General features: G+C 38.2%; 7 protein-coding genes, 2 long non-coding RNA genes, 1 other non-coding gene and 2 pseudogenes across 18 annotated transcripts; 8 read left to right on the top strand and 4 right to left on the bottom strand.

Moving 5' to 3' along the window:
- Nucleotides 1-18,519: 18,519 nt before the first annotated feature.
- Nucleotides 18,520-42,723, bottom strand: LOC131783361 (rho GTPase-activating protein 45-like). 3 transcript variants are annotated; one of them, XM_059100093.2, is made up of 31 exons: nt 42,422-42,723; nt 41,900-42,332; nt 39,885-40,116; nt 38,154-38,226; nt 33,340-33,457; nt 32,773-32,852; nt 32,392-32,458; nt 31,443-31,507; nt 31,279-31,323; nt 30,981-31,046; nt 30,584-30,664; nt 30,408-30,476; nt 29,520-29,711; nt 29,008-29,198; nt 28,193-28,554; nt 27,745-27,989; nt 27,057-27,180; nt 26,626-26,639; nt 26,461-26,511; nt 26,274-26,360; nt 26,056-26,112; nt 25,728-25,975; nt 25,148-25,238; nt 24,759-24,812; nt 24,298-24,367; nt 23,808-23,850; nt 23,208-23,288; nt 23,047-23,106; nt 21,885-21,954; nt 21,602-21,725; nt 18,520-21,156 (listed from the first exon to the last, which is right to left on the bottom strand). In XM_059100093.2, exons 1-31 carry the CDS (start codon nt 42,548-42,550, stop codon nt 19,406-19,408), a joined length of 5,373 nt encoding a protein of 1,790 aa, XP_058956076.2. In that variant the 5' UTR covers nt 42,551-42,723; the 3' UTR covers nt 18,520-19,405. The 3 variants fall into 3 exon arrangements, with proteins under 3 accessions (XP_058956076.2, XP_066015086.1, XP_066015087.1); XM_066158989.1 differs by lacking the exon at nt 23,208-23,288; XM_066158990.1 differs by lacking the exons at nt 38,154-38,226; nt 39,885-40,116; nt 41,900-42,332; nt 42,422-42,723 and adding an exon at nt 36,267-36,545.
- Nucleotides 42,724-48,237: 5,514 nt separating this feature from the next.
- LOC131783380 (uncharacterized protein C1orf87) lies at nt 48,238-53,046 on the bottom strand. Of its 2 annotated transcripts, none has more exons than XM_059100118.2 (5): nt 51,866-53,046; nt 51,309-51,406; nt 51,039-51,199; nt 49,711-50,085; nt 48,238-49,034 (listed from the first exon to the last, which is right to left on the bottom strand). In XM_059100118.2, the coding sequence occupies exons 1-5, from the start codon at nt 52,853-52,855 to the stop codon at nt 48,868-48,870; spliced, it is 1,791 nt and encodes a 596-aa protein (XP_058956101.2). In that variant the 5' UTR covers nt 52,856-53,046; the 3' UTR covers nt 48,238-48,867. The 2 variants fall into 2 exon arrangements, with proteins under 2 accessions (XP_058956101.2, XP_058956099.2); XM_059100116.2 differs by having other exon boundaries at nt 50,985-51,199.
- Nucleotides 53,047-53,119: 73 nt separating this feature from the next.
- LOC131783425 (uncharacterized) lies at nt 53,120-55,830 on the top strand (annotated as a pseudogene).
- Nucleotides 55,831-56,845: 1,015 nt separating this feature from the next.
- Nucleotides 56,846-58,092, top strand: LOC131783417 (uncharacterized). The gene is made up of 2 exons (XR_010715823.1): nt 56,846-57,163; nt 57,590-58,092. It is a non-coding gene; the product is annotated as an uncharacterized lncRNA (long non-coding RNA).
- A 370-nt stretch (nt 58,093-58,462) lies between these two features.
- LOC131783416 (uncharacterized) lies at nt 58,463-64,025 on the bottom strand. 2 transcript variants are annotated; one of them, XM_066159037.1, is made up of 5 exons: nt 63,862-64,025; nt 62,273-62,893; nt 60,451-60,811; nt 59,702-59,755; nt 58,463-58,894 (listed from the first exon to the last, which is right to left on the bottom strand). In XM_066159037.1, exons 2-5 carry the CDS (start codon nt 62,391-62,393, stop codon nt 58,765-58,767), a joined length of 666 nt encoding a protein of 221 aa, XP_066015134.1. In that variant the 5' UTR covers nt 62,394-62,893; nt 63,862-64,025; the 3' UTR covers nt 58,463-58,764. The 2 variants fall into 2 exon arrangements, with proteins under 2 accessions (XP_066015134.1, XP_058956141.1); XM_059100158.2 differs by lacking the exon at nt 63,862-64,025 and having other exon boundaries at nt 62,273-62,969.
- Nucleotides 63,623-66,242, top strand: LOC131783384 (uncharacterized). Its single transcript, XR_009340129.2, has 3 exons — nt 63,623-63,802; nt 65,491-65,668; nt 65,951-66,242. It is a non-coding gene; the product is annotated as an uncharacterized lncRNA (long non-coding RNA).
- A 1,863-nt stretch (nt 66,243-68,105) lies between these two features.
- Nucleotides 68,106-74,051, top strand: LOC136277543 (uncharacterized). The gene is made up of 14 exons (XM_066159882.1): nt 68,106-68,163; nt 68,552-68,654; nt 68,890-68,990; nt 69,320-69,490; nt 70,300-70,439; nt 70,707-70,818; nt 70,925-71,008; nt 71,134-71,314; nt 71,458-71,553; nt 71,824-71,910; nt 72,159-72,210; nt 72,359-72,424; nt 72,784-72,962; nt 73,101-74,051. Exons 2-14 carry the CDS (start codon nt 68,609-68,611, stop codon nt 73,808-73,810), a joined length of 2,025 nt encoding a protein of 674 aa, XP_066015979.1. The 5' UTR covers nt 68,106-68,163; nt 68,552-68,608; the 3' UTR covers nt 73,811-74,051.
- A 4,589-nt stretch (nt 74,052-78,640) lies between these two features.
- LOC131786513 (uncharacterized) lies at nt 78,641-85,091 on the bottom strand. Of its 3 annotated transcripts, XM_066159315.1 has the most exons (7): nt 84,850-85,091; nt 81,853-81,985; nt 81,592-81,764; nt 80,724-80,862; nt 80,178-80,246; nt 79,131-79,744; nt 78,641-78,926 (listed from the first exon to the last, which is right to left on the bottom strand). In XM_066159315.1, exons 1-6 carry the CDS (start codon nt 85,000-85,002, stop codon nt 79,656-79,658), a joined length of 756 nt encoding a protein of 251 aa, XP_066015412.1. In that variant the 5' UTR covers nt 85,003-85,091; the 3' UTR covers nt 78,641-78,926; nt 79,131-79,655. The 3 variants fall into 3 exon arrangements, with proteins under 3 accessions (XP_066015412.1, XP_066015413.1, XP_066015411.1); XM_066159316.1 differs by lacking the exon at nt 80,178-80,246; XM_066159314.1 differs by lacking the exons at nt 78,641-78,926; nt 79,131-79,744 and having other exon boundaries at nt 79,763-80,246.
- A 172-nt stretch (nt 85,092-85,263) lies between these two features.
- Nucleotides 85,264-96,378, top strand: LOC131779461 (tolloid-like protein 2). Of its 2 annotated transcripts, XM_059096019.2 has the most exons (17): nt 85,264-85,604; nt 86,550-86,801; nt 87,137-87,532; nt 87,865-88,215; nt 88,462-88,521; nt 89,565-89,816; nt 90,042-90,437; nt 90,624-90,974; nt 91,241-91,363; nt 91,449-91,577; nt 91,667-91,795; nt 91,881-92,009; nt 92,409-92,672; nt 94,191-94,278; nt 94,512-94,559; nt 95,059-95,110; nt 95,588-96,378. In XM_059096019.2, the coding sequence occupies exons 1-16, from the start codon at nt 85,550-85,552 to the stop codon at nt 95,102-95,104; spliced, it is 3,069 nt and encodes a 1,022-aa protein (XP_058952002.2). In that variant the 5' UTR covers nt 85,264-85,549; the 3' UTR covers nt 95,105-95,110; nt 95,588-96,378. The 2 variants fall into 2 exon arrangements, with proteins under 2 accessions (XP_058952002.2, XP_066015969.1); XM_066159872.1 differs by lacking the exons at nt 91,449-91,577; nt 91,667-91,795.
- Nucleotides 96,379-99,583: 3,205 nt separating this feature from the next.
- LOC131779462 (deleted in malignant brain tumors 1 protein-like) lies at nt 99,584-106,366 on the top strand. Of its 2 annotated transcripts, none has more exons than XM_066159674.1 (10): nt 99,584-99,688; nt 101,437-101,679; nt 101,888-102,271; nt 102,785-103,135; nt 103,320-103,670; nt 103,975-104,325; nt 104,510-104,860; nt 105,080-105,214; nt 105,427-105,548; nt 105,928-106,366. In XM_066159674.1, the coding sequence occupies exons 1-9, from the start codon at nt 99,631-99,633 to the stop codon at nt 105,483-105,485; spliced, it is 2,283 nt and encodes a 760-aa protein (XP_066015771.1). In that variant the 5' UTR covers nt 99,584-99,630; the 3' UTR covers nt 105,486-105,548; nt 105,928-106,366. The 2 variants fall into 2 exon arrangements, with proteins under 2 accessions (XP_066015771.1, XP_066015772.1); XM_066159675.1 differs by having other exon boundaries at nt 101,888-102,211.
- A 677-nt stretch (nt 106,367-107,043) lies between these two features.
- On the top strand, nt 107,044-113,049 carry LOC131779470 (uncharacterized). The gene is made up of 7 exons (XR_010715820.1): nt 107,044-107,116; nt 107,756-107,997; nt 108,452-108,835; nt 109,877-110,227; nt 110,447-110,544; nt 111,286-111,420; nt 111,864-113,049. It is a non-coding gene; the product is annotated as an uncharacterized protein (transcript).
- A 9,488-nt stretch (nt 113,050-122,537) lies between these two features.
- On the top strand, nt 122,538-128,318 carry LOC136276760 (uncharacterized; annotated as a pseudogene).
- Nucleotides 128,319-130,180: the final 1,862 nt, after the last annotated feature.

Raw genomic sequence — 130,180 nt, forward strand, 5'->3', positions numbered from 1 at the left:
CAATACACTAACGTGACAATAAATCTTACAGAACACATTCATAAAAGTGCGCAAGGAACTAGCGTACCAAATAATCAAACAGAATACAAACAAAACAGTGCAAAAAAAGTAACGCAACCAGAAATCGTACAGAACACATTCCAAACAGTGCGCAAGGCACTAGAGTACCAAACAATCATACATAAGACATTCAAAACGGTGCGGAAAGCACTAACGTAAGTACAATTCTTAAAAAACACAACAAAAATAGTGCGCAAGAACCAAAGGTACCAAACACTCAAACAGAACAAATGAAAAACACTACGCAGTGAACTAACGTGACAGACCATCAAACAGAACACATTCAAAACAGTGCATAAAACACCAGCGTAAAAAAAATCGTACAGAACCCATTCAAGACAGTGCGCAAGGAACTACCATACCAAACCATAATAAAGAACACATTCAAAACGGTGTGTAAAACATTAACCTAAGTAAAACTCTTCCAGAACGCATTTAAAAGAGTGCGCAAGGCACTAACGTACAAAAGAATAATACAGAACACACACAAAACAGTGCGCAAGGAACTGACGTGACATACAATCGAACAGAACACATCCAAAACAGTGTGAGAGGAGCTAACGTGAAAAAAACCAAACACAACATATTCAAAACAGTGCGCAAAACACTACCGTAACCAAAAATCGTAAAGAACACTTTCAAAACAGTGCGCGAGGCACTAACGTACCAAACAATTATACAGAACAGATTCAAAACAGTGCGCAATGCACTAACGTGACTACAAATCTTACAGAACACATTCAAAAACGTGCGCAAGGAACTAACGCACCAAATAATCAAACAGAACACAAACAAAACAGTGCGCAAAAAAGTAACGTGACCACAAATCATACAGAACACATTCAAAACAGTGCACAAGGCACTTAAGTACCAAACAATCATACAGAACACATTCAAAACGGTGCGCAAAGCACTAACGTAACTACAAATCTTAAAAAACACAACAGGAACAGTGCACAACAATCAAAGGTACCAAACACTCAAACACAACACATAAAAAACACTGCGCAAGGAGCTAACGTGACAAACCATCAAACAGAACACAATCAAAGCAGTACATAAAACACTAACCTAAAAAAGATCCTACAGAAACCATTCAAAACAGTGCGCGAGAAACTACCGTACCAAACAATCACACAGAGCACATTCGAAACGGTGCGCAAAATACTAACGTAAGTAAAAGTCTTCCAGAACACATTCAAAAGAGTGTGCAAGGCACTAACGTACCAAATAATGATAAAAACACAAACAAAACAGTGCGCAAGCAAGTAACGTGACATACAATCAAACAGAACACATGCAAAACAGTGTGCAAGAAGGTAACGTGAAAAATAACCGCACACAACATATTGAAAACGGTGCGCAAAACACCACCCCAACGAAAAGTCGTACAGAACACTTCCAAAACAGTGCACGAGGCACTTACCAAATAATAAAAAAGAACACATACAAAACAAATCTTAAAAAACACAATAAAGACTGTGCGAAAGGAACTAACGTACCAAACACTCAAACACATCACATAGAAAACACTGCGCAAGGAACTAACGTGACAAACCATCAAACGGAACACATTGAAAACAGTGCATAAAACACTAACGTAAAAAAATTGTACAGAACCCATTCAAAACAATGCGCAAGGAACTATTGAACCAAAGTCTCATACAGAATACATTCAAAACGGTGCGCAAAACACCAACGTAAGTAAACGTTTTCTAGAACACATTTAAAAGAGTGCGCAAGGCACTAACGTACCAAAGAATAATACAGAACACATACAAAACAGAATGCAAGCAACTGACAGGACAATACAAAACAGAACACATGCAAAACAGTGTGCAAGGAGCTGAGGTGAAAAAACCAAGTACAGCATATTTGAAACAGTGCGCGAGGCACTAACGTATTAAAGAATTATACAGAACACATTCAAAACGGTGCGCAATACATTAACGTGACTACAAATCTTACAGAACACATTAAAAAACGTGCACAACGAACTAACGTACCAAACAATCAAACAGAACACAGAAAACAGTACGCAAAACACGAACCTAACCACAAATCGTACTAAACACATTCAAAACAGTGGGTGAGGCGCTAACGTACCAAACAATCAGACAGAATACATTCAAAATGGTGTGCAAAGCACTAACGTAACTACAAATCTTACAAAACACGATAAATTGAGTGCGCAAGGAGCTAACGTACCAAACAATCAAACGGAACACAAAAAACTCTGCGCAAAGCACTAATGTGACAAAGCATCCAATGCAACACATTCAAAACAGTGCGTAAAACGGTATCGCTACAAAAATCCTAGAATATACATCCAAAAGAGTGCACGAAGAACTAACGTAGAAAACAATCAACAAAACACAATTAAAACAGTGTGCAAAACACTAACGTCAAAACAAATCTTTCACAGCACATTCAAAAAAAATTACGAGGCACCAACGTATCAAACAATCAAACAGAACACATACAAAACAGTGCTCAAGACACTGACGTGCCATATAATGAAAGAGAACACATGGAAAACAGTGTGCTCAAAACAGTTACGTCTTAATAAATCGTACAACACATTCAAAACAGTGCACGAGGCACTAACGTACCAAACAATCATGCAGAACACATTCGAAACGGTGCGCAAAACACTAACGCAAATAAAAATCTTACAGAACACATTCAAAACAGTGCGCAAGGCACCAACTTACCAAACAATAGTATAGAACACACAAAACAGTGCGCAAGCAACTGACGTGACATACAATCAAACAGAACACATTCAAAACGGGGTGCGAAGAGCTAACGTGAAAAAAACCAAACTTAACATATTCAAAACAGTGCGCAAAACACTAACGAAACTACATATCTTACACAACACATTCAAAACAGTGTGCAAGGCACTAACATACCAAACAATCAAACAGAACACACACAAAACACTGCACAAGGCAATAACGTCAAAAAGAGACGACAAAACATATACAAAACAGTGCACGAGACACTAACGTAACAAACTCTCAAGAAAACTCATACCAAACACTGGGCTAGACACTAGAGTGACAAAAAGGCAACAGAATAAATAAAAAACAGTGCACGAAACTCGAACGTAACAAACAGTTGACAGAACACATACAAAACAGTGCCCGAGGCACTAACGTGACAAACAATCAAACGCAACACATTCAAAACAGTGCGCAACACATTAACGTAAAAAAAAAAAACTCGTAAAGAACACATTCAAAACACTGCGCGAAGCACTAAGGTATAAAACAATCAAACAGAACACATTCAAAACAGTGCGCAACACACTAACGTAACAACAAATCGTACAGAAAACATTCAAAACAGTGTGCGAGACACTGACGTAAAAGAACATTTTGGAAACGGTGCGCAAAAAACTAACGTAAGTACAAATCTTACAGAACACATTCAAAACAGTGCACAAGGCACTAACGTACCAAACAATCATACAGATCACATAAAAAACAGTGCACCAGGCACTGACATGAGATACAATCAAACAGAACACATGCGAAACAGTGTGCGAGGACCTAACTTGACAAACAATCCAACACAACACATTCAAAACACTGCCCAAAACTGTAACGAAACAACGTCAAAACAGTGCACGAGGCACTAACGTACAAAACAATCATACATAACACATTCAAAACGGTGCACAAAACACTAGCGTTAGTATAAATCTTACAAAACACATTCAAAACAGTGTGCAAGGCACTAACGTAACAAACAATCAAAGAAAACACATACAAAATACTGCGCAAGCACTAACGTCACCGAGTCAAAAAATCACACAAAAAGAAATAGTACTCGAGACACTAACGCAAAAAACTGTCAAGAAAACGCCTACCAAACAGTGTGCGAGACACTAGTGACGAAAACGCAATTGAACACACAATTGCTATGTCGCACATGATGGTCTGCGGTTTTGTTACTATTATGCGCACGCATGCCATGTGCGCCTGTCCTTGAAAAAAACCGCCATGTTTGATTAAACCTTATTGTGTTGTACAAGTTTGATTCATTCAATTCCGCGGGACACAACAATAATAAACAGTGCACAAAACTCGAACGTAACAAATCGTAGAGAAAACACATACAAAACAGTTCTCGAAGCACTAACAAAACAAACAATCCAGCGCAACACATTCAAAACAGTAGCAAAACACTAACGTAACACAAATCGTAGAAAACACACTCAAAACAGCGCGCAAGGCACTAACGTACCAAACAATCATACAGAACACATTCAAAATGGTACGCAAAACACTAACCTAAGTATAAATCTTAAAAACACATTCAAAACAGTGCGCAAGGCACTAACGTACCAAAAAATCAAACAGAACACATACAAAAATAGTGCGCAAGGCACCAACTTCACAAACAGTCAACGAAACACATAAAAATCAGTGCGTGAGACACTATCGTGACAAACTGTCAAGAAAACTCATACCAAACACTGCGCGAGACACTAGAGTGACAAAAAGGCAACAGAACGAATAAAAACACTGCACGAAACTCTAACGAAACAAACAGTCAACAGAACACTTACAAAACACTGCCCGAGGCACTCACGTGACATACAATCCTACTTAACACATTTAAAACAGTGCACGAAATACTAACGTAACAAAAAATCTTAGAGAACATATTAAAAACAGTGGGCGAAGCACTAACGTACCAAGCAATCAAACAGAACACGTTCAAAACAGTGCACAAAACACTAACGTAAAAAAATCTTACAGAACGCATTTAAAACAGTACGCGAGGCACTAACGCACCAAATAATCAAACAGAACACATTCAAAACGGTGCGCAAAAAGCTTACATAAGTAGAATTCTTACAGAGCACCCTTAAAACAGTGCGCAAAGCACTAACGTACCAAACAATTAAACAGAACACATACAAAACACTGCGCAAGGCACTAACGTCACAAGCAGTCAACAAAACACATGCAAAACAGTGTGCGAGACCTTAACGTGACAAACTGTGAAGAAAACTCATGTGTGGGAGAGATTAGAGCGACAAAAAGGGAACGGAACACATAAAAAACGGTGCGCGACACTCGAACGTAACAGTCGACAGAACACATTCAAAACGGTGCACAAAACACTAACGTAACAAAAAATCTTAAAGAACAGTCAAAACAGTGCGTAAGGCATTAACAAACCAAGCAATCGAACACAACACATAGAAAACAATGCACAGGGCACTAACGTGACAAATAGTAAAAAAAAACTAATACGAAACAGTGCGCGAGACACTTGCGTGACAAAAAGTCAACAGAACACGCAAAAACCAGTGTGCGACACCCGAACGTAACAAACTGTCAACATACCACACATACAAAAAATTGTGTGAGGCACTAACGTGATGAACACTCCAACAGAAAACATTCAAAACAGTGCGCAAAACACTAACGTGACAAAAAATCAAAAAGAACACAGTCAAAACAGTGCGCCAGACACTAACGAACGAAACAATCAAACCGAACACATACAAAACAGAGGGAGAGGCACTAACGTGACGAACTGTCAACAAAACACATAAGTGCCCGTGAAACTAACGTCACAAACTGTCAAGAAAACTCATACCAAACAGTGCACGAGACACTAACGTGAAAAAAAGTCAACAGAACACGTAAAAAACAGTGCGCGACACCCAAACGCAAAAAACCGTCAACAGAGCACATACAAAACATTGTGCGAGGCGCCAACGTGATAAAAAATCTAACAGAACACATTCAAAACAGTGCGCAAAGCACTAACGTCACAAGAAATCAAACAGAACACATACAAAACATAGTGGAAGGCACTAATCTGACATAAAATCAAACAGAACACATACAAAACAGTGGCCGAGGCACTAACGTCACAAACAATCCAACAGAATACATTCGAGAGAGTGCGCAAAACACTAACGTAGCAAAAAATCTTACAGAACACATTCAAACCAATGCACGAGGCACTAACATACCAAACAATCAAACACAACACACACAAGACAGTGCGCAAGGCACTAACGTGACAAACAGTCAACAAAAAACATATAAAACAGTGCGCAAGACACTAACGTGACAAACAGTCAACAAAAAACATATAAAACAGTGCGCAAGGCACTAACGTGACAAAAAGTCAACAAAAAACATATAAAACAGTGCGCAAGACACTAACGTGACAAACTGTCAAGAAAACGCATACCAGACAGTGCGCAAGACACTAGCGTAACAAAAAGTCAACAGAACACATCAAAAACAGTGCGCGACACCCGAAGGTAACAAACCGTCAACAAAACAAATATAAAACACTTCCTGAGGCACTAACGTGATGAAAGATCTGACAGAACCCATTCAAAACAGTGTGCAAAACACTAACGCGAAAAAATCTTGCAGAAAAACAACAGTGCGCAAAACACTTACGTAACAAACAATCTTACAGAACACGTTCAAAACAGTGCACGAGACACTAACGTACCAAACAATCAAGCAGACCACATGCAAAACAGTGCGCAGGACACTAACGTGACAAACAGTCAACAAAACACATACAAAACAGTGCACAAAGCCAAACGTAACAAATTGTCTAGAAAACTCATACCAAACAGTGCGCAAGGCACTAGCGTGACAAACCGTCAACAGAACACATGCAAACCATTGTGCGAGGCACTAAAGTAACAAAAAACTAATACAGAACACATTCAAAACAGTGCGCAATGCACTAATGTAACAGACAATCAAACAGAACACATTCAAAACAGTCCGCAAAACGCTAACGTAACAAAAAATCATATAGCACATATTCAAAACAGTGCGCAAGGCACTAATGTAACAAAAAATCAAACACAACACAATTAAAACAGTGCGCAAAACACTAACGTGACAAACAGTCACCAAAACACATTGAAAACAGTGCGGAAGACACTACGGTGACGAAAAATCAAACAGAACACATAAAAAAGGTGCAAGTCAATAACGTGACATAAAATCAAACAGAACACACACAAAACAGTGTCTGAGGCACTAACGTCACAAACAATCCAACAGAATACATTGGAAAGAGTGCGCAAAACACTAACGTAACAAAAAAAAATTTTAGAACACATTCAAACCAATGCGCAAGGCACTAACGTACCAAACAATCAAACAGAACACATAAAAAACAGTGTGCAAGGCACGAACGTGACAAACAGTCAACAAAAAACATACAAAACAGTGCGCAAGACACTAACGTAAAACTGTCAAGAAAACTCATACCAAACAGTGCGCGAGACACTAGCGTGACAAAAAGTCAACAGAACACATCAAAAACAATGCGCAACACACGAATGTAACAAACCGTCAACAGAACACATGGAAACCATTGTGCCAGGCACTAACGTAACAAAAAATTCAGGAGAACAGATTAAAAACAGTGCGCAAAACACTAACGTAACAAAAAATCATACAGATCCCATTCAAAACAGTGCGCGAGCAACTAACCCTACCAAAAAATCAAACAGAACACGTACAAAACAGTGCACAAGGCACTAACGTGACAAACAGTACCAAAACACATCAAAAACAGTGCATGACACCCAAATGTAACAAACCGTCAACAGAACGCATGCAAACCATTTTGCGAGGCACTAACGTAACAAACAGTCCAAGAGAACACATTCAAAACAGTGTGCAAAACACCAACGTGACAAAAAATTATACAGAACACATTCAAAACAGTGCGCGAGCAACTAACCTACCAAACAATCAAACAGAACACATACAAAACAGTGTGCAAAGAACTAACGTGACAAACAGTCACCAAAACACATTGAAAACAGTGCCCAAGACACTACCGTGACCAAAAAAGAACACATACAAAACATTGTGCAAGGCACTAACGTGACATAAAATCAAACAGAACACATACAAAAAAATGTCCGAGGCAGTAACGTTACAAACAATCCAACAGAATACACTGAAAAGAGTGCGCAAAACACTAACCCAACAAAAAGTCTTACAGAACACATTCAAACCAATGCGCGAGGCACTAACGTACCAAACAATCAAACGCATAACATAAAAGACAGTGCGCAAGGCACTAACGTGACAAAGAGTCAACAAAAACATACGAAACAGTGCGAAAGACACTAACCAAAGAAACTGTCAAGAAGACTCATACCAAACAGTGCGCGAGACACTAGCGTGACAAAAAGTCAACAGAACACATGAAAAACAGTGCACGACACCCAAATGTAACAAACCGTCAACAGAGCACATGCAAGCCATTGTGCGAGGCACAAACGTAACAAACAATCCAACAGAACACACTCAAAACGGTGTGCAAAACACTAACGTGACACAAATTATACAGAACCATTCAAAACAGTGCGCGAGCAACTAACGTACCAAACAATCAAACAGAACACATACAAAACAGTGTGCAAGGCACTACGAGGCAAACAGGCATCAAAACACATTGAAAACAGTGCCCAAGACACTACCGTGACAAAAAATCAAACAGACCACATACAAAACATTGTGCAAGGCATTAACGTGACATGAAATCCAACAGAACACATAAAAAAGTGTCCGAGGCACTAACGTCACAAACAATCCAACAGAATACATTGAAAAGAATGTGCAAAACACTAACCTAACAAAAAGTCTTACAGAACACATTCAAACCAATGCGCGAGGCACTAACGTACCAAACAATAAAAAAACACTAACTAACGTGACAAACAGTCAGAAAAAAACATACAAAACAGTACGCAAGACACGTAACAAACTGACAAGAAGACTTATACCAAACAGTGCGCGAGACACTAGCGTGACGAAAAGTCAACAGAATACATCAAAAACAGTGCACGACGCCCAAATGTAGCAAACCGTCAACAGAAGACATGCAAACCATTGTGCGAGGCACTAACGTAACAAACAATCCAACAGAACGCATTCAAAACAGTGCGCAAAACACTAACTTAGGAAAAAATCATACAGAACATATTCAAAACAGTGCGCGAGGCACTAATGTAACAAGAAATCAAACAGAACACACTCAAAACAGTGCGCAAAACACTAACGTGACAAAAAGCTATACATAAAATCAAACAGAACACATACAAAAAAGTGCCATAGGCACTAACGTGACAAACGATCTAACAGAACACACTCAAAACAGTGTGCAAAACACTTACATAACCAAACATCTTACAGAACATATTAAAAACAATGCACGAAGCACTAACCTACCAAACAATCAAAAAGAACACGCAAAACAGTGCACAAGGCACCAACGTGAGAAATAGTTAACATAACAGTGCGCGAGACACTAACGTAAGAAACTAACAAAAAACTCATACCAAACAGTGCGCAAGACACTACCATGACAAACAGTCGACTGAATACAAATAAAACATCGTGCGACGTACTAACGTGACAAACAATCCAACAGAACACATTTAAAACAGAGTGCAAAACACTAACGTCATCAAACAGACCGCATCAATCATTGTGCAAGGCATTAACGTGACATAAAATCAAACAGAACAAATGAAAAACTGAGTGGGAGGAACTAACGTGACAAACAATCCAATAGAACACGTTCAAAACAGTGCGCAAAACACTAACGTAACAAAAAATCTTACAGAACGCTTTCAAAACAGTGCGCGTGGCACTAACATATCAAACAATCACACAGAGCACATTCAAAACGATGCACAAAACACTAACGTAACAAAAAGTCTTACAGAACACATTTAAAACAGTGCGCAAGGCACGAACGTACCAAACAATCAAACAGAACACGTATAGAACATTGCGCAAGGCACTAACTTCACAAACAGTCAACAAAACACATACAAAACAGTGCGCAAGACACTACAGTGACAAAAAGGCAACAGAAACAGAAAAACAAGTGCGCAACACTCGAACGTAACAAACAGTCGACAGAACACATACAAAACAGTGCCCGAGGCACTAACGTGACAAACAGTCCAACAGAACACGTTTAAAGCAGTGCGCAAGTCAAAAACGTAACAAACAAAAAAAAACAACACATACAAAACAGTGCGCAAGGAACTAACGTAACATACAATTAAACAGAACATACATAAAACAGTGTGCGAGGCACTAACGCGACAAACAATCAAACAGAACATATTCAAGAACATATTCAAAAACACTGACGTAACAAAAAATCTTACAGCTTACATTCAAAATAGTGCACGAGGCACTAACGTATAAAACAATCAAAGAGAACACATACTTAACAAATAGAGAAGCCTTGACTGTGCTCTGTTCTGTTATAAAGCACGCAGGAAGCGGCTAGAGCACGAAAGAAGTGTAGGGAGAAACACGAGACGTAGTCGAATGTTTCTCTCCACTTCTTGAAAGTTCACAATCTGCGATAGTTTACAAACTAAAATAGTTCGGCAGGTCGAGTTTAAGGCTTTTGCCTGAAGTTTTTAATACAGAATCTTGAAGTGAAATGTTCAGTGAACTTCAGCCGAATTATGGCTAAAAAAGCACTCGAGTTTTTTCACATGACAAGGTAGAAAACAAACTGTTCAAGGCGAGTGTTTTTTAAATGAACGACAGCCGAATTCACCGGAACATGAAGATCGCTCGGGATGACAGCGCCGCAAAACTCGGCTGCAGTGACTGAAGTGACTTTCCACTCAACACATCGGAAAGGATATCAAAGCGAGCTCTTATTTTTTCACTCGAAGGGCGGTCGATGTAGTTTCTGAGGCTTGCTTTACTGTGATGACCGGAGATCGCCATGATAAGCGAGCCGCGATGGACTTCAGCATGATCATATTTGCTCAGACACCGTCATGATTAGTGTGAATTTTAACAGTTATGCCAGTTTGGTTATATTTTTCATCATTTCTGTTTTGTTCTGTTTTGTTTTTGAACTCTGAACTTTATGTACTATACGAGTGTTGGCTGTGTTTGATTTTTATTACCGTGCGTAAGCTTGCAATCTAACTGAGTGTGAAAATCTTTAAAACTCAGAATGTCTATTTTGTTTTTCCTTTAAGGATTTTCGTATCTGCTCACGTTTTAATAACGTAATTTCGGCGCCTGGTATGTTTACAAACCTTTCTTTGGTTCTTCTGTTGCTACTTGCCGGCTCGCTTGTTCCGAACATTTCCACATTTCGGAAAAAAGCTAAAAAGAAGTCTCGGAAAGGTCGAACATAGTACAATTTCGCAGATGGCGTGACAGCTTTAGCTCAGTTCTATGCTCTATACTCTCATAGAGCACGCTCTTTCAACCAATGACAGCCCACAGAACACATGCAAAACAGTGCACGAGAAATTAACCTAACAAACAGTCAAACAGACCACATACAAAGTAGTGCGCAAGACACTAACGTAACAAACAGTCAACAGAACACATAGAAAACAGCGCGCGAGACAATAACGTAACAAACTGTCAACAGAACACATAATAAACAGTGCCCGAGACACTAACGTAACAAACAGTCCACAGAACACACACAAAACAGTGAACGAGACATTAACCTAACAAACAATCAAAGAGACATACAGGCAACAGGAGGCACACAAAACAGTGCGCGAGACACTAACGTGGCAGACAGTCAATAGAACACTTACAAAACAGTGCGCGAGACACTAACGTAACTAACAGTCAACAGAACAGATGCAAAACATTGCGCGGGGCACTAACGTAACAAACAGTCAACAGAACACATACCAAACAGTGCGCGAGACACTGACGTGACAAAAAGTCAACAGTATACATAAAAAACAGTGCCCCACACCCAAACGTAACAAAAAATCAAACAGAGCACATACAAAACAGTGCACGAGGCAATAACGTAACGAGCAATCAAATAGAACACAAACAAAACAGTGCGCGTGGCATTTACGTGACAAACAGTGAACAAAACACATACAAAACAGTGCACGAGATGCTAACGAGACAAACAGTCAACAGAACACATACAAAACAGCGTACGAGGCTCTAACGTGACAAACAGTCAACAGAACACATACAATACAGTGTTCAAGACACTAACGTAACAAACAGTCAACAGAACACGCATAAAACAGTGTGCGACATACTAACGTAACAAACATTTAAGAGAACACATACAAAACAGTGCCCGAGGCACTAACGTGAGAAACAATCCAACAGAACACATTCAAAACAATGCATGACACACTAACGTAACAAAAAATCGAACAACAGAACACATACCAAACAGTGCACAAGACAATAACGTAGCAAACAGTGAACAGAACACATACAAAACAGTGCACAAGACACTTACATAACAAACAATGAAACAGAGCACATACAAAACAGTGCACGAGACACTAACATAACAAACAGTCCATAAAACACGTACAAAAGAGTACTAACGTAACAAACACTCAAACAGAACACCTACAAAATAGTGCGCGAGGCCTTAACATGACCAACAATAAACAGAACACATACAAAACAGTGCACGAAGCACTAATGCAACAAATACTCAAACAGAACACATACAAAATAGTTAACGAGGCACTAACGTGACCAACAGTCAACAGAACACATCTAAAACAGTGCGCGAGGCTCTAACGTGACTAACAGTCAATAGAACACATACAAAACAGTGCGCAAGACACTAACGTAACAAACTGTCAATAAAACACATACAAAACACTAAAGTGAGAAACGGTGAACAGAACACATGTAAAACAGTGGGCGATACACTAACGTAACAGTCAACAGAACACATACAAAACAGTGCGCGAGAGACTAACGTGACTAACAGTCAACAGAACACATAGAAAACAGTGCGCGAGACACTAACGTGACAAACAGTCAACAGAACACATACAAAACAGTGCACGAGACACTAACGTGACAAACAGTCAACAGAACACATACAAAACAGTGCACGAGGCACTTACGTAACAAACAGTCAACAGAACACTTACAAAACAGTGCGCGAGACATTAACGTAACAAACAATCAAACAGAACACACACAAAACAGTGCGAGGGCTCCTATTGATAACAGATATACTTTTAAGTATTCTGAAGGGATTACCTTAGTTAAATAAAGGTTTGCTACTACACTAACCTAACAAACAATCAAACAGAACACACGAAACAGTGCGCAAGACACTAACGTGACAAACAATCAAACAGGACACATACAAAACAGTGTGCAGGGCACTAACATGACAAACAGTCAACAGAACATATACAAAACAGTGTGTGAGACACTAATGTAACAAACAGTGAACAGAACACATAAAAAACAGTGCATGAGGCACTAACGTAACAAACAGTCAACAGAACAAATACAAAACAATGGACAAGACATTAACGTAAAAAACAATCAAACAGAACACATACAAAATGGTGCGAGACACTAACGTAACAAACAATCAAACAGAACACACGAGACAGTGCGCAAGACACTAACGTGACAAACAATCAAACAGAACACATACAAAACAGTGTGCAAGGCACTAACGTGACAAAGAGTCAACAGAACACATACAAAACAGTGCGCGAGACCCTAACCTAACTAACAGTCAACAGAACACATACAAAACAGTGTTTGAGACATTAACGTTGCAAACAGTCAACAGAACACATACAAAACAGTGCGCGAGACACGCAACGAACGATCAAAAAGAACACATACAAGTTTCCACTGAATATTAAAACGTATCAAAAGTTTGTGGTTGAGTAAGTCCTTACCGTGATGCATTTCAGGATTTTTTTTACAATGCGTTTGTACAACGGAATAAATTTGTTTCCCCTGGTTAAAAAATAACGCAATTCCCGTCATAACAGTAAGTTCCTGATCATTCGTAAACTCAAACAGACACCTCCCTTAGGTGGAAATATGTCTAAACTAATCGCCTCATTCCCTCGATAAGTCGCACCTTACCCCCCCCCCCCATACCCCCTTTCCTAAAAAAAAAACCTTCCCAAAAAGAACCTTCCTGGTATTGTCCCTGTCTACGGCTTGAGCATCTGAGGCAGGATTCCAGCTCGGGTCAACAGAGGAAACGAGAAGTATTTGTCAATAATGCGCCATGTTTGAACGGATTTATTTTGAAATACCGTGTGTCTAATTTGAAGATTTAAAAATTTGGCGTGAAACAACAAAGTGTCAAAGCGAGTCCGAGAAGTAAACCCCAGAGTTTGTGGGGGTTGATTCCTCTGTCTCACACTGGATTTCAAAATGTCAGAATTGGATCGTTTCAATAGTTCAATCCCTAGAATAATCATACCAAGGTCTACTGTTTAAAGGTACATCTAAATATTTTGAAACCAGACTATTTGGCGGACAATCGATTCGGAATTAGTACAAACGTTGAATACTCACAGATAACCACACGATCGGTAGAGGTCAGTGTTACTCCAACGCCACCGACCTGCAGACAAGGAGCAGTTGAAATATTTCAAATATTTTAGGTCATAAATAAAAGTTGATCAATAGAAGTTTAAAAAGTGGACCTATAGAGCGTTAGTACATTTGACCCCGACGAAGCTTTGCGACCCAAAATGGAAAATTTTGTCCAAAATCGGATTCTAGCGTCCAAAATCGGACACTGGAGACTAAAATCAGACACTGTAGTCCAAAATTGCATACTTATGTCCAAAATAAGACACTAACATCTAAAATCGGACACTTGTGCCTAAAATCGAATACTAGTGTCTACATCGGACACTAATGTCTAAACTTGGACACAAGTGTCTAAAAGCGGACACTACTGTCCAAAATCGGAGGCTATTCTTCAAAATCGGGCACTAGTGTCCAGAAATGGACACTTGTATCTAAAATGTTTCTAAAATCGGACACGAGTGCTTGAAATCTGACACTAGTGTCTAAAATGGGATATTCGTGTCTAAAATCTGACACTAGTATTTTAAATCGGACAGTAGTGTTTAAAATTGACCAGAAGTGTCCAAAAACGGACACAAGTACCCGGGTTTGGAGTCTCCGTCCGAAAACTGATGCAGGTATCAGAGATCTGAGCATATTCCACAGACCTGTGTTGTGAGAAGGAAGCATGTGTAAGACGAATCAGTCTGGAATGTGTTGATAACATGCTGCCGTTCAGCTGTACTTGATGTCGTGCCGTCGATACGAATAACGAATTTTACTGGGCAAACACAAGCTTAATATATAAATTAGTAGAGAAAAACATAAAATAATATATATACATAAAAACGTTTCAAAAAGCTCCAAATCTCAAACAGAATTAAAGGTTAAAGCCGTAATATTTTTATTTTAGTAAGCTTAGATCGACCGTATGTCAGGTAGCTAGACGCTGACAAGCACTTGGGATCTAATACGTTAACATTATAATCGTTCAGAACTTATAAAGTTGCTATCAAGTACTTTCAAATTGGGATAAAACCAAAATTTCTCGAACAAGGTTTACCTTGTACAATAGTATGCCAACATATACCGAAACGAAATGCTCAAAATTTGGAAGTCGCACCGCGTGGGTTCACCTTTGACACCTTTCATACTTTCGACGAGAAAATAGCCAAGATATTTGGGCGCTTTCCCACTCCACGGGTATAAAAGAGAAATTTTCGAAAGGTGGAAATAGTCTGTGAGGTAGTTTGTTCCATAAATACTTAACAACACGAGCAACAAAAAATAAACGGGGAAAACGAAAGCCGATTATTCCTCAATGCTTACTTGTTTGACCGATAGTAAAAAGATAAGGTTGTTAAGCTGCCGTCTCACAACATTGCCGCAAATTGTTTCTCAGCGCTCTCTTCTTCGACAGAATGTCCAGGAATCGAACCATAGTACCCATTTTCTCCTCGTGCATCCTTTGAGCAAGGCCGAGCTTTTATTATTCTTCTTTCCGCTTTTCTTCTTTAAATTCCGTCAGAAAATCGATTACCTCCGCGGCCGACGACTTCGGCCAGTGAATGCTGTAACCAAAGAGGAAACAGTCCCCGGTGGAATAATTTTCGGGTTACCACTGAGTCTTCAAATTCCCCGTTTTGGTGTTGTGCTCTCTTACTTTTTGTACTTCTCCTCTAATTTTTTCCATTTGTTCGAGCACTGTTCTCCTGCAACTCTCACCAACGACTTGGCGTTTAATTGCTCTGCAACTTTATCCATTGCAACTTTCTTTCATACTTTGCTTTTGTCGAAGAGGTCGGTTTTTTCCATTCGTAAGGAAATCAATAGTTTGGTGCTCTTTGACGACCACGTAATAAGTTTTTCCTCGTTCTCGAGCTCTGCAATGAAATAAAATTTACTTATGAAGACCTTTGTAGAGCATCTTAGGGAAAGCAATCCTATTTTAAACCAAAACAATGGACAGAATATCATACTCACCACAAGTCTGCGACGAGCCTGCCGCCATTTTTCAACGCGTAGAATTCCCGCGCACTTCCAACGTTCCGCGCAGGACCGAGAGAACTGAACAGCCCTTGATCATTAGGGGGGCCAGTTTGGTCAGGATCAGTTCAAACAGTTCTTAGAACTAGCGCGTTCCATTTACGGAAGGATCAGTCCGACTGGCCAGCTCCAACAAATGAGAAGCTTCCCGAGTTTTCTTTCTCACTAACCAAATTCTATTGTTTCAAAATTCAGAGAGGATTTTCTCAGACCACACAAGAACCGCAACTTTGACACTTGCACACAAGACAGAGCTAATCACGCCCTTTTTAACACACTTTTAAATGTCCAGGAAATCCTCTTTTTGGCCGAGATATTAGTGCAAGAATATTTAAACATTAGAATTTCGTTTATGAGCTTTTGGGAACCACAAGCTACACCTAGTTTTCTAACAAAATTCTATTGTTTTAATATTCAGAGAGGAATTTTTCAGTCCACAAAAGATCTAACTTTGACACTTACACACAAGACAGAGCTAATCTAGTTCTTTCCAACACGCTTTTAAATGTCCAAGAAATCCCCTTTTCGGCCGAGATAAAAGTGCCCGAATATCTAAAATTAAATTCATCGATGAGTTTTCTGGACCTCGACCATGCATTAGTTCAAGAGGGCTTTTTGCTCATTAACAAAATTCTGTTTAGGTGTCATAGTTAAAGGGGATTTTATCAGCATACGAAGGAGCTGCGACTTAGAAACATGCCCACATTAAACAGCTTATTCACCAAACAGTATTTTATTAATATTTAGAGAGGATTTTCGCGACCTTATGAAGGGGCTGAGACTTTGACACTAGGACTATTTAATGGCCTGCGTTTATTTTAATTCAGACGTGGAGAGTATATTTTTCTTTCCTTGTACCTCATGACAAACATCTCAGAGGGGTTTTTTCGCACTGATTTTGTACTCCACGCATTCTAATTGTGTCCCTGAGGTTACCTAGTGGATCTTGTATGCTCTAAAGCTGTTGGAAAGATTAAAAAACAAGGAAAAAAAAGAAAATGGAACGGTTTTCGATAAAATTTGAAAGTCGGTACAGAAGAAGTCTCCGAAAATAGACGCCTGTGTCCGAAATTGGATGGTACCGTCCGGAAGTTGACGGTAATATCTGAAAGCGGTTGTAAGTAGTTAAAATCAGACGCTATCCTCCGCTTAAATACAAACACTACACATTAACCGTCAGCAAAGAAGTTAAAAGAAATACTACACAAAATTGACCCAAAATTTTAATAAATTCATTTGAGTAAAGATAAATCATTCTCTCTTACTTTGAATCTGAAGAAATGTTTTCAATCACTTTGTAAATTTTATAGGAATACCTATACAACGAATTTCATCGCGTAAACTTACATTGTCGCCAACATGGCTAAACAATTCTTTTCAGAGGGAATAGTTGCACGAGATTGCGGAACCACGAAGAATCACGCGATGGAAACATGACGGGACATGCAAATTCATCTTTCGGAATACCTGATTTATATTTCTAACAGTCTGTTCACTTTTTTCCTTCCCATTTACTTCAAAATTTCCAAGAAAAAATTAAATATTAGATAATTTAGCTTTACTGCCTTTTTTAACCAGCGCTTGTTGGGTATGAGATGACTATAGCCAACGCACTCTCGGAGAATAATTATTTAATAACAGAAAATGTAATGACACTTAAGGACGATGGTCAAGCCTCCCCAATACAGAGACTAATTGGACCTGATCTATTGCTGAAAAGTGAAACTACAGAGTTTCTAGGGGAAATAAAAAGGTGTTTATAAAGGCGGCCATAAGTAGTACTGTTTGCCTGCGTGTAGACTTGGAGGGAACTTCGACTGTATTCATAAAAGTTATAGACAGATAAACTAACGAAGAAGCAACACAAGAACCACATATGATTATAATCATGATCATTAACCTTCTTAGTAACCCCAAGTTCCCTCTCGTTGAGTAGATAGATATAAATGAAAACAAAAACGACGAAACAAAACACAAAGCAAAACAGACAGACAAAAACACGCACAAAGTAACTCGCACTTGTCAAGAAATAACAATACGATTTATATCTGAAGGTTAAGTCCACCTTTATTCTTTTCCCCAAAAACCACGAACAGTTGTCGCGACTTCAAGCTATGAAAATAGTTGAAAGTTGTTCTTTACTAAGGTAGCCACTGTTGGCATCTATGAAATTAGTGCTATATACATACTAACACAAAATAAATCTAATTCTCCATTAAGAAAATTTTGCTTCGAACACTATGAAACATTCGTGATTAACCTACGGGTACAAAAATATACTATTCAGTTAAGAGGATATTTTTCAGTAAGAGTAAGGCAATAACAACTAGTTTAGGTTGTTTTATGTTAAAAACAAGATGCGCGAATTTCCCATTTCTACGTCAAATGTTCTGAAGGTTGACGATCATGTATAACGACAAAATATATCAACCCATGAACTCCAAAGATCACATTATAAATCCTCCTTACTATTTGCAATATCCAACTTTTAATTCTAATAAATTGGTTCTAAGTCCAAAAATACCATTCTGAATTCTTATCACCTTTCTGCTTGACAACATACTGATATAGAGAGGAGATTAATAGTGGGGTTGTTTCCTCAAGCTCAAGGATATTGCCAAGTAAAATAAAACAGGTGAAATGATTACCGTCGCGGTAAAATTCTTTAAAAGGTTCCCATAAAAATTCAAAAGAATATTAAAAATCTTTTCAATCAAGCAAAAGATCTTCAAATGTTTGAATCAAACTTCTGTCACCATATAGCAATAAGATTGCTGTTCCAACGAAAGTCTTATTTCAGTCATTCTTCACGATATGGACGGGAAACGTCGTTAATTTCGTCTTGGTTGTGATTTTTATCACAGAGCTTACCCGAGCACTCACTTCTGGACAGAATATAAGCTAATTACCAATTGAACAACGAAAAATTACACAAACTGGGGCTCTCGATCCTCTTCCTTACTGTCGTCGGGAAACGAAGAACGAGCACTTGTCCGACTCGACCTCGGACTATTATTCGGGCTTCTTCGTGTTCTTTCGGATCTAATCTTATCTTCAGCACCCAAACTATCGGTGGGAAAGTCGATTTCTCTCGGAGACAAAGTGGCTCCGTCGTGTAAATCAAGTCTCAAAGAGTCAACTTCTCCTCCTCGCTGCCGATCAAGTTTGTCGAGAATCAAACTTCGAGGAAGGTCGGTATTTTCCGATTTCTCCTTTCTATTCCGACGACGTGGTTCGTCTTGCTTATCATTTTCCAACCTATTTTTCACCTGGCTTCCGACATTTGCCAAACTTTCTCCATCGTCGGCGTCAATGAGACGCTTCCTTGACAACTTAGGACTACTGCTGGCCGAGCCCGATCCACTACCGCCGGAGTCACTTCTTGGCTTCCTAGTTGTCATGTCACTGACGCGCTTGTATATTCCTCGCTCTTTTTGTTCAAATATCTGCTTTCGAGACGCTACAGTGTTCGGACTAAATCGCTCCGAAGAAGTTTTCCGATTAGAGTCCACGCTAACCGAACGATTTCGCTCGTACTGCAGTAACCGATCTTTGACTGACATCCGTGTGTTGTACGCGGACCGAGGCGTCCCTTTCTTTTCAGGCTTTTTATTGTCAGCTACACCGACTTCTTTCTTTTCAGGCGTCACATCGACCGAAGTTTCAACTCTATCTGATGACTGAGACTCAGACGATTCTTCCGCAGTGGAACAGTTTGGTGTTGAAGGCCTTCTTTCCTGCAAAGCTGTCATCACAGGAATAATTAGCTCACGTGACCCCGTCTCCGATGGAATCTCGCGAACGGAAGCAGGCTCATCAGCTGAGGTTGTGAACGTAACATCTTTATACTCGATGGAGGGAGACTGAACAGGGCTTTTCGGTGGCGACGGAGAGGAAGCGACTACTTTGTCCTCTGCTTCCCCTTTAGTTGAAGACTGCACAGGACTGACTGTACTATCCACGGAGCTAATTACCGAACTATCTCCCACCCCATCGGGTAAGAGCGCCCCTTTGGAGTCAATATCAATTACAGTCTTTAATTGGTTGATAAGAGAAGCATGATCATCTCCTTCGACGATATCATCTCTTTCAAGTTCTTCGCTTTTCGAGCTGGTTAGTGTGTTGGAAGATGAACTAGCAACTTCAGAAATCGCTCTTAATGATACCTCCTCCTCGAGGGCATAGGGGTCTTTGTTAAGGTTAGAGTCACTAGAAGACTGTTTCATTCCGATTGGATAGAATTCCTTGCTGTAGTCTGCAATGTTTCCAACCCGTCCTGGAAGATCGGAATTTCGTTTAATAAAACCCACAGTTCGTGGACGAGATTCCACTCCGACGTTCCCCGAAGATAACCGATTGAGAAACTCAGACTGACCATTTAACATCCTCGTTTCATTTGAGGATATCCCGACGCCCCCCGAGGTATTTGCCTTGTCCGATCCAACGCTATCGGAGAGATCGGGTAACAGTGAATCGGTGAAATCTGAACTGAAGCTCGGAGCGAAGGAATAAGACGAAGAACTCCGAGAAATCACCGAGAGCGATGTTTCCCGAGTTGAGTTGGCTTTATCATCGTCGGCTAAGTTTTCGTTGGATGACCGTGGAGAGCCTACACGTCTTGCAGCACCAAAATGAGAAGAATGCAGGTCGTCGTCTGGAGTACGAGATCCACTTGTTCCTAAAGTGACACAAAACATCAAATATATAATCTTGGTTTTAACCTTTTAAACCTAAGAGTGATCATTATCTAATTTATCCTTATAGTAACAGTGCTGAATCTTTCATTTAGAAGTGAATTGGATTGTTAAATTAATTCTCCACATCAACAAATTCTTCTGGTAATAAAAACGTAAAAACTTATTTGAGCTTTTGAGAAATCCGCCTGCTGTTCACTCGCTCTGGATCAGCAGCAGCTCAGGCTGTTTTGACTACTACGGTCTGTGCACCACGACGGTTGATTGACAAATAATCCAAAGGTACCGACGGCACCTCTCCTTTAATAGTGCGCCTTCATGTTTTAAGTTAGATTACCAACAAAACCTCTTGGCCAGATTGACAGTTATTTTCTTAAATAAGCGCAACCCTCTCTTTAAGCACTTGTATGAAAACGAAAACCCGCTGACCTTGTGTAGTATCATCTTCGTACTCATCCTCCATATCAGAATCTTCCCGATCAATGGCAACTCTCTCACGCGGCGAGTCTGACAACAGGAACTCTGGGATGCTGTAATGCGCGCGATCATTCAGCTGAAAAGCAAAGGGAGGAAGAAAGAGGAGATGAATCTCTAAAAGCTCTGCACCATTGTATCGTTACTCGAGTTCGAAGCGATAAGCAGGCTTGAAAATTACCGTAGCTATTATTACAAATAATATAACAACCCAAAACAAAGAAATGTGCCACCGTACCTCTTCACTTCTGTTGTTGGACTTCGCAAGAAGTTCAAAAAACTCTGATCCAAACCCAAGGCTGCTCCTCCTGTAAACAAAACGGCATACATCCATTAGTAATGGCTCCTGTTCCGTCTTTCACTGTGACCTGTCTTTTCACCAAGCTAGGTAAGTTACTATTCACTGGCACAGCAGACATTCAGAACAAAAACATAGATTATTCAATGTCCAGCATACAACCAATAGAGCAACTCTCAGTGCAACTTCAGTTTAAACAAATTAAATGAAACTATTTATCGTTTTGTTTCTTCTCCCAACCATTTCAGTGCTACTAACAACTCCGAGATAAGTAACGACAGTGAAGCCTGCCTTCCTCGTCCACAAATACAGATAGGGACTTCATTCTTCCAGAGTGCTTGGAGGTACTAATAGCGGTGAGCAGTGAAGTTTCTAATAATAAAGCCAAGAGATCGCTTGTTGAGGGGACACGGACACGGAGTCAGGTTCACACTTAGTATAATGGGGCCAACACAAACGCAAGTTATCTCAGTTTCCGTAATGTGAACAGAAGCGATCTTAAGTGTTTCCCTTCCCATGGATGACACCCTTGTTACACGACAACATCCTTGTATCAATTTACTCTACAGGAGGGAGAGAGGCATTATGGGAATGGAAACACAATTAAGGAGCCTACGTTGGGAGATCGAGCCCCAACAATTTTTCAAGAGTCTTAATGTCTAACTATCTTACAAGTGTAACTTCACCAAAAAGGGTAAGTTTCTAACGAAACTGTGGTACTATGTCGGTGGGGGGGGTGGGGTGGGGCGGGGGTTATTACAAGACAATTTGGTTTTATTAACTGAGTTAATAATGTAAATTAACCACCATAAAGAGTTTCTAAAGCTGACGTTTCGAGCGTTGGTTCTTTGTCGGAACGAATAGAGGAATCGTGGGTTGAAAATGCACTACTTTTTCGTCAATATAAAATGATTTAATGACGTTAAAAATGGTGACATATAACGAAAGCAGACATACAGTAATTTCAGTGACTAAATGCGATACACACATATCACTGAAACCTTACTGAAGGTAAACAAAAGCACAAAGGGAAGTTTAAAGGGGGACAAAATAGAATAATAAAGGAAAATATACCTTAAAACTACGCTATTTTCACACTTACGTTGAAGGCGAAGGTGACGGTGGTATGTTTATGGTCTTTAGTTGTGGTGCGTTGATTGCTCTGAAAATGAATGGTGACAATCTGTGACGACACTGCGTTACGTCACGCGTAGAGCAGGAAGATTGCGTTACGTACGAAAGACACGCATGCATTGTACTTACGCCGGGGAGCTGGAATTGCGTCGAACAGGAGAATGGTCCGAGTGAGGCTGAGATATGTTTATGTCTGGTGTGTTGATCAAGCTACACGAATGTAAATCAGTAATTTATTGATTATTTTTACTCAATATCCAACTGCATACAAACCAAGTCATTCTACGAAAGAAAGCGGAGAGTTGTTATACTATTTCCAAATTCTTCCTGAGCCTCATTAGGACCGTCATTATTAGCCGTCTGGGGAAGGAGGATTTTGATTGTGTAACAGTAAAATTTACCTGAACCCTCATGACGCTCTAATGACCCTCCCCCCCTCATCGGCAGTCAATTTTCGTAAGTCCCCCCTTTACACTCTGTTAGCGATGACTGATCCCTCTTCCGTTCCCCTGAAGACCACGTGACCCACCAACCCTACCCCCCAAATATTCACTGCTCTTTAAGGAGCGTTTTCAAAAGCAAAAAAAATCCACTTCATTCTCCTTGGAACTGGCTTTCTGCATGGCTTTCAACTTGATATTTTAGTTATCATATCGTATCATATCTGTCTTTCTCTCTGCCTTAAAATACTTAACTTTTAATAGACAGATAAACTGTCTGTTCGCTTACCTAGCTTCATCCCCAGCCTCATAACTCTCGTCTGCATTATTTCCTAAAAAAGGAAAATAAAAAAGAGAAAGAGGAAATGCAAATTACATCCCAACATTCTTTGATAAAGCAATTTTCGATTGAGTGTCGTAAACCCAAAGCAAAAGTAATGACAACGGCCCATCAGAACGAAGTGAAACATCTGAAGGGCCAATGAAATCTCAAAGTAAGAACAAGCAGAGCGCCCAAAGCGCTGATTGGATGATGGGGTGGCGCTAGTTTTCCAAGGCACTCTATTTCAAGCAACCCCCCTCCCCCCACCTATTAACAACCTTACACTTATGTCTAAAAGTTCTTGCCCTTTGAAATTACTTTAGTTTGTTTTTCTGACACGAAATAGAACACAGCTCTAATAGGCACGAATCCTTTTTTCCGCAATCCGTTATAAGAAACACTGTCAGTGTTTAAAATGTGGTCTCTATTTAATTTCATTTTTAGAACAGGACATTACCAGCAGATCGCATACTCTGTATTACAACCAAACTGCATTCTCTGTCACGTGGTTTGGGAGGAGTGAATTTCTACCGAGAAAGAAGGACAAGACTGATGAGTTATACGAGCAACTCTTGCAAACATACATTTCACAATTCTCCTTACTGTCTGCCATACAATTCTCATGTTTCTTAGGAGACTTCGCCATTAGATCAACTTATAATCCCCTAACTGACATTTGTCTTTACTCTCATCACTCGCCTGCTTAATTTTGTATTGATATCGTGAAGTGAAATTGTCTTGGTGCGTGGTAGTTAAATGGTTGAGTAATATATACTATAAATAGGGTTAAAAAGATGGAAAATTTTGAGTAGGCTCGTAGGTAAAAGAAAGAAGTTTTTCAGTTCGTCACTAGCGTGAAACAAAGGGAAACTCTGGGTAAGGCGACAACACAATTAATATACAACATGCGCCACTCACCTCTACAGACCTTTCCCGTGATATTGAATCATCCGCTTCAGGATGTTCAAATACCTTCAACATAAAAAAAAAAAAAAAAATTGTGATGGCTGAGTTAGTAGTAGGCCAGGACCGTTCTAAATTGGATGTGCATGTCGATGAGTACAGATAGAAAAACACTACTCCACCAAGAATATCCTAAAAAAAAATTCGTTACAAACTGAATAGCATCGTCTGAAAACCACCAGAAACGTCCATCAACTGGCGAAACAGTACGGCATCTAACGGAACCGTCCATAAATAACCGGACATGTACGAAATCGTCCGAAAACAGACAGAACCGTAAGAAATTGGGGAGAGATGTACGTACACTGTTAGCTCATGTATTTAAGATTTTTTTTTCTGTTTACCTCGGGACTTGTGATAAGCAGCTCAACAAGGCGAGTCTGGTGAGGCATATCCACAAGAGAAGACAACGTGGTAGTTACTTGGTCGTTTTCACTGCAGAATAAAGATGAACATGAAATGTTTTATACGAATTAACCATTTATAGCCTAAGAGTGATAAGAATCAAATTTCTATCAACAGTATCGCCGTGAATCAAACATTAAGGTTATGAAAATAGAGGATATAATTGCCCACCCAAGAACTGCTTGATTTTTAGCCAAATTATCCTTGTAAGTACCATAGGAATTGTACAGACAACAATGTGGAGAACCCTAACCGCATATTGATGTTAGACTGTAAAGGGTTAAAACGGAGACTCAAGCAAAGTAACCGACGGGCTGATTGGAGGGGCATATAAACTGTATTTCTGCAGGATTTTTGTCAGTTCTCATCAATACTAGCTTCAATACAGTCATAATGTGGCAACAACACAAGACATAGGACCCTAACACGGCCGTTAGCTTTTCACCCGTTTCTAATGTAAATTCTTTGCACTGATTGTCGCTTGTTCTCTAAGTTAGGTCAAAACTGAAACTCTCTTACTTTGGTCTCAGTAGTGTGGGTCCAAACACGATTGCCAGATTGCTCGCAGGCATGGCATTCGATTCGTCATGATCTGAAACTCTCCTCAGATGCTTAATCAAACGAGCCGCAGTCACTCGGTTAGCTGTCGGAAGCTGCATTACGACTTCCCGAAGTTTTCCGATAAGGTTTTGGTACTCTTCCTGGATATCTTCATTTCCCGAAGCTGCTTTGCATGTCGTGGAGTTGTCTATGATCGCGAAGCTCTCCTGTAAGGATAAAAACAAGACCATCGTGGGTTAAAAAACAAAATTTTTAACGAGGGTAAAGCTAATCTGATGAATCTCACCTTAGCAACGCGGATGAATTCCGGATATAGCTTGACAGTTAAAAGCGACTCTGGAAGCTGAAAATAAGAAAAACGCAGTCTTTCGCTAAATCGAGTTAGCAAACTTAAGATCTCTTTCGCGCAGAACCATAATGGCAACGAGCATGCGTTTAAAAGAGCTAATGGATTGGTCGAGTGCCATAAGATGGGAGGGGTGGTACAGACTTAAGTTTGCTTACCTGTCGCAAGTAGAGTTTAAGAACAGCAGCTATGACATGAGGCGGTGTATCTGACAAATCAGCGTGGTATTCTCCATTTTCAAACGACTGCAGACATAAAAACACAATTAGGAAGATCAATATCAGGCTAAGAAGAGGCCTTTTGATCCAAAACTGTATGGAAAGCTGGATGTTTTGGTTACATTACCTGGCAAAGTTTCTCCACTCTGGACTTGACTCCAGACACTCGGTAGATTCCCTGAAAGATATCAGAACTGTCTCAGTTGACTTGAAGGATAAGAAAGAAAACCAAAAAGCAATGACAACATTTCAAGGGCCGCACAGAAAAATCTACAGGACATTAAGAACTAACCTTGACATCAAGACCTACAAAATGAAGAAAAAAAAAACACGTAAATGAGCGATCAAAATCTAAAAGGTTGTTTAAGTTGTTCGAGCCAACTCTAAGCTTCATTCAGAGGATATTTTGCTTGCTATTCGATTGGACCAAAAAAAAGATTACAAAACAGCCATTTTTTCTGGCGAGCGCCATTTTGGACCAGATCGGGGAGAGCCTGGAGCGGACAAACTAATGAAGGGGAGGTAAGAAGGAAACAAATTCATTGGCCTTACCCACCCCCTTCCTTTTCGCTCTTTTGTCATCCTCATGACTAACCGCAGTGGGAGGGAGGGTGCAGGGAAGTGGTGAGGGCACATCTCGTTGCAGAGAAGCGAAACAAGTTAACATCAAATAACCAAGTGTTCAAATACAGTACAACAAACTGATTCAGATGGACTTCATACCTCGATTGTCAATTTCGTCAATACATGATGAGATAATGTGAGGTATGTTTTCCTCATCAGTGGTCGAATGTTGGAGATGTCGATTGATGTCCACTCCAAACGTTGTCATGCGCCTTTGGCCATTCTGTAAAAAAACGAGAAAGATTATAATACTATAAAAAGTGCTATAAAAAGCAAATTTATTTTTTAATACAAATTCAAAACCGTGTTAGTCCCTTGGGCTTAATTATAGCTATTTAAAAGGTTTCCAAATCAGAAAATTATCTCTTTGAGAGGAAACATTCGCTTGACCCTGCAACTCCTCAGTGACCAAGAGAGTATTTCTCCTTACAATATCATTTAAATATCGAGCAGACAAGTGATGAGAATAAAGAAAAAAGTTTTAAGTTGATCTAATACCAAATTCTCCAAATAAACATTGTAAGAATTGAATGCAGATAGTATGGAGAATTACCAACAAGATCTGGGAGTGAAATGGTTAACAGCCTTTACAAAGGCACGAGTTATTAGCCAACAAAATTGTCTGTGACGGCTCGAACCATAAATAACTTGACTAGTAGAGTATACTAGGGTCGGTTTTCGATCTATTGTTGGGGAGAGGTTTAAAAATCTGAGAAAAGTACGAGTCATCAGTACAAGAGTACAAAACTAAAAATAAGTAGTCTAAGAATTGTATTATTCTCCTTACCGAGTATTTTCCACATCGTATTTTGAGGCCCTTCAAACACTTCTTGTGACAAGTCAGACCACATACTTCACATTCTGCACCGTTGAAATACACATAACTGTCACACTCACGACACTTTGAGGCAGAGCGGAGTTTCTTCAGCGTGTGCGTCTTTGCTGATGGTGACAGACGGATATTCTGGAAGGGACCCGCAGATGGGCGGTCCTTGGGTTTACGTCTTCTATCGGAGCCTTGGTTTACACGTCCTTAAAACAAGACATTCGGTAAGCCCCAGGTTTAAAGGAGCTACCATAACAGTTAGGGTATCTTTCAAAATTACTATAATATGTGTATCACTACAGCACTTTGCTTCACAGAATCCTTCCACATTAATTATGGATCAACATCTTCCTAAATCTAACCATATTGGCTTGCGCTTAATCCTGTAACGCAGGGAACTAACTCTCACCATTAGTACTTCTTCCCTCATCTTTGTTATCCGCATCATCAGATGAGATCAACTCTAAGGATTGGGCCCGAGGAATGTTGGCTTTGCGGTCTGAGGTCGGGCTACCTGAGGGGGACCCTGGTAGGGATCGACTAGTTGTACTGTCACCATCACTGTTGTGTTCCTTTAGATTACTCCAGGCATTGATCGGCTGTTGCGAGCTATTTACACCCCGTACACTGTGCAGCTGAAGACTTTTATTACGGCGAGAGGTAAATGGTGATGAAATCTTTGCTGTCTCCTCCACAGAAGAATGGGTATGAATGTAACGTGAATCAAATAAGGAATTGTGGCGTGACGGAGTCTGTGATCCTCTGTCTGGGCTGAAACATTAAAAAGGCAATGACACGGTTTGTTTCTGACACATTCTGAAGGTCAGTTATGGGAATGTGTTGGAAAAACGAGAGCAAGAAAACAGCACATCTAATTATCCCTTTAACTTCCAAGATCAAACTAGAATTCGGTCTCGTTCTAAAAGGAGACTCGCGAGCTGAAAAGCTGGTCTATTCTCAAAACCTGTTTACAAGGTGACCTATTGGAATTGCAAGGAGAAGTTACATGTTAATCACTTTAGTCAATCAGTTTAGGGGTCATACGCACCAGGCTTTTAGCCTCTAGTTTGAGCGGTTTGTCTGTGACAGTTTCGCATTTTAAATGTTGAGGAATTTTATAGGCTCTAATTAACGCGGAAATCAAGCACATGTGGAGCTGAAAACTGTCGACACAGGCATTATTCTATAATAATTCTACAAAGTTGTATAATAAAAAGTACATACTTTCCTGCAGAGTACGGTTCAAACTGAAAGACTTGTTCAACAGCTTGAGGTGAATTGGCTTGTTGCAGACGAACGAATTCGGCGAACTGGTTTCCAGGTTCATAATTTCTACTGCTTTCCGCGAGAGTCTGGAACTGAATTGGGCCGGGTGATACAAGCGCATTCATCATCTGGAAATAGTTACATGTTACCTAACGAGAGAATTATTCAAAGTCATAAGTAATAAACAAGTAATATTTGCTTCATAATAACAGTATTGCTAAAACTAGTCAGGAGCTTTCAAAGGTAAAACTAGCTTTCTTCTTTTTGCCATCTTTGTTAAGTTAACAGGTTACCAAAGGTTGTGCTATTACAAAAATCACACGGTGCTTAAGGGCTCCTGTCGCAGAAATATGGACTGTTCTGTTCTTGAAGGTCTCCGTAAAAAAAAATTTAAATAAATGGCCCAAAGGTCAAAGTTAAGCGCCTGTGGCAAGGAAAGGTTAACTCAGAGGGTGTGGTCCAAGACGTACCGCTTTCATTGTCATATCACATTGATAGACAAGTTGACGTAATTCCACCAGGATACTTGCTTTGGTATTTTCCAATTCTTTCTGCCTTGCATTAGCTTCTACCACACAAGACTTGTACATCTCCTCAGCCTCATCAGCTTTCCTGATATCACCTTCTTTCTTCTTGGTTCCGCGTGAGAAAGTTGACTCTTCCTGGTTTGGACATAAAAACAGATAAAATATGTTTAAAAAGATTTCACCCAAAAAAGAACGATGTCAAATAGTCGTGGAGTAAATAAGGAGTTAACAATGAGAATTTGGACCCCACCACATAAAATATCGCTGTAGGATACTCCACTAATTAACCAGCAACAGAACTCGTTGGCGATTTACACCACATACGAGACTCTCAAGGGAAAAGCGATAAACAAATGCCACGATCAGCCCTTCATCAAACGACAGAGCCTTTCAAAAAAACTACCACACCGCCAAAATCGCCCAAAAGGGAAGATAGAGACGGGACACCTGGACCCATGCGAGGCACCCACCCAAGAGAATAGAGGTATATAAATATATACAAATATAAAGTTCTCCAAAGCACTAGGAAATAAGAGTTAACAATGATGACATGAGCATTCTGATGAGATGGATCACAAACAAAGCAGCTGCACATAAAAGGGATCTACACTCTACAAAAATAATTTAAAGAACCCAGAGAGATAATATTTATAGGAAGAGCTACATCACAAACAATATTCCACAATATTATATTCACAATATTCCGCTTATGGCAAGAGGATTTTCTCCCAAGTGAGTGAGAAGAATTTAAGGTTTGATCATGGAGGAAGGTGGAAAATCAAGTTTTTAACATAGCCAAAACAAATTATTGACAAACTTAACTATACAAACCTTTTCTAGTTCCTGTTGTTTCTGGATGTACAAAGATTTTGCCTTCTTAAGATTTGCTGCTGCCTCATTCTTTATAAAATAGAAATAGAGGGGAAAATTAGCCACAAATAAGATAATGAACAGAGATGCTTGACATGTTGCACAGATCAAAACTAATTATTTTGCATGTGTCTTACCAGTTTCTTACACGATTTAGCCCAGCTATCCTTCAGGTCCTTTCGTATTTTCTCATGCTTAAGTCTTCTTGCTGTTAAAGGCTACGTAAAGAACAGTAAGATGCAATATAATGCTCTAATAAGCTCTGGTAAATCTCTTTATCTCTAATCACCCTAGGGATTGGTTGTGTCCACACCCTTCAAACAAGAGCCTATTGAAAGGGAGGGCTTAATGTGGAAATGTGGGCCCTTTGAATTTCTCTATATTTCCTTCTGTTGTCCATTGAAAACAAGTGACTGATCATGATAATACACCAGAAATAATGCTCTATGGAAAGCCTTTGGCAGCCCCAACCCAATATGCAAAGCAAGACCTTCACAAATACCAAAATGTGGTCAAAGGTATCAAGTTACCAACCTCCATAAACCGGCTTGCTAAGAGGGCTGCATATGTTTTGCTGGCATTCTCAGCATATTCAATGTCCTTTGGGAGGAGAAACAAATGGAAATTGGTTACAAACCTTACATGTATGTGACAAAAATATTCACTTTTCTTGATTTACAGTGTTACAAATGCAGTATTCAACCAATAGGTAGTTCCAGTCTAAGCTGGCCAGTCTGTTAAAATCTAATTGCCAATATTTTTATTACTTGATATTCTGTGTATATAGTATTTTAAATGTTATTACATTAGAATATAATGATTCATTCTTCACCTGATCAAGGGCTGTCACGTAAATAGACTGAAAAGGCAGGTAATTCTGGAAAAAAATACACAGGCTTAAAAACTTTGATGATTTGGAAAATATCCAGGATTTAACCAAACAATATTACAAAGCAAAACAGCATACTTATGAGACATGTCCCAAAATATTCTCACCTCCTCAACAATTGCTGTTCTTGTTGTCTGTGCAAGTTTTGTTAGTTTGTTTGTGTACTCCAACTCTAAAATATCAAATCAAAAGTACATTGACCATTAATCTTTGAGGGTAAGTGGATAATGTAGAGTCGTAGTTCAGTCATCTACAAGTAAATGCACAGAAAATGACACATGGAAGAGTGCAAATCTACACATAAATCTTAAATTAAATATTGAAAGCAAAACTCAGAAAACCATATACGCTAGAAACATATTTGAATGTGTCAAGGAAAATAACTCTTTAACCTCTACAAGTGAGTAGCATCTGAAATCTTTTTCCATTATTATTGCTGAATCACACTTGTAGGACACAAGGTTAAAGGAAATCATCAATATCTGAGGGAGCTTTTGATTGTTAAACAAATCCTCCTGGTTAGTGCCATAGGAAATGTAAAGAGAACAGTGAGGAGAATATGCATGCTGATATTTGGGTGTAAAGGGAGAAGTCAGTCAGGGAGAGAAGTCATGGATGATTATGTGGTTTACCAAGACACGTGGAGGTGTTTATGTTGGAAACTGCTGTTTGTGTGAAATGTGAAAATCAGTTGTAAAAGTAACTGATCCCTGGAGCAAACTGAGAATCATAAGGAATGTGGTAAAAGTGCCAAGGAAGGTTACATGTAATAAGAATTGAGAACCCACTAATTTGAAGAAGGGAAGTGATGTTTGTGTTAGGAAGTCAGCTTTTCTGATTAACTTTGGTGAAAAAATAGAATTATCAGTTATTAACTTCACAACAAGTAAATGTTTAACATAGTCTACCACAAGCATCACACATAATTATATGTCCTGATCTCCCTTGTTATTGGCCCTAATCTAATAACCATTCCAGACATATTTTAGGCATTGATGATTTTCTGAGTTTGACAATAACATGAATTATCAAGGGAAAAAAAAACATTTCACTTACCAAGGTGAGCTCTTTTGTCAACATATGTTTCTATGTCCTTGGAGTACTTAGCCCAAATTTTGGTTCTCTGGTAAAAGAGAAATGAATCTCTTTGAAATAAGTATTTAAAATTGAGTGTTAAACAAGGATGGCTTATTAAGTAAACCTTTCTTTCAATACATTATTGGAAATTAAAATAAATTACAAAGGGATGCAGTTTCTAGAACAGAAGTAACTACAATATCATAAGCAAGTTAACAAAAAAGACATGAGAAAATAAATTATCTAAATAATTAAAAATAAATTTCCACCATTTTAATCTACAGAAAGTTAACCAAAGTCTTAACTTGACAAAAAGTATCAAATCAGAGGTCACACAGAATAATGTGTAACTTCACCAACCTGCATTGCAATGTCTACTCCATGTTCAAGCATTATCAAAGCTCGATCCAGCTCATCAGCCTTCTCTGCCGAAGTGTCAACTGTGACCCAAAAACCAAATCAACAAATAAAAATAATTAATTCACTGCAATAGAAAAAACCTTGTTGGGATTTATTTGAGAAAAGATAGCAAAAGTACAGTTTTCAATTTGACCTCAATTCAAAATATTTTTTTAGTTCAAAGTAAAGCAAACCAAGGGCCAATTAGTATAAAGGAAAAGAAAAATATTTTCTGTTTTGTAAAATAAAATATAAAGTTGTGTGAGCATTTTATAGTTCATCACTTCATGATTAATATCTATTCTTTGAATCCATCTTACAACGTTAAAAAGTTAAGAAAGCGTGATCTAAGATGTGGTTTACAAGTTTTTATGTGCAGGTTGTAATGCCTGCTAAGTCAGTGAAACCTCTCAGCATTTAACCACATGCATACATGAGCACTCAGTCAATGATAGGATGTCTCACATTTTCAGACATCTACATAATTCTCTACAATGTTGCACTCTTTGTTCTGACGAGTGTTTTTACCTGATTCTTTCTTTTCCACAGGTTTTCTGTCATCTTCATCCTGGTCATCTTCATTATCCTCATCATAACCTCTCTCATCCATATCTTCATCATCATCATCACCAAAGTCTTCCAATGACTGAAGTAAACAAACAATGGATACATTAGATCAGGGTATGAATAATTCAAAAGTTTTAGAAAAAAAAACGACAAGCTCATCACCAACAGAAACTCAATTAAATTATTTAGAAATGTTGGGCTCATAAGAAATTTATAACAGTAACTTTCCTAACATACAAGCACAGCACTCTTCTCCCATTTATAATCCCCTTGAGAGCTGGACACTGCCTTGTAATTAATGGGTGAATGACCAAAGTGAAGTTAAAATCAATCATCTCTATAAATCCCTGTGACATTAAATTAATAAATTCCATTGAACAACATTGTACATTATTTATAGATGTGGAAAATTACAAGAAAAAAAAAAGGCATAACAACTTTCACTATACAGCACAGAACAAAATCTCAACCCTTTAACCCTTGAACTCCCAATAGTGACCAAGACAGAATTTCTCAGCTAAGTGATAAGAAAAAAGGAAAAATATCAAATTGGGGATAAATAATTAATCCAATAATAAATCCTCTGAACTAACATTATAAGAATTGTATGGTTGATAGTAAGGAGTAAAAGGGTTAACTCCCAAGATCTGATTGTTAACTCTCCCCTCTGCATGTAGCTGCTCCACATTTCTTTGTACATTAGTTATAAGAATTTGGTGTTAGCTCTGATAAGTCTGCATATTCTTATAACCTGTTTGCTGGATGTTGAACAAATATTTTGGCGAAAAGTTGCATGTTCACACTTCTATGCAATATGCATATTTCTCTGTGATGTAAAAACTAACAAATTTCACCATACAGCACCAAACATTATTTACAAATGAGCAGATGAAAAAAAACAGCATTATTTACCAGCACAGAGTGCAATGTTCTTATTTCCAAAAGTGAATTGAACCTTAAATAATGTACAATTCCTTGCACAATGTTAGACAATGTACAAGGAATTATTGGGGATTGCATCTACCTGTCCTTTTAATCACAGGTCACTATACTTGTTAAGTTACCTCCATTGTGTTGACCCTCCATTTATCACAGCACTCATAACACTCACCACAAAAGTCGCACACACTTCCACCCACTCATATTTCACTTTCAAGTAGTCAAACTAGTAGCAAAATAAACTCACAAATGTCAGTGACATTTGTTATTTTCCTCTGAAAACATTCACATTCACACTCTATTTCCTTTTGATCATTATTCTATACCATGATTGACTCAAAAGGCACTGTTTACAGCTGTACATGTCATATGTTTTAGCACATATTTGAGAACTTGTAACATAGTCTTTTGTTAACATTTTAAGATCAAAAGCATGGACTGGAAATCACTAACAATATTTTCCATGGTCTAAATGACAAGCACAAGGAGGAAGAAGAGTATCTTTATTTGCTTCAACTCAATCATAATTCATGAATACTTGGTCTCTCCCTGACAGGAGTGTACTTGCCCTCATGGAGGATAAATTGAAAAGACCTTTCATCAGTTCCTGATAAAGCATTTATCATGTGCATTCTAACCAAAGTTTCCTAGAATGTAAATTGGTCAGTTGCTACAAATTTATCTTTTGAAGCAAAACTTTTTCAAATTTCAATCCGGCCAGATGTTTTCTGTTGGAGAAGTAATACCAAGACAATACATGAACAAACCTAATATTATAAAATGAAAGGTCAAGAGGCAAAGATTAACATATCAAAACATGTATCCCTAAATGTACAAGGCAGTCACAACATCCTTGTCAACATTATCTAGAAGTTAATATTCAAATTTCCATGGCAGAAGCTCGTCAAAAGATTGTTTAAGATCACACGGCAAAGGCTGCCAGATCAGGATCATAAACTAGTAGAGTTCACTCTGTTTTTTCCTTGAACAAGGTGAAAATAACCCTCTGTATTTTTTAATGAAGATAACAATCACACTTGTTTGTGAACAAAAGTTGAGCACAGAAGCAGATCCAAATCTTCTGCTGATTTCTTTACAAATGTTTCAGGTCCTTCGGGAACAGCTATGAACAATTATTTTTCTTCTCACAATGTAGCTTAAGGTACTGTTCAATTACTATATAATAATACTTTCACTTATCTAATTCTATCCTTGGTTTGAAATTTTACATATTTGTTTTGGCAGAAAGAATCAAATGAAATAAAATGAACCTGGGGTTAAAAAGAATCACATAAAATACAAAATTTTATTATGACATTTCCATAGTTATTGTTGAATAATTTCAATAGTCCACATTATCATCAAAAGGCAAGCAAAACTAACTACTGCATAGAAAACATGAAAAGAAGGTTTATAAATAAAGTGTTATGTGAAATCAAAATGAACACATTTATTATCTCTTTGCATAACTTTTTGTACAGGAATATGGAGCAAATCAAACCACTCAGATAAAATAAAGAAACACGCCGTCAGCTTCATCAACATGTAACTTCAAAAGAGCTTTGTCAAGTTGACCTCACAAATGCATGTTGTTGTCAGTGTTGTCAAACAGCTGGCAATTGATCAAGTTTAAAACACTGATGTTTCATACTTATTTGCCAGAGTACTTTAGTAAAAATAAACAAACCAACCTAGCATATTTAGAAACTAGAAAAAGCTGTATCAAGGATACATTCTGTAATATCGTGATGGTAATTTTCTTAGTAAAGTACATGTACTTAGAGAGAAATATAATATTCTTGAATTAAGGTCACACTGTAAGAAACAGATTGCAAGATGTTTCAACACAACAGGGAAAATCATGCTCTTATCCTTGCTTTAAAAGAGACTACACTTCAGACAACAGACTTGTACACTGAAAATGTCAATAACTGAAAAATTTCACTTACAATGTAGCTTATTGTCCGTGGGGAAAGACATTGAAGACGAGTTCTTCTTCTTAGAAATGACATTAAAGTATTTGTATCATGTGGGTCAACGTCAAAAGAATTTCCCAAAATTAGCACCATTTGGACAGCTCTGTTCCACTTGAATTCATTGGCAATTTGCAGATAACTCATGTATCTCACACCTCCAGTTCATATCAAGCCTGAAACTTAAGCACTGCATTCACACGTGCATAAAATCCCATCCCAGAATTATCATTCCACAGGCCAAGAAATATTTCAATTCTTTCGTGGGATGCTAAAAATATGAAATGTATGAACAATGTGTGTGTAACCCTACACTCTAAATGCCATCTAACCACAAGAACATCAGATCTGTTTCATGTTTTTGGTGCTAACAGCTTGTTTAACAATCCAGTGACACTCATAAATGGAATTTGACACAAAATTGGCCATGACAATCACTATTTAACACCTTGATGATTCTTTACCTTGCTCCTTTCTAAAGAACAAATCACAAACCCAAAATACAAATACAATTGTAAATGGTCAAACAAAACATGTCAGGTATATTCAAAGTCAGTTGCTCAAACATATTTAATCAGGAAAGCTTAAAAATAATATCTCATAATAAGACATCTAGTATTTCATGTCTTTAAGTTTGTGGAATGCAAAAGAAATGCCTAGTGAAATCTATCCACGAGGAATTAGGTTGCAGATAAATCATATTAGAAAAAATTATCTGATTATAAAAACTTGCTACTAAATAACACTCCTCACAGATATTCTGGTAGAAGACATGATTTAGTGGCAAGTTCTGTCATAAAGGTTTCATGTCTTCTAAAACCTAAACAATGAGTGTACAAGGCAGATTTACATGCGTATCACTATAAAAAAAAATTTGAAAGGGAGTTTCTGAAGGAATTCTTTGAAGGGGTGTGTTCCATGCCTGCCTGCATAGGCACTGACTTCTACACTCATTAAATACCCTATCCCATAAACAGCCAGATTTGAGAAATATTTCACCAGAGGAAACTAGGACCTTTTGCTCACCCAAACATAGAATTTGAAAAATTAAAAGCTCTGAGCAGATTTTTGGGGTTAACTCTACATGCCCCTCAGCAGAAGGGGGCAGGTTGGAGGAGGAGTAAGGACCTTTTCCCCACCATCAAAGGTAAATCGCATAGAATGAGGGAATTATCTTGAAATTCATTGTTAGCAGCAATAAAATGGAACCAAAATAATGCTTTTACCTTAAAATAAACTATTGAAAGATTTACAGCCAGCAAAAAAAAATTAAAAACCCTTTGTCACAAACATACTAAATGAAAGAATGATTTTGCCCTTCAGTCTATGATTGCATCACACTGAATGAGGTGAATGGCTATAGTATCACAGCATGCATTTGAAAATTTTCATTTCAAACATGGTCTTTACAAGTAGGTATTCTAAAAAGTTTGACAACTGATTTTGTCACTGAATGTTGTACGGGAGAATCACTAAACAAGGAACACATTTTATCCTGTGAAGAGGTCTTTGGAGAATATACACATGAACTTAGACAAATAAAAATATCTCATTAGTCTGAACAGTTACTGATGAGAAGCATTAGCTTTAAACCAATAAATAACAATAAATTTATATAAAATTAAAATAAATTAATATAAATAGCTTGTTTTTAGTGGTGAATAGCAAAGTGTAACAGTAAATCAATCACAACACATTTGCTCATAGATTCCATGGACATCAGTTAAGTATAGATTCATAAATTGTATTTCTTGCAACTGAGGTGTCTAAAGAAGCAATAGTCAGCCAGTACACTTTGTGAGAGGTTTATTTTGGTTGGGAAGTAGCAATCTATTGACCACTGCTTTTTAAACAATCACTTACTTGTGAATAATGTTTATTCATGCTTTGTTCTGACAAACCAATGTCCTGTTCACCCATAAGGAAATCAGACACACTGGAAAAAAGGACAAGAAACACATAATCACCATACATCCACACCTGGGCCCAGTTGTTCAAAGGTCGATTAGCCCTAACCCAGGGTTGAATTTTAATTCAGGTTTCTTTATTTCTTTGTCCAAGAGTCTTTTAGGGAAAATTTTCACTATTCTTTTTAGAATATCCAATGATCAAATTGGAAGCAAAAAGATTTGAACTGAATTTTCTCTTAAAGCTTTCAGACCTGAAATCAAATCTCACACTAACCCTGAGTTACCTTAACCCAGCTTTGAACAACCCGGGCCTGAGTAACATGTAACTTATCTCCTGTGTATCTATACATTACCCTGCAAACAGGTGATGAGAATACTCAAACTTATCAGGTAAACAAGTTCAATTATCTTGATCTGACAGCAAATTCTCATAAACAAATTTACAAGGAAATGCATAGCAGCTTGAAAGGGGAATTAACAATCAGATCTTGGGAGTGAAAAGGTTAAGAACCTCAAGGTCTATAATCAATTTTAATCATCCAAATGTCTCCATTTCAAGGTTATGTTTCGCATCAGTCATCAGTCTTTATATACCATGTAACTACAGGAACTGAACCCTCCTTCTTAACACGAATTTGTCAGATTTAATAGAATTATCACAGCTGGTGTCAATGTTTCTTGCTGTCCTATCTGTTCCCATGAGAAGTCTGGTAAATATTGTAAGCCATGTATAGATGCTGTCCTGCATGCATGACTGTAAATATTACCAGCTTTTAAATATTTTGAGAAAAAAAGAACTGTATAACTGTACAGAAATGTGGAACTTCAGTTAAATGTGCAATAAATGGTAGTTCAAATTGAACTCCACAGTTTTAGGATATTGAACCCTTTAATTCCCAAAGCAATCAACAAGTAACTTCATTAATTTTCAATTATCAATACCTCATGAGGAAACAAGTGTTGAGAATAAACATACTCCTCAGCTAAAGAGTATTTATATCAAATTCTCAGTGGCGGCCACGACAGAGATTTTATAATCAGATGTCAAGAATCGAAGGGTTGATCCAAGTTAATTTGTTTCTGAAGGAAAACTACAATCATCACTAAATGTATAAATGAGGATAGTTACACAAAACTACTAACCCTAGGTTCCCAAGAGTGACCAAACACAAAATTCCCCATACAATATTGATACATTTCCATGCAAGAATAAAATAACCTTGAAGATGTTTTGATTTAAGGCCAAATTCTCAGATCTTAGATTAACTCTTTACACCCTAACATCAATATACATTTCTCCAAACTGCTCTCTATAAATTTCCTGAAGTGCTGACAAGGAGAATGTATTTAACAGTCCAGATCATCTTAAGTGAGTGATCATTTCCTTTATTCTCGTGACCTTAATTTGTGATGCAGCAGTGATAATGTAGAGAGAAATTAGATGCAAGTCACTCTCTGGGTTTAAAAGGTAAAAAGAATCGTACACCAAACAGGATAGAGAATTAATGTTTTGTCCTTAGAAGCTGGAGAGGCATCTTGCCTCAAGGTGGTATAATTATGAGGGAGGGACTGGGATAGATATGTAACATGAAGGCAAAGGTTGATAAATGAAGCTATAACAAGACATTCAACAAATGTTGCTCTATCTCGTCTTACTTTTAGGCATTTCAACATCTCAATTTACCTGCTGCTGAATGCCAATGCAAGCTGATCAATGGACTCATAGAATTCATCAGGGGGTTTACTGGTATCCTCATAGTTGTGACTTTTGACCTTATTAATCAGTGTTCCAGCGGATGCAAGTATTTCTGTTGAGTGTAGTGGTTCGTAAGTATTGAGGACTCCTTTAAGAACTGACAGCACCTCACCAAGGCGTTCATGGGCTTTCACCTCAGGTGGTTCACTGTCAGGATTATCTACAAATGAAAGCAAAATCATTAGTTAAATGAACTGAATTTAGTGTCAAAAACAGTATGAATAATACTCTATTAACATTTCCCTACACCAATGTTCTAAGACTAGTTGTATGCAATGCAATTTCCAATTTGCAATGCAACTAGGATAAAATTTTAAACTTGAATGAGATTTGTCTTGAATGAGAGTGTATGTTAGAGCTTACATTTTGAATGCATCTTTGTGACTGAGAGACTCCAAGTATTTCTTGCTTTTGCACAGAAAAGAAAACATCACAGAAAATACACCCAACAGTAGAGGCTTTTTTTTAAAATTCTACTTAAAAACAGGGGAAACTTGTCCACAAGAGACAAAGAGAAGATGCATTCCTGAACACCTAATCAAGAACTGTCATGGCATGTTACATGTATCATTCACCAAAACATTGAAAAAAGAAAAGTTTGAAAATAATAAGGATTGTTCCTTGTAACACACAAACAACCAATGATTTAGTAAACATCATTCACAATGTCAGGTCTGGTAATAACAAATTTCCACAACAATCTCTTAACACTCTCTCATGTTAAATACATGCTCTATGTCATCATATTCGAGACTGTTGGATTTAGAATTCTGTTTTATAACTACACAAACTCTCACAATATTACAGACAACTTAAGGCAAAGAAGGAGAGAATGTTCTTGAATGAAGAGAACTAATCAAAACCATCATTTATGGAAATTGGCTATGATATTAACAACAGTTTAAAAATAGCAACAAATTCCTTTCACTTGCAGTGCAGCAATGTGGTTATTGAGGTATTTGCTGAAAAGTAAACAATCACACAAAAAATCCCTGCGTTTGTTCTTTGAATGAGTATTGCAAATCAAATTAAAAGACATTTAGACAGACAGCTCCAAAATAAACATTCCTAAATCCTAATGTTATGGAAAAATGTCTTACATCAATATGATTTAGGAGTTAGGCAGGGTATATTCAGAGCAATGTATAACAGAGCAATATCAAAGTAAATTTGCAGAAAGATATTTGCCATAGTTTGAAAACAAAGTTTCAGCACAAACCACAATTTTTACTGTGAATGAATTGCGTACACACAGGGAAAAATCGAAAAATTTTACAATGACACAAAACCAGCAATACTTTCGATAAACCGCTAGCTTAATTTTTAAACATGTTCTGCACGAAATCGTCAGAAAAAACAGGATACAAGTAATCTTACAATTGCAATTGAATAACTTGTCGAGATATTCTCAAAGCACAAGAGTTTGATTTAGATATCAATCTCTCTCAATTCTAGTAATTAATGTCCTGATGAAAAAACGTTGGAATGATATAAAAAATCGTGACTGCATGAACGTGATTTTATGAAATTAAAACCTATCACTGGCGTCAATGATGTAACAATCCTTCATTCTTTTGCGTCAAGAAACAAAAATAAAAGATTTACACCGCTAAATCAAGAAAAAATAAAAAGTCGCTTATTATGTCCCTATTTTAGGATTAAAACAGGTGATTACAAGCAATCAGAGTTAAAACATCCTCTAATGTATAACCCCTAATTTTAATTAATGAATATGCTTGGATGAAATTGTTCCTGAAATCTCCTACGATATAATGAAAGAAAAATTAAGAAGTATGAGGTATTTATATTAACTTCAACAAAGGTTGATAACATGGAAATTATTCCCACTCACAGTTTGTGCACAAGATTAGCAATTTCGAATGAATGTGAGCTGACGATAAACAAGTACACAACTGGAAGGGCGCCTTTGTAAACATTCTTACCTTCGCATTCTATAAAAGTGTTCCGAAGCGAGCTCAAAGCTTCGGAAAACTTTCGAACGTGGCAGGTTAAAGCTATAATATCTTCTTGTAGAATCATAGGCTCTTCTGCGGTTTCATTGTAATAGCCAGTATCACTATTGACCGAATTACTCCGATCTGGGAATGTCACCGAAGAAAATGACTCCCTGTGGGAAGTTGTAGATGTACCCGAAGGTTGACTAGCACTGCGAACATGCCTAAAACCGAGCCTCAAATCCGGAGCCGACTGACTCAGTTGAGATCCATTTTCGAGTGCTAAAGGGTTTGCTTCACCAGTGGCTGTCTTTCGTACTGTCGACGGAGAAGGAATCGGCGAAGGTCCTCGAGCAGTTAGGGTACTTCGGAGCGGATCGATCGGATTTGATGCAGTCTGCTGCGGCTTGCGATTAGATTCCTTAGAACAACAAAAAAAATCATTCAACGCCTATTTGAAATAACCCAGATCACAGGATTCAAAACGTGAGAGATTTAAAAGCAACACACCGGAGTCAAGGGCCGTAAAAGAGACTGTGATTGTGCATTTGAAGTCTGCGGTGTTCCTCCTGAGGTTGTCTTTCCCTTCTTCTTGCTGATCGAGATGGACGGAAATATTGCCTTCACGGAGGAAGACATCCTACAGCGTCAGAAATCTCACTTCGGTCGTTTCCACTTCTTGCATGTTTTAAATCATTGTACAAGGAAGCAAACAGATGAACAAGGAAGACCGTATGAGGTCAAATCTTAACACTTTCATAAGTCAAAGATTCAAGTTTTCATGTCCTCTCCGTTTATGTTTAGCGAATACCATTACGTTCAATTTTGATTGACAGCTTGCCCAGCGGCGGTGGAAGAATCACGTGATCGAAAGACATAAATTGTAATAAATTAATTAATTTTCTGAACAGGTCAAGGCCTAGGTAAGAAAATAAGGATCTACTTAAGATGAGCAAAGATAAGAAATTAAAAAAAAAAACTAAAAAATTATGTCAAGCATACCATGAATCTGATAAACGCCTCTAAAAAAATTTTAAATATTTCATTCAAAGTAGAATAAATGAATCAAATATTTGTATTTGTAATGCATCTCTTAGACACAAAGACGACGCCGCGATATTGAGACAAGTTCAAGATACCAGACACCGACATTTTTAATTCCTATTGGATTACAGTTAAGCAGTATGACAAATACACAAAACGGAAGGAACCTGTAATAATAGAAATTTCAAAATGAGTAATTTTGTTGATGCCATGACTTTCACATCGTGTGCAATTATCAAAGGTATTTCCTTTCTTCCGGGTGCAATACGCCACTTAATAGCCTTACGGTCGATACTCTACCAATATTTTAGTGCCTTAACCATTGCTATAATATACATTTGTTTATACACAAGCATGTGTGTTATCATTTTTCATGATTTAATACAAAAATAAATTTACTCAAGAGAACCCGCACCATCTAAACTAATCGATTACCGTATTTTAAATATTTGAGGAAATTGCGCAAGAAGATATATTTCTGAGCATGTCACGGGTATAATGATGCAGGGAATTAAACCCACCCCCTGCGAAATTATATTCTAAAAGCAAACAATCACGGTGTCCGCACGAAACACTGAGTGCAAACAGTCATGGTAGGTAAAGTTTGATTCGCAAGCTCGTTGGACAACCAAGATCAAGATAAAAAATAAACAAAGTTTTTTCAGCCTTGCTCCTTTGCTCTGTCTATGACTTGGCGAGAAAAGTCAACAGGTTCACGGAAAGAAATAACAAAATGTTACCAAAGCTTTTCTCTTCTGTTATATCTGCTGTCTTGTATTTTGGCCCCTTTAAAGAGAGCACACTTGATCATTATGTACAACTTACTTGGGCACATAAATAATCATTTCGACGTTTACGTTTCGCAAAGCTCCACCAGATATTTTTTCCTCGACTGTGTCTTATCTGTTGGAGATAACTGGGTAATTCTATTGTGCTCTTTACTGCTAAGGCCAAGTTTGAAAGCCTATCAAACCCAAGCAACAGTATTTTGGGATCAAGAGCACGACATGTATTCCCTCATCGTTGTATCATATGGAGGGTGGATAAGATTGGAGATCGCACAGCCAGTCCTTGCCATTCACAAGTACCATGATTGGTGCATCTCGAGTTTTGTTGAGGGTATTTCAAATGACATTTCAATCCACGTTGTTGTTCTGGGCTCCGTCCAACCCTCCCCCCCCCCCCCCATCACTCCCACCACCCCACCCCAAAGCCGCCATTGATCTGTTGGAGTACTGACTGGTCATTGTCAGATCCTTTCAAGCATATTTATCATGGATCCATTCCTATAGTATAGCATACAATCTCAGGTTGTATCATTTCCTCCTGGAGAAGTCCTGGAGTGGGGTATCCCTTTCGTAATCAAATCTCCTGCGGTCAGTAGGATGAGGTGTTCTATTAGGGATCCATACCAAAAGTGCTATCTGGATTATTTGAATCAATTTTTTTCTTTGCAGATATAAGCCTACACGTACGCAATACAGATGTCCATTGAATTTTATCGATGAGGAATACCCTTGCCTTGACACGCCCATGCACAAGAGGTAAATCTCCTTGTTTCAAATCTACAGTATCATGATAAGCCGAGTTAAGTGAGTTTGAGTCAAAACATGATTTTCGCGTAAACGAGACCGACGACATAACAGGAGATGAGATATCTTGAATTAACTCGACCAAGACAATAAAGTGCTATTTTCTTGGCTTTGCATCAAGAGAGGAAGAGAATGGAATAGAAAGAGGGCGAAAATGGAGGTGAAAGTGGAAAGACGAAGATATCGTAGTGAAATGGGAAACAGAGAGAGATTGCCGGAAAGAAAAAAAAGCACTTTCAAGTAGGAAAGAGGAATGTTGGTGATTTAATTTAGTTTATCATCCTGTGCTCTTCACGAACGTGGTGTTCCGATCATTGTTGAGAGATGATATTTCGATAACTTTTTTTTTTCTAATAAAATGAAAACAAAGATGCCTTCTAGCAACGTTAACAATGATAGGTTTTGTAAACAAATCTTCGCGTGTTCTTAGATGCACAGCGTGCAGTCACGCCTATATCCGTTATAAAATCGGTCCTATGGCAACAAAAGCCTCAGGGTAAATTTTCTATTAAAACGTCATGACAGAACCCGCCACTAATCATTTGTTCCCGTGGTATAGTACGTCTGTACTAAATGCTTATAGATAGTATTCTTTGCTTGAAATTGAAACCTGTGAAGTTGATTATTGAGGGACATAAACGATAAATAAAATTTTCTTTGGATCATTTGATAAACTACAAGTTGGCCAACTTACCTTCCTCTGTCAAAAATGATCTAGACATAACTTGGGAGTCATAGCCAAGCGAAGGACTGGAAAACCATATAACAAACATAATAGTGCGGAGAGAACAGATTAAGGGCTTTAACTCGACATAATAATTCTTTAAGATTCATCTCACAAATGAAATTTCGAGGAAAGTGCGCAGCAGCTGTGAGAGAGCATTGCAAAATATCAAGAATTTTGGTTAAATCTTTCAGCAGACATCACTATCGACTTCTTTCTGATTTGATGAACTGCGTCTGTCAGGTCATGAAGCGTCTTAAAGATTATTAAAACCGAAGAGCAACAGGATAGATGATAAATCCGTCTATTGTCAAGTGCGGTTGTGGTCAATCTTCTTAGAGGCGGTTCATCTATGGAAAACTAACCAAAATACACCACCAGGAGAAATCTGAAAGCCAGATTACTGGTTATCGACAGGAAAATATGTGCTATTTCAGCAAAAAAGAAAATTATACAATACCTTTTGTCTCGGATGACTTGTTACAAGGACTTTTACGTTTCACAATACGATTTAACGATGATCCCCAAGAATGGCATCTTCTAAGATCGTTCTTTTTCAGATGACCGACAGAAGGAGATAGAAGTTTCGTCCCATCGATATACTCACTACTTACAGTTAAACTGTGAACATTTTTTACAACTGACTGGTCTTCGTCTTTCCACATAACATTATTATTGTGGAGTCTACTCCAACCTTCATGGCATTTTTTCAACCAACCGCAGTACTTTGCTTTGTGCGACATGGCTTTGTGATTCCGCAGTGTTAAGGTTTAGACATAACGTGTTAGCACTTATATGCAGGTAAAATAATACGAGATATTATGCTGTGTGGTGTAACGGTATGCGAGTCCCCTATGAAAATTTCATAGGAACTGGACTGGACTTCGGAACACGTGCGGTCGTCAATTTTCGTGAGTCTTGGAAAATCTACTGATGACGATCGAAAGGTAAAATGTAACTGATATTCATAGTCCCCTTGATTTAAAGGCTTAAACGCGCTCTGAACACGAACTTCCGTGATTAATGCTAAGTTTAGAACCGGTCTAGTGAAATCAGGATCGCGTGATTTCCGTAACAGTTGGGTTGTTTCTCAACAACAGTTTTTCAAAGACGAAGGGAAGAATGCGTCTGAAACTGCCATTTTTTGCACTGTACATTAGTTTTCACTTTTCGAGGTAACTAATGCTTGTCCCAATTTTTATCATAATAATTATTAATTTTTTTAAAGAGGATTTTCCCAGATCTAAAAAAAGAATCATTCGTCTAGAGTTATATTCATGATAACATGCACATCCATTTTTCTCAAACCCACAATGAAATGGCATATTTCCATGGTGTGATTTTGGTCACATGAAAAGCAACTGACCGAAGCAGATGCATTGTGCGTGTCACCCAGTCTACAAAAAGGTCGTTTGATTCTATGGATGTAGTATTACCTTGAGCAAGGCCAAAGTGGATACTCACGTAAATGGGCGAACTGATGATATTTTCTCAGTGGTACTCCAGTAAGCCGGCCAAAGGCCACCGACCCATCATCTATGGCGCACCATAGATGATGGGTCGCTATCCTCTGCTCACGGAAGAGGTGAAATTATTCATCACTAACATCAGTTTCGACCACCTCTACAGATTTTTAAAATCTATCCTCCAAACACAGGGCTAAACCATGAACTAGAAAATGAGAGAATGTTGCAACTCGGCATGATTCTTGATCATTAATTACACCCCTCGGGGAGATCCGTTCGGGAAAAAAAAAAGCTGAAGTTGAAAAGGAAATATCACAGCTGATCTTTTACTGCGCTGAAACACTACTTGATCTCTGCTTTTTTTGTAACAACTTTACCTGCCGTGCTTAAAAACATCATTCTCTTAATGCTGTTACTCAGAGAGAGAAATCTCAATTATTTCTGACCTAAAACGTGAAACAGATTCTAAGTTTACCAGACGGTTTACTGTAATAATGACCGGCAGGTTACTGACTTGTTATTTTACTTATCAGTCTGTTTGATATATTTATAATGCGCCGGAGCTATGACGTCGCTAGTTCCGGACAAGGAAACTACATGTAAATAATTTAATGAAAACTAACTCTTAACTCAAATACTGAAACCAGCTATATTTCATAAAAAGTCCCATGGGCGATGCCAGAGTCAAAATGAAAAAGTAAAAAGTCCGCTCCAATCCAACTTTTACAACTTTACGTAATTCTTAGCCTTTCACCAAGGCCAATAACCACTTTAGTTACGTTTTTTTATGCGAGAGAGTGTTTTTTTTTCACTGATTGCGCTGATACTGATATCGGTTCAATGTTTGCGACACTTAAAGACAAAGAAGGTTTAAAGTCAACTTTAACAGTGTGCAAAAAGACAATCTCATCCCAGGTTCATTTCTGTTGAAACAGGAGCTAACTTGACCTGTATGCGCCAAATGGACATGTTTTTAGTTAAGTTATAAACTTATCTGCTGAAGATTGTTGAACCACAAATCTGCGTCAAAAAAATAACTCGATATCTCATAATCACAAGGTCACATCTTATTTCTTATCGGAAACAAAAATTGCAAGTACGGTCTTGTCGGAAAACGAACATCCGGAGCAAAGGAAGACGCACTTCCGGCTTAGATAAATGAGAACACTCGGAAATTTGCACGTACACGCCAATTACCGGTCTCGGGGCAGTTAATATTTGCGCATGTGCAATGATTGTCCCCTCCCTATATCTTTTTCTCAAGCTCGAGATTAAACTTGGCCCAGTCTCCCACGGGGATCCTTGACTCTGATGACGCAAGACACCCCCCTATGCCTCCAAATCAACTTTCTCTACCATTTTGCCTCTACTAAGATGATGGAAGCGAGCTAGGTGACAATCAGAGGATGGACGTCCCACTTTTACAATGAAATCAAACACTTATAACAATTTTTGACTGCTTGTTCTCAAAAATTTTCAAATAAGACACCAATGCAAAGGCTTTCAAAGGAAGTAATCCCATAAACAAATTTAATTCTGACTAGCTTGAAGAACATTCAGATTTTGTTTTACTTCAATTACCCATTTAAACATATCTAAATGTCTAGTGCATGGTGCTTTTTACAGACTCTGCATTCTTTAGGCTTGTTTCAAGCACAAATTATATGGATAATGGTACCTTTGTTCATATACCTATATACATGGACATACAACATTATTTACAATAAATAAATTTCTACTAAAAATCCTGTCTCCAAACTTAAATTAACAAGATCAAGGGAATATGAATACAAATAAAAGTCTTACAAATATTATAAGTACAACTCATTCTCAGCTTATTCTTAGGTTTATCAGGCCCTCAAACCCCTCAGAGGCTTTTTGTTGACTTGTTGACTTGTTGTTTGGAAAGCAGTCTTCTCTCTATATTTACAAGTTTTTGAACAGGCACTCTGTTTAAACCTCTGCATTTGAGCAATATCAATGCTAGTTTTCCTGAGACAAGGAAATCTTTCACCTCGAGAACAATTTTATACACGAAGAAAGGCATTGTTCTGAATATGAAATGAAAGCACCATGTTCATCCCATTACACACCACAGCAGTGAACACCATTTTTCAACAAGCACCTCTTCTAAAGATGGCTCTTAAGTTCATCTATCAAATCATCCACACTAACTTTGTCATCTGTGGTTGAGCAACTTTTGATCGTGTTTTCAATCAGCTGGGCAGAGAAGTCCAGTTGATTAACAAGGTTGTAGTTATTCAGTAATCGACGAGCCATATCTGCCTCTATGAGACCTGCATGAGAATAACAGAAAAAAAAAATTTAGAGGGAAATGACAAAGAGAGAAATACATATATTTGAATACCAGCAGAGTGGAAAAAATCAGAAATTGTCAATTGAAGAATATTGTTTACATGATAAGCTGAATTACACACTCATTTGATGAGTTCTTACTTATGATCTGCAAAGGAAAGATGCACAGATGATGTCACAATTGACCATTTACACCCTAACATCAGTATTCATATTCTCCATACTGTTCTCTGTACATTTACTAAGGTGCTGACAATCAAGAGCTTCTGTAGTTGGTGATCAGTTCCTTTATTCTCTTGACTTTAATGTTAGGAGAAATTAGATGCCAGTCTCTCTTAGGGGTTAAAGGGTTAAAAACATTATATTTTTTATCACATAAAAAAATCAATTCCATGTTGCCATTAGTATGTACAGAAATGGATCACAGAAGACATAAAGTGTGGTAAAAAAATCAGTGACTGCACATTGTGAGCCACATTTTGTTCTCACAACATTTTGACGTCAGCTGTGATCTACTATTTGTGAACTGACACACAGCAACATGGAATCTACATGTGTCTGAACGCTAATTATTGTATGACAAAAGAAAAGTTTCAAGAATAACCAGCAAGGAATTCCTTAAAAATTGGTAAGGAGAATTATTGTGTTCAAATTTACCTGACTGATCCTGGTCACAAACATAAAGAGCATTTGCTAGCTTCATAAATCTCTCAACCTTACTTTCCTTCTGCACATAATGTGGAGGTTCATAATCATGGTCTTCTGCATACAGCTTCTCCTTCTGATGTTGAATAAACTGATTAATCTCTTCCTGTTCTCTCTGAATTTGCCGTTTTTGTTCAATCAATTCACGCTGCTTCCTTAACAAGTCCTCTCGCCTGTCTTCAAGTTGTCTTCTTTCATCTTCAGCATACAGTGACATGTTAAAATCATCCCCACCCCTCTCATCTGACACCTGATGCATTGGAGCTGTTTTGTGACGTTGATATGAATCCTGTTGTTGTCTATCACCAACCACACTTCCCTCTTGATCTGTTCTCACAATATGACAAAAAGAAAACAGCTCAGATAAACAAAACATATCTATAGTACATGTCTCTTTATATACATACAAAGACACTCTTCAACACAGAGCTTAGCTGTTACAGGAAGGGGAAAGGGAGGTAAAATTTGGGGGTAGTGTGTGAAAAATTGGCAATAAACTGCACCTATAACATATGACAGGATGGCAGTTAGAACTTGCAACAGAGAACAAGGAGTGTAGAGGGTACAGGAGAGAAGAGGGCAGAAAATGGGTACTTTATAAGGGCTGGAAGAAAGAGTGTAGAAAGAGTGTAAGAAAGAGTGTAAGAAAGAGTGTAAGAAAGAGTTTAAGAAAGAGTGTAAGAAAGAGTGTAAGAAAGAGTGTAAGAAAGAGTTTAAGAAAGAGTGTAAGAAAGAGTGTAAGAAAGAGTGTAAGAAAGAGTGTAAGAAAGAGTGTAAGAAAGAGTGTAAGAAAGAGTGTAAGAAAGAGTGTAAGAAAGAGTGTAAGAAAGAGTGTAAGAAAGAGTGTAAGAAAGAGTGTAAGAAAGATGTGAACACTCCAGTAAATTATTTATCTGTAGTGTTTTGTTACAAGGGCAAAGGGACAAAGGTGTGGGAGGACATGATGTTGCTGCAGAGCAGAACATGGAATTGCAAAAGATCTTTCTTCCACCCTCCCCTTGTCTTCTATTATGCAGAATTATTAAAAGGAGAAAATTGGCAGGGAATGGCTGTGGTAAGGTGCTGATTTTCTGTATCAGTACTGTTACTTTTCATCCTCAATTAAAATTAAGACAGAATGCCAGAGGCTCTTATAGCAAGGGGTTGGGGAAAGCTATGATGCATTTAAAAAGTATTTTGCTTTCAACAATCACTTTATTAACTAGTTCCAATGACGAAAGTGTTACCTAAACTTTGCAATTGCCCCTGAATCATATCAACTTGCAGCCCATCTTGCCCACCTTTATTGACTCCTTTAAGAGGCTGTCTTGTTTCCCACACTGGCCTGGTAGGGGGAGTCTCTAAACCATGACGACTATTCCTACTTGGGCTTGGACTTGAGGCAACACTTGGTGAAGGAAGAGGCAGTGCCCGCTCAATGAAAGAGATGAATTTAAACCAGCTGAGGGAAAATACAGACAATCATCACATCAAATGGGGTTTTACAATTATAACATTGTTTATAAGCAGTTATAGCACTTTATTCATCTAATAATATGTCTATCACCTACCTCACTCTTCCTGAGTTGTATCTGTCAAGCCTGTCAATTATTTTATCCAACAAGGAGTTGTGAAAAGGAATGTGATGATGCAAACAAATTGTCTTCAACTAAATGGAAAAAGGGAAACATTGTCAGTCTTTTGACACTCTGGCTGAGCATTTTACATTTATTCTATCCTTTGATATTTGACATACATGTAGCCATTGTGAGAATGAAATTTGAAAATTGGTCAAGTCTCATTCCTCTTCCTATAGACTATGCATGAAATACAACATAACCTGATCTCCAGACAAAAGACGCCAGACACCATCTGCATACTACACTGAATCACAAATTACATTCTTCTCCTTAAACTTTTGGGAGTTGGGAGACAAGTATCAAATATCACAACTAAGTCAAGATGGCTAGTTATTCATTCTTTCAGTATGCTGGTCTTCTGAAACCTGCTAATCTCAATTGCCAACTTCTATTTTATACTGTTTTTTATACTGTCGAGTATCTCTAGTTAAATCCTATAAGGCAAGAAACAGTTGTTTACAGAAAAATTAATGTTGTTTTTATCATACCTTCTGAGTAGATATGACCTCTGCTCTTGCCACATCCTGTTCTTCCAAAGCTCTCCTTAAATTATGAATTTGTTCTTGTGCATTACCAACTTCCTTGAGCATTTCTTCCATTTGTAACAAGATTGCAGTGTCTTGCTTATCTTGGAAAGCTTTTCTTACAGCTATTGCACTCTGACGACCTTTCTGTGATTCATCAGCTCTAGGAGATACTTGATTTGGTTTTAATGGCAAGTTTTTTTCCCTGGGAGATTTAGCCGATATTTTCTCTTGCAGTCTGTCACCAGGATTTGATGTTAAATCCAGCTTGGGGACACGAAATTCTTTTGTAGCTGCTGGCTGAACAGCATTATTTAAAAACTTCAAAAGCTGTTCATAATTGACCCAATTTGGTCTATGAGCTGACATGAATAACGCTAATAATTCTTTTAAAAGCTCCCCTCTCACTGGTATTTGTAGTCTAAAGAATTCTCTCTCAATCTGCTCTGCAGACACAAAACCCGACAAAGTCGAGTCAAAGCCCGCGAAGCTAAGATAGGCATCTTTAAGTCTCAAAGTGTCAAACCCTAACAAGACTGAATTCAATCTTGAAGCCAAAGACTTGGCCTTGCTTTCGTCATCTACACCCGAATTTAAAGACTTTTTTATCGGCGGTAAAACAGCATGAGAACTTGGCGAAGAAAATCTGTGAAGACCTTGTGCGGAGTTGTGACTCCCGTCTTCAGGACTTTCCAGTGATTTTAAAAGTTTTCTTGGAGGTGTGTCGCCTCTGTTTACCCACGGGGGAACAGATGCCCTTGACGATATAGCGGGACTTGCACTTGACAAAGCTGAAGGACTCACCCTCTGTTGAGTTCCTGGTAGATGAGTGCTCCTTTCCTGCTTCAAAGGGTTTCCATATTTATCAACTTCGACTTCAACTCGTTTTCCACCCACAATTTTCACATCAAAGAAAGGCTGATCGTCTCGTCCAAACGGAGCAAGGCCGGCCATATTGGATGTCTTCAACCATACTGGATTTTTCCCGCAAACAAGTTCTTAGCAGTAAATAAAACCATAACTGCTTCATTCATTATTAACGAAAAAGATATGAAAACGTATATGCATAGATCACAGTAGTCTCTGGTGTCTGAGAAAATTAAAATTAAACAGTTTAGTTGCGTTGCTAGGTGTAACGAGTGTTTTCATTTGGCTTACATAATGTAGAGTTAGAAAACCAGTTCTATGCTCCAACTATTGCGGTTCGAGAGAGTCTGGGGAAGAGTATGGCGAGAAACTCATGACGATCGCGAAAGTAGTGTTCTGAATTTTGGTCGAATTTGGTAGATAAAATTTTCATTACAAAACAGCGAACGTTTTGAGTAAGTAATTATGGCAAAGGCAAATGCATGTTTGATGAAGTTATTCAATATCTGTAAGAATGGTTTTTAAAACAATTTCAACCCTCATACTGTCCATCACGTTTGCCAGTGGTTGGCAAACCTTCGCTAGGTTCATTTGCACGGTTAAATCGAAAGAAAAGCTTAGACATCTGAATAGACATTTTCGTTGATCTTCTTTCTCTTAAAAAGGGGCATGGTAACCGGTGATCTTTCCCAGTATATCTCTTTTCCTTTATAATAATATAAGAAAAAAAGACTCGATGTCGGAGTTCCTCACAGGTTTGATACTTCAGTACTGTTTTGACCGACTAAATACAACTTGGGTCCCGTTTTTTGAAGCTATACGTATTCTCTGGCTTAATCGATAGGAACTTAGGAACCATCCTTCTCTTTTTATTTATTTATCTTCAGGAAACAGATTATCAGCTGCTCCTATGGCTGAATGTGACACAAACATTCCTCGAAGGGAGGACGATATTCAGGAAGTATTGAGATCTTTGCATGCAAGGATAACGGACTATTTTCAGGCCTGTCACCCAACACATCGACTGGATTTCGAATACAAACTTAAAGAAATAGGTGACTGGGTAAGAAAACAAAAGGAGAGTGAGAAAGATAAATCAAGGCAAATTTATATCGAAAATATGGGTAAAGTTATCGTAGCTTCCATAGACACCCTAGGCAAGTTTGGAAGTGGGAGCACTCATGCAGTTTACAAGGGAGTATTGGAGATCATGTCCAGTTTGGCTGTATTGAAAGGCGAGCCGTATGGACCTGCATTTAAAGTGCTGTGTTGCATCCTTAGTGCTGCTCTCACCGTCAACAAGCCAAATGAACCAAGTGTTGTGGCAAAATTGGCAGAAGTAGTTCACAGCGAATTGATTCTCTTCAACAGAAAATTTCAGGACCAGAAGTACAATGGTCTCAAACGACGTGTTTCAGATCAGATCTATCAGCTTCAGTCGATGCAGCCTGGAGAGAAACTTGATGATGACAATCTATGGAATGATTACGTTCAGTTTTTGGGCGAGTTGGCCGACAGGTTTGAGTTACCGCTTCCTTTTAAATATGAAGATAGCGTGGCGGAAGATCCTGATGTGGCAGATTGCGTGACAGCCTTGGTCACGTATTGCAAAGCTTACGGTTGTTTCATGGCTCTTCTGTTAGCTGCCAAAGAAAAATATGTTCAGTTTGGAAGCGAGTATAAAGAGAATGAAGAGGTCGTGAATCGAAAGATAAGCTGTCAAAGAAGGGATGCGAAAGGAAAACTTTCTTTTCTGTCAGATGTGAGGTGTTTGACATTCCTCGGAAGTCTTCCCTACCAGGGTGGAAAATTGACCAAGATTTTGGCGTAAAGCAGAAACCTTGGCGGTAAGAGCTTGGTATAGACAGTCAGAGGCAGCTTGGCTTTGACGCCAATCCAAAGTCTTGACACGGTGGAATCTGCCGCGAGGAAAGTGTCTCGCCAGTTAGTGAAGGTAAAAGTAGAAGGGCATTAAATTCACACTGGAAATTGGCTGAGACGTCATGTTTTGACAGCTTTTGGGCCGTCATTTTACGCTCATTTTATCAGCGAGACGAACTTCCCCATGAAAATTGTTTCAGGAAGATTCGGTCAGAATAAAGATAACCTTGAGTTTGTCCAGGTTGTTCAGCCTCATGTATCTCATCCACAGAGGGCGGTTTCCTTTACTGATTTTTTGGGAACGGGTTTCTCTACTGGAAGCTACATCACTCTTTATCTGAATGGAATCGTAAGCCCAGATATGGCACCACCTGCAGACGATGTTAGGGTTATGGAGTTTGCTTTATCGCTAGGACTCTTGCCACCCATTTTCAATCGCAAGATCATTAACATTGAGGACAAAACAAGCAATGAATTTACAGGTGGTAAAGACACTTACAAGAAAATGAATTCTAGAGAAACCAAGACTTTGTACTGGTTTGATAAAGGAACACACTTCATGGCAAGAGGAGAGATTGTAACTCAATATTTCACAATAGATATTTGGCGTTCTATTATCCAGGAGTTCGATCCTTTAACTAAAGAAGATTAAAGACGTAGTTTCACTTCTTAGCCTGCAAACTTTTACTTCATGTTCATGACCCAAGTGGCGCCATTTTGTACTCGTATATACCTATCCCATGTGAAGGTGTATTCTATGTTCATTTTGATAATTTTGGTTTGGATTACGCTAAGCCGTAGAACTGTTGCATCGGTGGTTCTGCTTGTTGAGACATGTACTCTGTAGTTTCTGAAACACTAGTAAATGTCGGCTTCCTTTGACCAGATGTTCACCTGGAAAGTTGCTCATATGTGGACCAAGTTAGTCAAATTATGTTGCATATACCCATGATCAACGCCGAATCCGTCCCCTCTTATCACCACAGCCTGGCTGTGGGTCGCTATATTGTGACCAAGTGCCGTAGTAAGCTAGGATTAAAGAATGAAGCATATATTTGACTGTAAATGACTAGTGTCCTTGAATAAATTATCCTATTAATCTATATACTTAACCGCCAGAGACAAACATTATTGACATTTATGTTTACAAATATACCTCTTGGAAACTGTTTTTAAGACAAATTGCTTTTTTAATTAGTTTGACCGCTTATAACATTTTTAATAATGCGTTCTACATTTGATTTGTTTGCATGTGACTTACTTCAGTGCTTTCCTGTATTATCAATTTCCCGTAACAGTGGGGTTGCTAATATTGATGGCTACTGGTGGAAACTAGCTATAGAGGATGTTAGGTAATGAATAAAAGAAAGGAAAATTGGGGATTGAAACTTATACTGGTTTTGTTCATCGGGAAATTTACCATCATGGGGGCTTCTCGGGCTTGCAAACATGACACCATTTTAAATATAGCTATGCACACCGAGTAGTGGGGTGTGGTGTAGCAGAAAATTTCAAAACCTTGAGGCTTTAAAGCCTAAAACTAAGGTAGCAAACCCTGGGAGAAAATTAAAAAGGTTACTCAGATCAACCGGAAAAAAAAATATGTCATCGTGTGATTTCATTTTCACATTAATGGTCAGAGGTGGTAAAAAAAATCAGTCAATCAGTCTCCGCACGCACTTGAGACTTTAACTAAAGAACAAATTACACCCCTGGAGTTGTAAGGTAGCAAGGCTTGGGAACAAATCAATAACAAATTAGACTAAAATGAAAATAAAAATTACAGTCGTTTGATTTTATTGTCACAATAATTGTCAGACGTGGTAAGTACAATTGATGTCAGCACTTGAGAATTTAATTAGGGAACAGATTACACCCCTGGAGTTGTTTGCAGAAATTTTGGATTTTTTCCAAAACGGACTACTATAAAGGAAAGGCAGCAGAATATTACAAGACAAAACAATGTTTTGAAAGACTATTACTTAATTGTAATGGTCTTGATACTCCTTCATAAGTAGTTGCTTTTTTTCCTTTTACTAACCGGTTGAGTTAAGATTGATGAAAGAGAAAGATTTCATCAATGGAATTTAGCGTGTGTAGTGGTTGGGTTTCCCTTGCTTTGGATTTGTGTTTACTTATTTGGAAGCCGCAGAGCAGTCAGTCCAAATGGGGTGGATGTGGCAATTAATTGGAAAAGTGTCATTCCTTGTAATGTATCAGGTGGAAGGACTCAAAAAGTGACAGAAATAGTTTCATTACAAAATTACTATTTTCCTAGGACCGGATGAACTCTTGAAATACCATTCATTCTTCGATCACCTAATAAAAGTAACAATTCGATTTGAAAACTCAGAGGGTATTCTGAGGAGGAGGCTCAGTGAAGCAATGATTGCTAGAATAATTCTCCTGCAGTGTTTTCTGGCCCTGAATGTTGTGCGAGTTCTCGGCTATGGTTATTCTTGGAAAGAGTGCACATGGAAGAGAGAGGATCCAAAAGATAAAGGCATCATATGGGTCAGTTGATCTACATTATCGTTTGTTAGCAAAGAGGCCTCTTCTTCAATATGCTACTAAAACCATTTTGCTCATACTATCGAAGCAGAAAAAAAGCAGCCGAAAACGAAAAACAAACAATGTCATCCTTGTTGGTTTTACCTCAGAGTCTTCCTCCATTTTATTCTTCTACGAATGATTGAAGAAAAGTAGAGGAGTAAAGATTTATTTGTAAACTGACGCACTGGAAATTCTGTTGAGGGACTAACGGATAAGGCCAACGGATTTCAATTTGTACCTTTCCTTAAGTATCATTTTGAAAGGTTGTGGGAAAGTTTGAAGGATTAATCTTAGACACTGGTGCACTCCGACAGGTGTTGTAGTATTTCTGACCTTCATGTGCATGTTTAGGCAAGCTTGATGTTTGATCGATTGCTCTCTTAACAGGCCTGTGAGTTCCGGAAACAAGTCAGTTACACAGCCCTTCGTGTATTCTATTCTGGAAATATCAGAATCTCTGGATGTCATCACTGTTGTAATCGGTGGTATTTCACATTTAACGGTGTCGAGTGCAGTACTCCTGGGCCAATAGAAGGCGCTCTGTACCAGGCCCACGCCGGAAATCTCAACAGTCACGTGCACGGTCACATTGAAGGTCACTGCCATAACGTACAGGAGGGAGGGGTGAAAGTAGAAGTAAGAATCGGTCCTTGCCTTGGCACAGGGTTACCATTGGGGAATGGTCACACAGGCTTTGCCACATTGTCAAGAATCTTTATTGAAGAGGTGACATTGTATGCAACATAACATTAACCTGTCAGCTGATGCTAACTTCCGAGTATTCAAGCCCCGCCTATTATCGAAGGTTTTAAGATGATGGATTTAGGACAAACAGCCCTTTGTATTATTGCTCTGTTAGTTAAGCAATAAAAGCCTTCATAAGGGGAAAATACGTGTTGTTTCTTTTCATTTTATACCTCACACCATACTATTGGACAATACCAAATGAGCGTTCAAGAGTAGCAGTTGAAACGGTTATCGTCAGGAGTGTGCAATGATAGTGTTTGGAATAGAAGTACAGACTTTTAAAAGAAATAGGTGAGAATTTAGCACGGCCAGTTACACTCAGTGCAAGGGTTGTCTCGGATACCCGAGATATGCAGTGAGTCCTTAGATTACATCTCCACTTATTGCGTCGTTATCAAGCTGTAACGTCCCCAGTCAAAGTTAACTGAGCTAGAGGTACTTTGCTGTAAAGAGGTTTCACTTACTAACCTACTTACTCTAGGATGAAGGAAGAACGGATGAATATAAATGATATATATTAAACACAGAAACGATATATGTTGACTTGCTAAGTCGCCAGAGTGCAAAATCAGTGCAGGTTTATGCAAACTGGAACACTAACTTCAATTAATTGATCCTCCTGAAAACTTGAATGATTTAAAATTAATTTGCGCACGAAAACCCGCCTGCCTTTCGGCAATATGTATGTTGGTGTAAGGAAGAAAGGGTATGTACAATTCTATCTATAACTTATGGCTGTTGTCGATATTTCCTTTGCTGCGAGACATGCTTCTATACGTGCACACAGAGCTACTTAATTTGATCCAGCCCAGTTGTTATGTGTTCGCTCGTGAAGTATTCGCGTCACTGGTAGAAGTTTCAATGACAAGTTTTATTTTGTTGTTTTCATTTCCATCCATGAAAGGTTTCCATGAACAGTACAGGGCCTCTGAAGCCAGCTCGTCGCTAGAAAAAAAGAAACAAATGAAAATAACTGTTATCAGCTGTAACTCAGCAAGGCCCTGTACAGCCTCTGTGGCTTATAAAGCCATGTTTTGTTTATTTATTTACTGATATATTCACTTCTTAGTTATTCATGTAACTTGCAGGCAGAAGTACAATGATATCATGTACATACAATGGTACAAGATCCTAGGATTGATTTTGCAGTTAATCGTGAAGAAACTGTAGAAGATTACAAATTTAGGCTCTGTCACCTTATATCCGAGGTAGAACTTGAATATGACAGACGATTTCAATAACCAAATCCTTAAACCTTTGCTTTAAAGTAAGGCAGAGTTTAGCGAACTCATGAACTCCCAGCCAGGCAGGGAAGCAGTCAAGATCTGGGGACCTCGATGGAGAATCGATGATTGTTTTATGTTGGTTTAGACTTATTTCTGGTATCATAACTATAGATCCACGGGTGGGTCTTAAAAATATGTTGAAAATAATCGGGAAATAGTTGGATGTTATGCGAATACCTAAGTTTAGTTGTCACGGTTGCCAAACATCACTTTCGACGTATCTCTTGATTTCAGGTCTCTGTAATCTTTTTTTCTAAAATATCGAATACTGCGCACATTAACGAATGCAATGAGTTCATGTATGGCTGCATGGGTAAAGTACTCAAGCTTGAGAAGGTGTCCGATACATGAATACGCTTCACCAAGGTGGAGTGAAGACTTCTGCTGTGTGTATTATATTTTCCATTGTCTCTTATGTGGCAAATGCTTTACTTTGTTTCAACAGTTTACTGAAAAAGGGACTTACTGAAGACAAATGACTGCCATTTCTTCTTGAAATCCCTTTTTCATCTTTTTTATTCTAAAATGAGATAAAATATACACATGATTAACGTTCTTTCGTGCCTCTTTATTTTGGGGGAAGTATTAGAGAGAACGAAAACACAACTGAAATATGATTACATAAGAATAACATATGAAACACAAAACATCAAATAATAAAATATAAAAATGTTTTAAAGTAAAAGTTATCAGCTTTTATTTTTCTAGAGGCTCTTCAAATTTGGACGTTGCTCACCTAAACTAATTGAACAGAATTGAATAGTTTAGTGTTATTGAAAACAATGGCGGTAGGAAAAGTTCTATATCGTTAATAAATCATATGAATTCTAAACAATTGACTGAAATAACGACAACAACAATCCTTGTTGTAGTCTTATCTGCCTAAACTACACGTAATTACAATAGCTGGAATAACCAGGAGTTGCCAGAGCCGGGCAGATTTTAAGGCAAAATAAATTGGTTTTATCAGCTTAGTTGATAATGTAAATTGGTTACCGTAAAGAGTTTTTAAAACTGACGTTTCGAGCGTCAGCCCTTCACCAGAGCCCCTCTGACGACGGGCTAACGCTCAAATCGTCAGCTAAAGGAATGGACTCTTTACGGTGACAAATTTACATTATCACCACAGCTGATAAAACTAAATTACTTTGTAATGCCCCCCACCGATGCAGCACCACGGATTTTAGAGATTTTACAGCAAGTTTCGTGTCTCACCTTTTCCAGCGAACAAAGAATACAGCTGCAGCGACTCCTACAGCTAATAAACAAAATCCTAACGAGAGAGACACAGCCAATATTGTACTTGATGAGCTTTCGTGTGCTTTATTTGCTTGTGCGTTTGCTTCTACGATACTAGTTGTGGTTCTGCTCTTGGTGCCTTCAGTAGTTTCTGTTGTCTGAAGGAGTTCCCCACTAGTTGTGGCTGTTGTCGTGGGAAAAATATTTGTTGTTTTGATTGTTGTTAGATCAAATAGTTCAGTTGGGGCGGAACTTGGTGAAATTGTACTATCAGTTGTTGTAGCGTTAGACTGCGGACGATGCACTGGTGTTGTGTTGCTTGTTAATGATTCCTTGTCTAAAAAGGAAAAATAAATATTCAGACCAGGAGAGCAAGGCTCTGTCATCTAATTCCGTTAACCCCCCAGGAACTGAATAGTAATTCTCTCTTCTGGTTGTAATACGTTCCATTGCAAATTAGTCAAGAGAAATTGTAGTTTTATCAAGGTGAGATCGTCCTGCCGATGCTGGATCATCACTTGTTAAAAGGATAATGTATTGAAAACAGAAGAAGAAGTGGTATGAAAGTCAACTCTGGGGGTTCAAGCGTGAAATGGTTTACAGCCTGAGCAGGGTGTAGATGATATCATGTTAATGAATTTTATAATGAAGACTAAGAGGGATTAGTAGAACCCCTGAAGTATCAGTTGATGGAAAAGAACACGATGTAAATGGATGATTAATATTGCTTGACACGCTATGGTCAAAAACTGTCGAAAAGTTCTAAACATTATTTTAACGATGAAATCCTCACTTTTCTCTATTTTGAGGGTAGAAGTTCTGCTATAAGGGAATGCGTTTTTGATCGCTGAGTCCTCTTCAAATGGGTTGAGGAATACCCCTGCTGCGAGAGATGTCATGAATCATGATTTTCAATGTTTCACGAATCACGAAAAATATATTAAAAATTTTACGATTCGGAATACATTTCTATCATGATACACAGAAAGTTTCCTAAGCAAAACAAAGATTCATGGAGAGCAAATATAGAAAATAGGAAGCCAAGAATAAGCTTGGCTGATTACAGACCAAAATAGTTTTCATGCCAGAAACAGTAAGCCATTAGATCAGGACTGACTCTCGAACATATTACAATAAAAACTAATGAGCTGCTGTCTGTGTATTTTTTGAATCATGAAAGCTTCTATTGTGAATGAACATTGAATAGGTTATGCTTCGTAATGCCAGTCGTTTTTGAAAAAAAAATTGGCGAAAAATTTGTGGATGCGTGACTTGAATTACGCCCGGAATGCATCAATATATGGAAATGTACGTCATTGATACCAGTATTAACGTGTCTGAACTGTGTTTTGGCGATGGCTAATACAACAGGACTTCAAACATGCATGTTACATAGTCCATAAGACAGCCACCGACGTAGATAGATCAGAAATGGTCTCAGTCGAAATAGACCCAACATTGACACAAATGAATTACGCAACTGTTACGACCATAACAAGAACTTAGCGTAACACGGTGATAAATCAGTAGTGAGTGCAAAAAGACATAATTATAGGCTTGTCGCTCGCTCTATTTCGATAAATTTCAGTAATGAAGCATCAAAAGATGATTTCCTTTTGTGAAAAAACAATAATTCGGAGACATTAATCGATGGTTTTAAGAATCGAATCAAAGGTATTATATGTGGGGACATCCCGATAGTTGAGTACGGAGTAATTAAAAACAAATTAATGTTGGTGTAATCTGGTTTAGCTGGCCTCAAACATTACAACACGGCTTAGAAGCGTCTTGTTCTTACCTGACGTATTTGTGCTGTTTATGAGGGGTTTTAGCGACTGCGACGAAGCGCAAAACATTGACATCAAAATGATGGCGGTCAAAATGTCGGAATGTTTATGCAGCAACATCTTCAGCAACATCTTGACCAACTGCCAAGGAAGGAACAGTCGAATTTCGTGTCTCGTTCAGCGGTTTACAAGATGCCAATATATGACGCTGCAGATCGGCGCAAAAACTGTACTCTGTAGCGCGCAAGCAAAGACTGATATCAATGCCCGTAGATAGCAGTCATGACTTACTGGTGACAGCAGCCGCACACATCCCTTTTGATCGCGGTTGTCAGCGTCTTTCTAACATACCAAAAGTCAACTGATATCAAGTTTACCTCCATTTGACCGTAAGGCCAATTTTTTGGCACACTTTCTGGTTTCAGCTTTCTGTCTTTTGTGTCAATTCTGCTCTGTTATGACAACATCCTGTTACCTGACCCCGTTGGATTTGACGTAGTTGCACGCGATATACGCCCTAAATACTTGAGGGTGAAACACCGGATGATCATCGGCAGGATCTGAAATGACGTTGTTGAACAGACCGGGTGATGTAATTCTCTATTGAAACAGAGTATATTGAAAATGTGTTCCTATGTGAATTGGACAGAAAATGAAAGCATCTTACCCATGCGTTTTCCTTTCAGCGTAAGCTCACTAAGAGACCAAAAGTGCACCAAGTACCATCAGAAGCATATAAAAGTCGTTTTCCTCTACCCCCCCTCCCCACCCTCCCGGACCTGGTGAGTTTATTTGGGATAAAAATTTTTGTGGAAAAAAGTGTTCAGGCTTAATGATGGCAAACTTCGATAAGCTTCGCGCAGAACTCTGGTATTCAGGGTGTTGAGACTCCAACGACACTTACTATCTCGCTTTGAACTTTGCACAGAGAACGACTTGTGACACGCGAAAGAAGTGACAGATTTAAAGACTGGGTCGTTATGCTGTGGATTTACAACGTTACTCCAGGGCTCCTTGTGGATTTATAGGATGGAGTGATGATTCAAATGATTTTATTAACTATCGTCCCTGATCTTCCAGTGAACCCCACCTTGGCCCCACCCCGTTACCCATAAAAAAGGGCGCCTATTTCAATGCCCTAGGCTCTCCCCCAAGTTTCTTTGAAGATTTGTACCTCTAGTTAGATTCCCTAACATTAATAGCGATATTAATCCATTAGTAGTGATGTTACAAGTGGAGATGAGTCTAAAGGAACCCTAATTTGCCCTGGAGGGTATACGGCATAATAAGCTGTTAGTAAATATACGGTACCCCCTAGAGGTATTTCACAATTACATAAACAAATGCGACCCTCCCACAACCTCCTCTCCGTCTGAAGTCCTGTTGGACATCAGGGCGAATTTTTTTCCTAAACAAAATCGGACTTGTCAAAACAAACAATATTCCCGGATTTATCGCTGGTCGAGACCCAAGTTGTAAAACAAAACGATCTTGATTTACGTGGATTTAAGTTACTGTATCGTGTCAGCCTTCTCTTTCAGGTGAGTAGTTCACCGTCCTACTTGCGGAGATCCAAATGCGTAAGTTGTATGATACCTACATTCGTCTTTTGGAGAACAGATCGTGTGATTTTCGTACAATCGCACTGCATAAGCTTGTGCGTGTGCGGCCACTGGCAGGTCAAAGTTTAGTTCATTACGGAGTCTTCCTAATTCATTAATTCAATGTGCTTAATCACCTAGGAAGTCGCCACAATTTGGCATTCCCCTCGTTCTACCACGTAAAAGTGAAAAACGATACAGAAAGTGGCTGTTTATTATTTTTTTTTTTGATTGGCCGGAACTTGTTATACGACCCTTCTCTCTTACAGTAATCTCTCAGCTATTCCTCTAAGCCAATTGCAACTCCTGTACTATGAACACAAGATAACATTTATTAGGTGTATGACTTCCTGTGGTGCCCTTTATCTTTCTATCCCTTAGGGGAGGGGACTGGTGGTGTTCACCGGATTAAATCGATATATTCATATAAAAATAATGGATTCACAGCTTTAAGGGGAAAGTGTGTTTATTGGATGACATCAATAAAATGATAAACCTCACTGTGCATAGACAAGTAGTACAATGGACATGCATTGTGCAATAAGTGAAGTGATAAAATGGGGCAACATGAGAAATTTAGTCCAGGCATAATAATGTCAACAAATTGGTCTAACAATATTCAGGGGGGTACTTCCTAGTAATAGTCTCATGGGTATGTGCAGCTGGATTGGGTTGTATATTCATGACTGAATTGAGTATAAAAGGGTTACATTTTCCACAGAGTTACTCGAATGGGGTCACATTTTCCAGCTTTAGGGGAAAAGAAAACTCTAGAAAATAGGAATTTAATTATGGGAAGACTTGTGGTTTTGTTGTTTTGATATATAATAATCAGCTCGCAATACAAGATGACCTGTAAGAGGTGTTATCATGAGGTAGATACACAAACAGGAATTGACTAAGTTGGGATAAAAAAATTACATTAGCCCAAAACTGACTATGATGAGGTCTATAACTCGCCACAGAAGAGACTATTAAGAAGAGGTTCTGAATAATCAGCAATTGGCCTGAGTATTCCCCCCTTTCTTGGGGAAATATAAGACCTGCATAAATATATGGGTAATAGCAAGCCTTTTTAATCAATTGAATAACTTTTAAAAAATCTGTTTCATGTTTTTGGTGGGATGAACCTATTCTTACCTAACATAAACACAGAGAACGTGCCATTGTCTCTGAGAATTCCAATCTTGTTTTGTTCAGTGAACCATTTTGTGTTTGTTTTAATTTATTTTTCTTTATAGTATTACTTTCTTAGCTGACTGACCCCTGAGAGTGACCAGCATTGAATTTCTCCCTATATTATCATAATTTAACCAAGTGTAAAGGTCATGAGAATAATGGAAATTATCACCAATGAAAGAAGCTCTTGATTGTTTAGCACCTTAATTGTGTGAGCACCTTGATTGTGTGAGCACCTTGATTGTTTAGCACCTTGATTGTGTGAGCACCTCAGAAAATTTATAGAGAACTGCAATGAGAATATGCATACTGATATTGGGGTGTACAGGGTCAAGAGTTTCTTCACCACTCTCTATATAAACTTGCAACATAATTTTTTTTACTCAGAGAATTTGACCATGATGCTCATGACAATGATTGTGCAGAGCAATTTTTTGTGTCCTTTGTAGCTTGTAGCAACCAACCAAATGGAACAAGCAGCTATGAACCCAGACAGCATTCAGCATCTTATATCAATGGCCAGACTGGAGACCCCAAGGATGAGATCAAGGACAATGGAAGGTCTTCAGATTTTTACTTGAAACCTGCTGCCTTATATGGATGACATCACCATTAGAAACAGATCAGGTCAGAGGATGGCATAAGAGTAAAAACAAAAGATGGGCTGACAATTAACAGCCATTAGGTTGGCAAAATACCTGCCTTGTAAAGAACAAGCAAATTTTCAAATGGCTGGGCTTAGGTTGAACCCTTTAGACCCAGTGCTGCATTTTTATATCTCATTATCATCACACTCAGCAAACTTTCATGATTTCAATTTAATGTAAAGAAAGAATTTTGATTTTAGTGAAAAAATTCTTTCCCTCAGCTGTTTCCAAGAATCATAATTTTTGTCTTATCTTCCTGCAGATATTTCAACATACTTGCTAGATGAACAAGAATTCTTAAGCTTTAAAAAGAAGACATTCAGAAAAACTCAGATGCCTCTGCTATACTTTTGTTTTATATGAATTGCCTAAGATGACAATTACAAGAGCATAAAATGAAATTTAAAGAAAGTAGTGGTACAAAGTGAGATAATGGACATTTACATGGATTTGTCATTTTTATTACACACAGATGTAACATGGATAAGACATTTGACTCAGGTTTACAAAAGGTTGTTGTCACAAATAGCAATAAAAGTGTCACTTTTGAATTATTTGTGGCATTTGGTTGAATGAAACTGGTAAATATATACAAAGGCAGACCTAGGCCTTTTACAGCTGTTGTGTTGTTTTCAGTAAGTACTGAGACCCTACATCCTACTGCCATGTTCAAAACTGTTGATTAATAATAGGGAAAGATAACAATATTTTAGGTGGAGCATCGTGGGAAGAAATGAAGACTGTCAGGGGGGAGGGTTTGAGTGCAGAGTTCAGTGACCAGAGGTAAGGGTCCAATCCATCTTTTGTGATGATAATTTACAGGAGAGAGACAAAGAAATAAAAAAAAATGAAAATAAATTGGATTACAACCTTCACCCATGGAAGAGGTTTAATAACCCTCAATAATCGTTATTGCTGCCACTATAACCCGCCAACTTCCTCTGCGAGTTGGTGCTTTTAATATGTATCACGTTTCCATTCGATTGAAACATAATTTCTCAGTTCGAATCAAGTTAAACTCGATGATTATTGGGGCTTAAATCAAACGCCCAGAAGTTGGTTGGAATTTTCATGCCTTGCAATCTTGAAAATGAAGAACACTCTGACAAAAGCTCAGAGGAAAAGTGAAAAGTTAATAATTGATTTGAGTTTGACATCAGTTCTTTGAACTGATTCATCACGTACGATTTGACCTCGGGTGAAAAACGAAAACAGCTACGGACGGATGTCATTAGGAACATGTATTTTTATTTTTTAACAGTTCCCGTGGATAGCAACATCCTTGATTAAGAGATCAGTATGCTTCCGAGAATGATAACACGTCTGATCACTCTGTTACGCTGTTTGAGAGGGTCGGTAACATCTGACAGCGTTCGTCGTTGAGGACATTGTTTCATTGTGCTATTAACTCGGAATATCCTCAAATCAAAGTTTCTTTCAATTTGTCTATCTTGTCCCGTGACTAGTGAGATCTTTCGAGATCTTGGATGGACCAAAAAATACAGTACTACCGGCGAGAGCGTCAGCTTGCATAAATAGTCAACTTAGCCCTGTTTTTTCACGGCTTGATTCGTAGAATACTTTTCTACATCTCTCTGGTCCTGCACTACGTTGCTATCACTCAACGGGAATATTTCTTTGTTATTGTCTCTCTGGCCGCGGGTGGGATCTTGAATGGCACAGAGATACGATGGCCCACAACTTTCACAGCAAGAACAAATACCTCACTTAAAAACCCAAATGCTCACGACAAAGCCAAAAGACTCACGGCAAAACCAAAGGCCTTTTAGTTTTGCCGTGAACTTTTTCCTGTTTGGTTTTGCCGTGAGATATTTGTTATTGCCATGGCGGTTGTGAGCCACCGTACAGAAAACACTTCAAGCCCGAGAGACAGCTGGTGTATAAAACGAAGTTAGGTCAAATGGTTCAAATAAAATTTAGCTAACTTCATATCACGTTCAAGCTGTCCCTTCAGCTTATAGTAATTCCTAACTCATTTAAGATCTTACCTGCCAGAGGGACAAGATCAAAGTGCATGATTTACTCTCCACGTTTTATTCTGAACATGTAAGGCAAATAAAAATGTCTTTGTGTTTTACATGAACGTCGCCTGACTGTTTGCAAATCGCAAATTATGTCATTGGAATAGTCCGACAAATTCCGCGAAAACCGCCCGATCCCAAAATTCGTTTCTAGTACTTTTCGGTTGTCCTCCGGCATAAAGCACCCGATTCGCTCATAATTAACCGCTTACATGCGGATTTAATTAGTATCAAATTAACGCAGACAAGCGGTCAAAGTAGGGCCTATTTACCTATCGAGACCTGAAAGGACTCAAGGCCTGGTGCCATAGCCTGCGAACCCTTGAAACGCGGCAGATGCCTTCACTGCAGTCCAGGGCAATTCCTATGTGCAGATCACATCAATTTAGTTCACGCAGGCGGTAGATCACTTCACCACCCGGAAGTTTGGAAAGTGAGTTGAAGATTTATGTTGTGAAACCCGATTTCTTGTGTACTCTGGCCGTTAGGCAATTTCATTTGTAAGTACGTTGTCTTGTGGTTTAATTGCAGAGACATCCATCTTTTTTTTCTTACAACTATATCACCTCTATTCAATTACTTCACTTGATGTAGTTTTTTCTCAACTTCAGTATGCATTATGTCCATGAGACCTGACCCATTTTTATACAGAGGAAAAAGCTAAAGCTGTAAGGATAATTTTTTCTTGCAAGCAGACATGTAATTTGCTCTATACTCAGAACAAAGTAAAGTTTATTTTGGCAATTTTGAAAGAGTTGGCTGATTTAAATGGTGTGTGATTTGTATTCACCTGATTCATGTAGGATATTTTATGCTCTTAGGATGGAAGATTTGTGCCATATCAGTTTGGTGAGTGTGTATGGACCACACCTCACAACATGGATCATGGATATGTGCGTGACATTATAGCTGTTGGTTTGCATGGTAAGTAACTAACAGCTGTGCAATATGTAACTTTATTGTGAGATAGGTTGCCAGTCTGCAATTACTAGTACTACTTTTTACTTATACTTATATTTAAATAGTTAGTTTACCTCTTCCAGGAAGGTCTTTGTTTGTGTTTTAATTGTTTTTTTTCAACACAGAAAGGAATTAATAAACAAATATTATTATAGAAGAATACGACTATGGACACTCTATGGTGTTTGTCTTTATACAGGGCAGCAGAATCCCATCAAAATCAAATGTTGCGAGCATGAACCAGAAGCCATAACGCTGGTCAGGAATGGTTTCTGGCCATCTACTCCAAAACAGCCCCAGGTAGCCTTTGACCTTGAATTTATGGCCTTGCTCCAATACATTTTCTTAGAATGTAGAGTGTCTTTAAGGTTTGTGATAAGTCATCCTTCAGATGAAATGTCTAAGTGGGTAATATTTACCTTTAGAAATCTCAAATAACTATTACTATATGTGTTGGCATAATGAATGATATAATTTAGACAAGAAACATTGTTTTGAATCTTTCCTAGTGGTCCTCATAGTGTGGCAGCTGGTCTTAGCATGAGTTATTCCATTGTTTTTCATTCATTTAGGCATAAGAAATATTTTTAACATGACATTTCTAATAAGATTTTGGCATCTGATTGTAGGAGAAGGGAAGTTTATTTATCTCTGTTGATGCATTGTTTGGATGTGTCCGCAAATGCAGCGCTGGAACTAGTGGAAAGTCCTCAAATCATGGAGAGGAACTGTTCATTAGCCAAGAAAAAGTAGATGCATTTCTAGCTAATTACAGCAAAAGATCAAGCAGCAAGTCAATGGTGTGTGAACCAAAGGACTTTTTCTCTTACTTTGTATTTTGTTGCATTGCACTAACCTTTTGTTACCCATCAGTACTCATACCACTACTCAACCATTGCAACGAGAGACCAAAAGTAACAGTTATGTTCATTACTTGTAATAATGATGTTAGTGCTGAATGATTTAAATATGGTACAGTTTGAAGGGTTTATTACTTTGGTAACATTCTGCCCAAAATACATGTAGCTCAAATATATTGTTAGTTTGTTCTGTAAACTTAATTTACAAGAACTGTGTGAATTGTCAGCTTCAAGAACAAGTACATAATCTTTATTGCAGCCCCCTCTTTTCCTTGATCTTTTTCTATTTTTTTTTTTTTCCAAATACAGTTTTTTTCCCTCTTTTTTTGTAATTGATTTATGGTCTTTAAAGGTAATATCTTTGTATTTGCTTACACAACTAACTCTGCCAAGGGTATCTACTGTCACTCTTGCTGGTCCCAAGCCTGAATGAAAGAGGAAGGGTTGTTATCAAGCAGTAAATTTATTTGGTTGTCCCATTTTTTAAATTTTTATGAGAAATTGATGAATGATTATTATTTTCTGCCAATATTTTCCTTGCCACCTTTCCCATAATGTAATGTTTAATTTCTAATGTGAGGGTTCACCTCCAACAACCCATATCTACTTTGAATGCTACACGTACATGAATGCTACATAGATCTTAATTCTTGTTCTGTTTTTATCTTTGATACTTCTGCTTTAAATGACATCTCAAGAAAAGGTAGAAAGGAAGTTGAAGATTAAGAGTTAAATGTTTTCTGTTGTAGGAGCAGTGTAATCAGTTTCAAGCTGGTTCCAATCTCCATTCCAAAAACAAATCCACAAAGCTCGATGAGATGGCCCTCTTTGGTGGAGGCTGCAAGCACGAAGTGCCACTGAAGTTTTTCAGCTTAAAGAGAGGAGAAGAGTATGTACATGCAAAAGGAAATCTGTACATTATTGGTCAGCTATTGTTAAGAAATATGTAACCAGAGTGCCTTGTAGAATGCATAAATTAAGAGACATGTCACTTTTTAGGTTCCTAAGGAAAGAATTTATATATGATAGTCGTACTGCTGTATAGCATAACTCTGTTTTATACACCATTTCTATTAGGGTACTCAATGAAACTAGGGAACAAATACATTACTGCATGGACATTGTGGCTAATAATGATTTTATTTTTATTAAGCAGGATTGGAAATGCTGTGTATTTGCTAAAATGGATTATAAATCATGTGCAAGATAAAGCTATCAACATTCATTTCTTCTATGATATTGCATGTGTGCTGGATACACATTTGAGAGTAAGATTTTTTAGCGGTTTTATTTGAATTAAGTTGTGGTCATGGTACTCTGGCATTTTTGCTTGTCAAATGATGCCCTGTTGTTTTAAATTTATCTTCTCTGTAGAATACGCACCAGGAAACATTGCTTGAAAATGTTACTCTTGCGATACCTGCATTTCACTGCTATGGACACAAAGTTTCTTGTCAGGTATTTTGAAATATTTTCTTTTTGAACACTTTTGAGGAGTTGAAAGGTATTGAAAATCACATGCATGCTTACTCTAAAACAGTTATTGTTTTCATGAAGCTTTGTTTGGTCTTTTGTAACGCCAGGTCAACTACAGCGGAAGACGGCTGGAAGGGTTCGGGATGAGTGATGGCGAGGTGATGGAGAGACTGTGGTCTTACTTGAGGCCAACAGCAAAAATAACGAAGGAAATGACTCCAGCCCACCGAGTTGATACATTAACTGACTTCTTGATGCATTACGCTAAAAAGTCAATTTCGAACCTTGGTAATTTAGCTGTTAATCTTCACGTTTTACAAATACAGTTATCACCACAGTATATCATATTATAAACGATTTGTGATATGTTTTCGTAAACTCAATCGTTATCTTGCTGTTTTTCACCATTTTCGTTATCCCCAAAAATTTAGGAGAACGACTTCGTGACCATTTAAAGAAAGCAGTGGAAACGGAGAAAGAAACTGAAGAGCAACTCAATTTGCTTCTTGAGAAGTTGAATGAGACAGGTAGGGATTTGATTTCGTTACTTTCGTTATTTTTCTCTTCAACTAATTACATTGTTCCTTTACGTGTTAAAAAGAATTAGACTTCATTGCATGTGCGTCCTGTTGTGAGCTTTATGTCATAAATACATATTGTATATTCTCTTCCCTTCATTAGCGAATTGGCATTTGGGTATTGCGGGATACTAGAAATTGAAACTTCGATGAATGTAACTTTGTTAGATACATAAGTATGTCTAGATGATGATACAGCCCCATTTTACTATTACCAAGGTATTAAGGTGGACGTATCCAACGTCTCAGAGTGGAGCATGATGGAGAAATCTACGGCTAACAAAGCGGCCAGTACAGGAAGACCCAGTACGTACAAATTTCGCCTATTCATTGAGGGGAACTTATTTGGAATGGTTCACCTTTAACGACCAATAATAATTATGACAAATGAATGATTTCCATTGTACTTTGCCCCCCTTTTTGATTACAGAGTGATAAATGTTTTGAAGTGCTTAAGAGGAAATTAGAGTACCACAACTGAAGTTCAGATAGCTACACGCAAGTTACTTAAACAGTTACAAGTTCGTGTATGATTTTACGTTTCCTACTTGAAGGTTCATCACCAGATGATTACCCGGACAAGTTGAGGCAGTTTTTCTGTGTAAGGTATGAAGTAGCATGGGGATCTGGTTTTCATACAATGTTTACCCCAAATTTTACAGTAAATGTGTCACTTTTGGTCCATCACTTTCTGTCATTTCTCCTGACTTTCTCTGATGCTTGTCTTCTGAATTTTCAAACTGTTCATTAACAGAACAAACCTGCAAAAATGTTCCCCGGCATCTGAAACTTGGAAAGTACTGACCGATCAGCTTGACAGGTATGAAACCATATTTTGGATCCTGCAATTTATTCCCCTCATCTGGGAACTAAATGATCTTTACGTAAGGATATTAAACGATTTTCAAATGAGGTCCGCCAAAACAAAGCAAAGAACTCATTACCAGCCACAAAATCTAGAAATAGCTTATCATACAAGTAAACAAACAATCAGGCAGTCGGGCAATCAGAATTATGGAAAATTCCATGTCATTAAACGTGGAAGTCGTTATAGGTATTATACTGGGTTCTTAGGGCAAGTTTTGATTGCCAATCGCACTTCAAAGCAATGCAAATCCAAACCAATAATTTCAACCAAACTTTGGGTTTCTCCTCTGTTTTCCTTTACGCTGGTAATAGGTTGGATCAACAGCTAAAGAACCTTGAGGGCGGCCAACCCCGATGGTCTCCTGACAGTAGCATGTATATTGCATACCTCCGCGATTTGCAAGACAAGCGTCGAGAAGACTTGCTATTATCCATGCATGTCAAGTGCTCAGAAAGGTGGTTTCTCTTACAACTGATGAAGAAATATGCAGGTATTGCATTGATATGTTTCAGTGCTAACAGTCGTCGATAAGAAGCCCGATTACAGCTAACCAACACATCGTATTGAAATGATTATAACCTAGGCTTTCTAGGGTATCATTTTGACTCATGTCGTGTTAATTCTTTAGATGGACAAGCCATTGCAAAACGGCTTTGTACGCAAATTACAAAGGCAACGGGAGCCATTAAACAGCTTGTCAAGGAGTACACAAGACAAAACGTTGACACGGTGGGTTGTAAATACCCCTCCACAATTGCGGTTGAAGACGCGCTAAGCATCGACAGTCCACTTTGGCGTGTACTAAACGATGACATCCAACCGCAGTCTGCTGTTCCCTATTGTTTAAAGAGGCAACTCATTGATTTGTTTCACACACGCAAAAGATGCTTAGAGGAAATAGCCAACACCAAAGAAGAAATGGCTCGGATGTTCAGTCATTTCGAGGGAAAGTTGAAGGTATTGGACACTTGGTCAAAGGAACTGATGGCACAGAAAGATACGGAGCGAGCTCGCGCATTACTCTCCACTGCCCGCACTAAAATGGATGAGCTTTCCGTATTCACAGGTCATCTCCACGGTCTCTTTTCTAATGATGATGATAGCCATGAGGAATGTGAAGCTCAGTTTGACCTTGGAATTTTCCCCGAAGTGGATTGTGATGATGCCGATGAGGAGGTTCAGATGGAGGACGATTACAACACTGATGAAGCTGACGTGGTTCAACAGCTTGGCCAAAGTGAAGTCTTTGAGGACCTGCGTTCCGTTCTCAATGCTGAATACGGAAGTGACAGTGAATCTGATTCAGATAGTTCAGATTTAAACACAGAAATATCTTGATTATAACTTGTGAGTCGTTTCAACTGCCTGTTCCTTTTCCTCTTTCACTCAAGAATGTAAATCTACGAACAAGTGTTATCAATCAGCTAAAAAAAATTAAGCTCACTGTCAACTAGTCAGTCACTTTATACGACAAATAACAGCTCTCCTCCACGAATTAATTCAATCTTGTTTTATCGACTTTGGCTCCTTGACGTATCCTTACCTGGTCATTTTGTTGGGACGTTTGAAGCCTGATTAAATTGAAAAAGTTTCAGCATTTTGGCCTAAGTGTCTTTGTTCGCGGGACAAGTATTTTAACGCATGGCGATGGCGACCTTTATTAAAATTATTTAGTGCATTATTACATGAGTCAAGAAAATCTAAGGTTCGCAATTTTGCTAAAACGAGTGAGAGTGAGTGTGGGTCAAGAGCAATATCCCATAAGAGCGACGAGGAAGTCGAGGCATCGGCCAATGTCGGCAAAATGGGTCCAAGTGTCCCATAAATACCATAAGAAAGTTGTGGAAACTGGCCTTTATGGCCAAAATGGGTCCAATTGCAAGTCTGTCGATATCCCACAAAGATCGTGGGAAACTTGTAAAAACTGGCAAATATCGCCAAAATGGGTACAAGTGCGGGTCAATGTTGACATCTCGGGAAAATGATAGGAAAGTCGCAGGGATTGACCAAAATCTCAAAAATGGGTCCAATTGTGGGTCAATGCTAAGATCCCATGAAAGTCATTGGAAAGTCGAAGAGATTGGCTGAAATCACCAAAATGAGTTAGGGTGCGAACCAGTGTCAACTTCCCATGAGAATCGTAAGAAAGTCGCGGAAACTGGCTACTTTCGCCTAAATTGGTCCAAGTGGGAGTCAAAATCGTTATAAGCAAGTTGTGGAAACTGGCAAATATCGCCAAAATGGGTGCAAGTGCGGGTCAATGTTGACATCTCACGAAAATCATAAGAAAGTCGCAAGGATTGACCAAAATCACAAAAATGGGTCCAATTGCGGGTCAATGCTAAGATCCCATGAAAATCATTGGAAAGTCGAAGAGATTGGCTGAAATCACCAAAATGAGTTAGGGTGCGAATCAATGTCAACTTCCCATGAGAATCGAAAGAAAGTCGTGGAAACTGGCCACTTTCGCCTAGATGGGTCCAAGTGGGAGTCAAAATCGTCATAATCAAGATGTGGAAACTGGCAAATATCTCCAAAATGGGTCCAAGTGCGGGTCAATATTGACATCTCATAAAAATGATAAGAAAGTCGCAGGGATTGACCAAAATCACAAAAATGGGTCCGATTGCGGGTCAATGCTAAGATCCCATGAAAATCATTGGAAAGTCGAAGAGATTGGCTGAAATCACCAAAATGGGTTAGGGTGCGAATCAGTGTCAACGTCCCATGAGAATCGTAAGAAAGTCGTGGAAACTGGCTACTTTCGCCTAAATGGGTCCAGGTGTGAGTCAAAATCGTTATAAGCAAGTTGTAGAAACTAACAAATATCGCCATGATGGGTGCAAGTGCGGGTCAACGTTGACATCTCATGAAAATCATAAGAAAGTCGCAGGGATTGACCAAAATCACAAAAATGGGTCCAATTGTGGGTCAATGCTTAGATCCCATGAAAATCATTGGAAAGTCAAAGAGATTGGCTGAAATCGCCAAAATGGGTTGAGGTGCAAATCAATGGCAACTTCCCGTGAGAATCGTAAGAAAGTCGTGGAAACTGGCTAATTTCGCCTAAATGGATCCAAGTGCAGTCAATGGCAATTTCCCACAGAAGACACAGGAAAGTCGCAGCACTTAGCCAATATCGCCAAAATCGATGTTTTCAAATATCTCATGAATATTATGGTAAAGTAGCAGAGATTTGCCAATATTTCGTTAAAATGGATCCAAATGCGAGTCAATGTCGATATGCCATGGAAAATTTTCAAACTGACCAAATATCGCGAAAATTGGTATAACTGCAGGTCAATGTCGATATTCTTTGAAAATCATAGGTAAGTTTCGGAAAATGGCAAATATCGCCAAAATAGAGCCGGGTGCCACTCAATGTCAATATCTCATGAAAATCATAAGACAGATGTGGAAACTCGCCAATATTGCCAAAATGGGTTTAAGTGCAGATCAACAGCAATATCCCAAGAAAATCATATGAGAGTTCTGGAAGCTGGCCAATATCGCTAAAATGAGTCCAAGAGCGAGTCAATGTCGATTTCCCGTGGAAATCATGGGAAAAATTTAGAAAACTGAACGTAATATCGCTAAAATGGTTCCAAATTAATGCGTGTCGACAAGAAAATAATATGAAGGTGAGAAAATTTGCCAATTTCGCTAAAATGAGTCCAAGTGTGGGTTAATGCCAATATCCCATAAAAATGTGAAGAAAGTTATGTAAACTGGCCAATATCGCCAACATGAGTCCAACTGCGACTTAATGTCAATGTCCCATGAAAATATCAGACAGATGTGGAAACTGGCCAATATCACTAAAATGGGTCTAGGCGCGGATCAACAGCAATATCCCATGAAAATCATAGAAGAGTTATGGAAAATGACTAGTATCGCCAAAATGAGTCCAAGTGCAATTCAATGTCGATATCCCATGGAAATCATAGGAAAAATTTGGAAACTGACTAATATTTCCAAAATGAGTGTATGTGCGGACCAACAGCAATCTCCCATGAAAATCACAAGACAGATGCGGAAACTCGCCAATATCGCCAATGGGTCTTAGTGCTGATCAACAGCAATATCCTATGAAAATCATAACAGAGTTCTGGAAACTGGTAGTATCGCCAAGATGAGTCCAAGTGCGAGTCAATGTCGATATCATTGATATCGATATCATTGAAATCATATGAAAAATCTGGAAACTGACCAAATTTTTCCAAAATGGGTCTAAGTGCGGACCAACGGCAATCTCCCATTAAAATCATAAGACAAAAGTTGAAAATTCGCCAATGACGTCAAAATGGATCTAAGTGCGGATGAACGTCAATATTCGATGAAAATCAGAGAAAAGATGGCAAAATTCGCTAATATCGCCGAAATGGGTATAAGTGCAGGTCAATATCGATATTCTGTGAAACTCATAGCCAAGTTGTGGAAACCGGTTCATATTGCCAAAATGGGTTCAAGTGCGACTCAATATCTCATCAAAACCATAGAACAGATGTGTAAACTCGCCAATATCGCTAAAATAGGTCTCAGCGAGGATCGGCAGCGATATCTCATGAAATTCATATGAAGGTGAGGAAATCCGCCAATATCGCCAAAGAGAGTCCAAGTGTGGATTAATGCCAATATCCCATAAAAATGACGAGAAAGTTATGTAAACTGGCCAATATCGCCAAAATGGGTCCAAGTGCGACTCAAGGTGAACATCTCATCAAAATCTTAGGACAGATGTGGAAACTCGCCAATATCACTAAAATGGGTCTTAGTGAGGACCAACAACAATAGCCCTTGAAAATCATAGGACAGTTCTGGAAACTGGGCGAGTCGCCAAAATGAGTACAAGTGCGATTAAAAGTCGATTTCCCATGGAAATCATAGGAAAAATTTGGAAACTAACCAATATTGCCAAAATGGGTCTGACTGCGGACCAACCGCAATCTCCCATGAAAATCATAAAACAGATGTGGAAATCCGCCATTATCACCAAAATAAGTCCAAGTGGGACCCAATGTCGTTATCCCATGAAAACCATAACAATGTTACCGAGTTTTCATTGCTCGAGAACTCTGGTTTGGCTAAATTCACGTCTGCTGCAAATTGTCTTTAATTCTCTGAAAGGTGGTGAAATCTTCGTAAACACTCGGCTCAGAACAAATGTGGTGCATGCCAATAGGAAACAAGTGATAACAGGGATCAGTTCTTGATGTATTACGCTGTATATCAAGTATACTACGTGTATCCTCCTGGGAAGGCTAACACACACACACACACACACCCACAGTATTCGGGGTTTTACCCAATGAAACCGCTAAAGACCAAAGAAATCCGGGCCATACGATCTTCGTTTCGTGTCTTAATTGGTTTCATAACACCAAAGTAACCACAATACAAAGAAAATGAATAGAATGGACTGTTTCCCCCTTATTCTTTTCAAGAAAAAATGACACTTTTAGTGTTGTTCCATGATACGATAGAAAGCCTAAAAATGGAAACTTTTCAGACCAGTTCATAAGGGGATGATGGACTACGATACTAGAGTCATTGATTGATATGTAAAGTACTAGCATTGACAAGACAATTGACCAATAGATTTGCTTGTTACTCGCTTTCATTATGCTCCTGCACGTCGGCACTTGTTATTTATTACTGGTTTTTGTTAGGTAAATACAAGTGTTAATGGTCTCTCGAGAAAAATTGGTTCAATAGCACCTCTCACCAGTTAGTTCTAAAGCAAGTACCTTGTGCAGCTTTTATGATTACTACTTTAGCTTCTACTCTAGCATGGTGTATGTTAGAGCGCTCTACGAATAAAAGTATACTGTGGAACCAAACGCTATCTCTTTCTTGACGTCCGACTTGACAAATTCACTCGAAGTAGATCGCTGTGTGCCAGGAAATCGTGACGAGTTCCGTTCTCATTAGCCGAGTGGTCTCTGCCGAGTTAATTCCCCCCGTTTGTACGTTTCCGGCAAGTTCAGTTTAGAGTGCGTGAAAACTTATCATCAAACTTGTTAGGAAACTATGCGATAAACATCGGATATGCCATGCTCGATGGACAGTGCTTTTTCCTTTTATTGCCAAGAAATTAACCAAATAAACATAGAAAAAGCAAACAAACACACAAACAAAAAATAAAAATTAAGAGATTTATTTGCCAAAACCACGTTACAATTTATTGTGCACAGTTCCAAAAGGTTATGGCGCCTTCACAGGGAGGTCAGCCTGAAGAAGTAAACTTCAGTAAGTCGAGTGAAAATAGGTTGCCGGCTCTAAAGGCCATTCATAAAACCACCGACAAAAATCGATTCTCCGTCATAGAATGCACCATTCAACCACAAAGTTTCCCGGATTCACTGTGCGCCCATGAATGTGTGTTCGTGGTGGAAGAACAAAAACCACACGTGTTTCTCAGGCCGTGCTTGGTAACAGCATTCCAAATTAGTATCTGCGTAAAAAGGGTTACAAAGTAAATAACGTTGGTGTTAAATACTTAGGAGACCAAATAGTACACTAGTCTTTCATTCCAGCATGATCACTTTGTTTCATGGAAATTCCTAATTCCTTTTCACACGTAATAAGCCCGTCACTTTGAGTGGTAAACACGCTTAACACTGAACTTTACAAAATCAGAGATAAAAAACTTGCTCACCTTTGGAAACGATAAAACCAGCAGCAGAGGAAGTGCTGCGTTGAGATTAGGAAGGAGTACCAAGAACAATGGATGCGCGGGAAGTACAGTGGTCAACACTCACTGTGGCTCTGGTTGCAGATGACTGATAAACACTTAAAGAACTTGTGTGTGATGAGGTTGTGTCAAAGTGAAGGAAGAATGTATGGTATGTTGTGTAAATTTCATCTTTTCGACTGAGGTGTTTTGTAAGTTCAATTAGTAGTTAGTTTGTTGTGAGTTGGTATTGTTACGGTTGTGAATAGCAGTGGTTTTTAACTTAAACCGGGAGTACTAATTAACAGGAGGTCGACGAATTAACAAGGGAAGGAGTGGGCGTAGGAGAAGTTGATGTGTGAGTGGTGGCTGAAGGGGTCGTGGAACTATCCATGGAGGGTACAGGCAAAGAAATACTAAAGCTCCAGTCATGACGGGCGAGCCACAGCTTTCGGCGCTGGCCGCTTCCGTAAAGAGACGGTTTACGCGGAATAACACCAATCTCTTTCTTTAAATCCAAGGGAAGGTTATTAAATAAAATTCCCAATTGCTGTATCTTAGCGTAAGGCATTTACTTCCTCTGTTTCCGACAAGTTCACCTACAAAAGACAAAGACAGAGATTGACTGGAAAAAAAAAACGAGGCTAAAAGTCACTCCTTGTTGCGTTGAATATGACACTTATACAGAAATCATAGCCATAGATAAAGGGAATTACCACATCAATACATCAAAAGCAGACATAAAAATTATATTGGGAAAGAAGACCGACTTTTTTTACGTATTGCAACAAATCACAAGAAAAGGCAGAAGCTGAGTGTAAAACAGCTATTGACCCCTTAAATGCTTCAAATAGTAGTTTATGGAGATGTAGTTTTTAATCATGGGTCAACTGAAACTGAATGCGGCCATTTCAGTGGAAAGAGAAAACAAATATATTTTTCAAGAATTTGGAGGAACATCAGCTAGATCTTCGAAGACCTTAATCCGCACGTGCATGGATAAAGGCAAATATATGCTATAAAAACGCATACTGTATTTGAAGTTGAACACTTCTTGTAGATGTTTTACTGACACGTCTTGCTTTTCCACCAGGGAATTACCTATAAAGTAAGGACCTATTTTCACTGGAAATATTATGCTTTCTTTTCTAAGTTCTTAAGAAACGAGATGCTTGGTGTAATAAGTTGTTGATCTAAGCATCAATGTAGTGAATTTCATTGGGATTCATTTATTGTTTTAATATATTGAGATTATATTGATATTTAAGAACATAGATGTACACTTAGAGTAACAGAAATTGAGTACCGGGACTACTGCTCTCAATAACCTTTTTTCGAGGTTCTGTTTATGTTTTGAGTGAGGGAATGAAATGCAAATTGGAATTAACAGGTAATTGGTTTTACTAATTGTTTTTCTTTTTTTCATCAACTCATGTTTGGAAAAATCCAATTCACAAATTCTCAAGCATAAAAATTTGCAGAAAGATTTCAACATTACAAGTAAAATTAGAATGAGCTTCTGAAAGTATATATCAAGAGTAAAGTGCTAATTAATGCATATCTACAGTCAGTACTCACAGTGTAATCTACTTGCAAATGTTTCCATGATGTTTGTTTTTAAAAGGCTGTCACCAATCCCAGCTGAACCTTGGTAACAAACACCATCATAAGCACATAACATCAGTGCATGACCACCAAGTGTTTCCAGTTCTGCAACCTGTGTAAAACATTGATAAGGATTGGTAACAATTAGAAGAACCAAATAAGTGTGATAACATATATACTCATTACTTAAGCAATGTCAGTTTGTTTAGTGCTGGATTAAAGTTGTATCCCATGATGGGAGTGCATGGTGACAAACATTTAATTACATGAAAATTACTGAGCTTGCATACTTAGAAAGTTCTGTAAATCAAGGAAAAGAAAAAACCTAAAAAGTAAGATATTTAAAACAGGTAATTATGAGTAAGTTTAAGAATAACTTTCATTGTTTATTAAGAGCTTGCTGAGACACCCGGTGACCAACTGTAAAATTACAAGAAAGGGGAAAATTTTTGGCATATCTTAAATTACAATCCACACAGATAAATATCATAATTTTATTTGACAACAGTCAATCTACCAGTAATATAAATGTAACAATAAGAAAACTGATAAATTAATGCTGATAGATTAAAATCAATGTCGAACAGAAAAATTCAATACGAAATGCTTGTTTGCTATTATAGCACAATTTAAGACCAGTTTACAAATTAAACAAAATCATAAGGTCAGTAAATGTATTGGGTATATCATTTCAAGAACTTGTCAATCCAGTCTTTATACAACTTGGTGAGTTGAACTTGGTCATTTATAAACCACAAAGTTCACATCACAAAATGTGATAAATATCATTGTAAGTTTGTAATAATGATGATGATAATGACTATGATTATTACTAGCTGACCTGTTTCATGATGTTGCCAATTATCTTCTTGGCTTGTTTATCAGCTGAGGGTAGTGACACAGCTGACCCTAAATCTGTTGCCACCTTTTTGTAGGCATCTCTATCTGAGTCAGACAAGTTCCTCCACTTTTCTCTGATGGTGCGAAAGACCTCTGCACTTCCACCAGTTTGTTCTGTGGAATAAAAGGACATGATGCATTTTTCAACTTAAAAGGTAAGATGTAAACCACAAATTTAGCTAGATCAAGAATGACTACCTACCTTTGTGGAGAAACTCCCTTGTGAAAGCATTAAAGCCACTTTGTTTCCTCACTAGTTTCTTTTCTGTCCTCTTGTGTCCATCAAGCACTCTGGAACCACTACTACACTTCGCATTGTGGTTGTTTATCCAGTGCTGACCAGAAAAAAAAGTAATGTTTCACACTAAAAGAAAAAACCAAGAAAAGTAAAATTCTAACTGCTTTAGCAGTTTGACAAACAAGAAAACTTTGAACTAACTGTCACTGACAACTCACATGCAGTCACAGCTACTTTAGGGCTGACACTCAAAAAGTCAACTTTGAAACACTTTATAATAGTAAATTCATATTATCAACTCAGTAAATAAAACATAATTTTTCTTGCTATATTTCCCCACAAATGCAGCACCACAGGTTCTTTAGAAACTTTCTCTCTTTATTCAATTGGAAAAATATATTTTCCAGTTACTTTATCACATTAATATGACTTCAAACAGTTAGATGACATTGTACAGTAGCTAAAAAGGCTATTGAAAAAAGGAAACTGTTATTATATGCTCTAATTTGCAAAGTCTGGGAGGAGAGGTCTGTGCATGCAATCCCATAAAATTAAAGTTCTGAGCTTCTTCAAGATCTCTTTAAAAGTATTTCTTTTTGTAACTATATTGTGTGGTACAAATACCACATCAATTTTGTCTATCTTAAAATACTGAAAAAGATGCAAAATAAAAAATAAAAACAAATTGAAAGATAGAGAGACACAGAGAGAGGAGAGGGAGGGAGAGAGAGGGGAAAAAAAGCGATAGCAAATGAACAAAAAACATGTAAATCTAAAGCACCCCAATGACTTTTGTTTCATTTGCTAGTTGCTGGCTCGAATAACATTTGAAAGTTATCAGAAGTCAACTGTGAATATGACCTTCTGCATTAACATCCTCGTATGTAGTACCTTATTCAAAACACTTAGTTCAATTGGGTTTTACTGTATTAATATATAAGACAAAACTTCTGTAGGTAACACATAAGGTGCAAAGAAAGGGAAATACTACAGCACGGTCTGACCAAAAACCCCCTTAACACAAACTAAAACCAATATGTACACCTGAAAACAAACTAAAAGGATCCAAAGTAATCTTAAACCATTTGAAACCATATAAACCCATCTTAAATCATTTGACCCATGTAAAAAAAATTGGCAACCATCTTGAATCTACTAAAACCATTCAGAACCATCTTAAACTATTTGGAACCATTTATAACCTTAAAACATCTAGAATGATCTGTAACCATTTGAAACCATCTGGAAGCATCTGTATCCATCTACAATCAACTCAAGCCATCTACAACCAACTCAAACCATCTACAACCAACTCAAACCATCTACAACCACCTCAAACCATCTGCAACTAACTCAAACCATCCACAACCAACTAAAACCTGATCTACAACTGATTCAGACCATCTACAACCACCTAAAACCATCTAAAGCCATGTACAAGCAACTGAAACCATCTTAAAACTATCCTAGGGGCCTGTTTACATGAAGGTTGGGTGACTCCACCTGGGTGAGGTAACCTGCCTATCCATATAATCTCTTACTTTATCTTGATCATGTTTACATGATAGGCAGGGTGACCTGCTTAAGAGAATGTCTCCCTACAGGGATGGCAATTTGCCTTGTAAAAATCCCAAGGTGGGTCAATGTATCTTGCTGGGGTTGCTAGAGTTCCTGAGGTTGTAAGATTGTACATTAACACAGGCTATTTCTCAACCACAGGTAGGCAGGTTACCTCAACTACCAAGGGTCCCCCACCTTTATGTAACCAGGCCCTAAACCATCTTAAACCATCTACAAGCAAACCATCTTAAACCATCTAAAACTACCTCAGTGCAACCATCTAAAACCACCTCTGCACAACCAACTAAAACTACCTAATTGCAACCATCTAAAAACCACCTCAGTACAACTACCTAAAACTACCTTAGTACAACCATCTAAAAACCACCTCAGTACAACCACCTAAAACTACCTCAGTACAACCATCTAAAACCACCTCAGTACAACCACCAAAAACTACCTCAGTGCAACCATCTAAAACCACCAAAAATCAAAGAAATATTATCTCAGCTCGAGATGGAGATAGTAGGCTGGTTTAAGAGGCCAGCTGTAGATGAATGATTCAGACTATCATTGTGCTCGACAAATAGGAGTTACAAAGGCCATCATTGTTCCTATAATTTCCTTATGGAAAACTAAATTACAGTCGATCTCATTTTTCAATTGATAACTTGAGTCAAAGAGGACAAAATTGCACAAATGTATCAACAAATGTCTAACAATGGCACCCAGTTAATTACATTTTCATGTGAAGTAAGAGAACTTTCATTCAGTACAAGAAAGCGGTACGAAACGTGTGAAGGGGTCCCAAAAATTGAAATTGATTACAGAGGTCTCCAGAGGAGCAAACTATCAATGCGGTAACCGGAGAACTCTCTGTCGATCGTAGGTAGTTTTAGATGGTTTTACGTGGTTTAAGATGGTTTGTCTGTTTTTAGGTGGTTTCAGGTAGTTTAAAATGCTTTTAGGTGGTTTAAGATCGTTTTTGTGGTTTCTCGTCGTTCCATGTTATTTCTATTTAGATGGAGAGAAAGTACAACACATGCTTCATTTAATTTCTTCCGACATCAAACGGCTTTCACATCATTTGTGAAAGGCTATAGCTATGGACAACGCAGAATTAGGAATAAACTGGCCGGCGAAAACCTTACACTGTAACTTCATATAAAGCCTGTGTGTAATAAAATTAGAAAAATGCTCGAAAGATGTCCTCAGATCGCAATTAAATCAACGTGGTTTGTAACAGAATAGGTCAAAAGATCAGAAAAATTAAATTACACTAACTTCAAATGGCCTGAAACTCCTAACAACATACATACATGAAATTTAGTACAGGAAATTAATTATCCTGGTGCCTGGGATAAAATGAATGTTAATCAAGGCCGTGAGAGCTTAAACTACCTTCACTTGGTCTTCCGAAATGCCGACTCTTGTGGCACATGCACGAATTTTGTCGCACATCGCTTTCTTGGTGGAAGTCATTCCCTCGTTGAAAAACGTGGTCAGCACTTCCTTTTGTTCTTCAGAATAAACTAATCGGGACTGCCTTTCCATTGTAAAGTAAAAAGGTCAGACGCGCAATAACCTAATGATCCACGTTGTGCAGGGATATAAAGACCAAGCAATGGGGTCAGCGAAGCGTGCTGAGCAGGGCGCTAATATTTAATCCCATACGTCACAGGTTCACGATAGGTAAATAGGCCCTACTTTGACCGCTTGTATGCGTTAATTTGATACTAATTAAATCCGCATATAAGCGGTTAATTACGAGCGAATCGGATGCATAAAGGCATAACCCCGAGAATGATTCTGACGTGACACATTATTGTAAGCCTTTCACAAAAAAATCGACTATTTGCATATTGAAAAAAACGATTTCGACTCCAATATACTTGCCTTCTGCTGAGTTTCTTACAGCCGTATAGTTATAGGGCGGTAAGGTCAAGCGGTAGGTAACACAAAATGAAATTCGTTGCAATGATAATTCTGAGAAACTGAAAGACGATGACGTCAGAAATACGCTGTTCTTCAGTCTCTTCATCCATTTCGCCGGGAAAAGCCGTTAATCAGTTAACCGTGCAGTAACCTCAGTCTGGATATAATGTTGTGGCGGTCGTTATGTTTAATAACAACTCTTTACAGCCTAGAATCATCAGGTATGCTAGCTGCATGATCGCTCTTAGAGGACCACACTGTTGTGAAGTGATATTCGCGAAGATCGTTCGAAGTATTGAAAGCAAACATTGAGCGTGACTTGCTGTTTCTAGATCCTTTAAGAATCCTCCCCGGACTTAAAGACAAGTACTTACTTCGAAATTAGGTAACTCAAGGTAACCAAAACACTGTGGCAAACTGGATCTAAGTGAAGTAGGTTGTTTACCTTTCATAGGTGTCCTGTTGGATCATGTTGTGTCTTGGTATAAGGGGCTGGAGGGTTGTTTTTAAGTACAATGCTAAATTCGCATTTAGTGCTTTTCATTGACTCATTAGCGTTTTGTCAAAACTTCCTGCTTTTCCTGCCTGAAATAATGGTAAATTTTGGATAAATGAGTACTAGTTTAGAATTCAATTGCAGTGATCTATTTACGGTCGCATTCTCGGAAAACTGTGCGACATGATAAGAATTTCTTTCACTGTAAGGAGAAATCGAACTTAATTCTTCTTCGTTCGTATCCGAAAGTTGAACTTATCTCTAATGCTTTTATTCTGCAAACGAAAATTAGTTGTATGCTGTAGACACTGTTCTACATTCATCGATTCATCCTGATGGGCTTATTCAGGCGTGGCGTAGCGTTACAATATAATCTAGATGGCGTGTTATAAATTCCACCTCATTTTTGGGTTATTCAAGATATATCAGTGCGATGTGACTTCTACCGAGTGTTAGTGGTGATATCTCCTGTGTAAAATACTTCCAATGAAAAAATGAAACATCATCCAAATGCCTGATAGATCAGCCACAACGAGTATGTTCAATCAACATTCATTCGAGGCATGAGTATCATCTGACTTTCCTGTTTCTTTAATGAAAAGCATAGACTAATTGGTAGTTCCTAGAAATCCTAAAAGAGCTTTCATTGCATGTCCCGTCTAATTCACAGCCATTCATTGGCCAGCTGGAAAATATGGAATACCAAAACCTGTCTCCGGGTGTCCTTCAGCCGAAGGGTTTCAGTGGAATGAAGGATGGATTCTTCAGGACACCAGTCATTATAGAGATCATAAAAAATCAAATAATTCAAGGTCGACGTCATTCCATATTGACGGATTTGTAAATAAGATGTTAGTGAACAGGTCATTTTGTATCAAAGATACAACCACTGACGACGAATATAGACCAGCTTGGCCAGCAGGTTAGTTTCTCTTGATACTCGAGGTCAGAAAACAAATGAGTTACCCTAAATCTCATCACAATTCACATTAATACCAAATAGCCATAGATAAAGCTGTTTATTGAACACACCAACTAACGTTATGTTCTCATAATTTCAACGAATGTGTATCACTTATCACAGATGGTCTAAGTTACACTAAGTCTCATCACTATTCACAATGACATCATATAGTCATACACATAACTGTTTGTTTAACACACCAATAAACTTAAAAAAATATGCATCATCATTCTTTTATGTCCTCATAATCTCAACGAATGTGTATCACTTATCATCTTATACTTTTCTTTTAGGAAAATATTGTATCTATCGAAAAGATAAACGCTGCCCGGAAGGATTAACACCAGGAAATGTCTTCTGGAATGATGACGATGATTCCTTACATAACGGAGACGAACAATCTGGGGCACTTCCTGATTTTGAGTTTTTTCATCATCTGTACACGCAGATCTATTTTTGTTGCAAAACGGACGGAGACAAGAATAACTCTGTTCTCCTGCCCTCTAAGTCTCCATTCTTCCTGCTTGCCTACAATTCGTCGACATGCCAGATGGTCAAGTGGACAGTAGTGAGTCTAGAGTGGATATATTTTTCTACATATAGTTCCGATAACCAAGACAGCGCTGATGGGGCGTTCCCATACGATGCAGGAATTAAACACCCAACTATGTATTACTGTTACTATCAGGGTAAGAAAAACAGCATAATTGTGTGGAAATGTCAAGTAACTTAAATTTTCAACATGGCATAAGATACTGAAACGATACGACAGGTTTTTGCTATCCTAATTATCACTGGAGTTGTTAATTTAAGTTAGATAGTACATGAAAATGGATACATTACTGTGCATAAAGGTGTTGTATTGTGTCATAAAACGAGCTAGTCCATATCGTGAGTCACACTGTGTGCGTGCGTGCTTTCCACTCATGTAATTAATACGGTGCAAGACTTCTATCATTTCTCGTGCAGGCCTCTTGTCATGACAGTAACTCAATTATAAGTGCGTAATTTTTGCTTGTAGGCTGCAACAAAACTTTTAACTCCAACAATGGCACTCTTCAATCGCCTTTTCATCCGGAAAAGTATCCAAGTGGACAGTACTGCTCTTGGAGAATAACTGTTCATTACTCACAACGAGTTCATCTTAAGTTCACAACCTTCCAATTACAAAACGAGGAAGACACAGACGAGCTATATGTGTACGATGGAGAAAATGAGAGAGATTTCTTGTTGGGTGTGTTTTATGGAGATCATCATCCACCAGAGGAAGGAATCTTCTCTACATGGAACAGTCTGTTTTTAATATTCAAATCCGACGATAAAGACTCCTACACTGGCTTCAGTGCTTTCTACCGTGTGGTCAATAAAAAATGTAAGTGTTTGAGTATTTGTACTGTTACAAAAGTTCTTGAAGTGCCAATTTTTGTTCATTAGTTTGATTAAAACTTAATTTTCTTTGAAAGTTTTATTTCATACTAAAGCCCTCTTGCATGAGTGGAACATAATTATAATAATAACAATGATGATAAAGTCACCATTAATTACGGTTTCTTGAGTTGTTGTGCTATTTTCATATCTCTTTTGCACTTTATGACTATATTATCCGATCCCTCCCCAGCTCCATACACATGTGATCAGGAGGTGACGCCATCATCTAACGATGTGACTCCTTTTAGAGGTAAGTTTTCAGTTGCTGCAGTAAAATGATATAATACTTATAACTTATAAGAAATAATAACGATTCAGTATCTTTTTCCAAGCTTCTAATGCAAAAGCTATCTTACGCACATGAAGGGAAACTGTTGTTTGATTTTTCCCCCAAATCGACAAAAGTTTCGAAGTGTGGTCATCCTGTGTTATATGAACTATTTTTAAGAGCTAGTCCTTACGAAACCAGATAGAATAATATGTGTAGCATACTTTGATGGCAATGATAAAATCAATTTTAGAGTTGACTCAAATATTTTCACTAAATCATAGACAATTATAGTCGTCTTCATCCAGTGAACTGAGTTCCCTACAGCCTTTTATTACAAAGGCAATAGGGTTTTCATTTCGTTTGTAACACACATGTCAACTTGTCTTGTTTAAAACTCTAAGGAAGCGTAAGATGATTTCAGCATTATTATGCATTTGTTGAAGCCAGACATTATCTAATGCGCTACTTGTGTTATCGCTTTAAGAGTTTAGAATTTAATCAGGTTATTAGCGGCGGACACATTCTTGAAAAACCGAGAAACAGTATTTCTTTCAATAGAAAAAGAAATCGAATCCTGAATACGTCTTCGGTCAAATGGTTCCACAAGTTGAATTCATGGCAGATCTATTCATTCTATAGACAAGAAATTAACTGTATGTTCTAAAAAATGTTTGAATCATTGAATCACAACTGGATTGGCCTATTCAGTGCCGTAACAATATAATCTAGACATGTTTTGGAAAACCGCGAGATATAAGAGGTAACACGTCCAAATGGCTTGGTTTATCCAAGTTGGCAGTGCGATGTAAGTTCCGCAAAGTGTCGATGTTATATGTTAAGTGTAAGATGCCATCAAGGTTTTAACAACGACCAAATGCCTGATCAACAAGCATGCTCGGTCGCCTTTTATTCGAGGCAAGAGCATTCTTTAACTTTTCTTTTCCTTTAGCGACAGTATAAGCCTTTGGGTGCTTCTTGCAAATGTCATAACAGCTTTTCATGCCTGTCTTATTTTATTTAAGCCACTGATTGGCCAGCTGGAAAATATGGAATACCAAAACCTGTCTCCGGGTGTCCTTCAGCCGAAGGATTTCGGTGGAAAGAAGGATGGATTCTTCAAGACACCACTGATTACAGAGATCATGACAAATCAAACAATTCAAGGTCGACGCCATTCCATATTGACGGATTTGTAAATAAGATCTTCGTGAACAGGTCATTTTGTATCAAAGATACAACCGCTGACGACAAACATAGATCAGCTTGGCCAGCAGGTTCGTGTTTATGATTATTTGGCCTCATTTGATTTTCAAGCTCAGAACGCGATTAAGTTACCCTTAGTCTCATCACAATTCGCATTGACACCATATAGTCATAGACATGGCTGTTTGTTTAACTCACCAATAAATTTTAAAAATATGTATATGCATCATCTTTCTTCTATGTCCTCATAATCTCAACGAATGTGTATCACTTATCATCTTATACTTTTCTTTTAGGAAAATACTGTATTTATCGAAAAGATAAACACTGCCCGAAAGGATTGATGCCAGGAAATGTTTTCTGGAATGATGACGATAATTCCTTTCATAACAAAGACAGACAATCTGGGGCACTTCCTGATTTTGAGTTTTTTCATGATCGGTACACGCAGATCTATTTTTGTTGCAAAACGGACAGAGACAAGAATAACTCTGTTCTCCTGCCCTCTAAGTCTCCATTCTTCCTGCTTGCCTACAATTCGTCGACATGCCAGATGGTCAATTGGGCAGTTGTGAGTCTAGAGTGGATATATTTTTCTACATCTAGTTCCGATAACCAAGACAGCGCTGATGGGGCGTTCCCATACGATGCAGGAAACAAGCAACTAACCATTTATTATTGTTACTATCGGGGTAAGAAAATCAGATTCATTCAACAATAATAAATGGGTAGGTTAAACAGTAAATTAAATTTGATGTAGAATAAGTGGTTAATGCCACATGACTTAAAATGTACTCTAGGATACCCAAAAACATAACTTATTCAGTTCTTAATTTCTGCATATGGGATCTCAGTTTAAGTTGTTTCACTTTGGTTAGGTTGCAACGAAACTCTAATGTCAAACAATGGCACAATAAAATCGCCAGGTTATCCGAAGAAATATGCAAATGAACAGCACTGCTCCTGGAGGATAATTACACACTACCCACTTCAAGTTCATCTAAAGTTTGCGACCTTCGAATTACAAAAGGAGAAAAACACAGACGAGCTATATGTGTACGATGGAAAAAATGAGAGGGGGCACTTGTTGGGTGTATTTTATGGAAATCATCCTCCACCAGAGGAAGGAATCTATTCTTCGTGCAACAGTTTATTTTTAATATTCAAATCAGACGATACAGATTCCTACACCGGTTTCAGTGCTCACTATCGTGCTGTCCCTGATATACGTAAGTGTTTGAAGTTTATCAGGGTATTCTAACCGATGTATGATAGTTTGAAAGTATACCAATCAATCTAAATCGCCATCACATCTTCCGTTTAAAAACTTTTATTTGATATTTTACATACTTGAGCTTAATAATTTGACTTGTTCTCTCGTAGAGGTTGAACATCATCTAAAAAACACGTCCGCTGTGTCTAAGTGTCTTGGATTGTTGCAATATTTTTATATAATTTTAGCAGCTTTTGACCACATTATCCGACCGTTCTTTAGCTTCCGGTACTACAACCGCCATCCCATCTCATCATGAAGTAATGTCGTCACCCAAAGCGTCTTCAACCAATTTAAAAACCCTGGAAATGATGTCATCTAGCGTTGTGGCTACTTCCTTTGGAGGTAAGACCTCAAGAATCGTGTTAACATTGTAATAATGATGATCATACATAAATAACAACAACGATACTGATATTTGCTTTCCTAGCTTCTGATGTTATAACAATCAATCCACGCATATCTGATCATGAAGTGACTCCATCACCTAAAGTGTTCTCTACCAGTTTAAAAACCCTGGAAGTGACGTCATCTAACGTTGTGGCCACTTCCTTTGGAGGTAAGACCTCGATCAAGAATCGCGTTAGCATTGTAATAATGATGATCATACGTAAATAATAGAAACGATACTGGTATTTTCCTTCCTAGCTTCTGATTTTGTAACAATCTATTCAAGCGTATTTGATCATGAAGTGACTCCATCACCTGAAGTGTCCTCTACCAGTTTAAAAACCCTGGAAGTGACGTCATCTAGCATTGTGGCTACTTTCATTAGAGGTAAGACCTCAAGAACCGCGTAAGTGTGGTGATAATGAGGAACATATATAAATGATGACAACGATACTGATATTTCCTTTTCTAGCCGTTGATGTTAAAACCACCAATTCATGCACATCTGATTATGAGGTGACGCTACTGCCTGGTGTAACGGCGACCTCTCCAGACGCTCAGGAATTGACGTCATCCAAAGTTGAATTAACTACCCTCAAAAGTAAGTCCTCACGAAACGAGATCGATTAATAATGGTAGTAATATGCCACACGCTGAAATAAGAGTGATGTTAGAGTGATACTCAGTGTTTGCCTTTGTGGCACCATGCGCCAAATATAAGTCAATTTTAATTTCTCTGGACTTTCAAGTCATTGATAAGTGCACATGTTGCATAAATTACCTGCCATACTCTCCCACCGACGCAGCACCACAGTTTCTCTAGAAACTTACCCCTTTATTCATGTTGCATACTGTGTCTGGTCGAATGTCATAAATAGAGTACTATCGAAGAAGAATTCGCGTAATTAAATTTTTCAGTAGTCTCTGAGGCATTTACCCAGTGTGAGGAAAAGAATCTGACTCGTTATCACCATTTTCTGTCCTTTGCTCTGAAACCTAGCTTCCAGTGTAACAACTACTATGTTACATGCACCCAAAGTGATGCCTTCGCCTACTTTGTCCTACTTTGGTTTTACTACAACTGCGCATTCTCTTAAGATTGCGTTTTCATCTGCTGTTTGCTGTAAGACCTCACGAACGCCAGAAGCGACGGATCAACCAATCCCAGCTATTTCTAAAGTGTTTCACTCACTGGCAAACACAACTGTAAAGACGCCCTTTAGAGAACCACAGACAGCGAAAGCCACAGAGCAGAAAAATGAAGGTTGGATTTTTTTAAACATTCAGCCCGAATCAAATGGAGAGTTTTCACGAAACGGAGACCTAATACTAAAACGTCAGCAAAACACACTTTGCTACGGCGGCTAATCGACTTTCACAACTGTTTCACTCGCTCGTCGATGCAGCACACGTTCATTAATTTTTTGAACCTCTGACATCTCTGTTTTCTCTTGATTACTTCCCTAGATGGACATGCACATACAAACGCAATAACTGGTCGTTTTCCATTATATCATCTGCTGTGATTTAAGTCAGCATTATCAGTAATAATCCTTTTTTAACTCGTGAATTGCGCGCATGCGCAAGAGTGAGTTATAGATACGATGTGGGGAATGGCATTCGCTCGCTCGATTGGTCGATTCCTGTAAACTTTTTTTAGATTTTAGGCTTTTGAGTGCATTTGATAGTTTTTGGCGAGCAATAAACAGACGAAATGGCGACCTTTGTTGCTAAGAATAGTGGTGGGGTGAAAAAGAAGCCAATGATAATCTTAAAAGAGTTTTTTTTTCGTTTTAGTTTCAACAAGCGGCGCCAGCGACTGGCAGGCATGCAAAGATTCACACTGAAATAACAGAACAACCTTCGTTTTTCATAAAATTGTAATTTTTACAATCCTTGAACTTGAAAAAAATCCGAAGATTCATTGAAAATATCACTTACTGCGAAGCGCACGGAGTTTACAGATGTTCAAAAGCTTTTTCTGTTATAGCGTGAGATTGAGGACAAAATTGATCATTACGTTTCGTCGCGTGTGTTTTTCCTGTGTGAAGTAACAGAAGATGCAGGCGACTGACGAAATAACAAGTTAACACGAAAATCAAATAACACCTAAACAAACAATTTTAGCTACCGATATTCAGTGAATTTTTAAAGAACAATTTTCTTTTAAGTTTCAAGACAATTTGAAGATTCAACATACATACAACGTACTAAAATGCGAAAGTTACACACCACAAAATTGATAAATAGGCCTGAAAGGAATTCTATCTTGTTATTGATTATACGTTGCCTAGCACGTGACTTAAATCTACCCAGGCGGAGATCCAAAATGACGGTGGCAGTCTTGGCTTAGTTATATCACTCAAAACTCGTTCCCGTTTGTCTCATTTGATAAAGAGGGAATCGTTAATGTTTTCATTAAGACAGTATTGCCTTGATTTTCTAATATTTACAACGAAAGAAAGTAAATTTCACTTTTCACCCACATTTACTTCCAACCTTTTCTTTTGAAACAGAAACAAAAATGATAGACGTTTAAAACACATGACATCATCCACCTTGTCAAATGTAATAGCATGATCATTTCAATTGTAATGCCTTCTTATCCCAACGTTACTTTGTTTCTTTGCTACATTAGCGAACACTGAACTACTGCTCGTACTCTAGATATGACAATCAACCACAAAATTCCCTAAACCAGACAACATTAAACATAGTCTAAAAAGTCATGTGTCAATTCACGAGTTTGCTCACAGAGCGCTTTGATCTATTTTGCCCACAGATGTTAACGTGGTGGCAGTGGTCGTTCCCATAGTATCCACTATTGGTTTAGCAAGCCTGCTGATAGGAGCATTTTTTTGCTGGAAGAGGTAAGAGCTATGATAGTGCAGTTATCATTCGTTCTTGCTTTGTCTGAATTGAGAACCAATTTTTTTGGTGCACAAATAATAAATAAGCCCATAGATGCAGACATAACAATAACTGGAGACAAGAAAGAAGAATTTATCATAACGAAAAAAAACTTATCGTGAAAAAAATAGTAATGTAAAACTTTTTTTCATTTTCTTGATTTGTTTAATGTTTTGATTTCTTTTTTGCGAAGGAAGAGAAGGAGAGATAATGGAGTATTAGACGATTCGGTTTATTTGAGGTACGGATATGAAAATTATATTATTGATTAGCGACAAATTCAACACGGTTTTTTTCGTGAGTTTTTTGGGTAAATTTCAACTTAGCTAGATTGCAACTTGGGTTGAAAGCGTAGTGAACATGGCCTAGTCTTGTTTCCGTGAAGGATTGGATTAGTGGCGATGGAGTGAAATCTAAGAATTCTTTGGCCGGGAAATCTAGATCAAGCAGTCAAGGCTTGATCAAGCCCTGGATGACAAAAGTCACAACAGTTTTGTTCTTGAGCGGAGACACCTAGTTTTCACAGTATTCCTTTTCAGAACAAGGTAACAAAATAATGAGTGGTATCAAGGATCGAGAAGAACCATGCTGATAGAAACACTCCTATATACAGTTTTGTGCTGGGGAATACTTGAAAGAGCTCAAGGCTTCCAGGCAGCCATGGCAACACAAAGAGAAGCACACCTTTCTATTTTTCAAGACCTGGGAGACCAATTTTTCCATTGTTCCCTTTTTTTCAGAATGGAAAGCGAATCAGTGCCATTTGTTCAAATTACGGAGTTATGATAGTTGGTGAGACTTACGAAACCTTAGAATACTTATTAACATCTTTAAATACACACATTAGAATCACCATGTCAATAGCTAACTGTAATTTCCACCTAAGAGTTCCTTGAGGTGATGTGTAATACTTAACAAGCGCATTCGGTGATAGAGTCCGGATTGAACAGCTGTATTTAATGTGCTTGTCGTTTCATTTAATCATCCGACTGTTTTTCCAGCCTGAAAACAAAGCTGTTGCAACCAATTACAAAAATCAGTGAATTGGCATGTCGTTTATCATATCTTATACCCAGATCCTACTGTATTACTGAAATGTAGGGACCTTACAACTGCTTTGCCGTGGAAAGTCTGGGTACAAGACTACTCCTTTAGTGCACTGCAGTTTAAGAGCGACAGGTAATAATCTAGCTGTTACTCCATAATTTCATAAGATTTAGGGGAAATCAAATCATATTGATTGATAATCATTTTTTATCCTATTTTCAGACCCCTTAAAAGGGAAAACACGAAAGAGTGACAACTGAGTCATTTAAAACATTTACCACATTCATGATTCAGAGGAACGGAGGCAGAGATTAATAAGGGGCATCATCTACAGAAGAAAATTGATTTCAGGATCAATTTACATACTTAGCAATTTCGTACCACTCTTACCTCATGAAAACCGAAAGTTGGGTAAAAACCTGCCATACTGGCAGTTTTCTGATCCATTGATAGAAATATTAAAGGTGACTGCACCACTCAAAACTCCAACAAAGTAGCCAGCTAAGAATGCTTACTTGGGGGTGCTATAATGAAAATTGAAATAACAAACATGAAATGATTTTTACGTGTATCCACGACGATTAATGTAATAATAAACCATCGCCGATAGAGTATAAAGGGGGCACTGTGAAAAGTTATCTCCAAATTAACTGCCATTAAGAGGGGGGGGGGAGTCATAAGAATTTTACAGAGCTTTTAGGGTGGAATAGGTGAATTTTATCGTGACACAACTAAAATTCTCCCACCCCACCCCTCAGGCTATAAATCATCAGCGGTCCTTAAGTTGTTATAGTTTGTTCTACTGTTTGGAATAACTACTGTACAACGTGATAAAGTTTGATGAAAATAGCTCAACCTTTAGCGTTCGAAATACTCACTTTGGACAGAACATACATATTATTGGTTTTTATTGCTTTGTGCTTTATTTAACTCCAAACAATAATTTTGTAATGGTGGCCTTTATTCTGCTAATTAAGTTGTATTAACTCAGTACCTGTTTTGTCAAACAGGCAATAAATTGACAATGACTCAGACTGCACATGATACCTTCCTGTATCACATTAAAGGGAATTGAGTAAAATAAATTAATTACCAGGGTGGTGTCATGGAGTGTACAAAACCACGTGACGTATGATGAGTTTGCATTTTGCAGGCTGCTTCAAAACTTGAGTTTGCATAATGAATCGCTGTTGTTGTTTCTTGTCAGTGGCGCTCCTCTTGCTTTGCAGTAACACAGTTCAGGTAGTTTAAGTCACCTCATTGTGGTAAAATTTTATTCTAAACCTAGAATTCCCATCCACACAGACCTGGTAAATTATTGTAGTCAAATCCAATTCCGCGAATGTGCTCCATATTTTCACTCTGAAAACTGATTTCGTATTTGAAAGCTTTGAAGCATGGCAGGAGGAATTTCTCTTTGAGAGACTTGTACCATGTTGTGTTAACAATTTTACAAAACGATCTGTATATGTTACAGACTATTGAATAGAGCCTTGGCCATTCATGGACTTTTATTGCCTCTAGAGGTGTAAGTGTACTCGGCCAGCTATTACGTTACATTCTATCGCGTCCAAAGAATTTCCTAAGATTCAATCAACATCAAACTGTACCTCACCCCTTTCGCTTATTGGTAGTTTCACCGGCTATAAGCTCTTATCGCGAAGTTCATCTTGCGAGCGTGCAAGCTCACAAGATCCACATATGTTTAGGACATAAGACAAATTCGTCCAAATTGTACTGAATAAATAAAACGGTTTCTCAGAAATCAAGAAATTTCTGAAAGTAAACAAAAAGTTTGCATTTGTTTTCACTTCATCGGAAAACTTTAGGTATTGTAATTGAACTTTCGTAGTTGAAGAGATGTCAGAGATGTTCCTTTGGCGAACGATCAATGATCGTTTTGCTCATTTTCCTTAGACAAGTATCAGGTAAGGAATGAAGAGAATCTACGTTTAATTTATGAAAATACCCTTTTAATGAGTGATTTTGGAATCAGGACACAGGTGAAGGCGGTTATTCCTTCACCTTTCCTCGACGGGAATGCCGTGACAACTCAGACAAGGTCCGTTTGAATGGCAACCATTCTATCCTTTCTATCCTAAAGTTGGGAAGGAAAGATCTCTTCTTCAGCAATATTCTAGGCTAGTAAGCTAGAGTTAGTGAACTGCATCACTTATCTGGTAACGTCTTTCGAGGAAGCTCAGCTTCAGTCTTAAGGAAAGTGATCAATACTTTTCTTCCTCGGCTGATCGATAGAAGCCAAAAGATTTTTAAATCGTGTAATTTCCTTGGTATACCAGTAGCAAGATGTAAATCTTCCTCCCTCATCCTGTCTGTTTACATCGGTTATTATTTTTTTTCAATGACTTAAATTCCTTTGATGTTAGGCATGGAAAGATGACTTTACTTGTTCAGTGCTGATAAGAACGACTGCAATGATATGACGCTTAGATTTTTTAACAGAAATCCTCGCTGATCAATATACTTAAACTTTATCTATTACCTTTCTCAGTGACACTGCAAACCTTAGTGTTTCTTTGCAGGTGTTGAGGAAAAACTCATGAATACTCCAATGATATCAGTAGTCCCTTCGGATAGAAGCTTACTGAAGATTATTTAAATAATGTTATTCTTTACATCTCAATATTTTGAGGTCCATGCAAATCAATGGTTGAAAAATTCGCGAATTACATAAAGGTACAATTCAAAGCTTTAATGGAGGAATGTCGTGACTGTGGTGTAACTTTTTTCATCTTACTGATGCTGTCTGCTTTGTGGCCATGTACCATTTGATCATTTCTGAATTTCTCCAGAATGCACTCGTTGGCCCGGATAGAAGCTTACTGAAGATTATTTAAATAATGTTATTCTTTACATCTCAATATTTTGAGGTCCATGCAAATCAATGGTTGAAAAATTCGCGAATTACATAAAGGTACACTTCAAAGCTTTAAAGGCGGAAGTCGTGACTGTGATGTAACTTTTTTCATCTTACTGATGCTGTCTGCTTTGTGGCCATGTACCATTTGATCATTTCTGAATTTCTCCAGAATGCACTCGTTGGCCAGCTGGAACATACGGTCTACCCAAACCAATATCCGGGTGTCCCTGGTCAGAAGGCTTTTCCTGGAGAGAAGGATGGAGGTCTCAAGATACCAACGGAAAACAATCGAACAACTCAAGGTCACCAAAATTTCACCTTGATGGAAAAGTGGATAACGATGAGATTAAAAGATCCTTTTGCATTAAAGATGATATAACAACCGATAGGAACAGGCCTCTATGGCCAAAAGGTTGGTTGCAATTATTTCCTGATGAAAATGTTGGTCGCGCGACATGCGCTCACTAGCTATTCTCATTGCTAACCTAATTCAAAGCAAGGATAACACAACCTTTAAACTTCTTGCTTGGCATCATCCTTTGTAATGGATAAATAAGTGGTGTAACCCTTTCCGGTCATTTTAGTTTAAGAATTGAATAGTTCTCTTAGACCGAACATTTTAAAAGTGTTATCATCTGCATTCCATGTAATTCGTCGTCAATAATATTCAATACCCTTTCATCATTCTCTGATCTGTTACAGGGAAGTACTGCATCTATAAGAGAAGACGGCAATGCCCTGCAGGTTTAAAATCAGGTGAACTCTTCTGGGATGACGAGGAGAACGCAAACCGTAATGATGATGGAGGAACACTTCCTGAGGGTAAATATGACCACGACACAGTTATCTACTTTTGCTGCAAAACAAACGGTTCCAAAGACGACCCAATTGCTCTTCCGGTGAAATCTCCATTTTTTCTTCTGGCGCCGCCAGTTTTCCTCGATGTCCCCCTATACATTCTGTACGATTTCAGCTCCGAGAATTTGGTGTTAGTGAAAATTATACTATATTTCATGTTTTTATGTCTTCTTATTACCAAGATGCTTGAAAGAGAAATTATATCTCAAGGAGAGTCTCCTATTTGGTCACTACAATATCTGAGTTACTTTTGTTACCTACTGCGGGAAAGTAATCTTTTTACGGTTAAAAAAGAGATACGAATAACGAAAAAGAAACTAGGATTGCAGATGAAAAACTTGAAATGTAAAACTGAGGTTTGAAGCCAAAGAGAGTGACGCAGTCACAGGAGTGGATTCAACGTCTTGTTAAGTTTGTGTGACAACCATCGAAAAACATGTTAATCCGTACCACGTAACACTTTAAAGCGAGGCAGTCATTGTATGGCTTTGTCGCTGAGGTATTTAAAGGTTTTAGAGACATTAAAATGCTGCTGTGGACAATTTTAGGACTCATGTTCTTCACCTGTTCCTTAAGTGTTTCAAGTAAGTGTGCTATTTATTGCATATGCATGAAATGATGTAATGAAGTGTGCCATGAATATGTCAGAAAGTGTCGTTAAAACGGTGCGCAGATAAACGTGGTCAACGAGTAACAGTTTATGCTTTAGAACTTTGTCTTCTTTCTTTGTCCGACGGATTTAGCAGATTTAAGTCAAAGGAACAGCCCTAGATCTCATTTTTTATCCACTACAGATAGGGAAATTCTGCCGAAATCAGCACAGACATCGCAAAGTAGCTGTAGACAATTGTAATTGTCAAGGTTAAGTTTACGACCAAGCTTCTTTGGTATTACAGTATTATAGAACAGGCTCGCTCACAGACCATGAATTATTTAACTCCACCGTTCAATAGTGTAAGTAAAGTTATCATGCCTACTGTGTTTTGAGTTTCCCAAATATAAACCCGATCTCTTGAAGATTGTTTTCAAATGTGCCTAAAAACGTGATAGTTGATGCCGCCATTTTGAATATTCCTTAACTCGCCGGCTGATTACCTGTGCGGAAACTAAGTCCGCTCGTTTCGTCTCTCGGAGATCGTTTTGAATAATCAGGATCAATAGTAAATGGTAGTTTTGCCCATTCTTCAGTTTCTAGGAAAGAAACTGTTTGTTCAGCGATTGACGTGCGATGTGCTTTCGCGTATGCGTTTGTTTATTGAGTTGTTATCAAATTGACAGCGACCGAATTCGAATTTGAAGGACATTTGGATAAAACTTTAAGTAGCTAATTCATTCTCTCTTTAGACTCTCAAACCACGTCAGGGGCTGGGGCTTTCTTCTCCTTTTATCGTAACGGAACTATAATTCACATTCTCACCGACAAGGCTAAAACGAAATACTGGGACAGGTAAAACGTTCAAGCATACGATTTATAGTCCAGCCTGTATTAAGCGGCACTGTATTTAAGCAGTCACCTGTAATAAGCGGTCAGTTGTCGAAGTCCTGAATTTGATTTCTGCAAATCACTGTAATCTTCACCACTATTAAGCGGTTACCTCTATTTAGCGGTCGCGGTCTCCCTTTTCTAAGTCCCAACAGTTTACATTGAACAGCCACTGAAAGCGGAACCAGTCAAATAAAACTAATAATAATCTTTCAAGAAATTTTAATCCATGTTTCTCACTCAAAATCATAGTAATATTATCGAGCGAGATTCTGTACACAACGTGGTCAATTCTAGCATAAATGGCGTTGTTTATCGGTTTTTAACCTCTAGTGCAAAGCACAGACACATTGCTTTGACGCTAAAAAATATGAGTAAGTGCTTCATTTATGACAAACTATGAAGTTCCTTTGAGGTTTCTCATATAACGGCGTACATGATGTATTTGGTAAGTATTCTTTTCTGGGTAAGATCATCGATAATCACTTGGTATTCCCTCTTAACCCGAAATAAACAACCGATGAAAACGTATGGCAATCTGAACCAGACGAATTAGTGATGAGGACAAACTCATGAATACTGATAAGGCTGATGAGGGTCCAATGACACACAATTTCCATCCAGAAATCCCAGAGACGTTCGCAACAATTTGTAAGGCTTAACATTCTTAAGACCATGCGAATCACCAGTAGAAAAATTCACATAAAATACAGAGGTAAACTTTCAGAGCTTTGATTAAAGAGAGTTGTCATACAGGCATTCAGTTAAAAAAAAAACCTTTCACTTATTCATTTCAATGCAGTCTGCTTTGTGACCATGCACCATTTGATTATTTTTTACTTTCTCCAGAATGCACTCGTTGGCCAGCTGGAACATATGGTCTACCCAAACCAGTATCCGGGTGTCCCTGGTCAGAAGGTATTTTGTGGAGAGAAGGATGGAGGTCCCAAGCCACCTTCATAATACAAACGAACAACTCAAGGTCACCCGAATTTCACCTTGATGGAAAGGTGGATAGCAATGAGGTCAAAAGATCCTTCTGTATTAAATACCGTATGACAAGTGATAGGAACAGACCTCCATGGCCGAAAGGTGGGTTGCAATTTGTTCTCATGAAAATTTTTGCCGCACAACATGTGTCCTCCATTTATGCTCATTGCTAACCTAACTCGAAACAAGGCCTATAAACTATCAACTTCTTGCTTTGCACCATTCTTTTTGAACAGTAAGGCCGTTATCCGTTGATCTCTCGTCGTCAGTGGTATTCAATACCCTCTCGTCATTTTCTGATCTCTTACAGGGAAGTACTGCATCTACAAAAAATATCCGAGATGCCCTGAAGGTTTAACATCAGGTGAACTCTTCTGGGATGATCAAGACGGCTATCAGATTAACGATGATGGCGGAGTACTTCCCAAGGGCAGATATAACCACGACACAACTATCAACTTTTGCTGCAGAACAGACGGTGATAGAGATGACCCAGTTCTTCTTCCGGTGAAATCTCCATTTTTTCTTCTGGCGTATGAGTCGGCAAAGTGCCAGATGGTCAAATGGGCTGTTTCTACTGTGGAGTGGATACATTATGATACAGAAGATTGGGACAACCAAGACGAAGCACTTGGTGCGTACCCTTACAACGCTGGAAAAATTCATCCCACCATTTTTTATTGTTACTACCGAGGTGAGGGTCAATCGCCTCGCAGTTGAAAAATGATCAGCAAGTATTGAAATAATCAATGGACTCGTTTAAAGGTGTCCAGTTGTGTTATAGACTTACATACTTTTGATTGTACTGGAAACTGTCGGATACCATATTCGAGTTTAACGAACATTAGGCGATCTTCCCTCAGAAGTGGTATGTTTAGATAAATCAAACGAACGACCAAGACAAAGCACCATGCTGGAAAAAGTCACCCCGCTATTTGTTATTTTTACTATGGATCCGGAAGTGAGGCTCAATTGCCTTTGGCGGCCATAGCCTTTGCCTTTGGCAACAGTTTTGGCGGCGTCCAGTTGTGTTATACCTGTAATCCATACAGCCTTTTCTTTACATTGGCAATGTCAATAGCACACTGATAATTACCGGAGTCTTGAGAAACCATCTTAGAGATTGACGAACTTTTGAGTGAACATTCCACCAGAGGATCACTGGTTCTGTATTGAAAGTTATTCATGTATATTTGTTATTTCCTAGGGTGCAACGAAACTCTCACCTCAGTCAGCGGTACCTTCCATTCACCAAATTATCCAAGAAATTACCCCCATGGCCAATATTGCTCTTGGAAAATAAAGGTTAATACAACCCTACGTATTCGATTGACGTTTAAAAACTTTAGTCTTCAGATCGAGAAAAACACGGACCAGTTATACGTTTATGATGGGGAGAATGAAACAGGGAAGATACTGGATGTGTTTTATGGGGATCATCCTCCCCCAAAGGAAGGAATTTACTCTTCTTCCAACAGCTTATTCGTGATCTTCAAGTCAAACAAGAATGATTCTTTTGCCGGCTTCAGTGCTTACTATGACACTATTTATGATCCGGGTAAGTAATTTTCACCCTTAAGTTTAATACCCATGCCTTGCAATAATAGGCATTTCTCCTTTTTTCCGGAGTTTATAAGGAGCCATGTTAGAAATTAACGAACATTTAGGCGAAAATTCTACCAGTGGATCACTGATTCTACATGGAAAGTTATTCATGTATATGTGCATTTTTTATTTCCTAGGGTGCAACGAAACTCTCACCTCAGTCAACGGTATCTTCCGTTCACCAAATTATCCAAGAAATTACCCCCATGGCCAATATTGCTCTTGGAAAATAAAGGTTAATACAACCTTACGTATTCGATTGATGTTCACAGACTTTAGTCTTCAGATCGAGAAAAACACAGACCAGTTATACGTTTATGATGGGGAGAATGCAACAGGGAAGATACTGGACGTATTTTATGGGGATCATCCTCCTCCAAAGGAAGGAATTTATTCTTCTTCCAACAGCTTATTCGTGATCTTCAAGTCGGACAAGAACGACTCTTATGCCGGCTTCAGTGCTTACTATGACACTGTTGATGATCCGGGTGAGTAATTTTCACCCTTAAGTTTAATACTCATGCCTTGCAATTATAAGCATTTCTCCTTTTCTTCATATTTAGAATTTCAACACAAGCTGCCTATCTATTCAAAATCGCTCACATGCTTCAAAACGTACTAAATAATAAAATGTTATGTTTATGTTGATACAAGTGTTATATTTTCCATCATACAGTAAACTTATAAATTGAGAAACCATCTTAGAGATTGACGAACTTTTGAGTGAACATTCCACCAGAGGATCACTGGTTCTGTATTGAAAGTTATTCATGTATATTTGTTATTTCCTAGGGTGCAACGAAACTCTCACCTCAGTCAGCGGTACCTTCCATTCACCAAATTATCCAAGAAATTACCCCCATGGCCAATATTGCTCTTGGAAAATAAAGGTTAATACAACCCTACGTATTCGATTGACGTTTAAAAACTTTAGTCTTCAGATCGAGAAAAACACGGACCAGTTATACGTTTATGATGGGGAGAATGAAACAGGGAAGATACTGGATGTGTTTTATGGGGATCATCCTCCCCCAAAGGAAGGAATTTACTCTTCTTCCAACAGCTTATTCGTGATCTTCAAGTCAAACAAGAATGATTCTTTTGCCGGCTTCAGTGCTTACTATGACACTATTTATGATCCGGGTAAGTAATTTTCACCCTTAAGTTTAATACCCATGCCTTGCAATAATAGGCATTTCTCCTTTTTTCCGGAGTTTATAAGGAGCCATGTTAGAAATTAACGAACATTTAGGCGAAAATTCTACCAGTGGATCACTGATTCTACATGGAAAGTTATTCATGTATATGTGCATTTTTTATTTCCTAGGGTGCAACGAAACTCTCACCTCAGTCAACGGTATCTTCCGTTCACCAAATTATCCAAGAAATTACCCCCATGGCCAATATTGCTCTTGGAAAATAAAGGTTAATACAACCTTACGTATTCGATTGATGTTCACAGACTTTAGTCTTCAGATCGAGAAAAACACAGACCAGTTATACGTTTATGATGGGGAGAATGCAACAGGGAAGATACTGGACGTATTTTATGGGGATCATCCTCCTCCAAAGGAAGGAATTTACTCTTCTTCCAACAGCTTATTCGTGATCTTCAAGTCGGACAAGAACGACTCTTATGCCGGCTTCAGTGCTTACTATGACACTGTTGATGATCCGGGTGAGTAATTTTCACCCTTAAGTTTAATACTCATGCCTTGCAATTATAAGCATTTCTCCTTTTCTTCATATTTAGAATTTCAACACAAGCTGCCTATCTATTCAAAATCGCTCACATGCTTCAAAACGTACTAAATAATAAAATGTTATGTTTATGTTGATACAAGTGTTATATTTTCCATCATACAGTAAACTTATAAATTCATCAATTTTACAATAGATGTGCACCTTTCCACAACACCAGCACCGATGGTCAGCAAAAACCCGAAATTGACACAGAAATCAACATCCATTACCGCTATACCATCCGAGGAAATTGAGCCATGTAATGAAAGAGAACATCTGGGAGTCAAAGGTATCCTGATGCAATAACTTTCTATACGTTAACGATACGAGTTAATTCAGCCCCGCTCAAAGTTATTCTTTCTAAAGGGAATTTTTTATATCCAACGGAAACGTTTCATGTATAAATTGTACTAAATCTGTTAGATTTTTTAATGTACTTTCAGAGTTTGTTTAAGATTACATCTTTGGAATGTTTCTTTGTGTGTTTGATTTTTTTTTCAGGTACGCAAGCTAAACGGGAACAGGCCACGATCAAAAAGACATTGTGTATGGATCTGTGATTGGAATACTTGCCTTACTGCTGGTAGTATCTTTATTTTACCAATGTAGAAAGAAACACAAACGTAAGTGATTGCGTTGGAGTATCATGTCAATCAGAATTTTAGTGTGACCTCAATGAAACTGCGAACATTTACAACGTGAAAACCATTTTCTACCTATCGAGGGCTGAACTGATCGCTTCATTATTCATTCATTGCAATTAAAATTTGGTTTGGAATGAGAAGGAAGAAGTCTGCTGAATTGATGATAATATCAAGACCCTTATGGTGAAAAATACACATTAGAAAATATTGCTAAAGCCACTATACCGCTTAGGTTTACAGTCCTCATTTATACACTTGATATTACCTGTCAGCAACCTAATTCATGTTTTACAGCAGTCATGTAATTAAGTAAGTCGTAACAAAAAATTATTGCTGACGCTTTTGTTCTACAATGCAGAAGAAGCGGCTGAAATTAAAATCAACGATCAGAAGTTCACCAGCCAACAACATGATCCTGAGAATGGCATGGGAGAAGAAACGATACCGTTTCAAAGAAGTTCAGAAGGAAGGACGTCTCTGGACTAGTCAAAAGATTGTACACCACCATCTGCTGGACTACTATCGGTGGCAGTTCCCAAAGACAATGTCGTTATTTTAAAGATAACTTAAAGATAATGTAAAACGAAGAAGCTATAAACAAGAACCAGCTCTCCAAGGAAAGTTTTACTGAACTGCGCTGAACGTGGAAATAAACCTCTATGATGTATAGTGCAAAGGGGCGATTTACAAATCTTTTAAGTTTGCTGTTTTAGAAGGGGTGTATTTCTTTTGATTTTGTCGAAATAAACTGCTTAGGGTCATGGCTACATAGCAGCTTAATAAAAAAGTTACTTCTACTCAGTGATCACCTTTGATCGTCCTAATTACTTCCACGACCTGAGCGATTATCCTTTTCAATTTCGTGGGGAAGGGGGTACTATTTGACATGTTGCTTTTTCTCTGTCGAAGAGGAAAACATTTTAAATTACCCTGCAACTATCAACTCATAAACTAAAGTATATGCCTCTAGTGAAACTCTGATAATTATCTTAATTATAACATGTATAATTCGCCCAATCAGATGATATAAAAGAATACTTCTGGGTCGGTTTGATTAACCCTTTCACTCCCAAGATGTAAATATCAATTCTCTGCAATGTCTACCATACATGTCTTACTTATTCAGGTTTGAAAATTTGATGTTTAAATCAAACAATATCCCCTAGAACATAAATAAAAAACCACACGACTGGGCTTCGAATAGGAAAAAACTAGCAAGGAGGGCTAAGAAGAATAATAGTATGAATCGCAGATGAAGAACTTGAATATAAAGAAACGAGTCAGATCCATTGACCGTTACGCAGTCGTAAGCCGCGAGTTCGACGTGATATAAATATTTGCGTGACAACCATTGAGTGATAAACGTTTGCATACTTATATCTTGACCGGTATTTCCGTATCAAGTCACGCTTTATGAGGATTCGAAATAGAGTAAAGATCATATGCTTCAACACATTGGAGATATTTCAAAGATCTTAGCGACATTAAAATGCTACGGAGGACAATTTTAAGACTGATAGTCTTTGCCAGTACTTTACGTTTGTCAGGTGAGTTATGTGCGAGAGATTCCGCTGAGAGACATAAATATATGAGCATACAATGAAAATGTCGCTTAGAGAGGTGCTTAGACACACTTGTTAAACGATTAACAGTTAATGCTTCAAGAATTTTGTTTTCTCCCTTTACCTGACAGGTTTAATGTAAAGGCGTTAAATGCAAATTCCTTCCTTAGTTATCCACTAGAGAAGGTAACATTCGGCTGACATAGTCACCATTCCGGAATAGATAAATACGACGGTGTAATTTGAGTGTAGGTATTGCATACTTTCATTAGGATTACAGTATCAGCGTGGCCATGAAACTGTATCTTTTTTTTTATCCTGACACAGCCAATACGAAATGCTAAGATAGGTAAAACGTTTAGCATTCGCTGTGCCTCTTTTTATGTTACGTGAAATAATGTTATTCGATGAGTTATGATGTAACGTTATTCATAATACTCCGTTGACCACTCAAGTGATCAAAGGGTCAAAACATTTGAAGAAGCGGAAGAAGCGGACGTCAGATGTTAAAGAATTCGAAAAAAAAATATGGGGTGGAAAATTGGAAAGTCTTAACCTGCATTTCAAGGAGGTATCTAAAATCGATTTATTCAAATTTCTTATTAATAATTGGTTTACCTTCAGAATCTGTTTGGTGGCCTGCTGGATCATATGGAATACCAAACCCGTGTCTGGCTGTCCTAGGACTACTGGCTTTCAGTGGAAGAAAGGATGGAGGTCTCAGGACACAAATGGTGCATCATCAAAAAATGCCAGATCCCTTGACTTCCACCTCGACGCCGAAGTAGATGAGACCAAAGTCCAAAGATCATTCTGTATAAAAACATCCATAATTGACGACCATAACAGACCGAAATGGCCACAAGGTAATAACTAAGAGTCGTGAAGTTTGGGGGGTTAGGGTTAGGGTTAGCCCCAGACAACGAGACCGTTGAAAATATGTTATTTAAGAAGCAGAGGTCTTAATCATGAAATAGTCCCTTTATTTTTGCTAAGTTTTGAATGTGTTGTATATCATACATGGTCAGTCTTCCAGGGAAAATTACCACTATTATTGGATGTTCGCCTACAAAAGAAAGTATTTCCGGAAGGATGATCTAATTTGTTGACGTGTATCGTGTTTGTAGGACCCCAACGAACACTAGAAATTAAAACCTGAAACACAATCAGACGTGCTCGCGACGGCCAGCACTGAATAAGAAAGCTATCAAAAAGGGACACTTGTACATGACTGTTAATGTACGTAGTCTATGACATGACCTTGGTCTACAAACATGAAACCAATATTCAGTTGTCATTCATGCCGATCAATCCCTGCAGGACAATATTGTATCTACAAAAGGGGACCCTGCCCTGCAAACTTTAGAAAAGGCTATGTCTACTGGGATGATGACGACAGTAAACAAAATAAAAATAAACATAATGGAACGCTTCCTGATGGTACGTACAACAAGGACACGAGAATCGAGTTTTGCTGCAAAAGTGACGGGGAAAAAGATACTTCTATTCTCCTTCCCTCCGAATCTCCATTTTTCCTGCTGGCTTACAACTCAGGCAAATGTCAGATGGTCAAATGGGCGATAGCCAGTGTAGAGTGGATTTATTATGATACTCAAAACAAAAACAACCACGATGGAAGAAACGGCGAATTCCCTTATGATGCCGGTAAAAAGCATCCCAAAATGTATTACTGTTACTACACTGGTGAGTAAAAAGTTACCTCTACTTTTATATTTTGAAGAGATCATACACAGATACATGTTGGCTTATGCACGTTCGTAAGCTGACACGATTAAAATTCCATTTGTTGAAGTAGGTAAAAAAAATCCATCTTGGATGTGAAAAAAAGGTCTCAGCAGTTGCTGAAGGCGTCTCTCACCTAACGTCTCAACAACCTGTAGTGGCCTCTTCGGCTTCATTTTTTTACTCTGCCCAGCTATTAAGTGGCAAGAGTGATATTACGATACGTGATACAAAGGGATCTAATAAACTAACGTTCAAATTAACAAATAGATTCCAAGTTGCTGTGTGTCTGTTCAGTAATAGATCACAGATGACGTCAAAATGTGATAAGAAGAAAAAAGTGGCACACGAGGTGCAACCGAGTGTGTCCCTGATATTCTTATCACATTTTGACATCCTCTGTGATCTATTACTGAACAGACGCACGGCAAATTGGAATCTATTTGTTTTATGTCATAAAGACTTAAAAAAGTTTAAAAAAGTCTTTACGGTGTATAAGCTCCCAGCTCCCAGTTGGCTTGATAGCTCAGTTGGTTAGAGCGCTGCACCGGTATCGCAGAGGTCATGGGTTCGATTCCCGTTCAGGCCTGAATTTTTTTCAGGCCTTATTTCTCAACTGCTTAAGTTGAGTATATACTGCGATGATCTTCATTTGCTTAAAATGTATTTTCCGCAGTACAAATATATGACTTTCATGTATTCTTATCACACCTTCTCCATCTACGGGTATATAACGAACTCACAATTGACCAGCTCCCAGTTGGCTTGATAGCTCAGTTGGTTAGAGCGCTGCACCGGTATCGCAGAGGTCATGGGTTCGATTCCCGTTCAGGCCTGAATTTTTTTCAGGCCTTATTTCTCAACTGCTTAAGTTGAGTATATACTGCGATGATCTTCATTTGCTTAAAAATTATCAAGTTAGTTGATGAAACCAAATTATCCCATGAAATTATGTGTATATTAAACCACATATACATGACATATGTGTATATCTGTTCTCAGGTTGTAATAAAACTCTAACTTCAGCCAATGGCACTTTCCATTCACCGAACTATCCAGGAAAGTACCCGAATGGTCAATACTGCTCGTGGACGATCACAGTTAACCAAACACAACAGATCTTATTGATTTTTACTGAATTTAGACTGCAAAACAAGATTAACACAGACGAATTATACGTTTATGATGGAAAAGATTCAAAGGGGGAGGTGCTAGGAGTCTTTTATGGAGGTCACCCTCCCCCAGAAAAAGGAATGTACTCTTCATCTAAGCACATGTTTATAATTTTCAAGTCAGACAAAAATAACTCTTACACCGGCTTTAAAGCGTCTTACTTTGGTGTCAATATTTCAGGTAAGTATTGTTTGATGTCTTTTCATCTTTTCTCCAAAAATTATGTTTAGTTAAGATTTAGTAAAGCAATGAAACAGAGTTCAAGGGTTCAATTCATTTCTGGGGAATGTGCAGATATCATGCAATTAAAAGATATATTTGCCAAAATTATAAGGCGAACGATTAAATTAAATAATGCAAGTCATTTAACGGACTACTAAAACCTTTATTTCCAAAAAGCGTCAACAGGATCACCAGACAGGACGACACTAAGTGAGATTCCTTCATCTCCAGCTGATGACCCGAACAGTAGAGAAAGGGCGAACCTGAAAACAAAGGTAACAAGATGACTGTGGTTCTTCTTCTGTATTACCCGGCACTATATTGAGCGGTCAGTTCCCGGGATATTTACCCCTTAAACACTGTAATTTTCACCTCCATTAAACGGTCACCTCTATTTAGCGGTCGCGCTCACTTTAGAGTGAGTCCCAACGGCCCGTTTCTATTGTCTTCCACCCGTACTGAACGGTCACTTAAAGCGGAACCTATCATATAAAACTAAGAAAAAGCTTTCAAGTGTGTTTAATCCACGTTTATCTCCAGAAATCAACGCTAGTAGCATCTGTGAGCGAGTTTTAATACATTAAGTGGTCACTTATGGCATGAAATGGCTTTTTTACCATACCCCATACCATTCCCCTACTCAGTGCAACCTGACTAAAGCTCTAGGGGTCACCGCTTAATACACTTCGACTGTAATATGCATTCACTGACAAATTAAGACATCCACGATAGCAGTATGGTGATCATAGCATCATCTTTGGACTCAGGATGCATGATTTATACCAATAAAACACTCACATAACCACTTAACATATTTTCGCAATTTCCAATGGATCCTATTACTTTTTTGTCTTTCAATATCCAACATTTGCTCCATATTGGCCCCATACAGAAGGGCATTTTACATGTTTAAGTTTCTTTTACATCATTTCACAATATGATTGGTGAAAAAAAAATTGAAAACCAAGTGTTTGCATTTGATTCACCTGTATATGTGACCAATCAACTTTTGGTAGGTGTGAATGTGTTATTTGTGGTCGTTCCCTTGGTGTTGATCGCCCTTTTAGCGTTCGTGCTTGCAGGAGTGGTGTTTTACCGCAAGAGGTTACAGTATTCTGTTTAACCAACGGATCGATCGCCTGGCTCATAAGGTAAGGCGAAAATGTGATGTAAATGTCATTTTTACTAACAGGTGCCCTTTAGATTGTAGACAACAACCCTCATAATGAGGGTTTGTCATCTTCGATCTTTATCTTCAATTAAGTTTCCCTTTATTAAGCTCTGATACTGAGAGAGATTAGAGTTCTTTCTCTTGATTAATGTACAAACCTTTTCATTCATCGCATCAGATCGACCTCAGGCCATCAGTACTTATTTTCAATGTAAGTTTTCATCGATTTATAAACTTTAAATTTCTGTTTCACTGGATCAAAGGACAACGGAAATACTGTTATTTGAATGGGTAGCAAGTAAAATGTTATGGATTCGTTAAATAGAGGGAGCTTTGTAGATAAACTCTGAAAGTTTTATAAGAATAATTTAAGGTTGTTTCCTGACAAATTCAATCATAGTCTTTTCTTCTGTTCTTTTTCAGCTCAAACCGAAGAAAAATAAGAAATGATGAGAAAGTAGCGAGCAGTTTTGTAGTTGGTACAAACTTGCTTTAAACGAACTCCGGTTGACAACTCCTAAACATAGTGTACGACCTCCAGCATTATTTACAAGAGAGATTTAGTCTGCAATCGATTTAGTCGAAATAGAGCTCGAGATCCTAACATTAGCCCTGACGCTAAGCCGTCATGTTTGATTTTGTATGTTGTACGGAAATTCTTTTCTCTTTCCAACCCTCTCTGATTTAAAAGTTCAAAATGGGAGCTAATAATTTCACGAAAAAAGAAGGAACGAAAAATGTTTTGTGTAATGTAGAGTACAACTAATTACCGAAGTACAACTAATCTGCTTAGGATCAAATCAGCGACGTATTCATGGTACAAACGGACAACGACTACGTAAAGCACACAACACCAGCCAATGGTAGGCTTTCAAAAACGTACACCAGGGGTGGATCAAGGAATTTTGATAGGGGAAGGATGATTCAATCTTTTATTTAGAAAATATAGAAATGTCAATCTGCATTAGCGCCTTAACAAACTTAAATATGTTTCAAGACAAGTGAATACAAACCACTTCATATGGAGTTTTAATGTGCAATCCTGCCGTTGCATGAATTGTACGTCAGATGAATAGTAAATATTAGAAAATTCACCCAGCCCCCACTTCCTTGACCCATTTACCTTGTACATAGGACTCGTTGTGTCACTTAGCTAATATTACAGTAAAACCTCGATTTAACGAACCTCTATATAATGAAGTCCTCGGTATAACGAACACAATCCAGAGGCCCAAACGTATAACATACCCGGATATAACGAACAAATGTCAACACGTGAAAATTTTTCATTTTTTTTTAAAAAAACTAAAGTAGTGAGCAGCACTCTGCGAACAGTAGTTGTAAACCTTCTTTATTCTCCAACGCGTTTTTTTCTAACTGTCGTCGACTTCTTCAAGGAGTTTTACAAGTTAAATCGAGGTTTTCCGTATAACGAACCCTCGATATTACGAACCAATTTCCCCAGTCCCTAGGCACTTGTTAAATCGAGGTTCCACTGTAAAAACTATGTACCATAAATCATTCTAAGTAGTTTAAGTGTTTGTATTGAAAGTGGTTTTGTATTATTAAAGACGAAGTTAGTAAAATATATAGATACGGACAAGTCTGGTTGCAAGTAGCCGACATTTTGTATTGTTGCCATGTTTTGTCTCTCCTGTTTGAGTTATTGGTCTAATTCAAAGCCATCTCGACCCAAACTACTCTTTAATTTACTACAAAATCCTTTTCTGAATATTCATTGCAAAGGAGCATGTTGTTCTGGTTTTCAGTGACTGTTACTTCACTATGCTTGTGCCTCTCGACTACAACAAGGGTACGAAAAATTACACGAAGACAAAGCAGAAAAGGCGAATTCCTGACGTCAAAAAAAAACGAGCACCCTGATAACAACATAATTTGAACCGGAAACGATCAAGCCTCGTGATGGCTATTTCGTATTCTTTTACTAGGTGACCGAGCCCCCAGGGACCTTAGCTTAATTTCCCATTTGTTCCAACATACGAATGATAGGTTATGAAATGAAGCTGACAATATATTCTATACATAACCGAAATTCTGATTTTAAATCCAAGCTTGCGTGACCGTTGATCGTTTAAGGTCACAACAAAATGACAAATATAGAAGGCGTCTTTCCTTTTCTTTTGATCTATTCTCTAAACTTTCGCGCCTTGGAAATGCTGTGTAATTGGCCAATTCTAAGTGTTAACTAATATCTTCTTCCCATAGCCTAAAGGTTGCAGGTTAAGTCTTTTTTAGGGAGATTTGAAAAGGTAATGTTTGTAATATGTTTATGATGGGTTCAAAACATGTCGTCCTGTGATAACATCGCGAGAACTGTGAACGCAGCCACTGAATCTGGTCTGTAGCGTTTGAGAATCAATATCCTCGTTTCTCAAACTTGGAATGCTCGTCAGGAACCCATTAAATCAGTTATCAACCTGGAGACCTTATAAGTAAGCAGCGAGTAACATATCGGAACACAAAAGCAGCCTAACTCCTAAATCGGTTTCTGAATTCCAAATTGACAGAAACATCACGCTTTGGCATTTCATTGGTGGGTTCGTAAGGAAACAATCTTTTAATTTTGAATGCTCTCCAATTAAAACAGCAAGTTGACAAAGATTGACGAATTGATAGAGCGACTTGTCAGTGCTATAGAATCACAAGAAAACAGTTTAGGAAAAATTTGAGTACCAAATCGAAACAACGGATGTTAAAAACGCGGTTTCAAGCTAAAACTAAGTCTAGTCGATTACAAAATCGTTCGGCTCAGCGAACAATTTATATTCCTGTTAAATAGAACCTGTTCGTTGGCCATACTGGCCGATACGGGATAACCAACAACCCCCTTGTAGCTGAGTGTCCTAGAGCAGGGGGTTTTGCGCTTGGGAGAAGGGATGGAGATTATCAAGGACACAGAGGATACTAATTCGGCAAACTCAAAATCACCGCAATTTCACCTTGATGGAAGAGGTTCGGAGAAGCAGGAATTGCAAGATCTTTGCTGCTTATGAAAACTTCAACAAGCTGACGATTAGCAAACAGGCCACCACTGGCCATCAGGTAAGAAAGTGACTATCATCTGACCAAAAATAGAGAAAAACCCATGAGTACGTTACTGCCCTAAAATAATGTGTACGCAAAAAATGGGTCTCCTAATAATTTTGTTTTACCTTAAAGCTCTACTACCAAGTGTTACCCAATATCCCCCTATTTGTTTTTTCCATTAACGTACAATTCAAAAAAAGCAAGGAAATAATGTAGATTGCGATGTTTTAGTTACTGCTCGATTGACACTTTGACATTTAATTTCTAATAATAAATAATAATAATGAAATAATAATAAATAAATTTATTACTATACATTATCATCGCGATTATATAATTACTCTATAGCGCTTCACAATCTCGGGAAAAAGAAACAAAGAAATGCAAAGAAATGCATAAATAAAAAATAGGGTATTTACACAGATAAAAATGTAAAATGTGTGGTCAAAGAGCATAAAAATAAGTAAATGGATAAAAACAAATGCCAACAAAGTGAACATTATGTATATGACTACTTACTGCAAGTAGGGCCTCTTTAAATAAAAATGTCTTTAGCAAATTCTTAAAAGTGTTGGATGTTCGTTGCATGTCGTGTTTGTGTTAGGTCCCCCATAGCCCACTGATCAGAGACCTTTACTTCTCGGTTCACTATATCACTTGTTATGATAATGTATATGTTAAACAAATCGACGTCTCTTACGCAATACAACTTATTTCTGTTACGAAGTAGTAGTTATTGATGAAAAGAGGAAAATTAACGTTGTTGACATTTAGATTTGTCCGTTATTAGTACCTTCAACGTAACTTATTCTGAATGTTTTTTTCTCTGGCAGGGCAGTAATGGTAGATTACTACAAAAAAGCTCGAACCTGCCCATCCAGAATCTAGAGTCCAGTTACGTCTACTGGGATGACCGAAACGACGGATAATCGTAATGAAAAAGGGGCATACTTCCTACTGGCAAATATGGAAAGGACAACAAGATTTAACTTCTCTGCTGTGCGACGAGTGGAAACAAAAGCTGATCCCATTATCATCCCCGCTAAAGATCCATTCTTCCTGCTAGCTTATGGGTCAAAAAAATGTTCAGAATGGTCAATGGGCGGTTGCCAGTGTGGAGCGGATACCGTTATCATACTGAAAGTACAGGAACAACGAACGGATAAAAGCTATGGGGCGTCCCCTTACAATGCTGGAACAAAGAACCCAACCAGTTACTACTGTATTACCGTGGTGAGCAATCACACTCCTATGCAAACAATTCTTGTTTCAGCTATCATAATTGCAATTTGAAATTGGCAATGAATAGCGAGGGTTCTTTATTTTTTATTGCAAATTTAAGAAGCACTCATGAGGAGAGGGGAATAAGGCTAATTTTGCCGTCGGTACCCGGTTAGAACGTGCGGTTATGTTTCACCAAAGAAATTTATTAGTGGAAACAGCATATTGACCATTAAACAGGAAATGTCATTTTTAAGGCCGTCTCCTCAATGTACAACGTCTCTATGTATACGTCCCTCTAATGTCACACACTTAACTCCCACATCAATTGTTGTTAAATCCATTTAATCCTATTTTCCCAGGAATGCAACGAACTCTTACAAATCTATATATGCGTACTTTTCCATTCTCACAAAACTACCCAAGAACATATCCAGATTGGACCAGCGTACTGCTCCTGGAGAATCACAATTCAACCAAACACAACGAATCCGTATGGAATTCACCAAACTTTAAGGGTTTGCAGTACGAGAGTGACACAGAACGGGAATTATATGTGTATGATTGAGAGATGCTACATGGAAGATATTGGGGGTGTTTTTACGGAAGCTCATCCACCCCCAGAGGAAGGAATATTTTCCTCGTCTAATAATCTATTTGTTAACTTTTCAGATCAGATAGCCCAAAGGCCGTACGCTGGATTTCAATGTGTTCTTACTACGGGTGTTAGTTTTCCAAGTAATTATTTTCCCTAATTCCGTGAACCCTTGTATCCACATGATGTAAGTTTCGTTGCACTATTTTCTCTAAATAAGACTGAAGGAATACGTTCTTCTCCATGGTGTAATAAACATGCTATGGGACCATTAGATGGAGAAGAGATGTATTGAAAAGACTATTTTGCAATGCCGAATTACGATTTTCTCTCCATAGCTTACCCAGACAACAGAGATAACACACGGTTTTCCACACGAAAAACCAACACATCTGACGGAGAGTCCGAAAACCCGTACATCTGATAAACTTATCGAAAAAAGGTGGAGTTGAAAGCGGAGAGAAGCAACCACAAAGACGAGGTAAATACTAAAAGCGTGACGAATTTATCTTCATCAGGTTAACTACTATTTATGTTACGGCAGAAGGAGAGGTCTGTAACAAAAAAAAACAAGTGGGGGATCCAGGATCAGGCTGTCTTAGAAGTTTCTGTGTTTTTATTCATCCTGTAAACCCCAATTACACCTGCAATCACACGAGTATATCGGTTGACCATACTAGGTATGATAGCTGCTGTTATAATAAACCAAAAAAACAAACAAATAAACTGTTTCAAAGGAGAGGTTTCCGCCAGGACACGCTTTTTGTGTAGCTAATTCTAACAGTCCTATATAGTTATACTGATCTACCTTGTACAGGTGTGAATGTATTAGCCGTGGTCCATTCCCCGTGGTGTTGGCCGTCTTGCTTGTTTGTATGGGTTCAGATGTCCTCTTTGTATATCACAGCGGTAAGTAATTCACGTTGAAAAGGCATGTCATACCACCTAGAAATTTTATTTTTGGCCTTTCCTTGATTTCTGAAATATCGAAGCAGAGATCCGATAAGATGACGTTCTTCTGTGTGTTGGAAATCGTTGGCCTCACAAAACCCCTCAGAAGAATGTTTTTCCGTCTTGTCACGAGTGGGTGAGACAAAAGAAATTATATTGAGTCCCCACAAGGACTAAATCAAACCATCAGACCTTCGGATTCCGCGCTGCGATACTCATAACCACTGAGACACAGAGACTGTCGTTTTCTTTGTCCCATGCTTATTGACAAGAACGGAAAAAACAATTTCTCGATTTCTTTAACCGCGCCTCAAATTTTTTTATCATCTTTCTAATTCTATTTACAAACAGACGCTATCAACAAGGCTGGCTCCTAGAGCAGCGCATGCTGGATGCGTGCACTTCGTAATGGCCTTGCTCACTATAGAATGTCTGGAAGGGATATCATAACATCATGTAAAACTAACAGAAACAGTTGTTGTTCAATTTTAAGGTCAAGGAAAGCATCATCCGTGTCAACTGAAAAATCCGAATTACGATAGGTGAGAATCACATATACACTTTGCACTGACCATGTCAACCCACTTAATTTGTAAGGTCATTGGGTGCTTGTTAAATTAACCCGTTGCCTTACGATTCATGATTAATAGTTTTCGACTGGGGCTTTATTTGATAAAAGAAGCAACGACTACTGATTTCAAAACATTTCAATGATAAATCACCCTTTATTATCCAACTAAACAAAGTAAGAGGTACAAATAACGCGCGAATAGAGTACGAAACATCCTGCGAGAAAACATGTGTACGATTATTTAGACAGTTTGTTATTTTGTACTATAAAAAACCTGTTTAACCAGTCGGCTGCACGCTACGCTTCTCTATCCGCTGTGCTTTCCCCGCCCAATGAGAAACGAACAGGGAAACTTGGCAGACAAGAGGCAAAGCATGTTGGATAGTAAGAAGTACTATAAGTTTGGGTGTGTAGTATCGCTAGATATTTCATATTCTTTGTTTGCAATTTTTGACTCGCTGTACGGGCTCGCCAAAATACGGCATAACTCGTGAAAATACTCAGCGATGCTATACACCAAAACGTCAAATGAGATATATTTACTCTATTACGGTAAAATGTTGATTACCACCTCTCTTGGAACCTTAGCTTCTATTAGAAGGGTAGTCATCTTTCACCATGAGTGCAACTAATCTTTTGCGAAACTATCTGGAATAAGTAGTGCATTGACTATAATTTTTTAGCCTTTTTCAACACAGAATGAATCAAAACTGATGAACCGGATTTCTAAAATCTGGTCTGTCTTCACATATATGACTAACTAATCAACGTATGACATTCCATACTAGAAAACAAACCAAAACAAAAACCCCATTGGATTGATCTCGTCGTCATCCATCATCGACATCATCATCATCATCATCATTATTTTCCAAGTGATACATTCGATGACGATTATGAATTTGTTAAAATGCACGATGTTAATAACTCATGGGTTTACTTTAGGCAGGCCCTTGGTTACTGCAAACACAAATGAATTAATGGTTTAGACGGAAATTGAATTGTACGCCGAGTTTAAAAAAACCAACACGACGTCGATGATAGTGGGCAACTCTGTTGTGGACAAGACAATGAAACCCTTCGTATGAGCCTGCAAAATCACCCGACGCTGCTGTGGTTTACCCCATCTATGAAAGGTTCGTTTTAAGTCGGAGTGAGAGACTAGGTCATTATTCATCACCTGGGGGAGGAGGATTTCTGGAGGATCACCCTGATTTTAAGGGAAAGGTTGGGGACCAGTCGTCGCCAACAGAGCAAAAAGGGGAAGTATTATAGAAAATTGACTGACATAACCAAGATCCTCCAGCCCTACCTCCCCCCCCTCCCCCCATGCTACATGAATGTAAATTATGACTCTTCCCTTAATGATGGTTTTTCCGTTTTTCTCTGAGGGCATCCAAACTTTCTGAACAGGTGTAGAATTACTATTTTGAATTTTGATTGACTTCCTATGCTTTTTCTATACTACATTAGTTCAATGGCTACTGCCTCCCAAAGGAGGCGAATCCCCATGTGGGTAGAGATGATTAGCTAGTGAGGCGAGTGAGTGCAACAGTGGAATTCCGATCTTGACCCAATTTTGACCCGCTGTTTCTCCTTGCTACTTTTAAAATTGAGATCATTCAACATAGTAATGGAACGGGAACGGTGGATAGCGAAATGGTCGGAATATCTTGATACGCGGAATGACGGAATATCTAAAACGCTGATGAACTTTTTTGTCTAAAAGTCTAAAAAATTAAATGGCAATAACATAAGAGATCATTTCATTATAAAATACGAAATTACAAGCAGCCTTGGTCAATACATTGTTGGAGCCAGAAGATAAGGAACCATAAGGTTTTCGAGCTAGCTCCTTTAAATTAGGATAATTTAACTATTGTTATAATTATTGTTATTGTTAATATTATTATTTGTTACCATGCAATTATTGGTTGAGTATCAATTGAATAATATATTCTTGAATCATCTTTCTCTCGTGGAACAGAGTACTCCTACAATGTGGCAATGCAGCAGGTTTTCTGTTTTGGGCATTGTGTGACAAATCTTCTGCAAGACTGCCTTGTATTCTCATTAGACGACCTCGATGTTCTTTTCAATGCTAAAAAAGTTTGTGTCTATATCAGTAGCCGAAAAAAAACATACAGTCTTTGACTGTCTATTATTTTTTGCGATGCCACTACGGTCTTCAAAATACGTGATAAATTCACGAATTTTCATCCGATGCTTTCAATTTGTTAGGTGATTTCCATTCTCCAATTAAGTTATTTACTAAAATGCATGAATCAGCTACATTCAAGACAGACAGTTAGAGAAGATGAAATTGTTTTACAAGAATAGTTAGCATTAGCATCCTCTTTTTCAGACTAGAGAGGCCTCTACAAACGTATACATGAGATCCTACTCCGTGTGTGTGGGTACAAGTACAAACACTTACAGCGAATGCGATGCTGCGCCGCAAGTAGAACGGGAGATCCCCTGAATGTACAATCATAGTAATTTGCTTATTAATCATATCTAGAAACAGAATGACGGGGTTTTTCAGGAGATGACTTGTACAAGTGGAGGTTAAGAGCAACAAATTGTGATGAAGTACCTTGTATGGAATACGAAAATGAAAAACCCGCTTTAATGAATCTGCTGCCCTCTGACGATATCCTAATGGTCCACCCCATTTATGACAGTTTGTCGTGCGATATTATATGCACGTATATTTTCCATAACCTACAAGGCAGTATATTGGGATTGGCTAAGAAGATATTGCTATGATTATGAATGTAACCATTTTATGGTAACGCTGAGCACACATTTTCAACATACGATAACTTTTTCCACCACTACCATTCCACTAACTGCTTTCCCTTTCCTCTGTGGCAAATCTTGAGCCGAAAAGTAAAGCGTTTCCCTCTTCCCTCTCAAAAAAACGAGCCAACTCGTCGCGGTAATTTCAGTGAATAAATTTAGTAATAGTAAGTTCTACGAGTCAGATTAACTCCGCTCTACAAATAACGATCGACTCAACTGTATTTTTCTTCTCTTTTTTTAAATATTCTTTGTGAAAACGACAAGACAACGACACGATTATTAATTTTCTTCTAATTCTTTACTTTTTCCCCAGCTCATCACCTGAGTAACACGAGGCCCAGAAATTGTTGAAAATTGCTCGAAGGTTGGCCGCTGATTTGAGGATCTGACAGGCACCCGTGCATGTATAACAAATATTAGTAGCACAAGGGGAAGCTGATCTTGAAAAAGTGAATAGGAATTTAAAAAGTTTCTGGAGGTCTTCTAGCTTCCAATTTATGCTTTTAAATTGTGAGAAACTAGGATCAGTAAACCTCTTTGTTAATTATCTTCCTGAGCAATCTAATTAAACAGGAATTTTCATGCATTATCCTTTGCAAAAAGTAACAACCAACAAACCGGGAGCCATACAATCAACTCACTAAATAATATGAAGTTAAAATAAATGAATGGGTTAATTAATAAATAAAACAATAATTAAATTTCTTTTGATATATAACTTTCGCGATCTTTTCCGGGTGCAACCCTACTCTCTGCTAAATAATTTTTTTTCTTCATTTCCTTTTTCTTTCCCTTGATCCCCCGCAGTATGCAATAACAAGATGCGATCAGCACTACCCCTTCAGTTTGGACGACTTGTTCTGATCTAAGGGTAGATATTCGATGACTGTGAAATGCGTCTAAACACCTGCTGGAGTGGACAGATAAGTTTTTTTTTTTATAGATACCCTTATCAAAAAAGCAATAACGACAAAATGCCTATGGCAACTCACTGACTGCCTCATTTTTGGTTCATAGGGTTTTTGTGAGTTGGCTTAAGCCTGTGAAGATGAATAGACATCGCCATTGAAGTAAGATAGTTAAAATAAAAAAATTTGTTTCTCGAACGTTCCGTCACTTACCTTTGTTAAAGTCATTTTCTTTCCACGTGCGCTGGAGTTTCAATACACAATCTTTAGAGACAGTGACTGATAGTGTACGAAGACACTGAAACGATAAACTAATTTGTGAATTTCGGTGATAGTAAACGAAAATAAATTTGTACACAATTGGCACAAAACGACTGGCCAAAGTGCTAAATTTAGGCTAGGCCACCTATAGATATGCTCGCTTTTGACCCTGACCTCAATTTGATTTTTGCAGGTCGTTGGCCAAGTTGCGGTTCTAACGTCGGCAGTTTGTCACGAAACATACTCCATGGTTCACAAGACCACTAATCATACAATTTTCCTAAGTCATCTATTCTAGTGTTGATCATATCTTTGCTTTCTAGGTATTCTCCGAAAGCTAAAATTCGGTGTATAAGTTCGATTGGACAAACATACATGGCAAACCAAGAGACAACACATGATATTGCCAGGCGGAAATATTGGCATATGAAGCTGTCTTCGAATTCTGTATTAATTTACGTGTAAAGTCATTTTACAGTGTCTCTCCCGTCGGGTCATAGGATAACAATATTTGGCCATCAGTGTGGTTTTTGTTTCTTATTTCCCTCTTTAAAAGGCCGGGGGAGCTCTAAATCATGTCGAAAACAGACATAATCGTATGCATGACCAGAATCTGCAGCTGTTTTTCATTTATCACAAGATGAACTTTCCCTCCTCACCTCAAATCAACAGAGCGCGTATAACTACTGTTAATCCGGGCGGCCATTGTCCTGAGTAGAATCCACGTTAATAAATCGTAGAACCTTCATGCTACTGTCATACGCGTCATTTCGTATCACATGAAAATTCATAAGATTACAGTAATAATACCAGCAGTACCAAGCAGACGTGAACACAGACGTACCTTGTAAACAGTACGAACTTTCAAAAAAATGCAGGGAACAAGGGCAACCCGGCTTATTCTGTTGGCATGTATGTTAATCGACTCAAATCAGAAACACAATCAACACGAATATATTACGTGAACTCTATTCAGGTGTAACAAACCTTGTTCTATCGCGTGGTTTAGGTGTTTACAACCGCATTTACAGGATGTTTAACCTTCCAATTATACAAAAGATCTTAAATGAAATGTCCAACCGAGCCTTTAACCCTTTTTTTATTTAGCAGCAGCGAAAATGTTACTTGATTTTGTAGAAATATAAATATGCCTCACATATATCTGGCACTTAAAACGAAGGAATTATGACTGTGAATCGAGTAACCCTGCTTTCCCTTGGCAACGAAGAGTTTTCAAACCTCTTCATTATTTGCACTATCTTCAACAGAAAGAAATATTCTGTTCAAAGCATTTTGTGCATGCTGACGTGTAGAAGCCTTGACGATTTGAACGGTTAGTGACTCCAAGTTACACCGTGCGTGCACAAAGAGCTCTTAGAAGTAATTAATGTGGGGTAATTGTTGAACACAGGACAATGTACGAAATAATTAAGTTTACGGCTATGTCATTATCTTTCTTGCGGAAACCCGTTTTCAAAATGTGTACGGAGGAATCCGAAGGTAAAAGGGTGAAGTAAGGCAATCATTTCCTTTTACGCTTACTCTGCTTAATTTTGTGCGAGTTTGTGAGTCTCTATCGCCACTTTGTTTTTCTTGCAATCTTCCTTACATATTTATCAGACTAATTAGATTGACAGACTGTTATTTACATGCTATTTTTTCGCTTGGAAGATAAACATAACCGGAAACTGATCTTCTGACTGCCAAACCCCTCCGTCGTGACGTGATAAATAGAGAAAGAGCAAGAAATCAGTCTTTGATTAACCAATATAACGTAACGGCGAATAACCGCTGAAATATACGTAAACCATATGTATTGTTGTCGATATAGTAACCTTTATGAGATGATGTCAGCCTGATGAAATCTGAATAATGTACCTTACTATGAGCCCAGTAATGGGCTCCTGACCTTACACATTATTAACCGGCTGGATGTTTTGATAGGAGTGCTCTCCGTGAAGACGTGGGCAAAAGACGCAGGTGACGCAATAACACATGCTTCTACATGTAAGAACTGTTCAAATCCTTTTTTTGTCGGTAATGAATTTTGTAACAAAATTAGAAACAGTCATCAGAGGCAACCAGCACATAATTATGCACAAAATTGAAATATCGCCTGTAGTCATTGTTATGCGTGATGAAAATCACCACCATAAAAGACACATTGTTATAATTTTGTTAAGGTAGATAAACGATTTGTACCGATTAATAAAACTGATAAAACAGAGCATTTTTTAACATTGTACTCGAGAAACAAAGCAAACAAAATTAAATAAAGAGGCTAACTTGAGGTATCTCAAGAAACGTAACCCGACAAGGGCTACGTTTCCTGAAAGCCTGAACTTCTATAATCACAGAACTTCTTTCTTCCTGAAAGCCTGAACTTCTATAATCAACATGAGGAGTCATAATCCCCTGTCCAATCCAGGGCAGGCAATGAATGTAAGCTCTTTTTTTTTAATTTTAAGACAATATAGCAAGATCAGGAAATGGGAGCGACAAAATATTGTTAGGAGAAAAACAAAAAACAAAAAAAACCCAATGACTGAACACTTTAATGATCGCGTAATCGTGTTTATTGTAGTGCGTTTGGTCCAAGGACGGACTGCAAGAGATGGCCGAGTTGAAGTACGTCGTTCCGGCGCCTGGGGTTCAGTGTGTGGCGAACTGTGGGACTTGGTGGATGCTAATGTTCTTTGCCGACTGTTGGGCTACAATGAAGCCTTAGCATATTACCAAAATATCACTTTCAAGCAGAGCAATAATACATTGTGGCTAACTGACGTACAATGCGTTGGAATGAGAGTTCTCTTTTTCATTGTGTTAACTCTGGCTGGGGAAAACGCACTTGCAATGAAGGTCTTGCTGCTGGAGCAACGTGTTCTGATAGAAGCTGGGGTGAGTTTTGTTGCTGCTGTTGGTAAGTTGCCAGTATTTTTAGGTCAAATAATTATTTTATGTCATAAGAGAGGTCTCCATTTTCTTGACCACGTCACGCTTTTTCTGATTGGCTGAGCGTCGAGTATTTAGAACTACTTGATTGCAGCTGATCTTAAAGTGTTCGACAAGTTTGACCCAATACCTGAGAGTATTGATGCTGTAATATACAATTCTAATCAGCATCTTGATTTTTTTTCCTTTTTGTCATAAATCAAGGAATGTGGAAAACAATTTGCGCAGTTATCATAATTGATTACAGTGAAGTGTCCGAAAGTGCCGAAAATGTAACCTACACAAACAGACTCTCGTCTGTTCTCATGTATTCTTGTCACTAAACTACAACAGCGAATTTGTATCTTGCAGGCATCTCGTTGGCAATACCACAGTATGTTTCAAGCACACTGGACTCTCTTACAATAAAGTGCAGCATACCTGACGTGACAGATGTAACGTACACAATACAAATATGGTCGAACACAACTGACAAATGGTATGATACTAAATGCCGCCGACGAAGCAATGTAGTTGGATCGTGCGTTGTCAAGGTACCCAAGGCCATAATAACTCTTACTGGTCTGAGCCCCGGGCACTATACTACCTACGACTTGTTTCTCCTTATCTGGTGTATAGTCAGGTATCGGAGTCAATGGCTACGAGAATTAGGTAAGGTTTCGTTTGACTTTCAGTTGAGAAAGTGAGGGGAAAAAACCCTCCAAGTAGTCCTATTCCATTCAATACAACCTCAACTCTTCGTAATTTGGTACTCACACATATCGAAAAAATACTCAACATCAGTAACAAATGGTCAAATATCGCAATCTCCCGCCTCTCAAATCGAATCAGATTTGATTACAGGTGGACACTTTATGTCATCATTATTTGCACTTCGAGTATGTGTATCATGGATTTAATTTTTCCTTCTTGAGGTGATCCGAGTGTACCACGATTTGTCTCAAGCTCCGATAGATCTATCACATTAGTTTGGAAGCCAACTCCCACTGAGTTCACAAACTACTCAGTGGAAGCAAAATGCTGTGGAGAAACTACATGGAAAGCGGTGGAATGTGTGTAAAAATTAACTGATACAGGATGTACTGTTAGTAATAACACAGCAACTGTTATTACTCTCAAGCAAGATCAGGATTATCGTTTCAGGGTGTTGGCGCTTTACAAGAGTTGGAAAAGCACACCGAGTGCATCAAGTGAAGCAATGAGGATAAATCAAACGGTAATATACTTTTCTTATTATATCAAGAGGGCTAACACTCGACAACAACTTAATTGTACCTAAACATATCCTCGTGAACTCGCTGATTGAACAACTATATTAAACCAATGTTTATAAGAGATTGATTCCCCATACCTCGTGCGGGAAATTGGATTATTTAAAAGCCCGAACAGCTGTCTCATCACTGAATTGGTGTGTTCTTGACCAGTGATGTTTCATCCTAAAGCAGTTAACAACTGATGAAGCTAATAAAAATATAAATGGTTAGAGACGTCATAAACTCTGCTGTCATGCACCACCGTAGTTAGAACAGAAAGGCAGGAACGTACTCTGAGGTCGACACCGAATGCATACGACGTGGGAGGGTGTGGTCCCCTGCCGAGTTTTAGAGTGAGTAACACTATTCAAATTTAGACACATAATTTTTATTGCAAAAGATACTTAAAATTCCTATCATTTACTTTTTTTTTTTTTTTCTGATAACAAAGAATACAAAAATACTCCTGCCCTTTTCTTACAAGGCCCTGAATTGACATTCTCAATGAAACAAGCAAGCCGGCGAACAGTGTATTTGTATGAAAGTGTCACATCCCAACGAACAATAAAATTTCTCAATTAATTTCCGTTTTAGTGCTTTTTCTTTACATTTATTTAGCCTCAACGTAATTGTTTTACGTTTTGTTGCCTAGATGATCCGCACAGAATTTGGATTGGTTCCATGAAACAAGAATGTGTAGCTTCGAAAATAGGTGATAAAATAACTTTGTTTTGTCACGCTTCCGTTGACGAACCGACCAATTACAAATGGACAAAGGGACAATCTATTCTTAATATCAGTGGAGATGGAGTCCTAAATGTAACGGTTTCTTCACTTGCTGACTTTGGAATATATACGTGTCAAGTAACCACATCAGACGATGTAAAGCAGTACAATATCACTATCTGTCAGATACTGGTACTGAAAGAGGCAGCTACTAAAGGTAACTGAACCTATTCTCCCAAATATACTGAGGTTCACATCAATAAGAGTAGAAACTCAGATGTAACGAAGTACGGAGAAGTAATACATGACCTTATCGCTTGGCAAAGACTAACATTGTCGCCATCAACAATTGATGGCCTGACCTACTATTGATAGTACACTTTCCGTTGGGGTTAAAAATCATAGCCCTGATGAAGAAACACATGACAATTTGTTGTTCACATGACAAGTTTTCGTTTCTTCCTATAGAGAAGTGTAAAACTTCCCACTGACCTCCTTAACGATTGTGATAATGCCTTGATTATTGCACTTTTTCTTTTGGTTAAAACTCCCCTCACGACAGAGTGTGGGCGTTTTCAGCTATTCTTTAAGTTTCCAAATTAGACAAGATTAGATCGACCAAACATCTCTCAGGAAGAGACTTCTTAACTTCACGCCTAGTTAAACTAATCTCAATACCTTGCGCTCAAGTTTTTCTTTAACACCATCGTTTTTTTTCCCTTGCAGATACTAAAACGTAACAGTTATAGCTATAAATCACCACTTGTTTTATCTGCTTCGGAATATTTATAATTGTTCTAATACTCTTAAAATGGCGCAGATATATCGACGAAGGAAAAAACAGTTGAAGGAACAAACCGCGAGAATGGCCATGCTGAATTACAGACAAAAATCAGTCAGAAATAACAACGAAGCTGACGAGCTCGACTTTAATAGCTGAGCTCCTACAAGTTACTAATGTAAATACGTTACCACAGTTGATGGAATGACCGCCGTTTCTGCAAATTTTCGCGCTGCTGAAAAAATCGTACATTTTACACTCTATAGATATTATCTCGTCTGCACTTTGAGGTTATTGAAGGGCCAATGATACTAAAGTTTGTGCTAAGTGCAAACGAGCGAAAAGGCGGGCGCGCGAAAAAACGGCGGGTATCAGACAAAGTAAAAACTGCATCCCGCATGCGCTGTTTGTCGCTTGTCCTCTCTTTCGTTCGGCCGCTAACAGGTTGGCGGAACTCAGAAAATTTTGTCGGCAGCCAGTTTTCTTCCTTCAACTGGCTAGCGAAAATGGTTTTTGGTAAAATTAATTACTGTGTACGTCCATGTTTTAACCTCGTTTCATGAATAGAACTGGTATTTCTTTTGTTCTCTGTCAGATACGTTATTCACCACAGTGTTCTTGAACACACATAGGCTTAAAAGTATCAGTAGCGTACATGTGGTTCTTTTGCCCCATATGATCAGATCAAACCAGCCCCTATTAAAATACCGATTGCCTAAATTTTACCTCTTAGAACAGAGAATGCGCTTTAGTATAATGCTTTATACCATTGAGAACAAAGATAGCAACTAACTGATGACTACATTGATTTTTTACCTCGAGAGGCAACGCTCACCAACGAGAGATTAAAAATTGTCTTTAAATCGCTTTGATGGCGTTTTCTAAGTACAGTTTCATAAGTTATCGGTGTCCTCGCGGTTTATTTTATTTATTCCATTTAATGTTATTTATTCATTTATTTATTTATGTCCTCTTTGTTTTGTGTCCCGTGACATGGATTACATTTTTCGTCCCAGAAATTAAGGAAATAATTGGGTTTTGATAAAGTCCGTATTTATTGTTTCTTATCCCCCTTCTGCTTCTCCGCCAATAGTCATCATCACACCCTTCAAGAGTATCTTGCATGTGTTCATATATACATGTAAGTCGTGTCAAAGATGACATTTCCACAGTTTTCACAGAAGCAAAAAATAAAATCTAGGTGTGAGCTATATGTTGTCGTTTGCGCGTGAAGAAATATTTTAAGTGCCTAGCATTAGCCGTTGACAGACAGATTCGACCAAGTCCCTATGTTCCCCTGATCCCAAGTAAATGCTTTTGAGGTTAATTTTTTTTTAGAGAATATGAATACTCTACTATAGTGCGACGGGTACTGAAAGGTTGTCTATTGGCTTTCTAGTAATGACTTATGTCAAGGGGATGACGTGACTGGCTTCTATAAATAAATTTTAATGATTACTAGCCTCTCTTCGATTTAATGACGAAAATACCATTTGCACTCAGACTTTGCTTAGCTTCTACGGCAGGATGATTTCCGAAATGGGTAGCAATGATGGTTTATCCGGTGAGTTTAGAAGGTAGTAATGTTGACGATAGTACCGAAGGAATTTTACTGGTGAAGCTTATGTAAATCTGACTTCTTAGAGACGTAAGACACGGAATAATGATTGCAAACGGTTAGACTTGTATTCAAACAAAAGTTTAGCAAAGCATCACGCGATGGCTTCTTCGAATTCGCGTCCTCCACATCGGAGGGACAGGATAAGAATACGGTAACTCATGACCGAATTGTTGTTATTGCTTAAAATTGTAAGAGGATTCAGTACACATGCTATAACTTCATCATAATCTTAGTCATGACATATCAACCTAATCATGAGCTAAGGAGGTTCGAAATCATCTGTCGGTCGATTGTCTATTTTTTGGCCTTTGGTCAGTCTTAAACCATGCTTTGACAACCATTCACGATTTAGAAGGCCGAAGATACACGGCTATGGTTTAACAAATTAGTTCATGCATTTTGGTAAAACACAGATGACCTTGTTAATGTTTAGTCGGGTGCCATTCCCTATTGAATTCATGCTTGACTGAGTATTTTTCTGACGTAAATCCCATAATTCCAAGCATCAGCAGTTTGACATATGCCGGAAACAGAAGTAAGATTTGAAATAGAATATTGAAAACTTATTGTATTGCTGCTCCAAGTAGATCAACGCAGTTAGATTTATTTGATTGCTAGTTCCCAACTGTTCGACGAAAATTCCTGCTTGTCAACTGAAAAACTTCCTAGGCCAAGACCCTGGTGTTTGACTGGGGAATTCTGTTGCATTACTGTTATGCTGGTTGGCCTTTTTTTCATAACGTAGTACAAACATAATTTTTTGATAAAAAGATATGGGGCATTGCTAGATTCAAAGAAAAACTGGTAACAAACAACTTAAGAGGCATCGGTCATTCCCCGCTGTGCGAACTAGAAGTACTTCATTAAGGCCGTCTTCTTTTGTAATTTTTATCATGTGGTCCATTCGAAAAGTAAATGGATAATCATTTAGATTCAAGAGAACGTTTTATTTTCTAAATCGCTTTCATATTCTTCTCCTCTCACGAAGTTTTGAAACATTTATGTAAATTGTACAGTGATCGCCTCACTTATTTTCCTCGTGAAGCT

Source organism: Pocillopora verrucosa, chromosome 12 (assembly GCF_036669915.1).
Source record: "Pocillopora verrucosa isolate sample1 chromosome 12, ASM3666991v2, whole genome shotgun sequence".
Lineage (NCBI taxonomy): Eukaryota > Metazoa > Cnidaria > Anthozoa > Scleractinia > Pocilloporidae > Pocillopora > Pocillopora verrucosa.

Coding starts and splice junctions, on each gene's coding strand:
- LOC131783361 (XM_059100093.2), bottom strand. CDS start 42,550: ATGTCTTCCTCCGTGAAGGCAATATTTCCGTCCATCTCGATCAGCAAG. Junction 23,851..24,297: donor ACAGAGTATGCGATCTGCTG/GTAATGTCCTGT, acceptor TTCCTTTTTTAG/GAAATAATGCAGACGAGAGT. Junction 21,726..21,884: donor CCAACAACAGAAGTGAAGAG/GTACGGTGGCAC, acceptor TTTGCTTTTCAG/CTGAATGATCGCGCGCATTA.
- LOC131783380 (XM_059100116.2), bottom strand. CDS start 52,855: ATGGCCGGCCTTGCTCCGTTTGGACGAGACGATCAGCCTTTCTTTGAT. Junction 51,200..51,308: donor TACAACTCAGGAAGAGTGAG/GTAGGTGATAGA, acceptor ATTTTCCCTCAG/CTGGTTTAAATTCATCTCTT. Junction 50,086..50,984: donor GGGGCAATTGCAAAGTTTAG/GTAACACTTTCG, acceptor TTGTGAGAACAG/ATCAAGAGGGAAGTGTGGTT.
- LOC131783416 (XM_066159037.1), bottom strand. CDS start 62,393: ATGTTGCTGAAGATGTTGCTGCATAAACATTCCGACATTTTGACCGCC. Junction 60,812..62,272: donor AAACAGCACAAATACGTCAG/GTAAGAACAAGA, acceptor TTTCCTTTTTAG/ACAAGGAATCATTAACAAGC. Junction 59,756..60,450: donor TTCTTTGTTCGCTGGAAAAG/GTGAGACACGAA, acceptor ATCTCATTTTAG/AATAAAAAAGATGAAAAAGG.
- LOC136277543 (XM_066159882.1), top strand. CDS start 68,609: ATGGATCATGGATATGTGCGTGACATTATAGCTGTTGGTTTGCATG. Junction 68,655..68,889: donor TATAGCTGTTGGTTTGCATG/GTAAGTAACTAA, acceptor GTCTTTATACAG/GGCAGCAGAATCCCATCAAA. Junction 69,491..70,299: donor GATCAAGCAGCAAGTCAATG/GTGTGTGAACCA, acceptor TTTCTGTTGTAG/GAGCAGTGTAATCAGTTTCA.
- LOC131786513 (XM_066159314.1), bottom strand. CDS start 85,002: ATGGAAAGGCAGTCCCGATTAGTTTATTCTGAAGAACAAAAGGAAGTG. Junction 81,765..81,852: donor AAGGGAGTTTCTCCACAAAG/GTAGGTAGTCAT, acceptor TTTATTCCACAG/AACAAACTGGTGGAAGTGCA. Junction 80,863..81,591: donor TTGGCAACATCATGAAACAG/GTCAGCTAGTAA, acceptor TGTTTTACACAG/GTTGCAGAACTGGAAACACT.
- LOC131779461 (XM_059096019.2), top strand. CDS start 85,550: ATGTTGTGGCGGTCGTTATGTTTAATAACAACTCTTTACAGCCTAGAA. Junction 91,578..91,666: donor TGTGGCCACTTCCTTTGGAG/GTAAGACCTCGA, acceptor TTTCCTTCCTAG/CTTCTGATTTTGTAACAATC. Junction 94,560..95,058: donor GACGATTCGGTTTATTTGAG/GTACGGATATGA, acceptor CCTTTTTTTCAG/AATGGAAAGCGAATCAGTGC.
- LOC131779462 (XM_066159674.1), top strand. CDS start 99,631: ATGCTGCTGTGGACAATTTTAGGACTCATGTTCTTCACCTGTTCCTTA. Junction 102,272..102,784: donor TTTTTATTGTTACTACCGAG/GTGAGGGTCAAT, acceptor GTTATTTCCTAG/GGTGCAACGAAACTCTCACC. Junction 104,326..104,509: donor TGACACTATTTATGATCCGG/GTAAGTAATTTT, acceptor TTTATTTCCTAG/GGTGCAACGAAACTCTCACC.